Source organism: Taudactylus pleione, unplaced genomic scaffold (assembly GCF_031769625.1).
Source record: "Taudactylus pleione unplaced genomic scaffold, aTauple2 ptg000128l, whole genome shotgun sequence".
Classification (NCBI taxonomy): domain Eukaryota; kingdom Metazoa; phylum Chordata; class Amphibia; order Anura; family Myobatrachidae; genus Taudactylus; species Taudactylus pleione.
In genome coordinates this window covers 6,136,866-6,281,044 of record NW_028284530.1, presented here as the reverse complement: position 1 = coordinate 6,281,044, position 144,179 = coordinate 6,136,866, and the positions used below count along the sequence as shown (strand labels likewise).

General features: G+C 43.0%; 1 protein-coding gene across 2 annotated transcripts; it reads right to left on the bottom strand.

Moving 5' to 3' along the window:
* Positions 1-25,807: 25,807 nt before the first annotated feature.
* TAMM41 (TAM41 mitochondrial translocator assembly and maintenance homolog) lies at positions 25,808-139,338 on the bottom strand. Of its 2 annotated transcripts, none has more exons than XM_088472718.1 (8): positions 139,320-139,338; positions 56,410-56,592; positions 53,824-53,916; positions 50,875-51,025; positions 47,812-47,957; positions 43,877-44,042; positions 41,751-41,813; positions 25,808-25,964 (listed from the first exon to the last, which is right to left on the bottom strand). In XM_088472718.1, the coding sequence occupies exons 2-8, from the start codon at positions 56,584-56,586 to the stop codon at positions 25,897-25,899; spliced, it is 864 nt and encodes a 287-aa protein (XP_088328844.1). In that variant the 5' UTR covers positions 56,587-56,592; positions 139,320-139,338; the 3' UTR covers positions 25,808-25,896. The 2 variants fall into 2 exon arrangements, with proteins under 2 accessions (XP_088328844.1, XP_088328843.1); XM_088472717.1 differs by lacking the exon at positions 139,320-139,338 and adding an exon at positions 57,060-57,632.
* Positions 139,339-144,179: the final 4,841 nt, after the last annotated feature.

Genomic DNA, 144,179 nt, shown 5'->3' with positions numbered 1-144,179 from the left:
TTTGATGGTATTACCATACTCCACTGTGAGGTGACATGGTATTACTTACATGGTACAAGAACAAATGCTAAATATCCAATCTAAGTTTAAACCCAAAAGGGGATCTTTGGAGAGGTCATAAACAGTAGAAATGATGGATAATGTCTCTCTTTTGACATGTGAACCTTGTATGACCGAACATGAAGTCCACCATGTCTGATTTATAAATAGTTGTGTTCAACATGTAAGCCCTTCGTCATATTAGGAAATAACTTGTAATTAGTTATGCTTGTGTCTGTTACCATATGTGGGATGAAACCTGCCTATTTAAGACTGGAAAAAGACCTGTGCAAATTGTCTCTTTTCATTCTGAATTTAAGAGGAAAGGACACCCATACATGTATGTATTTAAATAAATTACTATATTGCTTTCAACTGATCTGAGTGAGTGTATTGAATCATTAAGATTATTGCTATATCATTTGGTGTTTCTGCCCGGTTGGATTACTTTATTTATACAGGAATACTACAGCCACTGGATGCTCTGTCACAGAAACTCAGCAGCTGCAGGTAAGATGTTTTATTTTTCCTTCATTTTCGGTGATGGAATAATACAGTGGCCCAATCCTGTGCAAAGCAAAGTTAACTCCAAAAAACGGACTCCTTTTACGGGGTACGGATCAGGTGAATGCTTACTTTTTCCTAATGATTATTAATTGTTGCTTATTGTACCCTGTGATTATTGAATTGAACAATTATTGAACTGTGCATTTATGTTTCATATGTCATGTTTTATGGTTGCATGATCTCTGCATTGTTTCAATAATATTGAATACTGCTACTAGGAAATCCTGTGTTATTCTGAATGTGTGAATGACTGGAGAGAAGCTGTGATAACTGAGATGTGTTGAGAGTGAAATAAGATATCTGCTTGCAAAGAGCTGAGAGTGGTTTTGCAGTTGTGAATGAAACTTAAGGTGTGAGGACTTCTTGGCCAAAGAGTAACAAGCTTCACACATGCTTGTGAAAAACAAGGGTCCGAGCTTCATTTCAGGTGGAAATTTAGCTTTTAAGGTTCCGTTTTTGTTGGACGCATCAACGACAGGTTTTGACTGGGTCATTTGAAATACTGTTCCCTTCCCTTATTGCGATAAGGGGTCCTATTTTTCTGGGGAAGGCTGGGTTAAGAGGATGAGAGTGCACTACGAGTGTGACGAAGAGAATGGGACAGGGACGATCTGTCGAGGGAAAATATCCCCTGAACGGCCCAGCCAGTAATATGTATCGAAAGAATGGTATGATTGCGGTGAAATATTTGAAGAATTGGATTAAACAAACACAGGATAAATCTAACGTTTCCTTTTACAGGTACATTTAACAGCATATTTTTAAATGGTCTAGGAATGTTTTTCACAAGTTGAAATTTGCAGTCCTTTAGTCATTATAAATATAAAACCATGATCCTTTAAATGAAACATAAGCATGAATAAGAGGGAGGAGGTACCATGGGCGGAATAAGAAGTTACATTCATTCCGGGGTACCTCTAGTAAAAATTATACAAAGCGCTTCTCAATTAAAAATCTGATCAGTAGGTGGCCAGAATCTAAAGGATTTCAGAAAACCTAAAAAACTTCAGCTGAGAAAATTATATAGTTTAGTTTAGATTTATTATCTTACACAGAGGTAAAAAGTGTGCCATCTAAAATAAGCACACAAAACAGGAGGAGGGCAGACACATTATCCCAGCTCTCCTAACCTGTAAATTACTACAAAGCGAAACCCTACACTACACTACACTACACTAAGGAAAGGGCTGTTTAATTTATGTGCTTCAAAATATTTGTTGCCATTGCTAACAGTTTTTCATACTATAAATAGAAAGTTATACCAGGTTTATGAATTATTAAATTTTATTGAATTAATGTATACATGTGCAAGATACTGATTTACATTCTGTAGGATTATCACATTCTACCATTGAAAGCACTAAGCCTTTTGTGATAATAGCAAAGTTTGCAGAATAAGCTCAGAGTAAGTACTCTGACCCATATTAGTTAGTATGTCAATTTTAATCTTGTCTCTTATGAATAAATGCTCGAAAATAGTTTGCCATATTTAAGAGAAAAGGATTGTGTTTTTGATAGGACATGCATGCCGATGGAAACGTTAAAAGTATTCCGGTCACAATTTGTGTTAACTACTGTAAAGGCAACCAATTGTTTATAATTAATAAAACATGCTGAACAGCTATCCCAGAACCTTGATAGTACTCGCAGGAAACTAAACAAGATTTCCAAGCATTAGAGGAACTATCTTTGCCACCACCTGCGCTAGGAATTCTTAATTAAAACCAACCTTTCTGTTTGCCATGAAGTTTTGGGCCATGCTGCAGGAGTGTTAACTCAGCGTCATGGGGACAAACAGCATCCAGTAGCATACTACAGTGCTGTTTTGGACCCAGTAGCGAGGGCTCTCCCTGTTTGTCTGAGAGACCGTAGCAGCAGCTGCTACACTAGTTGACAAATCTGCAGACATTGTCCTGAATCAGCCTTTGTATTTATTATGTACCTCATGCAGTAGCTACTTTACTTACCTGCAAGCAAACTCAGCATCTAACTACCTCAAGGATCACTAAGTGGGAATTGGCATTACTTGCACCCAGTAATCTCATCATCCTGCGGTGCAACATTTTAAATCTTGCAACCCTTCTGGCATTGGATAATGAGACTTTTCAGTCTCAGAGGGAGGAATGTGGGATATGCATGATCTAGGGTATGCAGGATTGTCTTCCAGCTATCTCTAAACACAAGTAGAGAAACTAAAAATATAGAAGCGAGGTCATGAGGTCATGTAGCTGCACACAAGTTAGAAAAGTCTTGTAAGCTTTTAAGAATCAAAGAAATGAGAAAATAAATGTGTAAATTAAAAGTTGTGTGTCTGGGGAAAACATGATTTTAAAATATTCACCTATTGTACACGATTAAACATTACAAAAATAAAATAAAAACTTTTAAGCATACTAATGAAAACTAAGCAAGACTATTACTAAGTATAAGAAACACAGGAAATGCATGAATTGATAATATGATAAAATAATTATGATGACAAAAATACAAGTGCATTTATGTTTGTAATTTGTATGTTTTGCAACCAGCTTCCGATTCACAGAGATCTCCACTGGGATCAGGAAGGACAAACCAGTAGCACCTGAGTCATTTTGGCTCGTGTCAGCACAGATCACATATGGTCTGATCCACGCAAATAAAAACAACAGTGACTCATTTGGTCAAGACTCACTGGCATGCTTCTGGGTTGTCCAATTTTGTTTCCTAGGTTTGTTCCATTTATATGCAGAACAATCTTGGAAGAACGCTACCCAACCAATCACCATGCCTTCCTGCTCTAGTGGGACTATTTCAAGTGGTATTGATTGATTCCATTTAGCTTCAGAAGGTAAAACAAGCATAATTCTAATAATGTTTTGTGTATAAAAGTGTTTGATAAATTGGGGATAGGGCAATAATGGCAGAAATGTATTTATAAAATGGGTTTTCTCAAGTTACATCAAGGGAAGGGACACATTAGACAAGAAGGTATTCAAGAACATGCGTAATATGATGAATTCTCATAAGGCAACAGGTGCACACACCTTGTTATCCACAGTCTGTTAAAAATTAAGAAGGAAGGACTCTTGCACCAAAGTATGAACTATGCCCAAAAGATTCTTATATCTACCTCACCTTATGATGGCCCCTGCTCCAGACGTTTCTACAGCACAAGATGTCACAGTCAACTATCTAATCACCATGAGCAAACAGATCAAGCAGATACATGAAGCTAAAGTTTCACAGCAGCCTAGTAACTATGCGGCTTGTCATGATTTAATGCCTGGTGACTTTGTGATGATTAAAAACTTTTTGCGTTCCAGTTCCTTATCAGATCGGTGGGAAGGACCATATCAGGTGTTGCTGACAGCTCCCACAGCAGTAAAGGTCGGAGAAAAGTCTACCTGGATTCACGCATCACATTGCAAAAAGGTCCGTTCTGTTCCACCGGGAGAAGAACCTGAGGATATTCTACTGACAACCTCGCTTGTTCTACGCCCGGATCTGTAACCGCCAGAAGGGACATAATAACCTCCCCTGGTTTTGTGTTACCACCTAAGTTGGAAAGGAGCAAGCTCCTCGACCCGTGAAGAAAAGATGATGTTGTGGGTACTGTTCACCTTGCTTCCACCTGTCATGATGAACCCACTTGTCGACTACCAGGGACATGAACTGAGAGAAAAGAACTCTATCCTAGCCATTCATGAGGCCATTGCCAGAGTTAATAACATGACTGATTGTTGGGTGTGCACACATTTGCCAATGAATTCTGAATCGGGTATACCATTAGTAGCCGTTCCTGTAACTTGGAAAGAAGCAATGAGATTTGATTGGGTATATTGGAGGGATCATTTTTTAGTAACTACCCGAAGTGCCAGAATTAGCCCAGAAAGAAGGATAAACTCACCTCCATTAGAAGTAGTAGCCAGGATAGGTATCCCATCCATATGTGTAAAGCATAATGATTCTACTGCCCAAGCGGTACCAATTCCTGAAGCAGGTAAGGGAAAATACCTAAGTATAACAAAAAGACAACAAATGGGGGACACTGAATGCCCCCAGGGATTTCTGGTCCTAAATAGCTTCAATGGGATAACGACTGCATTTAGTCATCGGTATGGAAGTATAAATGATTCCTTGATAACAATAAGAGATGAGGCTAGAGACATACATGGCAACAACCCATATAGTAAAGAAGGTAATAATACCCAAGCTTTTCTTACTACTCTACTTGTCAATATACACATAGCAGGTGTAGCTCTCCCCCAAGGATTTTATTGGGTTTGTGGGAAAAATACTTATTCTTGGTTGGCCATAGGTGGGTTAGGTAACTGTTTCCTTTCTAAAGTAGCCCCATTGGTAAGATTCGCAAAAGACCTCGATGGAAGTCCACATAATGTGGACAATAAAAAGGTTTTAGATAAAATGGGAAAAAAGAGAATATATCGAAATAAGTGGGAACAGTATTGGTATTCAATATTTCCACATGGAAAAGATGCTGCATCAGGCAGATTAGATGCATACAAGCAGTGCCTCGACCTCATGATCAGTACTGAGGACGACCACCTTGAGGAGGAAAGTAACAAGGAAACACAAACACTTAAAAGAGCTTTGCAAAAAAGATTTGCTTTAAATCAGGTGCGGGCCCTAGAAGAAGGAACATGTACACTAACAGAAAATGAATGTTGTATCTATATTTCTAGCGAAGAGGGAACAGGACATAATATGTGACAAAGGAATTTGTCAGAGGGAGGAATTGTCAGGGAAATATAGATCAAGATGGAAGCGAAGCTGGTTGTGTAAGGGTTAATTAATTTTGCTGTGTTGCATAGACCTGTAAATGACTCCTTTATCTATACCCTCACCCTCTAGACATGGTATTACTTACATGGTACAAAAGCTGTTATCGCAAAAATGACAGCTTTTCGGAATAGATAGTTACGGAGAGGAGGAATGATGAATTCCTCCGGTAATTAGGTAGAACTCCATGCAAGTTCTAAACCTAATTACCTCCAGAGAAACTTTAGGTATGATGAATAGGCCCCTTAGTCAACTACGAACAGCACACAAGGCTGGGTAGGATATTGACAGGGGCGCCGAGAGGGGTGGAGAGCGTGTACACTTTACCTGGGCCCGGGCTTCCAGAGGGGCCCAGGTCCAGCTCCGCCCCCCCTTCCTTCCTCCGCCTCCCTCCCTCGCAGCAGCCCAGCACGTGGGAGAGTGCTAGCGGCTGCTAAGCAGCAGCCACAGCAATCTCCTCTGCCTGGGGGGGGGAGCAATCACACTGATCTCGCCCCCCTCTGGCTTTGCGCTGGGCTGAGGGGCTCTCAGCGCACCCTCCTCGGCGTGCAGCACCGATTCACGGCGCTGCAAAATGTTTTTCCCCCTTCTTCAAGGGGGCGTGGCCACACCTCCCGCGATTAGGCCACGCCCCCCTCTTTACCGGGGCCCGGCGGCGCTCTCTACGGCCCTGGATATCGAGCTCTGTATAACCTGGCCATCTAAGGAGAGGTATACAGGGAGACTGAGAGTGGTCTCTGGCCGTCTCATATACAGGGAGGAAGGTAGAAGCTACCCAGACGTGGCTGTCAGGATACCTCATGTCCCGGTGGTCTAGTGTGGGATGCAGTTCACTTGGCTCCTCACTACAGCGTCCTCCGGCAGGTCTCCAGCGCCGGAGGCATGGACTGCCACGTGGTTCCCAGTCATCAGCAGCCAGGGGGAACCACCTTACCTGCGTCCCCGAAGTTCCCGGCTGCAGTCCTGGGCTCAGCTTCCTCTGCTGACACCCGCCGAAATCACCAGTTCCCTCACTGGTGTTGCGGCGCTGGCGGGGGAAGACGGAGCAGCAGCACGGGCGTCCATCTGGATACCTAGTGCTGCTCGCTCATAATAGTAAAAAAAAAAAAAAAAAAAACTTGTTTGGGACTGCTGAAGCAGTCCTCCTGTTCAGAGAGGTGCACTCCTGCGCACCAAACAAAAAACTGAATGCCTGTAGCCAGGGGCGGGGTATATATGGAGGAGGATCCAGTGCATCCTGGGAGCTGAGAGCTTGTTAACTGTTTGGTGCCTGGATCACTCCAACTACATACGCCAAGGTAATTTCTGTGGACCCTATGGACCCCGAAGAAGAAAATATGATTTTTAGTAATATTTATCTTCTTATTTTATTCAAAGCCATAGTTGTTTCCAGGATACTTCCCAATAACTGAATAGACAAACACCAAATATATTTTGTCTTTCAATTAATTCTTCCCGACAACTAGTAGATCACCAAGTGTCAGGTATGAGAAATAATCACCCCTGCCAATGCCCGCACTGAATGCTTCTCCACAGTTTGCAGCCTGCAACAAACAAATTCAGTCACTGTGACAGTAAGATATCCAATACATTACTTACCAATTTTACTGGCTGTAAGGGAGTCTCTCGAATCTGAGGTGGCTCTCCCCACACTCCGGAAAGAGCAGGCAAATCTTCTGCACGGACTGGCACTGCTGCTGCCCACTTCCTGAGTGAAATGGATGGTCTAGACAGCTTTGATGATGTGATCCGCGCTGAATCTCGTCATTGTGGCCCCCACTTTACATTGCTGGGAATTGCTGCTTTGGATAGAAAAGTGGACAAGGCTCCCGGGGGGCTGGGGACACCAGACCATGACAGCCCACTTACCCAGTTGGGGTGGCTCTGCCCCCCTCAGCAATGCATAGTGGGGGGCATGGCTACAATGTTGTGATTGTGTTGTCATCCCCCATACCCGCCTACCTCTACCAAGCCCCTCTCATTGCTGCTACAGACCCACCCACCTCTCCTGCCCCCAGTGCCAACCTGGCTGCCTCCTACCGAAAGGTCGGCAACTATAGTCAGGCCTCAGTCAGCTAGTGCCTGTGATGTTATTGACAACAGTAAGGTCACTGCCGTACATCCAATAATCATGAATTGACAGCGGACAAGCATTTTTTTCTGCTGGCCATCCTTTTAGAATTATGGCCCTCATTCAGAGCCGTACGCTCTGAGCAGAGCGCACGCTCTGAATGAGGGCCGGGCTCCATGAAAATGGAGCGTCCTCCTGGACGCTCGTATAGCTGTGGGTCACCACCCACAGGCTATACGAGCGTGCATTGTGATGGCCGCGATGGTCGTGACCATCGCGACCATCGAAATTGCGAGCCGGAGCCTGCGGTTGAGGTTTTCAACCGCAAGCTCCGGAGTGATTTTGGCTCTATCAGAGCCAAAATCACTCCCACTGACATCACTAGTGATGTCAGTGGGCCGGCTTTTGACGGGAGGCGTCCCCCGTCAGGGAGGCACGCCCCCGGCACGCCCACCAAAGGGGGCGTGCTGTCAATCAACATTGACAGCACGCCCCCTTTGATCGGACACAACGAGCGAAGGACTTTCCTTCGCTCGTCGCGTCTGGCGCATGCGCACGACGGAGCTCCCTCCGTCGTGCGCATGCTCAGTCCATAACATCGACCCACTTGCGAGCGGACAGCCGCTCGCGAGTGGGTCTGAATCAGGCCCTATGTCTTTTAACACTTTCATTGTGTCATCTGTCTCTGTTTCTTTTCTAATCTGTTCTTGTCTTGCAAGAGACACTGGGAGAGAAGCTACAATCAAATCCACATATGCTTCTATCCCTTTGTCCATCAGACTTCCGGAACCTTCACTTTTGTCCACAGCACGAGAAAGTGTGTCAGCAATGTACATGTATTTACCGGGACAGTACAGCAATTGAACATCATACTTCTGTAGTCTTATAAGCATTCGTTGAATTCTCATGGGACAGTCATGCAACGATTTAGTCATGATAGCTACCAATGGCTTGTGGTCAGTTTCTACTGTAAACTCTTGACCATACACAAATTGATGAAATCTCTCACATGCATAAGTCATTGCTAGAAGTTCTTTTACTATCAGCATACCTTGTTTCAGCACTTGTCAACGCTCTAGATGCATAGATTACAAGTTGCCATGTATCTTCATGTTCTTGCAACAATACAGATCCTAAGCCAAATTGAGAATCATCTGCTGAAATTCTTATTCTTTTTGCAGGATCAAAGAATCTTAGTACTGGTTGCTCTGTAATGGTCGATTTCAGTTTTGCCAACTTTCTTCTTGTTCATGTGACCACATCCACTCATTATCTTTGTCCAATAACCATCTAAGAGGAGCTGATTGTTCTGAAAGTTGAGAAATAAATTTTCCTAAGTAAGTAATCATTCCTAGGAATCTTCTGACGTCATCTTTGTTGTTAGGACGTTCCATAATCACTATGGCTGATATTTTCCTTGGGTCAGGCTTCACACCTTGATCTGAGACTACGTCACCCATAAAGGTAAGTGTTTTCACGCCAAATTCACATTTGTCCTTGTTTAGCTTTAGATTCACTTTTCTGGTAAGTTCCATCACTTGTCTCAATCTAGAATCATGTTCTTCCTTTGTAGAACCCCAGATAATATTGTCATCCTTCATTGTTTCAACACCTGGAATATGTTCAAAAATCATGTGTATTCTTTTGTGGTATACTTCTGGAGCGGACAGTATCCCATATGGTAGTCGAAGAAATCTGTATCGACCTTCTGGTGTATTAAATGTACACAGCTTTGAGCTGGTTTCATCTAGCTTCATTTGCCAAAATCCTGAAGATGCGTCCAATTTACTGAACCATTTTGCTCCCGGAAATTGCAACATGATTTCATCTCTGGTTGGTCTTTTGAAATGTTCTCTTTTAATAGCTTTATTTAAATAGTTGATCTAGACATATTCTGAATTGTCCATTTTTCTTTTCCACAATTACTAAGGAGCTCACCCATTCAGTAGGCTCATCAACTTTTTCTATCACACCCAAAGCTTCCATGCGGTTTAACTTTTTGTAGGTTTTCTCTCAGTGCAAATGGCACTTTTCTACAGGGGTGCATCACTGGAGGTACTTGCGTGCTTATATTTATCTTATGCTCACCAGGCAGACAACCTAAGCCTTCAAATACGTCACGGTATTCTGTAAACACTGATTTGCACTTATCTTCTACTTGTGATGTCACCATAAAAACTTTCTTTATCAAGTTAAGTTTCTCACAGGAACTTAGTCCTAAGATGCACATCTCTATCCACAATCAGTAGAGAGGTTTTAAACTTTTGTACTCTGTATTTCAGCGTCACTAGGCATGTACCTTTTACAGGAATTTTCTCACCAGTATAGCCTGCAACTTTCACATTGGCTAGATGAATTTTAGGTTTTACTCTAAAAGTCTTATAGTCTTGAAAAGATATTAGATTAACCTGTGCGCCTGTATCAAGCTTAAAGGAATGACAATCTCGTTCACTGTTAAAGGAACAATCCATTCCTTCTTATCTGCACTGCACAGTTCAATGGTATCCACAAAAAACTCTTCAGTCTAAGCTTGTGTAACAGTGTGCATTGTGTGTAATAGTGTGTAACAGTGTGCATTGTGTGTAATAGTGTGTAACAGTGTGCATTGTGTGTAATAGTGTGTAACAGTGTGCATTGTGTTTGCTTCACTTTTGGTTTTACAGCATATGGCAAAGTGATTAATTCTACCACATTTTGTGCAGGTTTTACCATAAGCTGGGCACATTTTAGGATTGTGATTATTTCCACATCTATTACACATTTCTCTGTTAGTCTGTGACTTATACTGCATCATTTTAGACAATAACTATTTGACTGCCTCCACCAATGCCATAACAGGGCTCTATGCTGCCCTGTACCGCCCCCGCCCTCAAAACCCATGACATCATGATGTTACATCGAGGGGATGGGGGTTCCTGCTCCAGTAAATAGAGTACTGCCGAAGCATCCGACTTCTTAGGGCCAGTCACTAAAAACATGTGGCAACGAATAAGCCCCTAAGGGAGATGGTTGTATTGCTCTAATAATTTGGAGCAATCTCTCTTTAGCTGAAGTGGGCTCCCACACATGATTGTAGATTTTGCCCACAGTACACATGCTGTGTTTATCTTACTTCGGAACCTACCGTAACCAAGTTGGCAAAATGTGCATCTAAATGGTCAGTCATCTATATGTAATGCAGCATGTGTTCCATTATGTTTAGTTGCAGTTGTGGAACTTCATCCCCTTTGCCTGGAGGTAAAGAGGAGCTTTACCCCCTTGCCCTGATGAGAATTGAGGAAAAGTGCAGGACGGGGAGAGGATATACAGGAGCACACTATGCACCTACATGTAAAAGACCATGTGCTACCTCTCTAATGCTACAGCCAGCGCACGGCCCAGAATACAGAGATACAAGGCCAAGACCCGGCACCCTGGGCTGCAGGAGCTGGTATTCTGTAACCAAATTTCACCCCACACACACTTGACACCCGTTGTCCCCAGGGACTTACTCCACTGTTTAGAGGTGATTATTGTGAGTGTATAACCAATAATTAGAAATACATCAAATAATTGTCCTAATTTAGCAAATGATCTTGATATGTAAATTCAGTGCCTTATCAGGACATTTAAAACACTCAGATCGTTGTACAAAAGGTCGAACCATACATCTACCTGTATGTGGCCAATCCAGGTCAAAATTAATTTGCTGAGTAGCATCCACATTATATATATTTCTAAATAAATAATTGAAATGCCCTTCCCACATTTAGGTAGATCTAGTGTACTGGCTTGTTCATGCCCTCCTGCAACTTAATAAAAAATTGCCTGCCTTCTGAACTTCACATCCATGTATTTATACCATCAGGCCGAGGGGTTTAGATTTGTTGCCCTTTGATACAACACAGATCTGCTGTGCTTTTTGCATTGCACCCATGAAAATAACACTGTTCCAATGTTGTTTAGGGTATATACTCAGTTTGTCGACACATGGTCTGAATGTTCACATGTACAGAATGCAGATGTTCACAATGTTGACACTGACAATGTTGATACACCATTTTAGGGTTAAGCATCAATTAGTGTTAGGGTTGGCCTGCAATTAGGGTTAGGGATAGGATTAGAATGAGAAATCCCATTGATGACATGCCATGCGTCAAGTAGTGAATGTCAAAATTTCACATATCGACATTCAGGTGATGACCTTCTGAATGTCGACAAAATATACCACACCCATTACTTAGCACTAAAGCAAGATAAGGGAGGCCTACTTAGGGTTTGGGCTCATCAATGGATTCTGCCAAATTTAATGGCCATTATAAGCCTGGTTATTGTACACAATCAATTTCTGGGATCATTTTGCTATATAGTAACTAGCATCCTATACACTCGGGACAGATATGAAAAACATCCCCCCCCATGTGAAAGTACTGTATATTCACTTCAGTGTGGAATGCTAGCTCAATACAGTTGCGTCACTAGGGGGATGCGGACCGCACCAAGTGTCAACCTCCGAGGGGGTAACACCAAAATGCCGGCTCCTTCTCAGTGATCTGGAGCCAGGCGCTGTACACTAACATTAGCTTTACACTAACATCAGCTCCCGACACATCTAGCAACAAATGTGATATTCAAGGACACATATCAATCGTGGTGGGATATAAATAAACAGGTACAAAGAAACCCAAGATTCTATAAATATATGAAGATCTGGGGAAACCCGTGCTTTGAGCCAGCATTGGAGAATGGTGTATTTGAGAAATGGAGAACTAAGGAAATTAGTTAAATTAGAGATGTTTTTGACTCAGGTGGGGAGAGAATGTCATTTCAAGAATTCGTGAACAAAATGGGAATAGAGAATAAACAATTTTATATGCATCTGCAAGTGTGGCATTATATTCAATCAATGGTAAAGATAAGGGATATGATGAAAGATTCTGATCCAGTGATGATGACACTTTCAATAGTAAAATCGGAAAAGTATAAAAGCAAGATATTAGTATTGGAAATTAATAAATTTAATGAGGATAAGATCTTAAAGACCTTGATAAATGGGCGAGTGATATTCCAAATATAACTCAAGTATCTGATATCACTGGAATTATGGAAAAAAATATTCAAATTTTTTTTATTCTGCACAAATTCAAGAAACCCATATTCGGACAATACGTAGAGCGTATATAGCACAGGGGCGACGTAAGCATATGGTAATGGAAGAAAAAGGGGTATGCCCTAAATATCAAGCACAGAATGCAAGATTTAGTCATAATTTTTGGCATTGCCCTAAAATTCAACATTTTTGGAATAAATTAATGGGATTCTTAAATAGAATATTTAAATTGAATTTGAAACTAGATCCGGCAGCACTATTTACTTGTGAACTTCAAATCGTAATCATTAGAATTACGATATAAATATTTAGAACCAGTATTGACAGTCATTGTGACTGTGGCAAAAAAAAAGTGATGTTATCGAAATGGATTGAGAGGGCGTCTCCATTGATAGAACACGTGACATCTACACTTTTACAAATAATATATTTATAGAGACAGATAACAGGGATGGAATTTGAAATAGGAGGAAAAAGGTTTTATAGGAAATGTGAACTATATATAAGTACTCTAGAATTAACCGCACAAGAAAAAATATTGAGAGTTTTTGAATTCACAAATTGGTATACGTATTGCTGATTGGAAAACTAGAAGTAGTTGGGAGGATATGATTTTGTTATAAACTGTATGGAAATAGGAAGATTGAAGTATGGGAGATAGAATGAGAGAGGGGAGAAAGTTGGGGTAGGAATGAGATTGAAGGTATTAAAATTTCTTTGAAAGGGAACATATTTGTATGACAAATGTATGTGTTGTTTATATGTATGTAATTTAAAATTGGAAATCAATAAATATATTTGAAAAATAAAAAAAACATCAGCACCCGGCTTCCGCTCATCGAGCAGGCAAAGTCTCTGGGGGCACGCCCCCCCGAGTGATGAAACCAGGGGTGTGCCATGAAGCTCCAGGAGACCACACCCCCTTTTTGTGTGTTTGCGACTTCGGTGTGTACAGGGACTTTGCTGGCCATACTGTGTGTCACCGACCCCTGTGTCTCCACTGGCTCACTGTTAAGTAACTGCAAGCCAGAATGTCTCTATAGCAGGACTTCCATACTAATGATTTATAGTCTTGCTCCATGGAGTGGACGCAAACACAAGAACATAGAAGTTTGAGCACTCTGCAAATAATCTACACTATGCCAACAAAACATAAAACGCTCTAAAGCCACTTAAAACTCCAGACTGTGGCCTGAGCAAACTTCCTGCAAGTGGATGAAGTGCAGGAGATAAAGGTAAAGCTGGGGTCTTAACCTGCGATTCCACCAAGGAAATAATAAAAAGTGACCTTTATAGTTGTAGACAAAGCTACCTGTAAAGTAGAAGGAGAAGATGATCACCAGAGTCTTATAAGACATATCTTATGCTACAGGTGGGCACTTTTCATTATTCAAGAAGATAATGGGTTACTAGGTATACATTTATACACACCATGGGATACTTGAAATACATTAGCATTTAGGATTATATGACACAGATTAAGAGTTACTATGGTAATGGTTTGCTTATATAAATTAATGTATAACAAGAGGTACAGAAATCCTGCTATGAACTACTAGCACCTGCAGAAGTGTCACAGAAATCACAAACCACTAGTAGAAACGGGATGTAGTCACCAGGGACGTGCGGTCAGGGTAGGCAGAGGAGGTAGAGTCTTCCCTGTAATACTCCTGAGATTTGATATAAAAACGATTCGAATAATACAAAGAAGATATTTAGAACTTATAAACATCTTCTTTGTTTATTGTAATCATTTTTATAGTTAACACTCACCAGTTTTGTGGACCTTCCTGGAACTGCAGGGAGACGAGAGATGAGGCAACAACAGCTCAGCCTCGCTTCTGTATAGTCAGACATTTGCATAGCTGGGGGCGGGGCCACACCATGGGCGGTAAGATGCACAGAAAGAGAGCTAGTAGAGGCATGCCTCTGAGTATAGGAGGCATGCCTTGAGCACTGATGGAGACCTTGGATGTCATATGACCAGGAAGTGCACTGCAGTGTTTAGAGATCGGAGCACAGCAGCAAGAGAAGACATAGTGATGCAGGTAGGAGAATCAATGGACACTGAAGCTTAGTGTAGTGAGGGTAGAGTTACAGTGAGTAAGGGGTGAGACAGGCTCCCAGCACTCAGACCCTTCTCCATGTGTGCCTCCCCAGCCATTAACCACACCAGACGTCACTGGTAGTCACCATCCAGGCAGTCGGGATGCCGGTGCTCAGAATACTGGCGCCAGAATCCAGAAAGCAGTCGCAATCCCGGCTCCAGAATCCCGGCTCCAGAATCCCGACCGCAAGCATCTCGATAGTAAGTATTAGGGTTAGGTGTGGGTTAGGGTTAGACACTAGGGGGAGGGTTAGGGTCATGCTTCTTTAGGTTAGGCTGCGGGAAAGATGGGTTATGGTTAGGGAGAGGGTTAGGCTAATTACCTTCAGGCGTTGGTAATGTGACCGCCGGGAGCCCGTACCCAACCCATAGGAACACATACTACCATCAGCGGCTCCTACCCTCTTACCTGAGGGGGCTGCCACTGTTACTCCCCCTGGGGCTGGCTGTCCTGTGCATGACTGGCAGGTAGCGCTTCCAATAGGAAGCCACCTCCAGTCACAGTGTAGTCAGTGCAGTCACGGACTGCAACTGGCTCACTGAAGTAGTGGACTTTACTGGGGTGGCTGCAGCCCCACAGCCGCTAGGTAAAATCTGCCACTGTATACTACGTATATGATAGAGAGGACTGGAAATAGTAGTAATTGAAAACAAATGAATATCCAATGCTTGACTCCTCTGTTTTGTACAAATAGAAAAGGACCAAAGAGTTTAAAATTCTATATCTAGTCAGCAAAACTTTCTTACATTGAGGAATATAAAGTAGAGATGTGCAGGCTCGGATTACTTCGGATTTTCCCAGCATATTCCGGGTCTCAGAAAGAGGCAAAACATCATCTTTCATGGCCTCTTTCTGAGACCCGAAATTTGGCGGGAAAATCCGAACTGATCCGAGCCTGCACATCTACTATAAAGTGTAGAATTCAATTCAGCACAATGTGCCACCATTGTTTTCAGCTGCGCACATTACCGCTTATTACAGTAGACAAACATCGCGATCTCTCAAGCACACCACTATGGTGAGTGAGGGAAAATTAATTTTCCACATACAATTTAGATCTTCTACAAAATCAGTCTCTAAAATGGATAATATATTTAAGTAACATTTTTCACAACCATGCACAGAGTAGTTTGTATTCATTACATGGTTGTAAAGGGGAGTTTTGCCAGATGTGTGGACTACTAGGCTCTAGTAATTGGGGTAAGTGGATTTAGAGTTCAAAATTAGCGTCTGACTGGAGTTTTCTTTTAATCCAGCTCAGGTTGCATCAGCAGATAGACGTTTGCTGGGAGACAGACCTAGTTAGCAGGTGTGCATCAATGCTTACTGCATGTTAACATTTATACACAACATACTATACAGCATAGCTCTATCTTTTGCAATAAATTAGCAAATGAGGACATGTAAATCAACATAATATGAATGAACCAGGACATACGAATAGCTGAGATTAGTGTAGTTAGCACAGAGAGGTGACAAATTGGGTACTCCAACATGCATTATAAATATATTCACACAAAGAACATCAAACACACTCACAGGACACATTGGCCCTGATTCAGAGCCGATCGCTATTTGCGCTCGCTCGTCCAGAAAATAGGGGTGGCTATTCAAATGAACCGTTCGCTGTTTGCGGTCTGTTCACGCCTCTAGGTCTGAACGAGCGAACAAAACTTGCGGTCGTTTTTTGGGAAACTACGCCCCCTGGCCGCTCGCATCCTACGTCATGTCCGCTATTTATTAGATTAATCGAGTACATCGATAAGCGTATGAACTGCTCGCTATTCTTGTGGTTGGTTTTTGCTACCACAATTTTGCGAGCAGTTCTGGCTAAAAAAAAACCCAGTGACGTGGTCAATGACGCGGCTGTTTTAAATATGCACACCCATAAAACGCCCGTTTTGACCTTTAAGCACGCCTGCGTTCTGATTTCCACTCCCCGTTTTCAAGCACCTTCCCCTGTTACCACCCACATACGCCTCATCCTGTCACTCAAATTAGCAGGCATACGCTATTTTGCGAGCACATGAATTTTGGCCGCACTGACTGGTTCGCGCATGCGTATAACAATCCGTACACATGCGCAGTTTGGCAAACATCGCTCGGAGCGAACGAGCTGCCGCTTACGAGTGGCTCTGAATGAGGGCCATTGTCCACTTTGATCCAATAAGGAGCAGATAGAGAATTAAATTGGCACAGGAAAAAAGTATGAAAGTGACCTCATGTATCTGGACCAGATCAGCTGTAGGTCGGGCCAACACAAAAGTAGGTGGAGATAAAATACATTTTCCCTAGCAGTATAAAAGAAACAAAATAATAAATGGTCTACCTGTGCCCACTTTTAAGAGCATGCTAGTGCCATACAAAACACAGAGCATCCTAGGAGCGGACATACAGTACAAAGAGCATACTATTATTATTATTATTATTTTTTATTTATAAGGTGCCACAAAATGCAAGGGGTGTAGTTCTTGAGAGCAAAAGTCCAGTTCAAATCTAGCTGAAATCTCATGAATAAAACATCATGTATTTATTAAATGCAGTCCTGGTGGCATATTTACTAAAAGTCGATTTTAATCTATTTTAAATCAATCAACATCAATGTTGTGTTTCTGGGTCTAAATCACACATTTACTAATAGACAATTTTTGATTTGGTTTTTAAAAGTGTTAGTTTATGTGTGATTTAGCCCCAGACACAACATCGATGTTGATAGATTTAGATTGATTTTAGTAAATATCCCACTGGTGAGCCGGCTATACAATTATCAAAACAAGCAAATTAACAGAGGGGGAGTTTGACACACTATACAATGACAGTTCAAAGACACAAAATTGCTTTAGGTGTGAAGAGCCAGATGAATAACAGAATAAATAGCACACAATAAAGAGAGCATCCTAGTAACCACCATACATTACTTAGAGCATTCTAGTGACCACTATCCAATACAGAGCATCCTATTGTCTGTCGTACAGTGCATAAAGCATATTAGCAATAGCCATGCAATACAGAGAGCATTTTAGTTACATATCCACACAGCTACTTACCAGCCTGAGTTACCTTAACAAGCATAATTTTCTCTATGCTTCAACCACAAGTAATATTGTACTTTTTTCATCTACTACAATAAATTAGTCCACAGGCCCATTGACTGCGCTTGTAATTCATTAGGCCCATTTCTATAAATGGATGCCAGAGCCTCTTTCATCATTGCCCTCCTCTATCCTCCTTCCTCCATCACTCAGCGTCAGTCATGTGAGTCTGAGAACCTCATTCAGAGCCGGTCGTAGCGGCCGCACGGTCGTAAGGGAAAAGGGGCCGGATATGCAAATCATGCATTCACAAGTTGCGTCCTTAAGATCGGATCGTTACCTGGCCGACCAAGGGGAGGATGCGGTCGTAAGACAAAAAATACGCCCCCTTCTCGTACGCATTACACCTCATGTTCGGGCATATAAGGATTAATCGAGACCATCGGAACTGGTCGTAGAGCTTAAGGTTAACCATACCCTCTCTTAAGCACTACGATCAGGTCAGTGTAAAAACCACCCATGTCACGTGTGCCATGACACTACTTTGTTAATTATGCACTCCCATAAAACACCGTTCGCATAATTAGGCACGCCTACGTTCGGATCTCCACACCACCGATTTCGAGCAGCCTTCCCCTGTTACCACCCACAAACGCCTCAATCTGTCACTCAAACTAACGACCTGGCTGTGTTCAAGGAGAGAGAAATTTCTGATCGTAACAGCTAGTTTGCGCACGCGCATTGCGAACTTTACGCATGCGCAGTTTAGCGAACATTGGTGGCGTACGTCCATGCGGCCTCAGCGACCGACTCTGAATGAGGTCCAGAGTGTCGGAGGTGGAGGAGCTTAGAACACGTAGTTTCGGAGTTCTGGGGTTGTGCAGTCCATATACCAACCCAGCTGCCTCTGACCTTGCACGATGCACAAAATCCAGTGACAATGGGGATTCCTGGGTAATGAAGCAGCACAGGGCTGATCTGTGGTATATGTTTGGTCCAGACTTCCAAGCATCCGGTAAAAACTAATGTATGATAAGCAAGAGTTAAAAGACAACAGCAGCCTCAATAGGTCGCCTTTCTACAGGGAAAAGTCCTGGTAAGGTATTTGGCCATCCCAACCTGCGCTCAAGTCATGTTTATCAAACCTGGGTGGTAAGAAGACCATAGGTGCAACACATACACTTCTTCATGTCAATTGCCCCAAACCTCCATCCATGCTTGCCAAAATACTGTATCCAATTAGGTGTTTTCGGTTATTGATTAAAATGGACTTTAATGTAATATGATGAAAGTATAATACAATTACACATTTTTTATTACTATTGTTAATTTGGAAGGCACACTGCTCTGCAGCGCTGAACGGTGTGAAAAACAGAACATATATAAAATGGGGACATAAATGGGTAGACACATGGGGGTATCTATAATGGATGCAGGGTGTATGCAATACTTACCTCTATGAAGAACGCTGCATAGATCACTGAGAAAACGGCATTGGCGCCATTGTCCGATCCGCGCATGTGCAGTAGGGAAATCGCAGAGAAAATTGTGCTGGTGCCATTTTCTGTAGATTTGCATATGCCATAGAGGGGGAAGTGTGCATGGAAGCCGCGATGCCGCCGGTCTCAGTACAGTCAGGGAAATCCCGACAAGGGACTTAAGATAGGCGTCAAAATACTGACGCCTATCTTAATCCTGATGACGGAACGCTGAAGGACGCCAGCCCAAACAAGGTAAGTTTGAGGTGCCCTTAGCATTAGCCGGGGTGGGGGGGTTAGGTTTAAGGAGCGTAGCGGAGTTAGGGTTATTTTTGGGGGAGGAGGGAGGGGATTAGGGTTGGGCACCCCTAGGGGGGGGGAGGGTTAGGTTTAGGCACGAAGGAGGGGGGGGTTAGGTTATTAAGCACTAACGGGGAGGGTCAGGGTACAGGGTGGATTAGGCTACAAGAAGGGAGGGTTAGGGAGGGAGGGTAAGTATACTGCTGTCGGTATTCTGACAGGAGGCATCCCGACAGCCGGCATTTCGTACCCATTCCGTACACATTTATGATGGTCGTTGTGTAGGGTAGGTAGATGTGGATTTTCAGAGAGCATATAAAATGTGAAGGTATTAGTAAATAAATGGTACATTATTTACCAAATCAGGCTGCAAGTTTTGTGCATGTTGGCTGTTCAGTAGAATGTGTATGGAATAGTTAAATATTTAATATTTTGAAGGTTCTTGCCTGGCTCCACATGGCTTATACAAGATCAAATTACCTTAATTAATTTAGCCTAAAGACCACCTAGAGTGTGAACATAATAAACATGAAGCGGAATTCTTACAATAACTTGCACCATGTCAGACAACAACTGAGCCTGGCCCCAGCCTGCCCACTCTGATATCTGCATGACTGCGCTTGTAATTCATTTTGTGCTAGAAATATGGAGCAGAAATGTCTTCACGTCACTCGGGCTTCCACCAGATGAATATCACACTCTCTTGTGCTGTAGTAAAAGCCAGAGTGACAGCATTCCGAGCTCCTCAGCAATTCAATGACTCGTAATCCACAATAACACTTATTATGATTTGAAGCTGTAGCTCCTCCTTGTACTCAGGCCCTGCACTTGAAACTATTGCACAACTTTTGGGTAACAAAAATATGTTCAAAAAACATTAGCAAAGACTATATTGGTGTTTGTCCATGTGTGCATGAATAATGTTGATTATTATTCACATTTCCATTTATTTCAAGGGCAAACTGTACCAAATATGTTCTTGGGTTGGGAACTCAAAGTTGTGGATTATAAAGGCACTAAATAGTCTACACTACAAATATCCATGTATTTCTAGACACAAAGCAGACACTAAATCAGTGTACAATATATGTACAATTAGCGAGCGCACACAATACACATATAAGACACGGCAATCCTATCTGTTGTTTGCATTATTGCAGTATATAACAGGTACGTGCAGATTTTATTACACAGCTTTTCAATAGCCCGTTTGTCCGAGCCAAGGATGTATACAAATGTTCAAACAGCCGCATATCAAATTTATCTTCCCTTTTGTAGTACTGGAACTTGAGCTGTTTTATATCCTGGTGGTGGTTCCAATATTACAGATAGTGAACAGTAGGATAGGGGAGTAGAGGAGGGGGTCAGGATGATGGTGACTACTGGGGGTAAATTTACGAACATGAGAGTTCTGTTAAAAAGTGATGTTGCCCATAGCAACCAATCAGATTCCAGGTATTATCCCCTAGAAGGTGCTAGATAAATGAGAAGTAGAATCTGATTGGTTGCTATGGGCAACATCACTTCTTAAATAGAACTCCCATCTTAGTAAATTTACCCCCTGGTGTCTGCATTTGAAGGGTACTTACTGTGTAGACCTTATTTATTGGTGGAGTTCAATTAATATAAATATGCAGATCAACCTATATCACTATGTCCTATGGCTGCTTTATAATTTTTCGATTCTCTGTTAATCTGTGGTTGTTTACTATGCTCAAGAATAAACACTTGGGGACAAATTCAAAGTTGTAAATTAGCTGGCTGCATTGCGTGCTCAAAATAAATCTGCCCGCTTGTGAAAATGGGCGTCATCACTATTAGAGTGCAATTGCGCAGCCCTATACTTGATGCAAGAGAGCCATCTGGAATCAGAATCTCTGCATTCGCTCACCTCTGAATAGCTTGCAATTCTGTCTACACGCCCACGACATGCCCCCAAAACACTTAATGGTAAATTTAGTAACAATCGAGATGACCATCTCGGGAGATTTATTCATTTTTCCCCTGCTTGCAAATTTACTAAAGGCAAAGTCAGGTGAGTTAGAGAGAGATTTCCCTCATCTCACTCGTAAAACTCGGGTGAGATAGCAATCTCGAATCTTATCACCATTGGGCCAAATCGGAAGTACTTTTAACCTAAAACATTCATCTCTCAAATTTACCATAAATCGGGATGACAAGCTCGGGTGAGATAGGAGCAAACTCTTTGTCAAAATCACTTTTCAAACTATCAACCCCCTGAGCTGAGAGATGGTCAGAAAGATACACAAATCATCGTGATTTGTGTATGTTTCTTTCTGTAAATGGTGAAAATAGGGATATGTAAAAAAAATATCCCCCCCCCCCCAGAAGACTAACCAGCCCCGGGCTTGCCAGCCTGTCCTGGTTCTTAATTTACAGGGAGAAAAAATGTGTAGGGCTCCACTGTAAATTAAGAACCAGCAACAGGCAGCAGGGACAGAGCTGGTTTTAAATATGCAGAGAAAAAAATTGACGTGAGGTCCCCCGTATATTTAAAACCAGTCCTGGATCCTTTCTAATGGGGGACTGATGCCACAGCCAGGGGTGGCCTTTCACCGGGCCCCCCAGCCGCAGCATCAGCCCTGACCGTTAGTCAGCCCAGGCCAGGGATCCCTGGGGAGTTGGTGACCTCCCCAATAAAGGGGTCACCCCTGGCCTAGGCTGATAGCCCGGGGCTATCCCCGCCACCCCTGGGTGGTGGGTGGCGGGCTGATAGCGCAAGGTGTAGTGTAAAAATTAGATTTTTCATCATTGTCTTTACAGTGGAAGTACAGGTCCCAGCAATCCTCCCCCACATGTTGGTACTTGGAGAACCACAAGTACCAGCATATGATAAATCACTTTGAAATTCTCGAATCTTAGTAAAATTACCCCTTAGCCTTAGAGTGAATGCCCAATCCCAGCCACTCTGCTGCAAAACGGGCACTCAGTCGGCAAAACGTACATGCGTACAACTCTTAATAATCCAATTATTTAGGAAATCATATCAAACAATAACTAGTTCCAACTGCATACTTCCCTCATTTGGTTAGCATCTCACCCCCGTGTAGGCCACATTACCAGATATGAGCCACTGCAGAGCAGAGAATATTGAAAGACTCAAAACATCCAAGGTCTTCAAACTGCTTAAGAGAAGAAAGTAGACTGTAAACTAGGACAATAGGTTGGAGTTAATCCTACAAAGCACCTTCCATCCTATTTGAATTATGATGAGGATGTTCTTGGTGACCATGTAAGATTGCATGACCAATGGAGAATTTCTAGTATGACTGGCACCATGCCACGGCACACATTATGACCTAATAAACTTTTTTCTTCTGTATGTTTTTTGTAAAAAGGTGCTAGGTTATCGATCTTGCAGGAGTCCCCTAAAAGCCCCAGATGGGGCCACCAGAATGCCTACCACGCTCACACTCAGACTCCACGTTTTATGCACATGGACTAAGAGATGACATGCTCAGAAGAAAGCAAAACTAAGTGGAGAATAACTTGTGTGATGTCTTAGAAGCATAGCTGTATTTATTTGCCATCAATGTACCTTTAACTATGGTTCTTTGGAAATATCTGGTTTGATCCATTTTTTACATATAATGCACTCTGAGTGAGCCTGAAGCTCTCTTTGATTTAATTGCCTATCATCTTGTGATATTACTCACAGCAATACCCACAACTGTACCTGGTTCTCAGCCTGCAGCCTCATTGACAAGGTGGGCAGGTCCCCACATGCACCATTGCTTGGAGGCTAAACAAATTATTATTCATTAACTCCCCACCTCTACACCGAGCCATGACTTGTCCACTTGCGTACTTTGTGGCTTTGAAATAAGTCAATCACAATACTTCAATCCCAAATGGCTATAGCAATGTTTTCTTTAAATCAAAGTGTATAGATTTTTTCCTGTCATCATCACAGATCATATGTCTAAACGTTAGGGTAAAGTCAGTTATTTTTTGGAAGGTGGTTTATTCTGCATTTGTTACAAAAAGTAAAACAAACTTTCACTACAATGTCAATGGACCTCATTTATACAGTGTTCACCATTAATCATTCAACCTGTACAATATATGAAAAATTAGTATGGGTAGGGAGGGGGTAGTTTGGTGGACATGGTAGAAAACCTGGTTGTTAGGTTATTTCATTGAATATTCTGAAGTCACCCAATCTCCAACCCTTGAAGCGTATTTTAATATCTAATCTTGCAACATCAAAAAAAAACATTTTGACCCAAATTTAATAGGCTCCAATTTGCTGGTCCCGGTGTTATTCCGGTGAGGTAGCTGCTAGATCTAAAGTATCAATTAATTTTACGGCAAAAGCATATCTCGCCATGACCAGCAAATTGCAGCCTATTAATTTGGGGCTTTGTCTTGCATGTAGGTGCATGCTTGTGTCTGGCCCACATTTAGCAAGGAATGCCTTACTACACCTTCATCGTCCTATCGGAAAGAGGACTGTTTTTTACGTACAGTCATGTACAGTACTGTCCAGTATACCCGATCACAATAGCGCAAACAATGGCACACAGTGTCCTAATACAGCATTTGCACTGAAAGCTCCAGACTTATTATTGAGTGCAAATTGGTAAAAAATCTACAGTTCATTCAACAGCTAAGTCCACCATTATAACATAACAGAAAAAGCCTGAGGAAAGAATGACTTACCTGTCTGTTGATGTTTGTTATACACAGGCTGTACTAGAATGTATCTGGCGACTTGTACTCGGGCTGTACGAAACTAGTGACATCGAAAGTACCTTGGCAGTTTACAACCACTGCAAACAGTGAGGAGAGATAAGCCCCATATCAGATGGAATCAGTATGAGTTGTGTACTTACCCGACAGAAAGCAGCCAGGTAAAGTTTTCTCTTCACATACAGTACACACACACACACACAGCCCACACACATATTATATTGTATATAGGAACCAGAGACGTATCTGAGGCACTGTTATGATGTTGCTCTATCAAAGTAAAATAAATTATACAAACATCAACAGTGCCTCTGGTGGTGAATTATTTATCATGGATGAACTCATTTTTCAGCATCATTTTCTGCTCTTGGGAATTCACTACTGTAAATAGTGAGCAGTTTTCTGCCAATACTGAGGCTTGACATGTAGACAATCATCAGCTATAACTCACAGCATAACATCAGTGCATGCACTTTGTGTGTCAGGTAACGGTCACATCTCACCCACTGGGCTGCGGGCAGCGGCACCTCCTACCATAAAATAGCAGCTGTCAAAAACTACAATGACTACACTTAGGGCCTGATTCTGAGTTGAACGTTGCTGCGATTGTTTTAGTGTCTGCGAATTTATGCTAATGCTAGGATCAGCCCTTCCCTTAGTGTATAGTGTTCAAGCATGCGTCTGACTTGGAGCATCTTTAGAGGCTGTAATACAGCCTGGCGAGTCTTTAGATGCCACTGTCGGTCGCGCCATCAAAACTTGCAGCAGCACTATGGCAGGCGCAAATTTTCCATCTCAGTATGGCCTCCAATCTGAGCGATTAAGCGTAATGCTCCCATAACACGCCCATAAAGAGGGTCCATCTCCGGGTGTCTGAACAGCCATCTACCAGTCAGCGCCCAGGAACGCCCAACACATTACTGCACCTCTGTGTACGGGTTGGGAACGGATGCCGGCGCTCAGAATCCAGACGCCGGCATCCCGACAAGGTTAGGGAACTGACACCTATTGGTTAAGTATCCTAACCCTACCCCTCTCCCTACCCTAACCCTCCCCCTGCTACCTAAACCCAACCTTCTACCTGCAGCCTAAACCTAACCCTCCCGCAGCTGCCTAAACCTAAACCCCCCTGCAGCCTAACTCTCCCCTCGCAGCCTAACCCCCCCCTAGTGCCTAACCCTCCCCTCCTCGCAGTCTAACCCTAACCCTTCCCTCCCACAGCCTATCCCTAACACTCCCCTTAACCCCAAAACTTACCGTCAGAATGCTAGTGATCGAGATGCTGGTGTCGGGATTCCGATGCTGGCATTCTAAGTGCCGGCTTCCCGACAGCCGTTATCTCAACTGCATCCTGTGTGTACACAGTGTAATACATGTGCCATAGTGGTATTAAAAGATTTGCCTGTACGCTCAGTAGCAAAATATGACTCAGTTCTGTGAATATTGGCATAGCACGCGACTCAGAACCAGGTCTTTAATGGCTATCTATGGTAACAGATTTGTAATGTATTTCAACTGTGATTTTTAGACCAAACCGCTACAGAAAAATCACTAACCATACCTGCAATCAGAGGAAATATAAAAAGTGTAATTAATGGAGCGTTGTAAAAAAAAACAACAAAACCAAGAACTTCACAGTTGAGGTCACTTTTTTATTAAATTCATAAAAAGCACAAATATAAATAATCAAATACTAGTATCAGCATACACATCCCATTTACTACCGGCGCAGACTCCTCATCATTTTGTAGAGTTTCTTTGCACTATACGAAACCGTTTTCTTAACACCTGAAAGAGAGAGAACATTCTTATTTTTTTGAAAATTAGCCAAGTCTGATAACTAAAATATTTGTTTCCTGCAATAAATATGTACCCATAATATTTATGTTCACTGTTATATATTTTGTGAAACATCTTCAGTCTAGCAATACACAAAGAACCAGTGACATCACTTTGTCATTGATTCCAGAATATTTTTATACAATGCATTCTCATGCATATTGCTTCAGCCCATGAGAAAAACTGTGTAATATGCAAAAACACTTTAATATTATGTAATGGTCAGAGCTTCATTAGTCACTTAAGATTTTACCGGATATAGGGCCTGATTCAGACCTGCTCGCACTGCACTATGGGAGTGACGTCATGACGTCACTCCCATAGTTCCTAGTAGTGGGCGCCGGGGACGGACGGATGGCAGCAGCACTGGAGCGGGGTTTAAGGTAAGTAGTGTTGTTGTTGTTTTTGTATGTGTGCGCGCGGGGAGGCTCACTACAGGGGGCATCATATGGGGGCACTACAGGGGCCTTACTATTGGGGGCACTTCAAGGGGGATTACTACTGGGGCACTGCAGGGAGCATTACTACTGGGGGCACTACAGGTGCCCTTACTACTGGGGGCCCTGCATAGGGGGACCACTACTGGAAGTATTGCATAGGGGGACCATTACTGGGGGGGCACTACCTACACGGGCACTGCATAGGGGGACCACTACTGGGGGAACTGTATAAAAGGAACTGAATAAGGGGGCGGCGGCAGCTGGGGCTGGCATAGGTGCTAGGGGGGTGGTAAATTTTAATTTGGGGGGGCACCAACATTTATCTTGCCTCCGGGCACCTGGGTGAAGTTACACCACTGGTAACAATCAATCAATTTGGAGAGCGTTACTAGTATTTCACTAGTAAAATGGGCACTTTCATTATTCGCAGATCTGATCTTTGGAGGAAAAGATCTGCAAATCACTGACAAATATCGGCAATGTATAAGCACATATTTGTGGATTGGAGAATTGTTAAATCGTGGCGGAAAAAAAAATGCAGAATCTGTGAATTATTTTATTTTTGTGATTGCTGATGTATGAACTAGCATTCCCACTAGGCTGTTTTAGCGGTGCACCATACCCTGCCCAATTTTAAAAGGGCAGAATGCGCCCTGCCCTCTTTGAAAGCACCCCGCTAAAACAGCCTGCGGGTGCCATCCCCAGCCACAGGCCGCAGTGTTCCGCGGGTGGGGAAAACTGCGGTGTAGCGATCACCTGCCGGGGAATAGATGCCGGGTGCATGCGCCCGGCATCTATTCACAGAGAAAGGAGAGCTTGGGGGCAGCCTGGCATGTCAGTAAGTGCCGGGCATGTCCCCAAGAGTGATGAAAAGGAGGTGGCCTGTGCCCCTTTTCTAGTGGCCACATCCCCCTTTTTGGGTGTGCACCCGTGTGCCCTTTCTCTAGGTCTGGGCCAGACCTAGAGTGAACACTATACCCATATGTTGGACATGATTTACTATACCGTTTGTCATAAATCACCAGTTTACCTTTGAGGGTGGAAAATGTAACATATTAACAAGCATCCCTGCTACTATGGGGTCACTCCTCTGGTATTTGCACTGGGCAGGGCCAAATTTGGAGTAGGTTGCAAACAGAGCTCATTGTAAAGATTTGTAGAAGTCTGTTTGACTAATAATCATGAGGCCTGACTTATATTCATGAGTTACTTGTTCCCAGTCAATTGTTAGCCTACACTCTCATGGCTATTAATTACGCACACAAAATGGCTGCCTCTGCTGTGTGTCAGTGGCTTGAGTGAGCATTGATGCCTTCTGGTTTTGTTCCATATTTACTAATAACCCTTAGTGAAGACAGCAGAAGAGGTAAGCAGTATAAAGTGGTAGAAAAATATAATAAAATATCTGCACTGCAATTCTCCAATCCTTTCCATCATGACAGAACTGCACATTGGTCGCTGTACTAGGTTAGCGTATTGTGACATGGAAACATCAGGAAAACAGTATTATAGAGGGAGATCAGATTTGACTACTTTAATTGTCATATTAGATTTCAGCAGGTTAATGTTTTGTTTTCACTGTGTGAATGCACAGCTTTGCCAAAAATCCAATAACATTAAAAACTAGACTATGAAATAACTGGATACTGCTATAAGGTGATTTCATTAGTAGATGCAGACTAAAGTATAGGTGTAAAGCAAATTAAAGGTTTATTTGTCCAAGTACATGAAAGGCAATACAGTATAATCCTCCGAGTAGGTCTCTTTATCGCCAGAGCTCCCATTATGTTTAGTTCACGCTAAAGCCTACATTTATATAAGCAAATAAGAGCATGAAATTAAACAAAATCTGAACAAACATCTATATTTATACTGTATATACAAAGACATAATTGGCACACAGGAGTTTATTAATCAAATGGCAATTTTTAAACTGCTGATTTTCATCGGCTTTGCAGCGAGATTTGGCAAAAGTCTTAGGGGTAAATTTACTAAGAATCCTATCTGGCCAAGTATAAACATGCTTCACATTGCATGGACAGGAGTAAGTTTGTTTCAAACAAACTCACAAATTTATTAAGAATCGTGTTTTCTGATGGTGTATAGAAGAGTGTTTGCGCACAGTTGTATTTGGACTGAACACAATAGACCTGCCTGTCAGCAGCGTGTTTAACAGAAGCACTGCAGAGATCAATGTGATCTGTACATGCTTCTGAGTGTAAAACAGGCATTAAAAGGTTACATTTTTTTCTAAAAAATGATGTGGGGACCCCCCTTAAAAGCATGACCAGCCCTGGACCTCTGAGCCCAGGCTGGGATAGGAAATTCAGGGAAACAACCAACGTGGGGTTCCTCCGATTTCCTTTACCCAACACCAGGCCCCCTGCCATAATGTAAACCAGCCCCAAACTGGTCAGCCCAGGGATGGCAACGCTCGGAAAGTGGGGACCCACTCCCAAGCTCTTCCCTGCATCCCTGGAGGCGGTGAGTGTAGGGGGAATGTTGCAGGATGCCACGTTATGATGGAGGTGCTTCTCTATCTGTGCAGAGAGTGACTGGCATACCTTCTGGTCAGAAATACACCAGGTGGATTGGTGAATTCATACAGTATAGAGGTGGGAACAGCTATGCGACTAATGATTGCACAATGATTACATTCTCAGCTTTTTGACCTGTATGAACTCATCTAAAGGTGTGGGAGGAGATGCAGCGGTCAGTAATGCACTTGAAAGGTAATTGTTTTGTCACAGAGCTGCAAGTGAATATCAAAACAGTACTAAACAGCGGCGGCTCCTTACCTGTCTGGCTGGGGGGTCTGCACATCATAGGCTGCAGTCTATGCATCCCTCTCCTCCCTGCCACCCCTGTGATTGACAGCTGATGTCACTGAGATGCGGGGCTTAAATCAGATGGCCACGAGGGGCGGAGTCTAAATAAGGGGGCGTGGTTTAAGCCTGGACCAGCTACCAGACAGGCTGGCTTTTATGGGCTGTAGCCCCTAGAAGCTAGATAGGGCTGCCGTAATAGCAGGAGAGTGGCTTCTCATGGGAAGTGCTCTCTCTAGCAGTCCCAGGGGCAGAAAACACCTCCCCTTGTGACTGCCTGTCTGGCTGTGATCAGCAGAGTGTGCTTCCAATGGGAAGTCACTGCTACTGATGGGCAATCCCTACAGATAGTGAATAGCAGGCCGGATGTTCCCCATTCCTGACTTAACCAATCAAAACCAGATATCAATAGGCTTGTCAGCTTCATTGAGAGCCAGCTGGTGGGCAAAGAAGGAAAGCACTCTTTTCAGGAGATTAGAGTCATTCTCCCTTATTCATCAGGAACTTTGGTCATATCTACAAATAATATACATTTTGTTGACCTTTGACCATCTAACCAACATCAGGAGGGTGCTTACACAATTTTAGACGCTGTGAACCCTCTGCTTTTGCACCCACTTCACTCATTATAAGATACACAAAAATTACCTCTACCATTCTCTTCCCAGATTTGTTTACATGTGGAACAGTGATTTACCTAGTTGTTTGATGACAGAGAATGGGCTAAAATATATAAATTCCCTCATTCCTGTTCTCTCAATGTCTCGGTGGTGGAAACTCAATTCAAGTTACTCTCTAGAGGGTATGTTTACTAAAGTGAGAGTTTTTAGAAGTGGAGATGTTGCCCATAGCAACCAATCAGATTCTAGCTATTATCTTCTAGAAGGTGCTAGTTAAATGTTAAGTAGAATCTGGTTGCTATGGGCAACATCTCCACTTCTAAAACCTCTCACTTTAGTAAATATACCCCTAGCTGTCTAGGATCCCAACTCTTCTACATAAATTCTCCCATTATAAATATGCCTTGGAGAGGCAAATATGCTATAGGCACTATGATGCATATTTGGTGGGTATGCTCGAAGCTGACCTTGTTCTGGCAGGCACGAAGCTCCAAGCAGAATAGATGTGCTATCAGAAACTAGCTTCTGACCTCTTTCACTTGATCAAGCCAGCCTCCAAATATAAATAGTCTTTACCAAAACATCTGACCAATGCTGCTAGGGATTTCAGGGCCTGATTCAGACCCACTCGCGAGCGCTATGCGCTCACAAGCGGGTCGATGGTGGCCCAGTGCGCATGCGTACGACGGAGCCGGCTCCGTCGTGCGCATGCCCGAGACCCGGATAGCGACGGGCAAACCGTCGCTCCGGGTCTCGTACCAAAGGGGGCGTGCTGTCGATGTTGAGTGACAGCACGCCCCCTTTGGTGTGTGGGCCGGGGGCATGGCTGCCCAGACGGAGGCATTCCCATGGGAATGCCTACCGTCTGGGGCCCGGCCCCACTGTCATCACAAGTGATGTCAGCGGGAGAGATTTCGGCTCTGTGAGAGCCGAAATCTCTCTGGGGCTTGCGGCAATGAGACCCTACCACAAGGGTCTCGTCACAAGCCCGAGACCATCGCGACCATCTTCCCGACTGCTCGCTATAGCTGTGGGTGGTCACCCACAGCTATGCGAGCGGCCAGGAGGCCGCTCTAAAAAAAACAGAAGGCCGGCCCTGATTCAGAGCGAGCGCTCTGTCAGAGCATCCGGCTCTGAATCAGGCCCTCATTTCACAACAAGACATTGGTGATGTGCTAATAAACAAATAAATAATATTCTATGTAGTTCCCGAAATGGCAGAAAAAGCTAAAGCACACATGGAGCAAAACCGGTCAGAGATTTACCTGCCAGTGATTATATATAACAGTAGCTTTGCTGCCACACTACTGAAACTTGGATCTTGTGCTGTGGATGCCTAATAGACTGAGGGCCTGATTCAGACCAGCTCGCGAGCGCTGTGCGCTCGCAAGCGGGTCGATGTTGGGCAAGTGCGCATGATGGACCCGGCTCCGTCGTGCGCATGCGCGAGACTCGGATAGCAACGGGCAAGCCGGCGCTATGGATCTCGCTACAAAGGGGGCATGCTGTCAATGGTGAGTGACAGCATGCCACCTTTAGTGGGCGTGCCGGGGGCGTGGCTGGCCAGACGGAGGCGTTCCCGGGGGAACGCCTACCGTCTGGGGCCGGCCCCACTGACATCACAAGTGATGTCAGTGGGAGTGCTTTTGGCTCTGATAGAGACAAAAGCACTCCAGGGCTTGCGGCAGACGAGGCCCTACCACAAGGGTCTCGTCGCAAGCCCGATGGACCATCTTTTTGGCCGCTCGCTATAGCTGTGGGTGGTCACACACAGCTATGCGAGCGGCCAGGAGGCCGCTCTAAAATCAGGAAGGACGGCCCTGATTCAGAGTGAGCGCTCTGTCAGAGCGTCCGGCTCTGAATCAGGGCCTGAGTCTCAAGCCGGGAGCTGCAAGCTCCATCAGCACATATATACAAGCGTCTGTGACTCAGAACAGCTCACTTTGCTTGGGATTGTGCATTGCAAACTCCCTTGGTTATCAGCTGCACACGTGAAACACAGACCGGACCCCACACTACTTTCTAGGAGTGCCCACCGTGAGCGTGCTTTTTAGGAGGTGTGTCCTTCCAAACTCAACGGATTGTTCATGGGACTCTGCAACTAGGTATTGATGTAGTGAGAGACTGGTATAACAGGGTGCGCACTTATATTATACAGAAAGAGCTTTATAGATTTATTATCGGATTTTCCACATGTCATTAATTTAACAAAGATCCAGATTCATTTCTATTAGAGGCAGTATATTTTATATATTTAAATTCTCAGGAGTGCATTTGAATCTTTCTGTATTGGATAAATGTGATTATTTATAAGTGTAAATGTGATTATATGTACTGACATATTCCATCTTTATAAAGATTATTATTATTATACAGGTGGTGTCTTGAGAATTTTTTTCTGCCATTTTGGGAACTACATAGTAAATTATTTATTTGTTTCTTAGCGCATCACCATTGTCTTGTTGTGGTATCTCTATATTGGTAGTGGGCAGACACAAGCCCATTGGGTGAATTTGTTGCTATTATTTATAATGTTTCTATTCATTGATTAGCGTCCAGTCTTTTTGTTTCTCTGTTTAGGGATTTCATTTCAGCTCATCTACAACCTCACTCCCCCATTCTATAAAATATTGGTTTGGTCCATTAATGACATAGCAGCAAGAAATAGATTTCAAAAATTTCCGACCACCTGGTTTCCGTGGCCGGACTTCTAATATTCCCCTCTTATCAAACACATTTAACGCTAAGATTCTCCTAGCCAACATCTAATTTCTCCCCGATGATGAGTCATAAGTAGTTGCATCATCTCAGGGTCTAGGCTGAACGAGGCCGCAACTCCTCTCCCCTTCCCTATACCTTCCGGTTTCTTACTTTCTCATGTATTACTCTTGGGGTCAGATGTAGACCTTCTTTGTAATCGCTTATGCTCAGTGTAGACACTACCCTTGCACCAATGTCCAGATGTTCACCCAAGATTTTTATTAGCTCAGGGCCTGATTCAGAGCCGGACGCTCTGACAAGAGCGCTTGCTCTGAATCAGGGCCCTCCTACCTAAAATTGGAGCGGCCTCCTGGCCGCTCGCATAGCTGTGGGTGACCACCCACAGCTTATGCGAGCGGCCAAAAAGATGGTCGCGATGGTCAAGACCATCGGGCTTGCAACGAGACCCTGCGGTAGGGTCTCGCTGTCGCAAGCCCAGGAGTGCTTTTGGCTCTATCAGAGCCAAAAGCACTCCCACTGACATCACTAGTGATGTCAGTGGGGCCGGCCCCAGATGGTAGGCGTTCCCATGGGAATGCCTCCATCTGGGCAGCCACGCCCCCGGCACGCCCACCAAAGGGGCCACTCACCATCGACAGCACGCCCCCCAAAGCCACTCACCATCGACAGCACGCCCCCTTTGGTGCAAGACCCATAGCGACGACTTGGCCATCGCTATGCGGGTCTCGCGCATGCGCACGACGGAGCTCACTCCGTCGCGCGCATGTGCACTAGGGCACCATCGACCCGCTTGCGAGCGCTCAGCGCTCGCGAGCGGGTCTGAATCAGGCCCTCAGTCCAGTGCCTCTGTTTGTAAGCCTATCTATATATGCACATCGGTTTATATACCCAATGGCTTTGTCTTATGCGTACTGCACGGGGAAAAGCACCAGAGTACATTCACTCTGACACAACAAAACAGAACTGTTCACGTTAACCAAATAACATTGGAGACTATACAGTATTGTGTAAGCTTTTATTCTAAGTTTTCTATCAGAAACATGAGATGCCTTCTGCTCAATGTACCTGTGAAACAAGCGGAAGTTATGACTTCTTTATAAACACTATGTATGATGCTTTATGGAAAGGAGCATCTTGTTCCATTATCACTATGAACAAACATTGTAACCCAGGGCCTGCATTTAGATGAATCGGTGTCACGTATCTGCCCGCAGTCATGGGCTGGGTACTGCATCCATCTGCTGGCACAATAGTATTTAAGTGCGTTTTGCATAACGACTCTACAGGTCTCAGATACCATGTCATAATATCCAATTATGTGAACTAAACCATTTAAAGAACTCCAAAACCTAAAACCCAATACCCATCAAAAACCACTCCTGCCATAGATACGCTCTCCAGGGCACTGTGAGCCCAATTCAAAGTTGCAGCTGCGACTATGACTATTTATGCAACAGCGTCTGCGTCTTTATGCAAATGCTGCGACCGATTCTCAGTCTGAGACGCCCACGGGCGGCGGCGTTATTCCTGAAGATGCACCATCGGTCCCAACATCAGAGATCGCACCGTCTAAACAGGTGCAATTTTGCCATATGAATATGGCCGATGTCAGTGCAACTGTGTCTTTGAAAGCCTTTGCTGACCGCGACACACCCGCATCGGGCTAGCCACTCCTGTTACCACCTTGAAACTGCATCTCTCTGCATACAATTTCGATCTGCGTTTTAGAGCATCAGCCATTGAAGTGCATGAGCAGTGTAACCTGGACGCAGGCACAAACTGAAAACATCAGCCGCTTGCGTACGGCATCAACATTATGAACACCTTGGAAACAGGCCCTATGTATGTATAATTTGGAAAGGAGTGTAGCTTGGGCCGCTTGTGGGTGTGTAATTATAGGACTGATTTCTCAGACTGAATATTGTAGTTTGCCTTGTAGCCAACAGGAGGAGGGGAATGTGGTTCTCAATAGAGTGAATTTATTCTCTGCATATTCCATATCTGTTGTGAAAGTATTTGCATTCCAATAAAGAGGACACCTGCCCTGAAAAATTCCTATAGTAACCCTCTACCAGCCTCTCTCTTCTGCATCCCACTGTCACTTAGTAGTGCAGGTACAATAAGTACAAGGTAAAGATTGCCCTGCTCAAATGATCTTGCAATCTAGGAACCCAGTCATGACTAATGCGTGGGCAGGCTTGTATATGCTCCATCTTACGTCTCCCTCTGTACTCCTGTCGCCCCCTTTCTCATGATTTTTTCTCTCTCGCTATGGTCTCTCTCTTTTCATCTCTTCGTTTTGCTCTTTTTCACTCTCTCTGTTCTCGCTCTCTTTCCTCGGGTGTCTGTGTGGGTCTCTTTTCTGCCCGTTTCTTGTTCGTCTCCATTCTCTCTCTCTTTTTAGACTTTGGTACCTCCCCCTGCGCAGACCCATTTTCAGTGCTCCCAGTTTTTGTCACGACCACCAGACACTGGCTGAGGCGAGTGCTGTGCACATTACTACAGTCACCTGAGCGTGTGTGCACGGTGCACCTAATGTGTGCATGTATGTCTGGGGAGCAGGGGCAGGATTGTGGAGTGCTCAGAGTGTGTGGATTTTTTTTTTCATTTTAATGAGACTTGGCAGTAGTCACGCCATGCACGTGCCAACGCGATAACATCATTTTTATGAAGAATTTATGTCATTATATAGATCATCCTTAGCAGTACCTTATGTCTTTTAATCTTTACTATTTACTTTTGAGAAGTCGAAGTTTTCTTCTTTGCATGTGGCCTGTGCATCCCTGTGTGTCTTTTTCCTTTCTTCTATTACGCTTTGTTGTTGTTGTGGATAATGTTATTGGTTTATTTTCAGGAGTGTATTTGTTTTCATCATGAGGAAATGTGTGATGTGTAAGTATTGTATGAAAATAACAGAAAGGATTGGAGACCGTAGATGTGTGTTATGTTGGAACTCTCTGGAAGTGACATCACTGACAAAGGTGGAAGGGTCACAGTTCAGATCAACTGTTATTAAATGCTAATGTGATGATGTCATTTAGATAATCGGTTGATTTTAGAATATAAAAGATTACTGCTGATATTTCCAGATAATATTTCAGTGTAATATTTGTTACTGGAAATATTTAAGGGAAAAAACTAAACAGAAACACATGATACAAGGCTAGTCTGTTATGTGTTACGGAACCGAAACATTTCATGGGTCAAGGTGCCAATTTAAACCCGCAGTACCTACTAGAAAAAGGTGGTCGTTGCAGGGGCTCCCTATTTTTGTTTTTATTGCTTCACTCAATTTTGTATACCATCCTACCAGGTTTAGCCAATGGCTGTAAAAGGTTTAGAGGAGTATCCAAAATATGACCGCACACAGCAGTCCCCTTGGCTCCGTGGAAGTTCCCTGTGCCATTTACTAGGTGGTATTGCAGCTTTAAGATGGAAATGTGCTCTTCATCAATATTACTATTCTCTAGATGTGTATTGTGATACTATGGGTGTACCAATCTGTGTCTCTGCAGCTGTTGTAGAATGACAAGTCACAGCGTGCCCTAACAGTTATGAGGAGAGATTTATCAAAGCTTGGTTTGAGATAAAATGGAGAGAGATAAAAGTACCAACCAATCAGCTCCTGTCATTTTTCATACACAGCCTGTGAAATAACAGTTGGTAGCCCATTGGTTAGTACTTTATCTCTCTCCAAGGTTTGATATATCTCCCCCATGGTCTGCTGAGGCTTGATGTTCCAAAACAGCTGAAGAGCTGCTGGTTCCCTTAGCCTAGTAAACATGCTAAATCATTGCAATCTGATAAAGAGCCTGGCCAAATTAAACAAATCACGCAATTTTGTAATCTCTAACACAATGCAGATGATACCTAAGTGAAATTAGCAGCAGTTTTTTTTTTTTTGAGCAAAAGAAACAGATTAGGAAAATGGAAAAAAAAATGGGTTCAATTTGTAATAATGACAATAAACTACCAGTGGCTCCTAAACAAAGAGGGCCCCCACACAGGATCCAACTGCTCAACACCTCCCGAGAACAGGTGCCCAAGCAGTGGAAGACTGGGCACGCACCCCCACCACCCCGCCAACGGGCCAATGCTACTCAGACAAAAAACGCATTAGGCTGCGGTCACGTGTTGTCATCCATGGATTATATGTGGAAGGACGTCTACCTGCTTATCACCCACCCGCTCTTTAACTGTGGCACACCAGCCGGCCTTTGCAGTGGTTCCTGACTACCGCTGACCAGTGAATGAAGCCTGTCTATTTTAGGGTGGGTACACACTAGGCCGATATCGGGACGAATTATCATACTGGAACGGCAAATTATCTACATCAGCTAGTGTGTACCCTCAATAGCGTGCTTCCGTGAACAACACACAAGATCGTTTGATTGACCTTGCAACACAGTAAATCAAAACATATTGTGTGTGCAGCAGTGTATTTTAATGAAGGATGGAATTAGGTATTGTTCATTAAGTCGGCTACTGTGTACTGGCAATTTGTGATGGTTTGGGGTGAAGAGAAATCACCTCGACCATCTGCATGATTTGCTGCTTGTGCTAATGTGTACCCACCCTTATGTTGGCCATACACTAGCACGATTTCGGGCCGATTTCTCGATTTTCGATGCATCGTACGATGAATCGTGTACAAATCGTTTACTTTTTAAGTAGGATACGATCCGATGCACGCTCCCGCAGCTGCTAAAACGTATCGTATTATCAGATGTGCAGCCCAAATGATAAGTCGTATTCGTATGCTGATCATGCCGTGTTTTTCAGCATGCGATGCATCGGGCGTCCGAGCGGCGTCATTTACATCTATTACGATCGCATGTTTTTGGTGATGCACACGATCAATCGTATCATGATCCGTTGTATAGGGATGAGTGAACGTATGACAGATCGTATGTGAAATAAGCACAAAATCGTTCGGCCGGGACTGCCAGGGAGTTCAAGGGAAATTGTAAGATGAATCTTATGTTATGCTAGTTGTACTAGTGTATGGCCAGCATTAGTCATACACACGGAAGGGCGGCTCTTTGACGTTTCCGGTCTCAGCTGGAGACCAGTGGCAGCTCTAGTGGTGCACGTAATCCTTTCTGCATGTGCGGCTTCATTGGTGCTAAGAGTTTGAGCACTGTTGCAGGATTTGTAAGGAGCGATACCCACCAGCTGGTGACCAGTGACAGCTTAAGTCTGGCCTCAACCCTTCCTGTATGTGCAGCTTCATTAGTACAAGGAGTGTGTGGTACCGCTACTGGATTTGTCAGGAGTACTCTCATTATGTCATTATCACTTATGTTATATTCAAATACCTCAAATTGTCTGTCAACTAACTACAGACACAGCAGAGTGGAATGATATGTTATAATGTTCTGAACATGTTTTTTATAAAATCACATTGACTATGAAAGTTCTCTCTCTGAAGTTTACCATAGAATGGCAGTTAGACTGATACAAGTTATTACTGCAATAACATTGTGCAACACTGTTTCCTTTCTCCTTTGCCAGATTCATCCTGCAATTTGGAACTTGAGTTTCCTATGAACATTTCTAGCTCTGCGATTTACAGTGGACATATGATCACCAAGCTTAGTGTTCATTCTAGCACCCTGCACCTGTCACAACCCGTTAAGTTCCTCTTTCCTGCCTGGGGTGTCGCTCTCTGCTCTGGTGCTTCTAGCACACTCAGCTTTTTAACGACCTTCCTCTTTTTTCCATGGATCATTGCGTTTTATATTTTAATTATCTTTAAAATTGTTAAATATGTCCATTTGCACTCCTAATATATATAATTTTTTTTTTTTTAGTTTACGTTGGTCTCTCACTGAGTGAGCAGCTCCTAGATATATATTTATATTTTCACTAATAATTTTAGAAGCGCCTGGTTGTTCTTTCCTTTTATTTTTTTTTGCATTAACTTCTATTTAAGTTTGTAAGGACACCCCTAGACCAAAAAGCACACAACAAAATAGGCCCAAGGCCATTCAGTGTATAGTATACCAACTGTTGCATTTAAAAAATACAGGATAAAAAACACTAACATAACATAAAAAAGCATCAGCAGTCCGACCTCACCCTAGCCAGGGTCTATATATTTGTATAGTATTTATATATAGTATCTTCTATACTGTGGTTACTTAGGGTAGTGACACAGTGATGATTATTATTGGATGCTGTTTTCTACAGGGGAAAACGGCTATTTTTACTTTCTTATTTATTATTAATGGTTAAGACTCACTCAGTGGCACTGGCTGGGACAGGCTCCTGGATACTTCCGCCCCACCGCCTGCCCCTGTCTGTAACAGTTTTAACACAGTGGACCGAACCTCACCTGCCAGTGTCACACAGCGCAGCCGCAGTGCGCCACTCCCTGCCCGACTCACAACAGCAGCTACTAGCTACTCCGCAGAGTGAATTCACCCAAGGAACTGCGGGAGCCCTGGGCGGGGAGACGTCATGACGTAGTGACGTCTCTCCCATCCCAATAGATGCCGGGCTTTAGGTCGCCGGGACTTGGGAGGCTGAGACTCCTATTGAGTCACATGTAGGGGGGAGCCGGAGGCTGTAGGTGTTGGCTCTCCTCCAGCTGGGCGCTGCGGCCGTGCATTGCGCTTTAAGCACCGGCCGCCTAGCGCCAGCAGAGAGATTAGAGAATTAGGTGGTCGGCAGGTGTTCCGCTCTCAGGGCAGTTGCGCTAGCCGCACCACCCAAGCTATGGCCCAGGCTGTGCTCATCCTGTATCATTATGGGAGAGAAACATGCCTCGTGTTAAAATGAACAATGGTGCGGCTAAGATGATATATCCCAAATAATTTCAGCTTCCCACCTGTGTGCCGGTAATTATCACATAACTCTGATTAACTTCAATACAGGTGTTCTTTTTTAGTGTTTTATCCGCTAGGTTACATTGCTGACAGCGCCAAATACTGGAGGGAAATCAGGTGTAACATCCTATAATCACAATAATGAATGGCTATCTGTGGGAACATATTTGCACTGATTTTCAGCACTGACTTTTCTGACTGTGGGCCTGATTCAGAGATGGGAACAGAGTAAGATAGAGCAAGTATCTGTGCACCTGGACAAACCATGTTGCAATGCAAGGGGTGCAATACATACATTTATTTTGCATGCAGGGTAAATATTGGCTGCTTTTGCATGTAAATGCACAAATGCTGGACAGCTGTATTTTTACACTGCGATTTAGATTTTAGTTTGGACGACCCCTCCCAAATCTACATCTCTCTGCACATGTTACATCTGCCCCACCTGCAGTGCAGCATGGTTTTACCAAGATGTTGAGTTACTTACTCTTTCTTACTGTATTCCCAAATCTTAATCAGGCCCTGAATCACTAGTGTGACACTTGTTTTTGAAAGAGTGCGCTTCAGTCTGCTCCTTCACTGAAGAAGCCTATCATCCTTTACCAAGATGGCCGCCAAGGATGTTACTGTGCATGTGAGGCTGCTCCACCTTTACTGTGCTGAGCGTTGCAGTGCTACACGGATGTGTGAATACATACAAATACCTGTATAACTGCTGTATTACAAGTCTGGATGTTTGCCACTTACCTACGCTGTCATCACTTATACTGCTATTGTATTGCTGTATCCTAGCAAGCCTGGTTAAGAAACAATATCGTGGCCATACGCCATACTCACATTCCGCTGGTGCCTATTGTTAAGCAACTATGTTTCATACCAATGGCACATATCAACAAATCTAAATCACAGTGGTGCAATCAGGAGGAAACTATACAGTTCTTTAATTAGTTGAGTATTCTAAACAAGAATTCATATGATTGTAATAATCTTTATTCATAGACATAGGTATGATTTTGTGAAGTGTCTATGTCGTACACCTCAATAACATTTGCCATTCTGAAATCCTGATAACCAGGATATGCACATTAAAGTTCTATCTTTAAGTAAGCCCTCGGAATCACTTTCTTACTGGAGTGTTTTACTTAAGGTGCGTACACACAGAACAATTTATTTCAACGATATGAACGATATCGATATTGTTCAATGATATATCGTTCCGTGTGTATGCAATGAACGACCAACGATGTGCGCTCCCGCTGGACGTTAACAATACTGACCATCGTCCATGTATGCAGGCCAACCTGGATGATATTGTTATCTCTCCATAGGAGTCCGCGATCCTTGATAGTGGGTTGTTGGTGTTTTTTTGGTGTGTGGATATCGTTCATCCAGCACATCAGGATTTTTAAAGGGAAATCGTTCAGCGATATCGTTATCGCCGACGATAGTTCCGTGTGTACCCAGCATTAGACCTGCAGCTTTCAGCTTATTAGTCTGTATGTATGTGGGCTCAGTAATCAGCCGCCACTCACTCGTAGAGTGCAAATATTACACTGGGGAATTTGCAAGAGATAAGTTTAATGCAAACCAAACTGCATTGTGAGGAGCACTTAGGGTTGCATAAAATTGGATTTAAAAAAAATCAAAAAAGTATATATTTGATTTAAATCCGATTTTTTGGAATTAAATAGGATTTTTTATTAATAATTTTTTTTAAATAAACGTTTAAAAAATGTAAAACGTTTACTTAAAAAAAAATTATTAATAAAAAATCCTAAGTAAACGTTTTATATTTTTTAAACATTTAAAAAAATGATTAATAAAAAATCCTATTTAAAATCAAATAAATCCGAGCATTTGATATAAGCAGTTTAGGTCCTGATTTAGTAGTAGGCGTAAACCCTGGAAGGTTTAGTTTTATACCCTGGCAATATTGTGATGGTGTGCTAATGCAAGGACACCTTTAGAATTGAGAGCTGGGGGGATGGGGTAAAGATGAATGAGGACGACCTAGCTCTAAATCTTATCATAAAAATAAAACTTCCCATTTTCTGTGTTCTGCATGCAATATAAGGCAGTATTTTCTCTGCATGGAAATCGAACAAAAATAAATAAAATAATTTGCATTTGCTCCTATTGGTTTGCCCAGATGCAAATTTGCTCTCTCAGCTGTATTTGCTCCAGACTCTAAGAGGCCCTTATTGTGTCATATTGCAGTGGAATTAGAATAATGAAAATAATAAGCAGCTAAAGCATTTAATGGCCTAACATGGCCAGATGATTGTTATAAAGCCCTTACCAGCAGTGACTATCCCTTTAACGCTCTGAGTCAAACTGGATGATTTCACTATGCCAATTATAGCTGTAAAGAGACAGAAAATGAACGTTACTCATCACATGCAAGTAAAGGACAATTATACTTCAATCGAAGAAATGTTCACACATTGTAAAGGGTCAATCCGTGCTTAGGCACATGAAATTACATAAGGCAAATGTATTATCTATGGCTGTAAATACTATTTAAAGAGACAATAATAGACGTTTTTTTCTAAGAGCTATTAATAATTAACAAAGCAAATTCTGATAGTGGAGTTAAACCACATGGACAATATACAAGGGCTTGATTAAAGTAAAAACTTGTGTTACTGAAACGTACGTCTGACGGACTATTTGCTGAATACACTACTTAATTTAAAAATAAACTATTTCTGCATTTCAAGTGGGTGCTGGTCTCTCCATTGTCCCTGCTGGAGGGGTAAGGGTTCTACTTATATTTATACACACACACACAAAAACAAAAGATGTCCGGCACTCAACCACAACCAATGTACTAATTCCTGGTGCCTTCCCAAATTACAATAGACACTGAGAAACAAGTAGGTGATACTCAGGCTTCAGCTTCAATAACGAGAACGGCCTATAGAGGTCAATGTTTCAGTGAGCTTTAATCACTTCCATTGTCTACCATGCACTAGGCCAGTCATAAAGCAATCACTATAGGTTACTACGCATTTGTACTTGATTAATAAATAACCATCAATATGTCTAAAGTAAGGGTGGGCAATACGTAGTCCTCCTACTGCTGTGGGACTACACATTCCAAAATACCCTGCCTAAGTTTTGCCATCAGGGCATGCTAAAATTGTGGCAGGGCATGCTGGCATATGTAGTTCAAAAACAGTAGTTGGAAGGCAGCTTATTGCCCACTCTTAGTCTAAAGACACATCCACGTCAGAAAACCACCGGGGAAATAGCGTGGCACAGCAATGCATTGATCTCGCCTATGCAATGAGGAAACTGAAAGAAAAATATGATTGTGAACAAAATAACTGCCCACAGGTACTATTGGAAGCAGACAGCAATTGTATCCAGTCTCTGAGGATGACCGAGGCATAAGAACTAGCACTCGCTTTCCTTACAAATATCGTATCTGAGGATAGCGATCAGCGAAATAGGCCCAAAAGAAAACAATATCAGTACATAGTGTAACAGCGGTCAAACAAATCAGCTAAATAAATCTTAAAACACAAAAATAGTAGACCTTTAAATCAGATAAATAAAAGGCAACAAATTTGTGGTAGATTTGTCAAACTTTTTAAAGAGCACAAGTAGAGAAGCTGCAACCAATTAAGTTCTATGATATTTATCTAGTATAGGATTTATTTAGGATCCCAGCAGTCACAATACCAGTTCCGGACTCCAGACGGTTAGAATCACGACGGTGAGTATTAGGGTTAGGCACTAGGGGGAGGGTTAGGAATAGGCTGAAAGAGAGGACGGTCAGGGTTAGGCTGCCAAAGGGGACGCTTAGGGTCAGGCTGGGTACACACACTTGACAACATTTTTAACAATTTGGCCAATTCCGACGCATCGGAGCGACAAAAATCGTTAAAGTCGTCAAGTGTGTACTCACTATCACAATGCAGATGTGCTCGTCTGTCTCATCCTCAGATCTTTTATACATGCAGAAAGATCTGACGTTGTCGCTAGCGATGCCATGCTGCCGAACGCAGAGGTATAAGTGAGATGATGAAAGGTGCTAGTTTGCAGTAAAACAAAGTAACCAATCATCTAACTTAAGCTGGGTACACACTATAGGATATATTGCGTGGATCATATAGTGTGTACGTCCAATTGTGCGTGCACGCTTGTCATTCATCTCATCTTCCCATCTGCAGTGCTGCACAGCAAACGGGACAATTCAATGAACGTCATGCTGCTACATGCACCATGTAATAATATATAGCGCCATCATACACCGGATCGTGTACTGTGTACGGCGTGTCGCGTTGTTCTGTCATAGTGTGTGTACCCAGCTTTATAATAGTTCGATAAAAGCTCACTGATGGTTGGCTGCTATGGTTTTAGTTTCACCATCTAGCAATGTTATTTACTAACATTCACTTTCTCATCATGAACCCTTACCTTGCTGTACCACGCTCCCACAGTCCGGATCCTGAGCCACTTGTAACAATACCTCTTCCACATCCCTATTCCTTCCAGGCTGGTCCATGAGATACGTTATTTTCTGTTGTAAAGTCTTCGGTAAACTCATTAGCAGAAGAAACTGACCCTCTGGACTCTTATCTACCTGAAACATAAAATGAGACGCTTGGGAAAGTGTATAAGGAGAACTAGAAGCTACACTAAAAATAAAAAAAAATAAAAGGGTCAGCAACCAATATGGTTTTAAAAATTACTTCTATGTACCTGTAATAGGATTTCAATAATTGTTCATAGAACCATCTGATATTTGCAATAATCTGGTCTGGGATAGGTAAAAAAAATAATCCAATGTACCTACTGAGACAGACATATGTGAGAGCACCATACCCACCAGCCGTCACCTGGAAAGTACCAGCTGTGGATAGACATTTCATGACTAAATACAACCCAGACTTTATTTACTAATCATTACAGCCAGGGAAAGTGCATCTCTGTCACTACAGTCTGAGCAGCTGATTGTATCTGTGATTTAGCATGCCACCTGGGTTTGGATGACAATACTCGGCAGCATTCTACTCTATACTAGTTTCCCCAAAGCCAACTTGTTGAATCACCAGTGACTAGCCATGCACAGTGCTGTACAATATTCCCTGTATATGCTAATGAACAGATTATGGATTAGCGCCAAAGCTTCTCTGTCTGTGATGTCCGTGGTCTCTTTGGTGAGATTAGCTGCCACCACAACGACACGTATCATATCTCCACTGTCTCTGCTAATTCCAACCACACCACACCACAGAAGCGGCACATGCATGCTAGTAGTCTATGGCTGCTTTGAGATTGGTGGCTGACAATGCTTCTGCCTTCCCGTAGCTACAAACACTCTGCCCACCAACAGCTGTAACTGGTATTTTGCTATAAATTTAGCAAGATCTACAGTATACCTTATGTATCATGGTTCCACACATCTCTTATAGTGTAAGGGTATTTAGGAAGGGCAATGCTTTCCTTCCGTTTAATGTCATTGTTCATAATTTATTTATATCATGATCCCCTCAATGGATATTACTGAATAAAATATCAGAGCTTCATAAAGGTTAATAATAATAAAAATAACAAAGGCTGATACAGGTGATTACAGGTGTCTGTAGTGCAGGCAAACAGGATGAGTGTGCGCCTGGTACAACATGCAGTGATGACAGAGGACAAGAAGCTACAATGGGTCAGCGAGCCATTTAATTCCCTCCTGATAAAAGGCATTGGATAGAGAATTGCCTAACTGATTGGATACAATGGGCCCGATTCAGAGCAGACACTAATGCAGGTGTGTCTGCAACTTTTTACGCAGTGCTACTGCATCTTTATGCTACTGTTACAGCCAATGGAGTTCATACAGAGACGCCCACCGGCTGTGGCACTAATACTCAGCTTTGCGTGAGTGGGTGCACTTTTGGCCACACATCAGGTCGGACCATTGAACCGGGCATATGGAGGTGCATTCCACCCATCTGAACATGAGCGTTCAAATCTGTGCAACTGCAGAAAATGTCGCAGTCGCCAACTGAAATACAGTCAGATGCATAAATATTGGATCATTGACAGAATTTTCATATTTTGGCCTCTATTCACCACCACAATGGCTTTGAAATGAAACAAACAAGATTTGCTTTAACTGCAGACTTTCAGATTTAATTTGAGGGTAATTACATCCAAATTAGGTGAACGGTGTAGGAATTACAATGGTTTCTATATGTGCCTCCCACTTTTTAAAGGGACCAAAAGTAATGGGACAAACTAAACAATTCTACATCTAACTTTCACTTTTTAATACTTTGTTGCAAATCCTTTGCAGGCAATTACAGCCTGAAGTCTGGAACGCATAGACATCACCAGACGCTGAGTTTCATCCCTGGTGATGCTCTGCCAGGCCTCTACTGCAAATGTCTTCAGTTCCTGCTTGTTCTTGGGGCATTTTCCCTTCAGTTTTGTCTTCATCAAGTGAAATGCATTCTCAATCAGATTCAGGTCAGGGGATTGACTTGGCCATTGCATAACATTCCACTTTTTAGCCTTAAAAAACTCTTTGGTTGCTATTGCAGTATGCTTCGGGTCATTGTCCATCTGCACTGTGAAGCGCCGTCCAATGAGTTCTAAAGCATTTGACTGAATATGAGCATATTATATTGCCTGAAACACTTCAGAATTAATTCTGCTGCTTTTGTCAGCAGTCACATCATCAATAAATACAAGGGAACCAGTTCCATTGGCAGCCATACATGCCCACACCATGGCACTACCACCACCATGCTTCACTGATGAGGTGGTATGTTTTGGATCATGAGCAGGTCCTTTCCTTCTCCATGCTCTTCCCATCACTCTGGTACAAGTTGATCTTTGTCTCAATCTGTCCATAGGATGTTGTTCCAGAACTGTAATGGCTTTTTTAGATGTTGTTTGGCAAACTCTAATCTGGTCTTCCTGTTTTTGTGGCTCACCAATGGTTTACATCTTGTGGTGAACCCTCTATATTCACTCTTGTGAAGTCTTCTCTTGATTGTTGACTTTGACACATATACACCTACCTCCTGGAGAGTGTTCTTGATTTGGCCAACTGCTGTGAAGGGGTTTTTCTTCACCAGGGAAATAATTCTTCTGTCATCCACCACAGTTGTTTTCCGTGGTCTTCCGAGTCTTTTGGTGTTGCTGAGCTCTCCGATGCGTTCTTTCTTTTTAAGAATGTTCCAAACAGTTGATTTGGCCACACCTAATGTTTTTGCTATCTCTCTGATTCCAAATGCAAATGTCACACCTAGAATCAACTCCAGACCTTTTACCTGCTTAACTGATAATGAAATAATGAGGGACTAGCCCACACCTGTCCATGAAATAGCTTTTGAGTTGATAGTCCCATCACTTTTGGCCCCTTAAAAAGTGGGAGGCACATATAGAAACCGTTGTAATTCCTACACTGTTCACCTGATTTGGATGTAATTACCCTCAAATTAAATCTGAAAGTCTGTAGTTAAAGCACATCTTGTTTGTTTCATTTCAAAGCCATTGTGGTGGTGAATAGAGGCCAAAATATGAAAATTCTGTCAATGTCCCAATATTTATGCACCTGACTGTATACCCGCGTCTGGCTGGTCACCCCCCGCTACCAGGAATGCCCACTGAAATTCAATCTCTGTGCACCAAATTTGTTCTGCTTTCCCCGATGGTAACCATCAGGACTCACGTGCAGACTTAAAACATCGGCCGCTTGCATGAGACATCCCCACTGCACCCACCTATGAATCAGGCATAAAATGTGTTAGTTAAATGTGTAATGGGGCTTATCCACTAGGCGACCTGAAAGACTGAACGTCTAGCGTTCAGACCTTCAGGTCGCCGAGGTGCGGTGCCTGCACTGAATGGCGTTCACTGAACGTCATTCAGTGCAGGAGTCCGACCTCCTATCTCTGAACATGCCTAGCGTCGTCAGCTTGCCGGGCATGTTCAGTAGATAGTCGGGGTCGGCAAGGACCCAGCGTGCACGCACATCACTGGTCCTTGCCGGCTATCCATTACCCGACTTTGTGAACAATGTTATGTAATGGATAGGCCCCTTAAGTGATGTTTAACGGTACCACATTTTTAGTGTTCAGTGCACAATACAAATCTCATTTCTCTGCATATTTATATTTAGTAACATCATCCTGATGTCAAGGTTAAGTGATAGCAAAAGAACGGTCACTGCAGTATTTGAATGATAATGGTAACAATGACTGCATTAATAAGTTCTCAGCATGCGTGGAAGATCTGCAAGATCAGAGTGCCCTTGGTTTCTCATCCAGACAGGTCATAAAAGGACGTATATTGCTTTCACATACTTACAAGTATTATATATCATATACGGACACTGAGCTGACACTCACCTCCACATTGCCCTGGGCAGGTTTATACACCGCCTGACTACACTCCAGTAATATGTTACTGTACAGCTTCTGGAAATGGCCGATGTTTGGCTTGACGATATTCATCACCTTAGATTTATCTTCACCAACTATCATCCGGAAGTCACCTAATGACAAGGGACAAAAGTAACAGAACACTGAGTAGTCACACTGTGCCCCATCTCATTACTAGAACATGTAATATAAATCAGAAAACTGATCCGTACAGATCTCCTTCCCGAAATGAATGACAAGAAATAACAGTCAGAGCTGTGAATGTACAGATGTGTCCACAAAGTGAACCAAATAGGCCAATTTGGCATGCCATAGACTTTGTGACATAGCCATGCCACTTTTTCTTAATGTGCTATACTGATCCTAAGTATTCGTACACTATTATCAAATGAAGGAATCCGATTCAGAGGTGTATGCTATTGCCACTGCAGCTACGATTCTGTATATGCAAATGTCGTAGCCTTTTAGATGTCAGGATCGAGCCTGGGATCAGCCGCAACTTCCGCTAATCAGCCGCGCAGTCAGATGTCAGGTACGGCGGCGGGTGGCCTCATTGTCTATTCTCTCCAGGGGTTGAGGACTCCAGCGTTACCATTGAGGATCCCGCGGCCGCTGTAATGGGCGCTGCCATATTGTTTTTGTCAGCTGACCGGACTTTCCACCAAGGGAATTCCTGCTCTCAGTCAGCTGACTTCGTCTGCCTATAGCAAGCTACCTTAGGGTAAAAAGCAGGACTCTGGTAAATAGGAAGTTGCCTGAACAACTTCTCTACTGGTTCTCTACTTGTTGCACCAGACCACTGTCTCCAGTGTGCTCTTCCTGTTCACCACAGATACTCTCCAGTGATACTCACATCGGTCCTTACCGATATTCTCCAGTGATACTATCGGCCTTGTGCGTTTGAACGCCGTTGTATGGGCGTGCATAAATTAGCCTGAGCTTTCCACGTGACCTGGAAAGTTAGCAATTTGTGAGTAAGGTCTGACCTGCCACAATGCTGAGTGTGGGTTGAATGTCCATCGATGGGTTTGGCCTGGTTTGGGCGGTGTTATGAGTGTGTGTGTAGGCAGAGGGCGTGCGTTTGTTAGCAGTGCGAGGCATTGCGAATGCAGCATTTGCATATATTCGCCTAAGACCTGCCTACAGAACTGCACTCAAGTTAGCAACTGCGATCCAAGCTGAATCAGGCCCTCGGTCCTCCGACTGAAGTGAACAAAGGCCAGGTCGTGACAGTGGAGATGTATTGTTGGGCGTCTATGCAAATCTAAGCATCTGGTACAAAGACGCAGCATCAGTGGCAGATCCGATGTTAGGAGTCCTGAGTAACCTTATGGTCGCGCAGAATGGCCACGGGAGCTGTGACGATGGAACCATATTTCTTGCGTGCATGATCACAGATGCAGGATGTGACATGGTCCCAAATTAGTCACCACAATAGCAGTTAGTTATAGTCATCACTCCCTATTACCCCTCGCATCATATGGAGCAAAAAGGGCAGGTGTATAAGGACACATCTGTATATAATGAACTTATATAGGACCAAATTCACCACAGCTACAATCTCAGATTTGATTTAAAAAAAAAAAAAATATTAATATCAAAACAAGTAAAGGCTACATGAAGCTCAAAGACCCCCTAAGGCTATGACGGCATGTCCGGGCCCTGGCACTATCTGTTGGCTACACTGTAATGAAATGTATTCAATGGCTCCTTTCTAGTTACAATGTAAACTGCAGTGGACTATTGTAGTTATAGGAGACTCACGCCAGCTGCAATGTTTTCCTAACAGAGAACATTCTTTTGCGTTTGTAACCCTAATGATGAGCCCCATATAACTATTCCCCTGAAGTATAATGGTTTCTCCTAGAAGCCATTCTAAACAGAGAGGAGAGGTTAGATGCACTTGATCAGAGGGCCTGATTCAGTTATGTACATACACCCGATGGTTTACATAGATATGTGATTGCTGCGTATCTGTGCATGCGCAGGACCTGTAAAGAGCATGTGCAGAACGGGCCCTGTGTGATCGCACTCAGGGGCTGATTCAGAGCCGGACGCTATTTGCGCTCGCTCGTTCAGAAAAAGGGGCCGGATATTTTAATAGAGCGCTCGCTCTTTGCGGTCTGTTGACGCCTCTATGTCTGAGCGAGCGAACAAAATATGTGCTCGCTATTTTGTAAAGATGCCCCCTGGCTGTTCGCATCCTACGTCATCTCCGCTATTTATTAGATTAATCGAGTACATCGAAAGGCGTCTGAACTGCTCGCAGTGCTTGTGGTTGGATTTTCCTACTGCAATCAAGCGAACAGTTCAGGCTAAGAGACAACCAAGTGACGTGGTCGATGACGCTGCTTTGTTAATAATGCACACCCTTAAAACGCCCGTTTTGACCGTTTGCCATGCCTGCGTTCGGATCTCCACTCCCCGTTTTCAAGCACCTTCCCGTTACCACCCACAAACGCCTCATCCTGTCACTCAAATTAGCACGCACTTGCTATTTTGCGAGCACACAATTTCCGACCGCACTAACTGGTTGGCGCTTGCGCATTACGACCCATACGCATGCGCAGATGTGCGAACATCGCTCAGAGCGAACGAGCGGCTCTGAATCAGGCCCTCAGTCCTTCCTTAGCCGCAGCATGACTGACATGGGGGTGGCGACCAGGATCTTAGTACAAAACGGGGCATGTTGTCCCCGTATTATAGGCGTGCTAAGGCAGACTTCCTGGAAATGGCAGAGGGGTTCCAATGGCCAGGTTAAGTAAAGCTTCAGCTTACGCACACTGGCCAAGGGCAGTGACCGATGGTCGCAATGGTGATCTGAAGCGTCTACAGACACTGCACTGGGCTCGCAGATGCAGCAAGGTGGTGTCTATTTCCTACAGATCTACTGCTGCATTTGCACTTTAGTTAGACGGTTATGATTTAAGACAAATAAATCCTCTTTATATATAATTGTATATATTTGTTCTCTTCTGTGGCACAGGCCAGGAACAATCCGCATAAGAAGTATATATAATGAGAACTCACCTGAGTATGACAGGCCGGCAATCTGCCGGTAGAGATCTTCCTCAGAGAAGCTCTCAGGTAACATCAGGAAAGCGGCGGCTACCGCGCTCTTCAGGTTGGTGGCCAGAGCCGTATGGAGCCGCTTGTTCTCTTTCTGCACTAGAATCTTCACCTGTAAGTGAGAGGATTGTACAGAGTAAAGGTCTGTCAGTCACACCTCCTTGTAGATGAGCAGGCTGCCAAAACTGGAGGGAAGGGAAACGTCAGGATAGCTGACATCCATGAATGCTTTGGTGACCCCTGGTTATACTAGTCTGTTACACCAGGAGAATTAGAGACAGGCTCCTCAGGCAAACAGATGTACAGCATTAGTTCCTTCTCCTCTGTAGCTGCTAATCTAAATGTTGGTGCCTGGAGCAATTGGAGTGGAATACAAGGACTCTTAAGCATAAATGTGCATCTTAGGGGGGTAAGAAAAAAATAAAAAATAAAATAAAGGCCCACAGGATAGTGTAGTAAATGTATCTGCATTAATGTGCTGCCCTCTAGGGGAAAGCGAGAAAATGATCTATACAGATTAAACCATTTTTCTTATTCATCCACGTTGGGTGACACTGCTAACCTTGGGGTGTAGAGGCGCTGTGCAGGGGTAGGCAATCATGTCAAACTTAGACCTTGTTTGCATGATGTCTCCTCCCCTCTACACCTCTCTATTAGTGCCCGTGCAGTAATTATATTTTATTAGTTTCTTATTTTCTTTATATTACGTCTACATAGAGGATTCTGGAGAAGGCGGTGGGGGGGGGGGGGGGTTGTGGTAAATTGCTCATAATTTTATTTTAATAACATTTGTTTACATTCAATACAGGATTATGCAACAAACCTACAATAAATAAATAGAACAGGTACAGCAATGCAATATATGTAAGAAATAAATAACCAATACAGCTGGTAGAGCAACAAAATGCAAATGTTTACAAAAAAGATGTCACTTTGAACTAGGGATGTGCAGGCTCGGATAGGTTCGAGTTTGCACGTTGAGTTCGGATTTTTCCCTCCAAAAAAACGGAACTCAGAAAGAGGCAAAACGTCATCTTGCATGGACGAACATCATCATTCCTGGACAAAACCAGGAATGGTGATGTTTGTCCATGCAAGATAACGTTTTGCCTCTTTCTGAGTTCCGTTTTTTTGGAGGGAAAAATCCGAACTCAACGTGCAAACTCGAACCTATCCGAGCCTGCACATCCCTACTTTGAACAGTAGATAATAAGTCTAGTATATGACAGATAGTTAGGCTGTAGCTCCTGGGTGAAAACGAACACTTTGGGGGTAATTCAATTAGCAAAGTGCCCTCAGAAAGGCAAAAATAGTGGCACGTAGTCTCCACCAACATCGGCAGATTTCCCTTGCACCCTGTAAAGATGCACAAGAAAAGGGGTTGACGTTGGGGTACCGTATTATACCGCGATGTGTGCCGCCTAACATCACGGCCATATATCGTAGAGGACTGAATATGGGCTTGGTAAAACTGCTGCTGGGAAAGCAAATTTAAACTATGCTTACCAATTTGGTAGGGGTGTGCCCTAGATTAAATACAAATCGCAATCATGGCGTAAAAATAAAGATGACCAGTATCAGGAAGAAAGAAATTCCATTCACAATCAAGATATAAGTTTTCCATTATTTTACATAAAGAAGAATGGTATCATCAAGCCTAAAGGTGTTTTTCACCTTAGAAAAAGCTATTGTAAGCAGTAACCTCCCTTACCAACAATGGTACTGAACTTTGTATAGTGCCAACACTTCCTATAACCAGAACCTGTGCTAGCCATCCTCATCACTGCCCAGCTCCCTATGGCGGGGTACACATTAAAGACCCACCAATCTTGCCGATGGGTAGGGCAATTACACTTTGTCACTCGTTCCGCGTCCTTCACTAATACGCACTACACAGCATGTGATAACGTGTCATTGGCCGTACAGTGGGCCAATCTCATGACGTTGCTGAAGACACACGGAAGTGCTCACCAGTGGGTACACATTACACAATGTGCCCAATAATCGTTTGATCCACCTCAAATCGGTATAGACAATATATATCGTCTAATGTGAACCCAGCTATGCCTCAAATCTTCCCAATATGACTGGCTGTAGTCAGGGATATAGGGTAATAGTGGCAGGACCATACTATATATAGCAATGGTGGGGTCCCCACACTTGGAAGCATTACTATTTAGTTAATTAGTAAAATATAATTTTAAAGTAGAAAACCCCCTTTCACTTTTGATAAAAGTAATTAGAGAAGTTGCAGTTTTGAAAATATTTAGCATTTATTTTTTACTCCTTTTCTAGCAAATACTAAATGCACATACAGTATTATCTATTCTTATATGCAAATTGAAGTTTTAGTTCTTGACTGACGCTTAGGAGATAGTCTAGGGGCTGTTTTAAAAAAACCTAATATGCAATAGCTGGAATCGATAACAGGGAAAGTAGATAGATAGATAGATAGATAGATAGATAGATAGATAGATAGATAGATAGATAAATAAAGAAGTATGTTAAAGTAGATACTAAAAAAATAAAATGCTGCCAAAATTGTATAATAGATGGCACAAAATACAGACGGGCCATGCTGGCAATTGTAGTTCTATGACAGCCGGCACCATAGGCTGCGTGCCTCTAGGAACAGCCCTTGAAGACTCTTTAGTTCCCACCCTCCCACCGAATTCCAGGAGAAGTCGCATTGACATGATGTTTTCCATATGGTTTCCATCTCTAATATGTATATATTATACATGGAAAACTTGGTATAGCATTAACATAAGACCTTTTAAAAATCCTAAAATATAATTGTTTACTCAATCTTTTAATTAGTACTGCTTTATATACATAAATATATAGAATTATAACCAGTAATATGTTCTTTCCATGGTCCTGGTGAAGTGGTTACTGCACTGGTCTTACTGGTTTGTGTAGGCGGCCTGCGACGTACAACGTTCTCCAGTGGGTCAAATCTTCGATGAGAGTATCAGTGCTTATTACCCCATACTTTATCACCTGGAAATGAGACAGCTATGTTAGGGGAACAAGAATGACTGCATAATGATAAATAGGAAGACAGAGAATTTAGCACAGTTTATCTTTCCATATACAATAAGTCGGGATGTAGTGGGCATCCTGGCGGTTGGGATGCTGGCAGTTAGAATCTCGGCTAGGTTAGGGTTAGACTGCACGGGGGGGGGGGGGGGGTTAGAGTTAGGCTGCATGAGGGGAGGGTTAGGGTTAGGATACTTACGAAATTCTCTCGGGATTCTGACTGTCGGGATGCAGATGACGGGATTCTGACCACTGGCAACCCGACCGCCAGGATCCCGTACCCAACCCAATAATTCCACGTGCAGCAAGACTTAAATTAGATTAGATCCACAAACACAAAAAAAGTCAATGCTACTTAACACTGTATTGAATAGAGTATATGCACAGCTTTTATCATAAAATCCCATATAAAGAATAAATGGACTTATAACATTGTTAATCATTCCTCTGAGCCATCCCGATTTTAGATGACTGTCCAGCCATCCCGCGAATTGGGGTCTGGGAGGTTTTGAACTGATGCATAGAGAAGAAACAGGTGACTCCACTGAATAAGGCATAAGAAATGGTGGATGTGGAAATGCTGTGTGTTTGGGGTGTTTTTGTTTAAAAAACACCCACTGGGGAGGATTTTCTTTTTCTTTTAACCATTCCCATGCCCCCTGTCCTGATTTAGAATAGGCCAATGTTGAGAGGTAAAATAAGCATATAAAAGGCATCTGCTGAGACATTTCAAAACAAGAGTCCTGTGAAGTTTTTCACAGATTTTCCAAACATAATATTCAAATGACCTGCAAATGTTGCATCCCTTTTTAAAAAACATTTCTACCAAGAATTTGCTTTAAATTCATTACCTCATCACAATCCACCTACATACTGTACAAAGGGGATATGGGATCCCAGCGGTCATAATACCAACAGCGTCATCCCGACAGTCAGAATCCCGACGCCCAAAGGTAAGCAGCCTAAACCTAACCCACCTTTCCCACAGTCCAACCCTAACCCTCCCCCAGCAGCCTAACCCTGCCCCCCACAGCCTAACCCTAACCTCCCTTCCCCCGTAGCCTAACCTTAACCCTGCCCCTAGTGCCTAACCCTCTCCCTAAACCTAATGCTTACCGTCGGGATGCAAGCAGTTGGGATTCTAGTGCTGGTATTCTGAGCACCTGCATTGAGACCGCTGGGATGTTAACTACATTTAATTATGGATTGTAAGCTTGCGAGCAGGGCCCTCTTACCTTTATGTCTGTCTGTTACTACCCAGTTTGGTTCTATTAATGTTATTTCCATTTGTAAATCGCAACGGAATATGCTGCGCTATATAAGAAACTGTTAATAATAATCCCTGTACAAATGCTTAGTTTTTCTTATTCTTGTTTTTTTCAGTCTTGTACATTTCGGTCAGCACCCACCACCTGAAAGTTTTGCACATTTTAAGTTTTTTTTCTTTTTTGAATCTCAATGACAGACACTTTGGGATGTATTTTTGTCACTACAAGCCATTGAGTAATTTGCTGGCTGGCTAGGTACACCCTTAAGCAGATTGTATCTGATGGCACATTGCAGGGAAAGATTGCATTTAGTCACACACAGGCCTCTTCCCATCATTTACAGTTTAATAAATCATATGGGGTGGGGATGAGGGAGACAACTATTTGTGCGGATGATTTAAATATAGCTGATGTTAGCAATGGTGGGGCTTGATATATACAGATGACTGCATATGACCCACATCGCATCTTTATATGCATGGAAAATTAGATACAGACGACTAAAGTGTGTATTAAACCAATTCAGTAAGTTACATGGGGACCCATAATCAATCAAGTACTTTTGGGATAAAGGTGCACTTTACAATAAAGAATCACTGAAAGTGAAGTGAGCTTGTATGACATATTTAAAGTCGTGTTCTGTATCTGACACACTCCTTAGATTCATGACCCAAGTGAGTTAAGCAACCACAGGGAACTGTCAATATAGATCGGACGTTCAAAATAGGACAAGGTTTACAAAAAGCTGAATAAGGAAAGCTATCGGTCACCGTATATACTACATTTTAATTTGCCCGCCTAGTTGTGATGTCAGTCACCAATGGTCCCTGCAGCAAGTGTGCAGGCGAGCGGCGGGTCACCCATATACACAGCAAGATGTGCAGATATATATTTGCAGAATATATTGGCCATGCTGCACGGATGATGCAATATGTCTGATAACAACGCTGTTCACAGACATATCTTCTGTACGCACCCACTGACAAGTACAGCTTCAGGAAGAAGTGCATCCAAAGACAACAATCTAAATAATTTCCAAAACTTGGGTCCAGCATTCTATTTATTGTTTTCTGTGCAATGACTACCTAGCTCCTGGGACATATCCAGGGCTCCCTATACCTAAACATGTGATGTGTTTACATTATAGGAAATGACCAGCAATATCATGCACAATACATTCACTTACCTTCCCATCACATGGAACCAGGGTGTTATAATAAACCCCAGCACCGTACTTATTCTGCACATTACTAATTTGTTTTGGGCCCAGGTATTTCATGAAAGCGTAGTGACTCCGATTCTGCATCAGATTCATGGTATGCCACATGACCGGGTCATCAACGGCAAACACAAAGTCCAGCATGTTGTTCTAAGGGAACCACAACATAAACATAATTAACAAAATATTGTAATAACATAATGCTGATTCCATACAAAAGACAAGATACATCATGGGTATAAAAACTGAGATATAGAACAGGAAGTTAATTCTCCAAAACTTCTGTCACCCGAATACATCAGATGAACGTATCCTCCCTTCTTGAGAGCGTTTCCTAGATTACATGGCTGAGAGCTGAATGTGTTTATGATTTTCTCCAGAGCGGAAAAAACCAAACACTGGTACAATGACAGAATAACCTGGATATTACACAGAGAATATTTTAACAAATGCTTGTGAGAATTGATGCAGAGGGACAGATCCCCATTGATCTATCTGTATAATTACAGAGTTGTATCTATTCCTGGGGTACAGTAATTATAACTACTGGAGACCTCCCATCACAGAAAATCATTCAGTAACCGATGCTGGAATTTACACCATAAATCCCATCTTACTTTAGCATTAGCCTGGGGAGTGCTGGACTGTCTGAACACCCCAGATCCATAGGCAAAGGCAAGGCTGATATCCTCTGGGAAATAGGTCAGGATCCGGCGCAATTGGTACCCTGTACCCTGGAGGGCTGGTAGAGCCATAATCTGTCATACACAATTAGCTACAATACACAGCACTAAGATCAGACTCCACACATTGTGAAAGGGCTCTTACATGCTAACAAGTCATCACAGTATGCATATGCAGCATACGAAACCAAACTACTGCACCCAGCATAACATAGACACTTCCCATTCAAAGGCACACAGCACTACACACACATACATACAGCAGAGGACACAGGGCCAGGCAATCAGGCACAGAGCACTACAGATCACACAGAGCACTGCAGAACACACACTACACCCAGCATAGCACAAAGCATTACAGATCACACACTGCACCCAACATAGCACAGAGCATTACAGATCACACACACACTGCAGAGGACACAGGGCCAGGCAATCAGGCACAGAGTTACAGACAGCCCAGTGCTCCAGGACACACATGAATCTCACTTCCGGGTGCTGTGGAACTCACACATTGATAGGTCACGTCTAACAGCGCTTGCTATTGGCTGTTATCTACTCTGGTTTGATTAGCCAGGCTGAGCCAGTGTTCTGTGCAGAGACTCAAGTCTCACTCTACAGTGAGTTTGGTGTTTGCTCTGCATTGAAAGTTTGGTGATGGCAGGACCGGTCAACAAGCATCTCACAATACAACACGTACAAGTACTGTACCTGATTTTTATTTACTTTTAAGGTGGGCAGATTTTACATCTGAAGACAAAAGCCTAAATAATTAATAATTGTTACAACCTATCTAAATAAAATAGTATGGCCCGTATTTAATTCCCGGCTTTCCGCCTACATTGTGTGGTTTTGGAGAAAACACTTTCTGTGAGTGTGGCCGCTTTTCGCCCTATTCAATTCCAAAGGACTTGAAAACGCGTCCCGGCGAAACTCAAAAAGGCGAAAAGTGCTGTCAGATTTGGGGAAATCACCCTGACACCCCCCAAAAGATGCACTGACATGGGAGATCACTATGGATACCCCCAACTAGCCCTGCTGAAGGTATTTGTTGTGCTTAAATGCTCTCAATTGCTGCTATTTAGCGTCTTTGCACAAGTGGTGAAGAAGAGTATTTAGCAGGGTTTTTTCGCAAAAATAAGTAGTCCCTGCAAATTTGGGGTACATGAAAATGGGTGCAAGCATGGTTCAAAATCACAAAAGTGAGGTTTTAAAAAAACGCACCTTCAGCAAACACCTACAATCAAAAAAACACCTGGGGCATACTGGGGGGACCTCCTGGAGTCTATTTTGCTAGTTTTTAAGTTTGTCCCCAACTATGTTTTTTCTTTTGCCCCCAAAACGAAAGTACTTTTTGGGGGTGATCTAAAGTAAGTTTCTTACTTTTTTTGACGCAGTTTGCCTTTGGGGGACTGTTCCAAGGTTGCAGGTGTGTTCCCGCAACTTTGCAACCCAACCCCCAATTCTGCACTCTTTTCCGCTGGTCACAAGGCGCAGACTTTTTGCATCGGCGAAAAGTCTTTGCAATTGAATACAGGGATAAGTATCCGCCTGGCGAAATAACTTCATCGGCGGAAAATTTTCGCCGAAAACGGCTTTTTGCCGGCAATTGAATACGGCCCATAGTCTGATAATTAGACTATAAATAAGCGCTGCACCTGACGATTTGGGGGAGATTTATCAAACCTGAAGGTGTTGCCTATAGCAACTAGTCATACTGTACCTATCATTTATCTAGTGCATTCTATAAAATGATAAGTAGATTCTGATTGGTTGCTATCAGCAACACCTACACTTGTCCTCCCCTCTCCCCCCCTAACACTCCCTTAGGGGTGCCTAACCCTAACCTCCCCCGTTAGTGCCTAAACCTAACCCCCCCTCCTCGCACCCTAACCCCCCTAGTGCTGTCTAACCCCCCCTTTCCCTACACTACCCTCCCGGGGGGGGAGCCTAACCTTAAGTGTCCCCAGGGGGTCCCTAACGCTAACCCCCTCCCCCCGCGCGGCTACACGCTAAGACACCCGGCTTACCTTTGTTCGGTAAGCCGGGTGTCGGGATTTAGTAGTGGGGCTAATAATAGGTGTAGGGATTTCGACGCCTATCTTTAGTCCCATGTCGGGATGTTGTTGTCGGGATATCGGCGGGAGGGATATCGCCCGCCTGTATGCTAACTACATCCCGTCCATGACAATGGGTGTTCTGACACCTTCACTGGCTGTTAAGGCAGGTGAATGTGGAGATTCAGCCACCCCCAATAAGTAGCGTCTGTAATACCTCTTTTCCACCAAAAACCCAGGTCCGACCTGGGTTTTTGGACATGGTTCCAACCCTGGTCAGACCTATTTACACTGCACCTTCAATCTGGGTTACTCCCAGGTCAGCCCTGTTCACACTGAACTCAGGTCTGCCCTGTTAAACCTGTGAGGTCATAAAAAGTGGGAGGTGACTGCTCCACAGCTACCAATTAGCTCATTTTAGGCATGACCCAGGTCAGATAACCTGGGTTGCACCGTTTACAGTGCACCATTACCCGGGTCCATCCTGGGTCCAACCCTGGTAGTTACCTGGGTTAGATTGCTGGATCACTTGACCCGGGTTATTTTTCAGGGACCCTTTTACACTGAGCTGCGACCCGGGTAGACCCAGCAAAAACCCAGGTTGTAAAAGGGGTATTACACTCATACAAAGCACCAGCTGCTCCTGCCACATAGCTGTTGTGACTGTCTGCACAGTCCTGATTTTATCAAATCAGACAGGGGTCTGGATGTGAACAGTCTGCCCAGGATACAATTGACTTAAACGATGGGAGGATTTGTCATGACTAGCTCTCGGCAATTCCACTCTTCTGTGCCATGGGTCACGTGACTCCATCTTGGAATGACATCACTTGGATGTCCAACCAATCCTAGCAAGGCAGATTCTGGTCACATGAGCAGCTGAACCAATCACCATCAAGGGCTCCAATTTAATCCATCAGGTGCTAGTAATAAGTTACTAGTACAACTTCCCTCCAAGACTCCTCAGTACTTTGGTTCCTGTGTTCTTCAGTAAATTATGCTGCCCTGTTATCCTGCTGTGTCACCCTGTTGTATCTGCATTGTGCAGTCCTAAATTCTGCAGTGCAATCCTGCTAACCTCTACTGTGCAATGCTGATGTCCTGCTGGGCAATCTTACTGACCTGCACTGTGCAAATCCTGAAATCCTGCAGTACTATCCTGCTATTTGCACTTTGCAATTTGATTCCCTGCTGTACTATCCATTTGTACCTATTGCTAGATCAGAACACTATTAATCCTTATAAACCCTGCAACATACTGGCCTTGGGCATCCAGACCCATCCAGTTATATTGAATACCCAAATTCTGGATAGTTTATGCCTTTTGATCAATTATTACTACAATTATGTAAGCTAGTGTAATAAATGTAACCGTTTTGTGGCAATCTCCCAAACAGCCATTAGAGGGCAACATGTTACAGCTTTATCTGAAATCTTACTAAATGGAAAAGTACTTGCTAAAATCACAACCTGAGTTAATAAGATCTAGTCACTATATTTTCAGACAACACTCTCAATTATCAATCTAACAAAGTTGATTATTCAAAATTTCTGTTATCCTCACAGATAAGGTGCACATTTCCAAAAGCTGTTTAAACAAAAAAGATGAAACACAGATTGACAAAGTCTTGGGACCACTGTTTAAATAATAACTTGTGGACATCAAGAAATCTATCGATACAACATTTTCCCACTAATACCCCTTTTACACCAGAGCAAAAACCTGGGTTTTTGCTGGGTCTACCCGGGTCGCAGCTCAGTGTAAAAGGGTCCCTGAAAAATAACCTGGGTCAAGTGACCCTGCAATCCAACCCAGGTAGCTACCAGGGTTGGACCCAGGATGGACCCAGGTAATGGTGCAGTGTAAATGGTGCAACCGAGGTTATCTGACCTGGATCATGCCTAAAATGAGCGGATTGGTTGTTGTGGAGCATTCACCTCCCACTTTTTATGACCTCACAGGTTTAGCAGGGCAGACCTGAGTTCAGTGTGAACAGGGCTGACGTGGGAGTAACCCAGATCAAAGGTGCAGTGTAAATGGGTCTGACCAGGGTTGGAACCATGTCCAAAAACCCAGGTCGGACCTGGGTTTTTGGTGGAAAAGAGGTATAAGTCAGCAGGCTCACCAACTAAATGAAGCTGAACAAAAATGTAGAAAACGACCTATCACGACCAAACTAATCAGCTAATTTGCTCACATAGTGGAGGACCTAGAGCAGGAGTAATAACTCCCGCCAAGTGTGCCAGACGTGGTACGTTGAAATGTTTTTTCTTTTATTAGTATTTTTTTTATTAAATCCAAAGCAAAGTAAAACACATACAGTACATTTAGAAAATCAGCAACGCTGAGCAATTGTTAACGTTATAACAATAAATACTGTACTGAAAGAATATAGAAAATATGGTTCACTTAACCAACCAATTACATCAATTCTGTTCTGCACAGTAGCTCTTACAGTAGGTTCTGCTACTTACTAAAGTCAGATTGGACTTTTCGCCATCATCGCCGTTTTTTGCAGGGATAAAGTATTGGGTGTGTGCCCGCTTATCCCAGAATTCAATTTGGATCCGGCGAAAACGGGACCCTGGCGGAAAGGTAAGTATCGTAAAGTCCTGTCAGTTTTTGGGGAAATCATGCTGTCACCCCCCAAAAGATGGTCTGACATGGGGATCACTATGGGTACCCCCGATTTGACCTGCTGAAGGTAATCATGGTTTTTAAATAGCCGCGGCAGGTGCATAAATGCGCCTGTGATGAAGAATAGCATTTATCTTTTAAAAAAAAATAACTATTCCCATCAAATTTGGGGTACATGAAAATGGGTGCAAGCATATTTTTAAGTCCCTAAACTAATTTTTTAAAATTCTAAAAAAATCCACCTGCCGCAACCACCCGCATACTTGGGAACCCCTCCGGAATCAATTTCGCTAGTTTAGAAGTTTGCCCCCATTTTTATTTATCGCCCCCAAAATGAAAGTACTTTTTTTGGGGTGTCCTGAGGATATTTTTTTTATTTTTTTTACACAGAATACCTTTGGGGGACATTATAAGGGGTGCAGGCTACTTTTTTAAAGTCTGCAATTGAATATGGCCCTTAGATGCATTCTGGCCAAAAAAAAGACGCACGATGCTAGTAGAGTTGCATGGGACCTGGTGACTCACGCCAGGCATATCGCGCTGCATGGCGTATTGAGGCTAGATGAGCAGAAACGCATCTGTAACTGGAATTTTACAGGCTGTGTTTGAAAAATGACAGTGAGGAGCTGGAATGTAATCGGCATCCCGGCGGTCGGGATGCAGGGATCAGAATCCCGACAGCAGTTGGAATCCCTCTCCTTTATTCCGGCCGATGACATCCCGATGGTAGGTTTTAGGGTCAGAGGGGAAGGTTAGGTTTAGGGTTAGGCACTAGGGGAAAGGTTAGGGATAAGCTGCGGAGGCGAGGGTTAGGGTTAGGCTGCAGGGGTAGAGGGCTAGGCTGTGAGGAGGGGAGGGTGCATATCCACTTGCCGATGGGGTAACGACAGTACAATTACAACATCGTAATCGTACAGTCGTTCCTCATTCCCTGCAGTGCCTACACTGATTGATATGTCGTTCAGTGTAGGCACAGTTCCTCATCCCTGAACATGGCCAATCTGTCGTTATCGGCAGATTGACCGGCATGTTCAGACGATGATTGATGTCGGGAATGAACAGTGGGAGCGCGCATCGCTGGTCGTTTCTGACATTATAGTGCCCAATTTATGCACGATTGAGCGATTGAACGATTACGATGTTGTAATCGTAAAGAAACAAAGGAAAGAGATGTCGTAAATGTTCAATCGCTCTGTTTAATTGGCAAGTGGATACGCGGCTTTAGGGTTAGGCTATGGAAAAAGTGGGTTAGAGAGGAGGTTAGTAGTTAGGATACCTAATTCTAGCGGGATTCTGACTGTCAGGATGCCGCTGTTGGTATTCTGACTGCCGGGATCCCGTACCCAACCCTAGGAGCTGATTGGTTGGAGCACCAATTAAGGTGTGTAACGAGTGATAATAGGAATGTCACTCGTTATTAAATGGGGCCCTTAGTTCTAACGCTATTATTTGCATATAGCTTAGAAATGCTTATTTACATATAGCTTATAAATGGTCAGTATAAATATATGTGGTATACTGTATATATCTGCAAAGAGAGGTACTGATCATCCTTACATGTGATATTATGTAATGAATAAGATTGACACAAGAAATGACAGCGTAGTCTGATATTACACAGAAATACATACAGCGAGCTGGTGTTCATGTTTAGTAGCATCTCTGTGTCAAGCAGAGGAGCCATGAGATGGAGCTGTTACCTTGCCCGACTCTATTCACATTTATTACATTAGTACAGAAAAATCTACATAATAAACTGTGTGCAAAGAAAAATGGGTTTGTTTTGTACGCCTGGAATGTTTAAAGACAATGTAAGTTATATATCGTTGGCACAAAACAGCATTAACCAACCATTAAAGCAAAAATCTGTTCATTTACAGATGAAAGTTGAGGATTTATCATAAATACTGTAGGTGCCGGTGCGTTGGGTGCTTGAGTACATCTAATGTCTGTGTGCTGCCCCTACAATGACCGTGCCTACCATTTTTACCAACATTTATGCTGTGGATTGTCAAAATGTTGGCAACATTGGCCCTCATTCAGACCCACTCGCGAGCGGCTGTCCGCTCACAAGTGGGTCGATGGTCTGCACTGCGCATGCGCACGACGGAGGGAGCTCCGTCGTGCGCATGCGTGAGACGCGCCGAGCGAAGGACTTTCCTTCGCTCGGAGTGTCTCATCAAAGGGGGCGTGCTGTCGATGTTGACTGACAGCACGCCCCCTTTGGTGGGCGTGCCTGCCAGACGGAGGCGTTCCCTAGGGAACGCCTACCGTCTGAAGCCGGCCCCACTGACATCACTAGTGATGTCAGTGGGAGTGATTTTGGCTCTGATAGAGCCAAAATCACTCCTGGCCTTGCGGTTGAAAAACTCAACCGCAGGCTTTTGTTCGCAGTTTCGATGGTCGCGATGGTCAAGACCATCGCGACCATCATCCTGCACGCTCGTATATGCTGTGGGTGGTGACCCACAGTTATACGAGCGTCCAGGCGGACGCTCCATATTAATGGAGGTGGGTCCTGATTCAGAGCGAGCGCTCTGGTCAGAGCGTCCGGCTCTGAATCAGGGCCATAATGTCAAGCGCAGAATGCTTACATCAGAGTGAATGTTATTGAAAGTATATTTACCGTGTCAGCATCAGAAGAACTGTAAATATAATGCTTTACTATCATGTTTACAGTTCTATGTGGACCCAGTAAGTATGCTTTAAATAACATTACTGCCATGTCGGCATCCTGCACTCGACGTTGACTCTCGAAGGCATTAATGTCGTCCATTTAACTCATACTTGCCAACTCTCCCTCATTGTCAGGGAGACTCCCGGAAATAGTAGCAATCTCCCTGACTCCCTGAAGAGTCTAGTAATCTCCCTGATTGCACCTTACCCTCATTATGTAGCTGTTATATGTAAAAAAAAACACAGAGATCCCTACATTTAAATGGAATCATTAGTATAATTTCCCTGCATTGGTTATAAGGCACAATGATCCCTATGGCTGCATGCATTTTCTGAACAATATCAGAGTGTTTTCATCACCAATTACTAACTGCTTTGGGGCTCATTTACATTTGTATGTAAATTAGTTTTATGACATGCCTCTCAGATGTAGCAGTACACGCCCACTTTACCGGCACGCTCATAGGTGTACTTTACCGGCACGCTCATAGTACTTTCACAATCTTCCTGAAATGTTTTTTCAAAAGTAGGCAAGTATGATTTAACTACCTCTCTTTTTCAATCATATAACAACACCCCCAATCATTTAAAAAAGTTGTACCTTGCAACATAATGTAACATAAAGGAAAGTATGTCTCCTTGTTGCATTGTGCTATTTGCAAACCCAGTCTGGACAGTTAGATGTGATGCTGCTTGTCATTTTCACAATATTACCATATCCATTTAATAATTGTATTTAGCCCAGGCTATTGCAATTGGGAAATAAATAGATAACAATGTAAAGTTGGCAGGTCTGATATACAGTGCCTTTGGAAAGTATTCACAACTTTTTCCACATTTTGTTATGTTACAGCCTTATTCCAAAATGGAATAAATTCATTTTTGTCCTCAAAATTCTACACACAATACCCCATAATGACAACGTGTAAAAAGTTTTTTTGAGATTTTTGCAAATTTAATTAAAAAACAACAACTAAGAAATTACAGCCTCAAGTCTTTTTGAATATGATTCCACAAGCTTGGCACACCTATCTTTGGGCAGTTTCGCCCATTCCTCTTTGCAGCACCTCTCAAGCTCCATCAGGTTGGATGGGAAGCGTCGGTGCACAGCCATTTTCAGATCTCTCCAGAGATGTTCAATTGGATTCAAGTCTGGGCTCTGGCTGTGCCACTCAAGGAATTTCACAGAGTTGTCCTGAAGCCACTCCTTTGATATCTTGGCTGTGTGCTCAGGGTCGTTGTCCTACTGTAAGATGAACCGTTGCCCCAGTCTGAGGTCAAGAGCGCTCTGGAGCAGGTTTTCATCCAGGATGTCTCTGTACATTGCTGCATTCATCTTTCCCTCTATCCTGACTAGTCTCCCAGTTCCTGCTGCTGAAAAACATCAGCACAGCATGATGCTGCCACCACCATGCTTCACTGTAAGGATGGTATTGGCCTGGTGATGAGCGGTGCCTAGTTTCCTCCAAACATAATGCCTGGCATTGACGCTAAAGAGTTCAATCTTTGTCTCATCAGACCAGAGAATCTTGTTTCTCATGGTTTGAGAATCCTTCAGGTGCATTTTGCCAAACTCCAGGCGGGCTGCCATGTGCTTTTTACTAAGGAGTGGCTTCCATCTGGCCATTCTACCATACAGGCCAGATTGGTGGATTGCTGCAGAGATGGTTGTCCTTCTGGAAGGTTCTCCTCTCTCCACAGAGGAATGCTGTAGCTCTGAAAGAGTGACCATCGGGTTCTTGGTCACCTCCCTGACTAGGGCCCTTCTCCCATGATCGCTCAGTTTAGACGGCCGGCCAACTCTAGGAAGAGTCCTGGTGGTTTCGAACTTCCTCCATTTACGGATAATGGAAGCCACTGTGCTCAGTGGGACCTTCAAAGCAGCAGATATTTTTCTGTACCCTTCCCCAGATTTGTGCCTCAAGGCAATCCTGTCTCGGTGGTCTAGAGACATTTCCTTGGATTTCATGCTTGGTTTGTGATCTGACATGCACTGTCAAGTGTGGGACCTTATATGGACAGGTGTATGCCTTTCAAAATCATGTCCAATCAACTGATTTTACCACAGGTGGACTCCAATTAAACTGTAGGAACATCTCAAGGATGATTAGTGGAAACAGGATGCAGCTGAGCTCAATTTTGAGCTTCATGGCAAAGGCTGTGAATATTTATGTATATGTGATTTCTTAGGTTTTTTCTTTTTAATTCAATTTGCAAAAATCTAAAAAAAAAAACTTTTTACACGTGGCCATTATGGGGTATTGTGTGTAGAATTTTGAGGACAAATTTATTCCATTTTGGAATAAGGCTGTAACATAACAAAATGTGGAAAAAGTGAATACTTTCTGGATGCACTGTATCTTCCCTAATTAACATAGAATATTGGCCTTTTTATACTAAACTTGGAATTCAAGATGAACGACGTTCTTCCCTAAATAAATCATTGTGCACTCCTACGAGTGGGGGATTCATGACGTTTGGCTGCACACATCATGGTAATTTTCATGCAGACCTCTAAGGGGTGTGAGGGGAAATAAGTGATGTTACTGGTCACAGTGTACTTTCGCCCGGCCGTTCTAGTAGGCATCTCCTGGTCATTGCTTAGAAATGCATTATTTCTGTCCCTGAACTCTGGGCCTGATTCAGCACGGATCGCAGCTACGTAATCGCACGCAATTAATCTGCGAAAATATGCTATTGTCTGCCACTGCTCAGCCAGCATAGAGACGACCACTACTGCATTTTCACATCCATAATACCTCGCAGTCCTGCGTATACATCAGTAACATCAGAGAACATTGGCCCCTCACCCACAATTAAAGCAGGTCTGACCTGTCTCATAATGTCTTGTTGCATGCAGTGAGTACACAAGCAATCGCAGTGGCTAATTTGTGCACGCCCATGCAAGGGCGTTCAAATGGACAGGCACGCCTGTGTTTCTCCAACCACTTCCCCATCACCACCCCCAAATGCTCACGGCCTGTCACTCACTCTCCTGTCACTCACTCTGCGATGGATAATCACAGTGCGATTGCTGCGCACACACAGTGCGGTCTATACGCATGTGCAGTACGCAATAATCAGCCAATCTGTTGCAATTGCGATTCATGCTATATCTGGCCCTCTGGCCCATGTGCTGCCTCTAGAACCAGGTGGCTCTAAATCTGACTAAGCATACACCAACAGGAGGTCCGACCGGGACCTCAACCTCCTAGTATGTTTTCTGGGATCCAATGTTACCACTCTGTGAAGTTTTCATCCAAATCCATCCAGTGGAAGGCTCTATACAGTCTCTCTGGGTCCGAACAGGCTCCCTGGGCCAAAGTTCTGTGCTGCCCTCTCTGCTGTGAGGTCCGACTGGGACCCCAACCACTCCATTAGGCATCCCAAATCAATTGTCACTCCTCTGTGAAGTTTTCATCCAAGTCCATCCAGTGAAAGGCCCAGAGCAGGCTCCCCGGGTCAAAGTACTGCCCAGCGTACACCAACCGGAGGTCCGGCTGGGACCTCAACCCCCTAGTATGTCTACTGGGATCCAATGTTACCAAACTGTGAAGTTTTTGTCCAAATTATGTGATGTTGTTCAAATCCATCCAGTGGAAGGCCCAGAATAGGCTTTCTGGGTCAAAGTTCTGCCCGACACACTCCACCGTGAGGTCCGACTGGGACCCCAACCACTCCATTAGACATCCCAGACCAATTGCCACCCCTCTGTGAATTTTTTTCCAAGTATATACAGTGGAAGGCCTAGAATAGGCTCCCTGGGTCAAAGTTCTAGCCAGCGTCCCCGGGTCAAAGTTCTGCCCAGCGTACATCAACGGGAGGTCCGACCAGGATCCTAACACCCTTAAACCTGGTCAGGATCCAACTGGACCAGCTTGCGTTGGTTTCATCCTAATCGGGGCAGGGGTGTCCGAATTCATAACCAAACAAATAAAGCAATGAATTTTATATATAAGATTGTGATTTGTTGCTATTTTATTAATAAGTGTCGGATAGAGTACACATTAAGAGATAAGTAATAGTGGTGTGTTACTTTCAGTAACAATTTTATTAGTCTGTAAATTTTATATGTAATTTTTTTTATTATTTTGTTGATAATTTTCTATGGTCCTTGGCTGCGCATCCCCATTGGTGAAGTTGTGTATATTTATAATAGGTAATTTCAGACTTATTTTCTGGGGAGCGTTGTGCATACAGCCATTTTATACATGTCTGTGAGTGAGGCAGGGATGCGCTACTTTCTTATGAGTAGTGTCTGTATGAGTGATGCTGTTGTTTACAGTTAGATTTACAGATGGTCATGTAAGAGTTGGAAGTAGTTCAGGTGAGCGGTTATGCTGGGAAGTGTACGGCCATCGGGAAATAATGCACAGTCATGTGATCTAGTGTGTCCAATCATGTTAGTGGGAAAAAATATAAAAACTAAAACTGGCGCTTAACCTACCAGATATATGGTACTGATATTTGAGAATAATAAAAGGTAGAATATTAGCCTCTGCATTTATAATATCTAGGGTTCTTGATAAATTGGATATATATAATGGATGTTTCACGCTTTATGGTTATTGTAAAGAATGTATATGTATATATTTTTGTTTGCAATTACTATAAATGTGGCTGTTCTTATGTATGGATGGGCACACAAGTGTGTATATACATATATATATATATAATATATATATATATATATGTATATATATATATATATTTGTGTACTCTATATATATATATCATATACCTTTATAGAGAAAACATGTTTTACTCCTGTTTTTTTTAGTTTTTTAAATATGGATTGTTCCTAAGGCATCTAGGGGTTAATTATTTTAGGGTTGATATTAACATATATTCCAGGGATGAGATAAATATGCAAAATATAATGAAGTTGATTCTACTATGTAGAAAGTGATAAACATCAGTTGCGGTGTTAGTCTTTTCCCTTCTGGTATTAATAATGTTAAATATGGATAAAGGCAAAATAACAAGTACATGAAATAAATAATTGTTTATATAAAAAAGAACTGTATGAATATGTATAGTTACTACGGATTTTTATTAGAGATGACATTGTGTGTTCCAGATTTATGATAATTTGGACAAAATCTATATCTATTTTATATATATATATATATATATATATATATATATATATATATATATATACATATACGAACATATTAGCCATTTTTATTAACTTAGAAAAGTAGTGGTAAAAACAAATTAATAGCAATGGAAATTAGTGCACAGATGCCGCATGATGAGAATGATATTACTTCAATCAATCGAATTAAGTGCAGATGATTTCTTGTGCACACCAGATAAAAAAGCCCACTGTCATTTCCTGAGGAAGCCGCTGAGAAAGTGGGCGGAGAAACGCGTAGAAGACGTCACACAGTGCAGTCAAACAGACCGGTCACCAGAGGATTACAGTGCTAAAGCCATAAGAGCATTAAGGAGTAGTGGTGAGCAATACACTTGGTCCGGCGAGCAGTGCAAAGGGTCTGGACTCACATACATGGGGAAAGGTGCTTTATTGCACTTGCTGCCGAGGGACATAGCAAACACAGCTTATCTAATCATAGCTCTCCCCTCCTGTGAAAGAATCTATAAGTGGCTTTTTTGGATATACCACAAAACAAAGGTATGTTGCTGGTGATCAGGGACTGTAAGTCTGTGTCTTCACAATAGTGAACTTGTGCTAATTCATATACAGCAAAAAGGAAAGAACTTCATTCATTTTTTCCAAATAAATTGCTTTGGCTTAATGCTATTTTTCCTGCACAGGATTATCTGTGGTTGCACATAAGTACTACATATGCATGAACAGAGATTGCTGAAAAAAAAGCCTATATTCATGTTAAATATCTGAATATCCAGTGCACTTCAAAAAAAGGGACATCCAATTTTTGTGATGAAACAACTTATGTTATGAAAACCAGTCTCTATTAGAAGTGAATTGCTACAAAACTTCAGAGACTGGATACTAACAATCCAACTTGCCATTGCCTGCTGATATCGTTACATAGTAACATAAGCTGTGCTAGAAGCATCACCTTGAAATAAGGAGCTCTCTGTGCATTTTTTTAAATGTTTGGCAGGAATATTGTTCAGTATATGTGAAAATTGTATATTGTATTATGTGATTTTATGTGAATTAAATCATTGGTATATACCATTTAAAAGTGTATTAATTGACAGCGCCTTGACTACTTGCTGTTGATGTTAGTGGGAATGCTGTCATTATAACACACTTGTCACGACCCAGGTTTTGCGGCATGGAGCTTTGCTGCCCTCACTGTTGAGGGTGCTGTGGCACGGTCCTTCTGGCGGGGGACCTGGCGTGTGGAGATTGGCATTGCGTGTGTGCAGAGGTCTGCCAGCGCTTGGGCCATCTTCACTAGGGATGAGCGGGTTCGGTTCCCTGAGAACTGAACCCGCCCGAACTATGGGGATCCGAGGCAGATCCGAGTTGGCTCGGGTTTTCCCGCCTGACTCAGATCTGAAAACAAGGCAAAACGTCATCATCCCACTGTTGGATTCTCGAGGGTTTTGGATTCTATAAAGGTCCCGTGATCACCGCCATTTTTTCATTCCAGCTGTGGAGAGTGAAGAGGGAGGAGGGAGGGGATCTGGGATTTGTGCTGTTGTGCGCTGATGCTGTGCATAGGGGCTGGCTACTGTTGTCCATATAGGGGCTGGCTGTTGTCCTGTCCATAAGAGCTGACTGGCTGTTGTCTATAGAGGGGCTGGCTGGTTGGCTGTTGTCCTGTCCATAGGGGCTGGCTGTTGTCTATAGAGGGGCTGGCTGGCTGTTGTCCTGTCCATAGGGGCTGACTGTTGTCCTGTCCATAGGGGCTGGCTGGCTGCAGTGCTGTGTTGTCCAGGATGCTCTGTCCTTCAGGGGTGCTCTTCACCTACCCCAGTGTGAAATTTTTTTAAAAAATGTTGTGTGTTAGTAGTGTTAGCCACACTTGTCATCAGCGCAGGGGTTCTGTGCTGCTGTCTGTTAAGTGGTTGCTGCCTCTTTCAGGGGTTCACCCTAGTGTTAAAAAAAACAAAAAACATTTCTGTGTGCGTGTTAGCCTGCCACACCGTCAGTGTTAAAATAAACATTTTTTTTGTGTGCGTGTTAGCCACATTTATCAGCAACGTAGGTGCGCAGGGGTGTTGTGCTGCCTGTGTCATTTATCAAGAGGCTGCTGCCTCTTTCGGGTGCTTTCCCTCCCAAGTTCCTCCTAAAAAATAATTAATTCATCAATAAATCAATCAATGTGTTTTTTTTCTGTGTGTGTGTTAGCCATGGCATCACAAACGCCTCTGCTGAGATTTGCATAAACATTTTCAAAGGTGAAAATAAAGGATATGGTTTAAAAAACGGAATAAAGCAGCGAAAACTGCATTCTCTGATTATAGTGTCCCTACTCCCTTCCCATGGCCCCTCTACCTGAATTTCAGTGAGTCAGAGGGGCAACTCCATGCAACCGTATTCCAGAGTGCAGCTGCTCCTCCTGTAGCCCAGGTCAGAAGATGTGTAGGGGGTGTGGTGATGATATGGTCTAAAATGGAGCTCACATCCACTAAAGTGGACAATGAATCCCCAATCTAACTGGGAGCGCAGCTGTAATTTATGCACAAGACAGGATGGGATGACGATATAGGCTTGGGTGATGGTATAATCATGGGTGATGTATGCATCATCTTCTTCACACAATATTAATTTGTCCCCGCTGGAATCCACCATTACTGGTGCATCTGTAATTTTTGCACGTTATTGATGGTAAAGGTATTACTCGTAGAATTTGTAGTTCATTTTGATGGACATCATCTTTTCCACATTTTGGGCAAGTAGTCTCCGGCCGATCACTGACAAGGTTCCCGGCTCTTTCTGAGCGAGTACACACTGGAAGTGGGCAGCTCAGGTAAAGCAAAGACATTTAATGTTCTTGTTGCCCATAGCAACCAATCAGATCCTGTCTATCATTTTCTAGAATGAAATAGAGAAATGAAAGCTACAATCTGATTGGTTGCTATGGGCAACATGAACACTTTATTTTTAGAAATAGCCTCTTTTTCCTGCCTGTAGTTATTTACACGTGGCCATTATGGGGTATTGTGTGTAGAATTTTGAGGACAAATTTATTCCATTTTGGAATAAGGCTGTAACATAACAAAATGTGGAAAAAGTGAATACTTTCTGGATGCACTGTATCTTCCCTAATTAACATAGAATATTGGCCTTTTTATACTAAACTTGGAATTCAAGATGAACGACGTTCTTCCCTAAATAAATCATTGTGCACTCCTACGAGTGGGGGATTCATGACGTTTGGCTGCACACATCATGGTAATTTTCATGCAGACCTCTAAGGGGTGTGAGGGGAAATAAGTGATGTTACTGGTCACAGTGTACTTTCGCCCGGCCGTTCTAGTAGGCATCTCCTGGTCATTGCTTAGAAATGCATTATTTCTGTCCCTGAACTCTGGGCCTGATTCAGCACGGATCGCAGCTACGTAATCGCACGCAATTAATCTGCGAAAATATGCTATTGTCTGCCACTGCTCAGCCAGCATAGAGACGACCACTACTGCATTTTCACATCCATAATACCTCGCAGTCCTGCGTATACATCAGTAACATCAGAGAACATTGGCCCCTCACCCACAATTAAAGCAGGTCTGACCTGTCTCATAATGTCTTGTTGCATGCAGTGAGTACACAAGCAATCGCAGTGGCTAATTTGTGCACGCCCATGCAAGGGCGTTCAAATGGACAGGCACGCCTGTGTTTCTCCAACCACTTCCCCATCACCACCCCCAAATGCTCACGGCCTGTCACTCACTCTCCTGTCACTCACTCTGCGATGGATAATCACAGTGCGATTGCTGCGCACACACAGTGCGGTCTATACGCATGTGCAGTACGCAATAATCAGCCAATCTGTTGCAATTGCGATTCATGCTATATCTGGCCCTCTGGCCCATGTGCTGCCTCTAGAACCAGGTGGCTCTAAATCTGACTAAGCATACACCAACAGGAGGTCCGACCGGGACCTCAACCTCCTAGTATGTTTTCTGGGATCCAATGTTACCACTCTGTGAAGTTTTCATCCAAATCCATCCAGTGGAAGGCTCTATACAGTCTCTCTGGGTCCGAACAGGCTCCCTGGGCCAAAGTTCTGTGCTGCCCTCTCTGCTGTGAGGTCCGACTGGGACCCCAACCACTCCATTAGGCATCCCAAATCAATTGTCACTCCTCTGTGAAGTTTTCATCCAAGTCCATCCAGTGAAAGGCCCAGAGCAGGCTCCCCGGGTCAAAGTACTGCCCAGCGTACACCAACCGGAGGTCCGGCTGGGACCTCAACCCCCTAGTATGTCTACTGGGATCCAATGTTACCAAACTGTGAAGTTTTTGTCCAAATTATGTGATGTTGTTCAAATCCATCCAGTGGAAGGCCCAGAATAGGCTTTCTGGGTCAAAGTTCTGCCCGACACACTCCACCGTGAGGTCCGACTGGGACCCCAACCACTCCATTAGACATCCCAGACCAATTGCCACCCCTCTGTGAATTTTTTTCCAAGTATATACAGTGGAAGGCCTAGAATAGGCTCCCTGGGTCAAAGTTCTAGCCAGCGTCCCCGGGTCAAAGTTCTGCCCAGCGTACATCAACGGGAGGTCCGACCAGGATCCTAACACCCTTAAACCTGGTCAGGATCCAACTGGACCAGCTTGCGTTGGTTTCATCCTAATCGGGGCAGGGGTGTCCGAATTCATAACCAAACAAATAAAGCAATGAATTTTATATATAAGATTGTGATTTGTTGCTATTTTATTAATAAGTGTCGGATAGAGTACACATTAAGAGATAAGTAATAGTGGTGTGTTACTTTCAGTAACAATTTTATTAGTCTGTAAATTTTATATGTAATTTTTTTTATTATTTTGTTGATAATTTTCTATGGTCCTTGGCTGCGCATCCCCATTGGTGAAGTTGTGTATATTTATAATAGGTAATTTCAGACTTATTTTCTGGGGAGCGTTGTGCATACAGCCATTTTATACATGTCTGTGAGTGAGGCAGGGATGCGCTACTTTCTTATGAGTAGTGTCTGTATGAGTGATGCTGTTGTTTACAGTTAGATTTACAGATGGTCATGTAAGAGTTGGAAGTAGTTCAGGTGAGCGGTTATGCTGGGAAGTGTACGGCCATCGGGAAATAATGCACAGTCATGTGATCTAGTGTGTCCAATCATGTTAGTGGGAAAAAATATAAAAACTAAAACTGGCGCTTAACCTACCAGATATATGGTACTGATATTTGAGAATAATAAAAGGTAGAATATTAGCCTCTGCATTTATAATATCTAGGGTTCTTGATAAATTGGATATATATAATGGATGTGTCACGCTTTATGGTTATTGTAAAGAATGTATATGTATATATTTTTGTTTGCAATTACTATAAATGTGGCTGTTCTTATGTATGGATGGGCACACAAGTGTGTATATACATATATATATATATATAATATATATATATATATATGTATATATATATATATATTTGTGTACTCTATATATATATATCATATACCTTTATAGAGAAAACATGTTTTACTCCTGTTTTTTTTAGTTTTTTAAATATGGATTGTTCCTAAGGCATCTAGGGGTTAATTATTTTAGGGTTGATATTAACATATATTCCAGGGATGAGATAAATATGCAAAATATAATGAAGTTGATTCTACTATGTAGAAAGTGATAAACATCAGTTGCGGTGTTAGTCTTTTCCCTTCTGGTATTAATAATGTTAAATATGGATAAAGGCAAAATAACAAGTACATGAAATAAATAATTGTTTATATAAAAAAGAACTGTATGAATATGTATAGTTACTACGGATTTTTATTAGAGATGACATTGTGTGTTCCAGATTTATGATAATTTGGACAAAATCTATATCTATTTTATATATATATATATATATATATATATACATATACGAACATATTAGCCATTTTTATTAACTTAGAAAAGTAGTGGTAAAAACAAATTAATAGCAATGGAAATTAGTGCACAGATGCCGCATGATGAGAATGATATTACTTCAATCAATCGAATTAAGTGCAGATGATTTCTTGTGCACACCAGATAAAAAAGCCCACTGTCATTTCCTGAGGAAGCCGCTGAGAAAGTGGGCGGAGAAACGCGTAGAAGACGTCACACAGTGCAGTCAAACAGACCGGTCACCAGAGGATTACAGTGCTAAAGCCATAAGAGCATTAAGGAGTAGTGGTGAGCAATACACTTGGTCCGGCGAGCAGTGCAAAGGGTCTGGACTCACATACATGGGGAAAGGTGCTTTATTGCACTTGCTGCCGAGGGACATAGCAAACACAGCTTATCTAATCATAGCTCTCCCCTCCTGTGAAAGAATCTATAAGTGGCTTTTTTGGATATACCACAAAACAAAGGTATGTTGCTGGTGATCAGGGACTGTAAGTCTGTGTCTTCACAATAGTGAACTTGTGCTAATTCATATACAGCAAAAAGGAAAGAACTTCATTCATTTTTTCCAAATAAATTGCTTTGGCTTAATGCTATTTTTCCTGCACAGGATTATCTGTGGTTGCACATAAGTACTACATATGCATGAACAGAGATTGCTGAAAAAAAAGCCTATATTCATGTTAAATATCTGAATATCCAGTGCACTTCAAAAAAAGGGACATCCAATTTTTGTGATGAAACAACTTATGTTATGAAAACCAGTCTCTATTAGAAGTGAATTGCTACAAAACTTCAGAGACTGGATACTAACAATCCAACTTGCCATTGCCTGCTGATATCGTTACATAGTAACATAAGCTGTGCTAGAAGCATCACCTTGAAATAAGGAGCTCTCTGTGCATTTTTTTAAATGTTTGGCAGGAATATTGTTCAGTATATGTGAAAATTGTATATTGTATTATGTGATTTTATGTGAATTAAATCATTGGTATATACCATTTAAAAGTGTATTAATTGACAGCGCCTTGACTACTTGCTGTTGATGTTAGTGGGAATGCTGTCATTATAACACACTTGTCACGACCCAGGTTTTGCGGCATGGAGCTTTGCTGCCCTCACTGTTGAGGGTGCTGTGGCACGGTCCTTCTGGCGGGGGACCTGGCGTGTGGAGATTGGCATTGCGTGTGTGCAGAGGTCTGCCAGCGCTTGGGCCATCTTCACTAGGGATGAGCGGGTTCGGTTCCCTGAGAACTGAACCCGCCCGAACTATGGGGATCCGAGGCAGATCCGAGTTGGCTCGGGTTTTCCCGCCTGACTCAGATCTGAAAACAAGGCAAAACGTCATCATCCCACTGTTGGATTCTCGAGGGTTTTGGATTCTATAAAGGTCCCGTGATCACCGCCATTTTTTCATTCCAGCTGTGGAGAGTGAAGAGGGAGGAGGGAGGGGATCTGGGATTTGTGCTGTTGTGCGCTGATGCTGTGCATAGGGGCTGGCTACTGTTGTCCATATAGGGGCTGGCTGTTGTCCTGTCCATAAGAGCTGACTGGCTGTTGTCTATAGAGGGGCTGGCTGGTTGGCTGTTGTCCTGTCCATAGGGGCTGGCTGTTGTCTATAGAGGGGCTGGCTGGCTGTTGTCCTGTCCATAGGGGCTGACTGTTGTCCTGTCCATAGGGGCTGGCTGGCTGCAGTGCTGTGTTGTCCAGGATGCTCTGTCCTTCAGGGGTGCTCTTCACCTACCCCAGTGTGAAATTTTTTAAAAAAATGTTGTGTGTTAGTAGTGTTAGCCACACTTGTCATCAGCGCAGGGGTTCTGTGCTGCTGTCTGTTAAGTGGTTGCTGCCTCTTTCAGGGGTTCACCCTAGTGTTAAAAAAAACAAAAAACATTTCTGTGTGCGTGTTAGCCTGCCACACCGTCAGTGTTAAAATAAACATTTTTTTTGTGTGCGTGTTAGCCACATTTATCAGCAACGTAGGTGCGCAGGGGTGTTGTGCTGCCTGTGTCATTTATCAAGAGGCTGCTGCCTCTTTCGGGTGCTTTCCCTCCCAAGTTCCTCCTAAAAAATAATTAATTCATCAATAAATCAATCAATGTGTTTTTTTTCTGTGTGTGTGTTAGCCATGGCATCACAAACGCCTCTGCTGAGATTTGCATAAACATTTTCAAAGGTGAAAATAAAGGATATGGTTTAAAAAACGGAATAAAGCAGCGAAAACTGCATTCTCTGATTATAGTGTCCCTACTCCCTTCCCATGGCCCCTCTACCTGAATTTCAGTGAGTCAGAGGGGCAACTCCATGCAACCGTATTCCAGAGTGCAGCTGCTCCTCCTGTAGCCCAGGTCAGAAGATGTGTAGGGGGTGTGGTGATGATATGGTCTAAAATGGAGCTCACATCCACTAAAGTGGACAATGAATCCCCAATCTAACTGGGAGCGCAGCTGTAATTTATGCACAAGACAGGATGGGATGACGATATAGGCTTGGGTGATGGTATAATCATGGGTGATGTATGCATCATCTTCTTCACACAATATTAATTTGTCCCCGCTGGAATCCACCATTACTGGTGCATCTGTAATTTTTGCACGTTATTGATGGTAAAGGTATTACTCGTAGAATTTGTAGTTCATTTTGATGGACATCATCTTTTCCACATTTTGGGCAAGTAGTCTCCGGCCGATCACTGACAAGGTTCCCGGCTCTTTCTGAGCGAGTACACACTGGAAGTGGGCAGCTCAGGTAAAGCAAAGACATTTAATGTTCTTGTTGCCCATAGCAACCAATCAGATCCTGTCTATCATTTTCTAGAATGAAATAGAGAAATGAAAGCTACAATCTGATTGGTTGCTATGGGCAACATGAACACTTTATTTTTAGAAATAGCCTCTTTTTCCTGCCTGTAGTTATTTACATATATCTCTTTCTCTTCAGATCTGTGTCTGTTGGGAAGAAAAACAATGTCTTCATCCCTTTTGGGATGAAAATCCACTCCCAGCAAGCAGGCATGGCGCTCAAGAATTTCCAAGAAAGACACAACGTAAGACTTAAACCTTAAATCTGAAATGTTTCATTTAATGCTCTGTTCTGCTTGTTCACATATCTGATCTGGTTAAGTGGACAGTGGGAACAACGGCAGTTTGAAAGCCACTAACTAAAGGTGCATACACACGGTATGATTTGTAGCACCAATCTTTCAAATATATCTTTCAGTGAGTCATCCTGCCACATCTCTGAACAGGGAAAATTGATGATATTGTCCAAGTTGGCCTGCATGCATGGACGATGAAAGATATCATTATCGTCCATGCGGGAACGTGCATCGTTGGTCGATCGTTCACTGCCTAAAAATGAACGATATGAATGATTTATCATTAAACAATGTTATTATTGTTCATATCGTTCAGGAAAATCATCCCATCACTCTGTTTTTGTAAATGTCCCTGTACAGGTTGGGAAATGCCTTTACAGAAGGTTTGCAAAGGATTATTTAAGTCAATTGTTTTTGGAAAGCACTCTTCCTGGACTACTTCTGGGATGAAAATCCATTCCTAGCCACAGAAGCAGGCACAGGATTCTCAAGAAAGACACAACGTAAGGCCTTAAATCAGGGGTAGGCAACCTCGGTCCTCGAGAGCTACTAACAGTTCACGTTTTCCAGACCACCTAGCAGGTGCACAGGTGTATTCATTACTCAGCACCACATTTGAAAAGATCGACAGGTGGAGTTAATTATTTATTACAGTTGTGAGTCTGTGAGGAGACCTGGAAAACATGCACTGTTGGTAGCTCTTGAGGACCAGGGTTGGCTACCTCTGCCTTAAATCATAGATCTTACGCTTGTCCACATACTTGTGCTGGTTAAGTGGCACTTTGAGGCCACTAACTAACTATGTTTTTTTTATGTCCCTGTACAGGTTGGGAAATCCCTTTACAGAAGGTTTGCAAAGGATTATTCGTCAATTGTTTATTTGTTTTTGGAAAGTACTCTTCCTGGTCCCCTTCTGGGATGAAAATCCACTCCTAGCCACAGAAGCAGGCTCAGGATTCTCAAGAAAGACACAACGTAAGGCCTTAAATCAGGGGTAGCCAACCTCGGTCCTCGAAAGCTTATGTTTTCCAGACGACCTAGCTGGTGCACAGGTGTATTCATTACTCACCAACACATTTAGAAAATCCACAGGTGGAGTTTTATATTACACTTGTGATTCTGTGAGGAGTATATTGAAAACATTTTGTATGATCCGGCACTGGACTAAATAGTTTATTGAAAATTTAGATCATATGTAAGATACCAAATATTTGCTTGACATAGGTAGATTAAACTATCCAATAGTCATGCGTGATTTGGCGGTGCTCCCAGGAATAAAGTAGAACTACTAGAAAAAATACTTATAGCAAAAGCTAAAGTAAAAAAGAAAATTCCTTTGTTGGGGAGCACTCATTAAAGAGAAAGATTTATATAATGAAAAAATAATAAAAATTAGTATGGATTAGGAAATATGATGTATGTTAAAATATACCTTTTATTAGTGTTTTTTAAAATATAGGGTATATGAACTCTTAATAAATAATTAGTTCATCCAGTATTGAAAAATACAAATATTAAACCACAATAGTAAATACATATATGAAATCACTGGAGATAAATTCTATACCATCAGTTGCGTAGCGGCGAATTATAGTTCAAAGTCAACATATGTAATAAATATCGTCACTTGTCAGCAATGGAGAGAGATCTCTACTTCTAATTCAAACTTGTATATATGTATAACTCTCACAGGTACTGAGTGCATTTAATAAACCTCTAATATAATTTCGAGTAGTTCATATTGAATTTCTTTTAGCTTTTGCTAAAAGTATTTTTTCTAGTGATTCTGTGAGGAGACCTTGAAAACATGCACTGTTGGTAGCTCTCGAGGACCTGGGTTGACTACCCCTGCCTTAAATCATAGATCTTACGCTTGAGGCCACTAACTAACTAGGGCCCTCATTCAGAGCTGTACGCTCTGAGCAGAGCGCACGCTCTGAATGAGGGCCGGGCTCCATTTTCATGGAGCGTCCTCCTGGACGCTCGTATAGCTGTGGGTCACCACCCACAGGCTATACGAGCGTGCATTGTGATGGTCGCGATGGTCGAGACCATCGCGACCATCGAATTTGCGAGCCGGAGCCTGCGGTTGAGGTTTTCAACCGCAAGCTCCGGAGTGATTTTGGCTCTATCAGAGCCAAAATCACTCCCACTGACATCACTAGTGATGTCAGTGGGCCGGCTTTTGACGGGAGGCGTTCCCGTGGGAACGCCTCCATCAGGGAGGCACGCCCCTGGCACGCCCACCAAAGGGGGCGTGCTGTCAATCAACATTGACAGCATGCCCCCTTTGATCGGACACAACGAGCGAAGGACTTTCCTTCGCTCGTCGCGTCTGGCGCATGCGCACGACGGAGCTCCCTCCGTCGTGCGCATGCTCAGTCCATAACATCGACCCACTTGCGAGCGGACAGCCGCTCGCGAGTGGGTCTGAATCAGGCCCTATGTTTTTTTTAATGTCCCTGTACAGATTGGGAAATGCTTTTTTATGTGGAAAGCACTAATAGAAGTCTTCCTGGCCCCTTCTGGGATGAGAAAATCAACTACCAGCAGCAGCAACCATGAATTCTTCTGTGGCAAGGACTGAGGTGAATGTATCACATTTTTTTTTGTAAATACCCCCTCTCCTTCTCCCTCATAAATTTTCTTTGGAATCAAAAAACAAAATTAAATTTACTACCAATCAACCCTTCCTGTCCCTGCCCTGCCTTCAACTACATACATACTCCAACTCCCTCAGGCCTCTTGAGTAATAAAAGTGTTTCCTGATGTGCCATGTTTGAAGTTGAACTGCCCCTGTGTTTGTGCCGCCCACTGCTGCAGCTTAGTTTAGTCAGCCAGCTAGCTTGGTGCAAATTTTGGTCCTAAACTGGATGAAAACAATATAGTGAGCTGTGAGGTGGTCAAAATTGACTGGAAACGAGTGGAAATAAATGTTATTGAGGTTAATAATACTGTAGGAACAAAAAAAGGCACATTTTATGTGATTTTAGCTGTTTTTATCATTTTTGTAAGAAAAAATCCAAATCCAAAACCAAAACCGAAAAACAAAACACGAAGGTGAGGTTTTGGCAAAACCATTCCAGATCCAAAACCAAAACACTGGGGTCACTGCACATCTCTAGTCCTGACAGGGGTAAGACTAGTGGCGTCTCCGTGTCACGGCTGTCTGGGTGCCACCATGTTGTCTTTGGCCATGTGACATAGCAGGCCAATCGTCTGTGGGTCACCTGCTCTCTCTGGTCTATCACGTTCTGTTGCTGGGTACTTAAGGGTGTTTGGAGCACCCTGTAGTTGCCAGTGCAACGTGTTTCACAGCATCAGCTGTGAGAGAGAGTTCCTGCGCTCCTGAACCTGAGACCTGTGCTCTGGTGCTTGCCCTAGTTCCTTGTCTGCCTTCGGCTCTCTGCCGCCTGCACCGCTCTGCCTTACCTTGCACTCAGCTGGAGATCGCCCTGCACCTTCCACCAGACCCACTCCTGCCTGAACCTGTCTCCGCAGTTAACCCATTCCTATACAGCCATCTTCACAGCATTACCGGATTCTCCTTTCAGCCATCATCACAGCATTTCCGGATATCCCTCTCAGTCATTACTCTGCATACCCGGATATCCATTTCACCTTTACAGTCTATCTGGATTCACCTTATTCATCTCTGTCACCGTGCTGGACATTTGTTTATTCCCACTTACTATAGTTTCCTCCTGCTACATTTATTAGCTTGTTATTACTAGACTTTAGTTTACCTTATTGTTCATGTCTACCAACATTCACATTAAACAACCTACAGTCAGGTGCATAAATATTGGGACATTGACAGAATTTTCATATTTTGGCCTCTATTCACCACCACAATGGCTTTGAAATGAAACAAACAAGATGTGCTTTAACTGCAGACTTTCAGATTTAATTTGAGGGTAATTACATCCAAATCAGGTGAACGGTGTAGGAATTACAACGGTTTCTATATGTGCCTCCCAAAAGTAATGGGACTATCAACTTAAAAGCTATTTCATGGACAGGTGTGGGCTATTCCCTCATTATTTCATTATCAATTAAGCAGGTAAAGGGTCTGGATTTGATTCTAGGTGTGACATTTGCATTTGAAATCAGTTGCTGTCGACTCTCAATATGAGATCCAAAGAGCTGTCACTATCAGTGAAGCAAGCCATCATTAGGCTGAAAAATCAAAACAAACCCATCAGAGAGATAGCAAAAACATTAGGTGTGGCCAAATCAACTGTTTGGAACATTCTTAAAAAGAAAGAACGCACCGGAGAGCTCAGCAACACCAAAAGACCCGGAAGACCATGGAAAACAACTGTGGTGGATGACAGAAGAATTATTTCCCTGGTGAAGAAAAACCCCTTCACAACAGTTGGCCAAATCAAGAACACTCTCCAGGAGGTAGGTGTATATGTGTCAAAGTCAACAATCAAGAGAAGACTTCACAAGAGTGAATATAGAGGGTTCACCACAAGATGTAAACCATTGGTGAGCCACAAAAACAGGAAGACCAGATTAGAGTTTGCCAAACAACATCTAAAAAAGCCATTACAGTTCTGGAACAACATCCTATGGACAGATTGAGACAAAGATCAACTTGTACCAGGACAATGACCCGAAGCATACTGCAAAAGCAACCAAAGAGTTTTTTAAGGCTAAAAAGTGGAATTTTATGCAATGGCCAAGTCAATCCCCTGACCTGAATCTGATTGAGCATGCATTTCACTTGATGAAGACAAAACTGTAGGGAAAATGCCCCAAGAACAAGCAGGAACTGAAGACATTTGCAGTAGAAGCCTGGCAGAGCATCACCAGGGATGAAACCCAGCGTCTGGTGATGTCTATGTGTTACAGACTTAAGGCTGTAATTTTTGTAAATTAGGAATGGGGAACTTGGAAAGTACCTCTGCACAAGGTTTAATTTGAAAGTAATTATTGGTATAATAACCCCAACTTGTTGATAACTCACAAATGTATGATTATCCCATGGGGGTGCTGCCATAGACAGTAGTAAGCAATACACAAGAAAAGAGAAAAAAAAGCACTGTCTCTTTGTTGGCGCACGAAGAGAGAAGTAAATTAAAATATAACTTTTATTTTAAATATCTAAAATACACCTTGCCTCACTAGTGAAATATTCCGTAGAAAGAAAAATCATGAAACGAATACATAAATGTATATTATTCTAGTATTCATTGTCAATATTAAACAATAACATAATAAATTATGTGTTTGTCTCTATGTCCTAATTCTGTTGTGTATATTAAACCATACAATATTATTAATTAAGTTATGATAACTACTTTATTGATAATTCATTCCCAAGTGGATTGTTCCTATTGCAGACCTACAACTGTGGATGAATGGTAATGTTGTCAGATATCTCAAACCAATAATGCATTCATGCAACTTATATGCTTTGCCAGTCTCATACTACCATCAGTTATATTGAATTGGAGATCGAGACTATAAACCAATGACTATTTCCACTGTAATGATTACAGCGCCCTCTATGGGGCAAAGTGCATCTTCAATTTGGGACTATGCCACATGGGATGTATCCATATCTCATTTCAAAGTTTGACTTCCCCTGTTAGATTAGAGTATAGTCAATCATATAGTTATATGGGTGAGAAATCATTACCAAAATATAATATTACGACACCCCCTGTAGGGGTATATAATTAAGTCAGGATATCTGATTCATGGTAATTTAACAAATGTTATAATAATTGCAAACACATGAAATTCACATAATCAATTCTGGCTGTATGGATGGTACGTAACGTGCTAGATTAATAACAGGTTTCCCACTCATATGTCGTATTAATAGTGGGTATAAATACTCATATTCTATGCCAGGTGAGTTGTATTAAATCACAATAGATGTTCTAACTCCCTTTGTAAGGCTACATAATTTTAACCAATCATATGAGCTACCACATATAAGTACTATATCGGGTAATTTAATGTTACCCCTTAATAGCTTGTATTGCTTATACCATACACATGTATGGTTTATTCATCACATCGCCCTCAATGGGAGCATAAGAGTTGTATTTAAATCGTTATAGATGTTATAGCTTCTCCTATAGGGCTGTAAATTATTTTCCAATATTATGTGAAATGCAGTCAGATATTATATTAATAATGGGTGAGTTTATATGTTACCCATTAATTGCTTATATTAGCATTACAATGTACATGTTATTAGATTAAGGGGGGTTATATTACCCTATACCATTTTCTACCAATCATGTGGGTATAGTAAATTCTTAACAGATTATCCACACGTGTTATAACAGAGGAAGATTGATTGATATATGCCTTATATTCTATACTGATTGATTCATGTGACTCCCCCTATAAGACTGTACATTTGCTTATAGCTGCATTGTCATGCGCATATATAGTTTATTAATTACAACGCCCTCTATGGGAAAGCAGAAAAACTGTATTAATTCAGTACCAATGTTTTAGCTCCCCCTGTAGGGTTGTGGGATTTTCACATATGTAAAAGACTGTGCATTTACTTATAGCTGCATTATCATGCGCAAATGTAGTTTGTTAATTGCAACGCCCTCTATAGGAAAGCAGAAAAACTATATTAATTCAGTACAAATGTTGTAGCTCCCCCTGTAGGGTTGTAGAGTTTTCACATATGTGAAACGCAAACAGGTATTACTTATGTTCACAATGCCAAACACACAGTGCTCAAATATGGGGAGTTTTATTGCCCTATGCCATTATCTCCACTCATATAGGTTTGCCAATCTCTCAATACATTGGTTAAGGGTACAAATCAAAAAAGAAAATTTTTTTTTCCCTATAAATTTTGCCACATGGACATAACACGCGGCAACAGCCGCAAACGCCGACATACGTTTCACTGATCTTTTGTCAAGGCAACCCGATTGTGCAATACAGCACAGTTTAAGTGTGCTATGTGAGCCAATCAGAATGCTACTGCGTCATCGTGTCAGCCGCCAATCATTAACCGTCTCTGTATAATCCAATCATGACGCGTCAGCGTCATCACATGTACTACTGGACCAAACAGTGGGAGGCTTTGTATTCAGTAAGTATCACGAGGTTTTCTCATCGTGCATCACCACCCCAGCTAACCAATCCAGGTGGAAGACCACAGACACACCTCCCCATTACCATAAGTAAATAAATAACGCAATCACGATGCTTACAGCATATTTATCTTGGAGTTTATCACTGTCTCTACAATAGAGCCCCTGTATATGAGGGAATTAGTTACCTATATATATTTTATGTAAGGGGAACTTATAACAAAAATAAAGGTAAGTATAATATATAAAAAATATAGAATATGATAAACCAAATATTTATTCTGTCCCCTGCAAACTACATATATTAATTGTTACACACTGGTGTAATCAAAATAGCCAATCTAAGAGTCCCAAGTGCATGTTACTATTATTATTGTAAATTAGTACTATAATTATAATACTTACTATATGTACATTCTATAATAATTCTATGCTATAAAACCCCTCTATGTGAGGAAATGGGCAACCTATCTATAATATATTTTAAAAATTCATAAGTGTAGTTTAAGAGAAAATAAACCTAATATTGTATATTTGTTATACCCCTATAAATTACGTATATCAGATAATATACATACAAAATTATTTATAAATTCAAAAATATACAAGAGATAAGTCATAACATATATAATCTAAATATAATAATCGTAATAAGTGTGAAATGGGTGAATTGTATTGTGGTGTGATTAATTTTAATTGTGAGTAAGTGCATATAGGATATACAAAGAAATAATAATAAATACAAATTAGGAAAAAAAATTTTTTGTACTTAAGTGATCAACCTTAAAAGTGAAATGAATAAGATTATGTGATGTGTGAAAAAAAGGAAAAAAGAAAAGTAATTATAGTGAAAAAGAATAATTAATCCATAAGAACCCAGGGTCAAAATTAATGTTGACCCACCATATCCAATTTAAATTCTACCTCAGTGTTAGTAACAACCATTACTTATTAGAATACAACCTCACTCATAGACCATATATAGGGAATATACTGGTTGATAATGTATGTCAATGATTTAGCATAGATTATATAAAGTCCAAATATGTTAATTACAATAATTCTGTAGATTATATTCAAAATAATGGACTGTATAATATATGGATATACGTAAGTGAACTAACATAAAGGTATGTGAATGAACCCACGTAAAAATAGCACACCTGGTGATCTTATGAATCTAATATTAGGATGCGTACATAGTAATTCTACTGTTGATTTATTACTGTAAGAGCCCAAAATCATAATTAACATAATTCCATCTTATATAACTGGGATCCAACTTCGATATGTTAATTGATAACTATTATTCATGACCAATTATTTTTATGTGATCTCAATTATAGAATATATATAGTACTGTTCTTTTGAATGGTGTTAAAAATTAGGTCTAAGTTAAAAGACAAGTCTTCAGCGTTCAGAAAAAAACTCAGTTTATAAAAACGGTGAGTAGCTGATACTTTCATTCAATCCGAAAGGATGTAGACTATTCATTAAAAAGATCATCTTGGTTTCAAACTTAAGTAATTCTCTGTCAATGTCTCCTTCCCTAATTCCAAGTTGCATTTGTCTCATGCCAAATATTTTTAGACCATTAGGGTTACTGTCATGATATTGTAAAAAGTGATTTGCCACTGAAGTTAATGTTTTGAATTTTGCTTTATCTCGTTTGGCATTACTTATATTTTCAATGTGTTCCAACACTCTCACTTTCAAAGCTCTTTTGGTCTTACCAATATACAGTAATCCACATGAGCATTCTAATTGGTAGACCACACCAATTGAATTGCAGTTGATATAGTTTTCAATGGTCCACTTTTTGTTGTAATGATCCTGAAAGTGTGTTTTAGGAATCATAAACTGACAGGCTTTACAATTTTTGCAACTATAGGAGCTCTTGACAGGGTAACTAGATTTTTTTTAAAGATGGTAGATGACTTTGTACCAGGAGGTCTTTTAAGTTCTGTGAGCGTCTCCAACTAGTATGGACTTTTAGTAGTTAAAATACTTCTCAAATCACAATCTGTTTGTAGGACCGACCAGTGCTTCTGCAGGATGGCATTTATCTCTTGCCACTCACTGTTAAATGTCCCAATATATCTTATCGGTTCTTCTTGATACGTTTTAGTTTTTGGAACTAGTAAGGAATCTCTTGTATATCCTTTGACATTCTGTTTAGCATTTTTTATTATTCTGTTGCTATATGCCCTCTGTTTTAATCTTGTACACACCTGAGTTTCTCTTTCCCGATAAGTCATATTATCCGAGCAATTACGTTTTGTACTTAGTAATTCTCCTTTAGGGATAGCTCTGATGGTGGAAGGTAAATGCGCACTTTTGGAATGTAGAATACTGTTTGTGGCAGTCTTTTTTCTAAAAATGTCCGTAGAGATTCGGCCATTTGTTTCCATCTTGATTTTTAGATCGAGGAAATTAACTGTCTCATGACTAACTTCTCCTGATAGTTTTAAGTTAAAGTTGTTATTGTTTAAGATGGTTATAAATTCTTCCAGGACATACTTATCACCTTCCCATAGTATTAATATGTCGTCTATATACCGTAAATATAGGAGAATGCAGTCAGTGTATTTCTCATGTTCCTCCTTGAAAACATGCTCCTTCTCCCACCACCCCAGGTAGAGGTTGGCGTACGTGGGGGCACAAGCTGTCCCCATCGCCGTCCCTCTAACCTGGAGGTAGAAAGTTTCATCGCACGTAAAATAGTTTTTAGTCAGTACAAACTCCAACAATAAGATCAAAAAGGAGTTAATTTCATAATGTCTGCCCATATCTAAAAAATATTTGACTGCATGAATTCCTCTATTGTGATCAATATTGGTATATAGACTTTCCACATCGTATGTTGCCAACAGAGTTCCAGGGTTAACTACTACATCCTGTAATTTATTGAGGACATCCATTGTATCCCTCGTATATGAAGGTAGTGTCAGTACAAAATAACGTAAGTATTGGTCAACAAATATACTTGCTTTTTCAGTTAGACTACCCACACCCGAGACTATAGGTCTTCCTCGTGGGGTGATGTCATTCTTGTGTACTTTCGTAAGTAGGTACAGTGTGGATATTTTAGGATTATCTATTCTGAGAAAGTCAAGATCCTTTTTGTTAATCACTCCTCTATGCGCATTTGTAATCAAATCTGTGGATATTTTATGAAAATCCACAGTGGGATTAAATTTCAATCTTTTGTAGCACTTATAATTTATTACTTTACAGCTTGTTAGTGAAGTTAGGAGATGACCACACACACAGGCTTTTAGGGGACACCAGCGGTGACCTTTTTACTGAGTTTTGTGCCATTTCCTTAATCCTCTTCATTTTCAGAGGATCATTTAGGGGGATTATGGTAGTTTGTACTGGATAAATTTACATCTAGGTAGAAGTATTGTGCTGTATCTTGTGGCAGTGGAAATAATCATCTCTCTCTACCATCATGGCTACAATGCATTGATAGAAGATAGTGAAAAATCAGGGTATGCGAGCCAACAAATTAAAGTCATATATAGAAAAAAAGCCTCTAACTGATAATTTGAAGAAAGGAAACCCCTCACCCTTTAAGCAGATACACATATAGAGGTCTGTTTGACACCACAATATTCCCACATCCATTAGACAAGAGCATCACATCACTACTGCATACTGTAGGAGAATCTAGCTCCTTTCAGTATCTATCTCTTAAGGTGCGTACACACTAGACGATTTGCTCCATGAGCGACATCGTCTAGTGTGTCCCCGGCAGGGGTGGGCAGGGGTGCTCAGTGTCATTAGCAACACTGAGCACAAACACTAAACGATATAATGAACGATATCGTTCAGTACCGGCTCCCTCCCTCATTCCCGAATATGCAACAACCTGACAATATCATCAGGTTGGCCTGCATGTTCAGGCGATGAACGACAAAGACCAACGACCAACGGGAGCGCGCCTCGCTGGTCGTTATTGTTGATCATTTTTGCAGAAAAATGTAATGATATTTTGGATGACTGAACGATAACAATATCGTTCTGTCGTCCAAAATATCGCCCAGTTAGATGATGGGTTCCTGCCTTCACTCTTCTTCCCCGCATCATGACATTGCTCCTGTCACAAGCAGCCCTGTTGTCCCTTATTGTGGCAGTATCAGTAAAGATTGTGCTGATGAGCAGGTGATCCTGTGTGGGGCTGGAGGGATCCACCCACACAAGATATAAAAGGTGTAGGACCACACCTAGAGTTTGCCTGTGGACAGAGCCCAGGTGTTGGCTGATGAGAAGGCAGGCCAGTCAGGCTGCCCTGTGGAGTCAGTCCAGGGAGGACTGGGCAGTCAGACAGTCCAGGTAAAGACTGTATTGAGAGTTCAGTGTGTCTGGAAGGCAGGAAGCCAGGGTTCAGACCTACAGGAAGTTGTCAGAACCCGAATACTCTAAAGACTGTCTCTGTGAGAAGTTGTGGAAGCCAGCCAAGCCCGGGACCTGTGTTACTGTGCAAGAAGCAGAGTGTGAGACTTTGTGACTCCATGAGCGATAGACTCTTTATTTGCAGACTAGTTGCCTGAGGATAGTCAGGGGCAAATAAATAAGTTAGTTGACCTGAATGGGGTCAACTAACTTAGGCTGTTAGGCTGTTTGTTGTTTTCTGTTTGATTTATACTGACAAGTAAAGATCCATTTACAGTATTTAATTTTACCATGCAAACTATGTGTGTGGAGTAATTCCAGCACCTAACATTGCACCAATACACCCCTCTAGTGAGCTAATTACCCCTGTTATATCACAATATGGTGGAGAATGCAGGCACAGTCAATGCAAAAGAAGGTGGATTACAACAATAGAAATATGGATGCTTATTTCACCTCATAACGGAGATAAGACAGGATTCACATGCAGGTGGTGAGTGAAAAAGTTGTTGGAGTATTGTCTGCTTTCTGCAAATTGTCTGCATAAATGGAAAACCATTACGACATGTGCAATTGTTTGGGAATTGCCAGCTATGAAATATATATTGTGTCTGGGAAGAGAAATGTGCACAAATGTTGAAAATTCCTGCAAGAAAAAGCTAAATATTTACATTATGTCAGCATGGAAGAGTTTGACCATATGAACAAAGTTATGCATGAAAGACTGTCATATTATTAAGCGCAGATAAGTGAAGTCAGCTGAAGAAAAATTGATGCATAAGGAAATTGTTGGGAAGTTGCACAGTGAATTGTCTTAAAAAAAAACCTTTAAGGCTCTTAAAGAGTAATACCTCCAAGTGGCAGTTATGTCTGAACACCTTGAGGAGGCTGAAGAAGTCACATGTATTACAAAGTATGAGAATGTTGTGCTGCTAGCAAAGAAGGATTTATTAGAACAAGACATTGTTGAATTGCATCAAAAGTGTTTAGTTCTTCAGCAGGAGATGGAAGAATTAAAATAATGTGTCCAGAGAGATCAGAGTGACGCAGAGTGCACGCAAGTAAAAATGGCAGATCTGACTCTGATGTTGAAAGAAAAATACTTTTTAGTGGTCTCCACCAAAGAAAGACTTGCAGAGTATGAGTTAGAAAGAAATTCTCTCCCTGAGAAGCTCCATGAATGTTTTGAAGAACGGGAGAAATGTCTCCAGATGCTGTAGAAACAGCGTGGTGCTAAGGACATGGAGGTTGTCTGTCTTGAAACAGACCTTAAGGAACAAATACAAACACTCCAATCCAAATTGGCTGCAGCCAGAGCAGTTTCATGTCTGACTGATATAAATTTATTTCTGGAGGAAAGTCTGCATAAAGCAGCAGAGCAAACCGAATCTTTGAAAGGAAAAACTTAACCATGAACATGGTGTGGCTGGGAAATTGCAACGACAGAGTGAGAACCTTGAGAAATGTCTGCTAAGTACACAGAACCAGTTTCAAAACTTTCCATATGGAAAGAAATACCAGAGAACAGGAGCTTCAGTGTAAATTAGATGTGACCAAGTCTGAAATAGCCAGACAAAAGTTAAGACTTACTGAAGTTGAAGATATGGAGAGCAATCTTCTACAGTCTGAGAACAAGTTGGAAAGCGCCAGGGGAAAAAATAATCAAGCTGAAAGAGCAGCTGTCTGCAACTCAGAAAAATTTCCACGTGGTAGTGGGAAAATCAGAAGAGGAAAAAAAGTTGAATAAATGGAATTGGATCCTGGACCCAAAATGACGTTGGATGTCTTTACTGAACCCAGTGTGACAGAAGTGCATAAACACAAGCAGCAATTATTACAGGTTGATCCTGAAAAGGCTGGCGTGAAGAGTGATATGCTACCAATGCAGTGACTTGTATAAGGAACAGAAAACAAAAAGTGAATTGCTTGAACAAAATAAGATGTTCCTGGAGGATAATATTTGTCAGCAGCAGTGGTACAATGGAGATGTCCTCAATAAATATACCAGTGTGCAACAGGGGACCAAGTATCCAAGTTGGGAAACTCCCTAAAAGACTGTCTTGCAAAAGTGGATGAGATACCTTGCAATGACATTCAGCTTTTCATTATGTCTGAAGGAATGAAGACTTCCCAAAGGGTTACAGTTCCAGATAATAAAGCTGTTGTCACAACCACGGTTTTGCGGCGTGGAGGTTTGCAGTCTTTACCGGTGAGGGCGCTGTGACACGGTTCTTCTGGCAGGGGAGCAGGTGTGTGGAGATTGGCATTGCGTGTACGCAGAGGGCTGCCAGCATTTGGCCATCCTGGCAAGGTAAGTCCAGTGGCGTCTCCACGTCACCCTGTCTGGGCGCCACCATCTTATCTTTGGCCATGTGACATAGCAGGCCAATCGTCTGTGGGTCACCTGCTCTCTCTGGCCTATCATGTTCCGTTACTGGGTACTTAAGGGTGTTTGGAGCACCCTGTAGTTGCCAGTGCAACGTGTTGGTGAGAGAGATTTCTCTGCGCTCCTGAACCTAAGACTTGTGCTCTGGTGCTTGCCCTAGCTCCTTGTCAGCCTCCGGCTCCATGCATAGCCTGCACCACTCTGTCTTGCCTTGCACTCCGCTGGAGATCAGTCCTGCACCTTCCACCAGACCCACTCCTGCCTGAACCTGTCTCTGCAGTTAACCCATTCCTGCGCAGCCATCATCAAAGCATTACCAGATTCTCCTTTCAGCCATCATCACAGCATTACCGGATTCTCCTTTCAGCCATCATCACAACATTACCGGATTCTCCTTTCAGCCATCATTACAGCATTTCCGTATATCCCTCTCGGCCACTATTCAGCATACCAGGATATCCACTTCACTCTTAGGGGTAAATTTACTAAGATGGGAGTTCTATTTAAGAAGTGATGTTGCCCATAGCAACCAATCAGATTCTACTTCTCATTTATCTAGCACCTTCTAGAAGATAATACCTGGAATCTGATTGGTTGCTATGGGCAACATCACTTCTTAATAGAACTCCCATCTTAGTAAATTTACCGCTTACAGTCTATCTGGATTCACCTCATTTATCTCTGTCACTGATCTGGACATTTGTTTTTTCCCACTCACCACAGTTCCCTTCTGCCACATATATTAGTTTGTTATTACTGGACTTTAGTTTATCTTATTGCTCATGTCTACCAACATTCACATTAAACAACCTACCTTTCAGTTTAAACCTGTTCCGGTGTCTACTCCTGTTACCACCCCGGGTCCACAACAAACACAATCTCTAACAGCTGTGTCTAAAGGTGGTACTGTGGAGATGACAAAGACGGATGAGGAACGCTTGTCCCTTGAGGCAAAGGTACAAGATTTACAGAAGCCTACAGAGATATTGATGGCTCCCAAGGATGAGACTATGGTGTCACCATGTGATCAGAGTCATGTGAATGTGACCAGGTGACACAAATTTGCAATGAAAAACAGAAACTCAAAGAAAGTTAAGTCTTGTGAAGAAGGATGGAACTTGCAATACAGCTGAATTTGCATGTGAGGAAGTGAAGTTGCCTCACATTGCAGAGTTGGAAGCAAGTGGACTGGTTGGACTAAAGTTGAAAATAGAAACCTCTGTGGAGAGTAAATTTCAACCTGTGCTGTTAAAACATGTTAAAGTTGTTCACCATATTTTCTATGACCAACATGCAGATGCCCGAGAATATCCAAGAGATATGAGCCTTATCGAAATGGCAGATAGCCATCAAAATCATGAGAAAAAGTTTGTGGGTCAATGGAATAAACATGCTACCCATTAATAACATTAAATGCCAACTCCCTTCTACAAAACAAGGATCTATTTGTATTGGTTATTATAACATTAATCCTGTTATTGTCTGATTTAGCAGCTTTTTTTTCCCCCAACCTTTCTTTATTCATCAGAGCATAGAGAAAACATATCACAATTCAAACTGATATCGCATACAATATATATCAATCAGTCATATAATGTATTAACCAGAATGAATAAAACCGGTAGGCGCTAATTATTGCTGTCTGTTGTTGGTATATAACATAAACTAATTGGCTAGCTGCTGTTCCAAATTAAGACACTGCAGACTTGAAATGGTGAAAGGATTTGTATAGGAACTGTGCTTAACCAATTAGTAGATATTTATTGATTTAAATATCTACTAATTGGTTAAGCGCAGTTCCTATACAAATCCTTTCACCAGTCATATAATGACATGGTTTCCCCGGACGTGGTTAGCTGGATTCCCCCCTGTCTTCACTCACAAAAATAGGGTCAAATGTCTCCACAATGTCAACCCGGAGGGTCAAAAACAATCGGAAGGTTATTAAGCAATATACGGGTCTCATACCATGAAGTATAACGAAAGCCATTGAAAATTTGATGTTTAAGAGACGTGGATAGCGTATCTATAAACCCTTCCCATAACTGGAGAAAAGAGGTTGTTTTAGCTTCTTTTTGTGAAGTGAATTCTAACCAGTCCATTTGGAAGACATGAAATAGTTTGTTTCCAGTGATAATGATTGAGGCAATGGATTAATCCACATTTGGAGTATACTCTTAAGGGCCTCTGCAGATATTATCATCAACAATTTCTTACTTTCAGGCGGAGCCCGAACATCAGGTGGTAAGATGCCCAATATTGCATATAGCAGTTTCTTAATTAAAAAAAAAAAAAAAAAATCCAAATTTTTATTCTTCTATTTTAAAACTGTAGAAAAATGAACAATTTCAGAACGGAATCTATTGTGTATCTCATGCCTATACACTGTTAATTGTGTAACGGCAGAATTGTTTATTCTTCTTTATTCTGCATGGCTTCAGAAGTACCAGCACATTAGTTATTACTATACATATTATGTGTACAGAATATAATTGCACTCCAAACATGAATTATAACTGTAAAGTATGCAATATGTGAATTTAACAAATCTACACATCCTTAATACTACTCAAGTCAACGAGTGCAACTTTTGGATAGTTGTCATGTAAATGCGTTGTCAACTTTTGCATCTAGGTTGATTAATATAGTGAACAGGTGGATTTGCAGGTGTGTAAAAGATTCTAGATAGTCGGCTAAATGAGACTGGCCATAGACGCTATATAAAACACACACATTTGCGTTGCATCCTTTGCTTGTAAATATCCCACAGTCTCTATAATATAGAAATATAGTTCTAGTTAAAAAATAACCACATTTGTTGAACATATTGGGCCAAATTCAGTAAGCCCCGAACTAGATCAAGTGACTTTTTACAAAATAATAATGTATTCAGAGGTGTATAAATATAAAAATATGACCAATGTAATTTTTTTTTAAGCTAGTTTCCTCTAAAAAGCAGAAACATGGGTTGCACATGTATGTTCAGGTGTTGTATTGATGGGAAATGGGTTTTTAAACTTGCAGATGGGAGGTTTTTTTTTTCAATATTTTACTAACTTATATATAAATGTTTAAACATCACAATATAGATATCTTAATACTCTCCAAAATACTTAAAGCACTATTATTTGCTGAATTACAATTGCTGTCTATCATTTTTCCTTCATTTTTAGAAGTTGCAGAAATCATCCATCTTATACCATGTAACTGTCTAATTTGCCACATGTTTGGGGTTCAGTATGATTTCCCCACTCTTTCATGCTCTTCTACTAGTTTGCACACTGCAGAGATACCGCACAATGGGCCTGATTCAGACCCGGACGCTATTTGCGTCCGCTCACTGGCTAAAAGGGGCCGGTTATTTAAATCATGTGCTCGCACTGCGTCGCGTAAAGCTGCCCACTAAGCAATAGCGAGCGGCCGCGCTATGCGCTCGCACCTGTATAAAGATGCCCCTTTGCCACTCGCAACGCACGTCATCTCCGGCAGTTGTAGGATTAATCGGGAACAGCCATCGGAGCTGCTCGCAGCGCTTGTGGTAGCCTTTTCCCACCACAACATTGCGAGCAGTTCTGGCTACAATACAACCCAGTCACGTGTGTAATGACGCTACTTTGCTAATTGTGCACGCCCATTAAATGCCGTTCTGACGGTCGGGCATGCCTGTGTTCGCACATCCACACACCCGTTTACAAGCACCTTCCCCTGTTACCACCCACAAACGGCACTATCTGTCACTCAAAATAGTGGCCCAACTGCGGGCTATGGGCGAGCACTTTCCCATCGCAATGACTGCTTTGCGCACGCGCATTGCGACTAGGGGTGTGCACCGGCCACTTTTCGTGTTTTGGTTTTGGATCTGGATCTTTCTTCGTGTTTTGGATTTGGATTGGTTTTGCCAAAACCACCCTTCCGTGTTTTGGGTTTTGTGTTTTGGATCTGTATTTTTTTTTTAAAAAAGCATAAAAACAGCTAAAATCACAGAATGTGTTGGTTTTTCTGCTCCTATGCTATTATTAACCTCAATAACCTTAATTTCCACTAATTTCCAGTCTATTCTGAACACCTCACACTTCACAATAGTGTTTTTATGTCCAAAAGGTTGCACCGAGGTAGCTGGATGACTATGCTAAGCGACACGAGTGGGCGGCACAAACACGTGACCCATCTAGGAGTGATACTGCAGTGGCAGACAGGATGGCAGTTTGAAAAACTAGGCCCCAAACTGTACATAATGCAAAGAAAAAAAAAGAGGTGCAAGATGGAATTGTCCTTGGGCCCTCCCACCCACCCTTATGTTGTATAAACAGGACATGCACATTTTAACAAAGCAATCATTTCAGCGCCAGGGTCTGCCACACAACTGTGGCTGAAATGATTGGTTCGTTTGGGCCCCCACAAAACAAGCTGGCAATTAATCTGTCCCTGCACAAACTGGCTCTACGGAGGCAAGATGTCGTCCTCATCCTCCTCATCCACCGATTCCTCACCCTCTTCAGTGTTGTGTACATCCTCATCCTCACAGAGTATTAACTCGTCCCCACTGGAATCCACCACCACAGGTCCCTCTGTACGTTCTGGAGGCTGGTCTCCCTGGAAGAGTTGATAATTCATTTTTATGAACATCATCTTTGTGGAAGCAACCTCCTACGCCTTTCGCTGACAAGGTTCCCGGCTGCACTAAACACTCTTTCGGAGTACACACTGGAGGGGGGGCAACTCAGGTAAAATAGAGCCAGTTTGTACAGGGGCCTCCAAATTGCCTCTTTTTCCTGCCAGTACAGGTATGGACTGTCTGACATGCCTACTTGGATGCTGTCACCGATGTAATCCTCCACCATTCTGTCAATGGTGACAGTATCATATGTAGTGACAGTAGACATGTCAGAAATTGTTGCCAGGTCCTCCAGTCCGGACCAGATGTCCAAACTTGGTCCTGCCTGCCCTGCATCACCGCCAGTGGGTTGCTTAGGATAGCTAAGTTTTTTCCTGGCAGCCCCAGTTGCGGGAGAAAATGAAGAAGGAGCTGTTGACGTGTCACGTTCCGCTTCAGCTGACAGTGTGTTCACCAGCAGGTCTTTGCACCTCTGCAGGCTTGTGTCGGCCGGAAAGAGAGACACCACATAGGCTTTAAACCTAGGATCGAACACGGTGGCCAAAATGTAGTGGCCTGATTTCAACAGATTGACCACCCTGGAATCCTGGCAAAGCGAATGAAGGGCTTTATCCACAAGTCCCACATGCCGAGTGGAATCGCTCCTTCACTTTCTCCAGCTGCTTCTGCAAAAGCCTGATGAGGGGAATGACCTGACTCAAGCTGGCAGTGTCTGAACTGACTTCACGTGTGGCAAGTTCGAAGGGCTGGAGAACCTTGCACAACACGGAAATCATTCTCCACTGCGCTTGAGTCAGGTGCATACCCCCTCCTTTGCCTATGTCATAGGTGGATGTATAGGCTTGAATGGCCTTTTGCTGCTCCTCCATCCTCTGAAGCATATAGAGGGTTGAGTTCCACCGCGTCACAACCTCTTGCTTCAGGTGATGGCGGGGCAGGTTCAAGAGTGTTTGCTGGCGCCCCAGTCTTCGGCACGCAGTTGCTGAATGGCGAAAGTGGCCAGAAATTTTTAGGGCCACCCAAAGCGTCTCCTGCACGCCCCTGTCGCTTTTCAGAAAATTATGCACCACCAAGTTTATTGTGTGAGCAAAACATGGGACGTGCTGGAATTTGCCCAGATGTAATGCCCGCACAATATTGGTGGCGTTGTCAGATATCACAAATCCCCAGGAGAGTCTAAGTGGGGTAAGCCACTGGGCGATGATTTCCCTCAGTTTCTCTAAGAGGTTGTCGGCGGTGTGCCTCTTACTGAAACCGGTGATACACAGCGTAGCCTGCCTTGCAACGAGCTGGCGTTTCTGAGATGCTGCTACTGGTGACGCTGCTGCTGTTGCTGCGTAAGGTGATACATCTACCCAGTGGGCTGTCACAGTCATATAGTCCTTAGTCTGCCCTGTTCCACTTGTCCACATGTCCGTGGTTAAGTGGACATTGGGTACAACGGCATTTTTCAGGACACTGAGGACACTTTTTCTGACGTTTCTGTACAGTCTCGGTATCGCCTGCCTAGTGAAGTGGAATCTAGACGGGATTTGGAACCGGGGACACACTACCTCCATCAATTGTCTAAATCCCACTGCACTAATGGCGGATACCGGACGCACGTCTAACACCAACATAGCAGTCAAGGCCTCAGTTATACATTTTGCTTCAGGATGACTGCTGTCGTACTTCATCCTCCTCGCTAAGGACTGTTGGAGGGTCAATTGTTTAGTAAAAGTAGTGGTGTTCCTACTTCCTCTCTGGGATGATGAACGACTCCCAGCAGCAGCGGCAGCAGTAGGCGTAGCAATGCAAGATCCTCCGGAGGAATCCCGGATAGGAGAGTCAGTCATGCCAGTGACATGGCCTGCAGGACTACTTCCGATCCTGACTAAGGAGGAAATTGACGAGGAGGGAGTTGACGGTGTGGTTTGCAGGCGCTTGGATACAACAGGACGACGGGATTTAGGTGTCCCGGGACTGCTTACGGTCTTAGCCAAAGTTTCTGAACTTGACAGTACCTTTTTATGAACGCGCTGCAGGTGCGGTATAAGGGAGGATGTTCCTAGGTGGTTAACGTCCCTACCCCTACTTATTTCACCTTTACATATGGTACATATGGCAAGACAGTTGTTGTCCGGATTTGGATAGAAATATTGCCAGACCAAAGAGGTGGAATGTTTGGTCTTCTGCCCAGGCATGACCGTGATGGGCTTTTTCATCCCACGGACAACAACTGTCTCCCCCGGAGCTTGATTTAAACAAACCACATCATCAGAATCCTCCTCGCCAACTTCCTCCTCAGCGCCAGCTACACCAGTATCCTCATCCTGTTGTACTTCAACAGTGACATCTTCAATTTGCATATCAGCAAGTGGACTGTGGGTGCTCCTTTCAGCACTTGCAGGGGGTGTGCAAATGGTGGAAAGAGCCACCTCTTCCCGTCCAGTGCTGGGAAGGTCAGGCATCGCAACCACCACCACACTTGGACCTTCCTTGGGGATTTGTGATATCTTCTTAGAACGCACAGTTCTTCGCTGTGCTTTTGCCAGCTTAACTCGTTTGATTTTTTTTGTGGGAGGAGGGCTTCCATTGTCATGTGAAGCTGAACCACTAGTCATGAACATAGGGAAAGACCTTAGCCATTCCTTGCCACTCCGTGTCGTAAATGGCTTATTGGCAAGTTTACGTTTCTCTTCAGATGATTTAAATGTTTTTTTCAAGGTCATTTTCCTGAACTTTGTCATTTGGGATTGTATGTGCCCTCTATTATGACATTGGGCATCGGCCTTGGCAGACGACGTTGATGGCATTTTATCGTCTATGTCATGACTAGTGGCAGCAGCTTCAGCACTAGGAGGAAGTGGTTCTTGATCTTTCCCTATTTTATTTTTATCAGAGAAAGTTTGGTCCTCCATTTATGTTATATTGATATATACGTGCGGCTAAGGCGCACACAAACACAGAAAATAATTTTTTATTTTTGTTGGAGACTAGTGCACTTTGTGGGTTACACCACCCTTTAAGAAATGAGCCAGCCGGCCCTTTACTTATGGGACACAGGCGCACGCTTGGCGCTGCTCCTTTGTTGATGCACGTGAAGCCACAGTGCACACAATTCACAAACACAGAAAATATTTTTCTATTTTGTTTGGAGTGTACTTTGGGGTTACAGCACCCTTTAACGGACAAGCCAGCCGGCCCTTTACTTATGACACAGGCGCACGCTTGGCACTACTTTGTTGATGCACGTGCGGCTACTGCGCACACAATTCACAAACAAAAAAAGATATATATTTTTTTTTTGAAGTGCCCTTTGGGGGTTACAGCACCCTTTAACGGACAAGCCAGCCGACCTTTTACTTATGGGACACAGGCGCACGCTTGGCACTACTTTGTTGATGCACGTGCGGCTACTGCGCACACAATTCACAAACACAAAAAAATATATATTTTTATTTTGTTTGGAGTGCCCTTTGGGGGTTACAGCACCCTTTAGCGGTCAATCCAGCCGGCCCTTTATTTATGGGACACAGGCGCACGCTTGGCACTACTTTGTTGATGCACGTGCGGCTACTGCGCACACAATTCACAAACACAGAAAATATTTTTTTATTTTGTTTGGAGTGTACTTTGGGGGTTACAGCACCCTTTAACAGACACGCCAGCCTGCCCTTTACTTATGACACAGGCGCACGCTTGGCACTACTTTGTTGACGCACATGTGACTACTGCACACACAAATATTTTTTTATTTTGTTTGGAGTGCCCTTTGGGGGTTACAGCACCCTTTAATGGACAAGTCAGCCGGCCTTTTACTTATAGGACACAGGCGCATGCTTGGCACTACTTTGTTGATGCACGTGCGGCTACTGCGCACACAATTCACAAACACAAAAAAATATTTTTTTTAATTTTGTTTGGAGTGCCCTTTGGGGGTTACAGCACCCTTTAGCGGTCAATCCAGCCGGCCCTTTATTTATGGGACACAGGCGCACGCTTGGCACTACTTTGTTGATGCACGTGCGGCTACTTCGCACACAATTCACAAACACAAAAAAATATTTTTTTATTTTGTTTGGAGTGCCCTTTGGGGGTTACAGCACCCTTTAACAGACAAGCCAGCCGGCCTTTTACTTATGGGACACAGGTGCACGCTTGGCACTACTTTGTTGATGCACGTGCGGCTACTGCGCACACAATTCACAAACAAAAAAAAATATATTTTTATTTTGTTTGGAGTGCCCTTTGGGGGTTACAGCACCCTTTAACGGACAAGCCAGCCGGCCTTTTACTTATGGGACACAGGTGCACGCTTGGCACTACTTTGTTGATGCACGTGCGGCTACTGCGCACACAATTCACAAACACAAAAAAATATATATTTTTATTTTGTTTGGAGTGCCCTTTGGGGGTTACAGCACCCTTTAGCGGTCAATCCAGCCGGCCCTTTATTTATGGGACACAGGTGCACGCTTGGCACTACTTTGTTGATGCACGTGCGGCTACTGCGCACACAATTCACAAACACAGAAAATATTTTTTTATTTTGTTTGGAGTGTACTTTGGGGATTACAGCACCCTTTAAGGAACAAGCCAGCTGGCCCTTTACTTATGACACAGGCGCACGCTTGGCACTACTTTGTTGATGCACGTGCGGCTACTGCGCACACAATTCACAAACACAGAAAATATTTTTTTATTTTGTTTGGAGTGTACTTTGGGGGTTACAGCACCCTTTAGCGGTCAATCCAGCCGGCCCTTTATTTATGGGACACAGGCGCACGCTTGGCACTACTTTGTTGATGCACGTGCGGCTACTGCGCACACAATTCACAAACACAGAAAATATTTTTTTATTTTGTTTGGAGTGTACTTTGGGGGTTACAGCACCCTTTAACGGACAAGCCAGCCGGCCCTTTACTTATGACACAGGCGCACGCTTGGCACTACTTTGTTGATGCACGTGCGGCTACTGCGCACACAATTCACAAACAAAAAAATATTTTTTTTAATTTTGTTTGGAGTGCCCTTTGGGGGTTACAGCACCCTTTAACGGACAAGCCAACCGGCCTTTTACTTATGGGACACAGGCGCACGCTTGGCACTACTTTGTTGATGCACGTGCGGCTACTGCGCACACAATTCACAAACACAGAAAATATTTTTTTATTTTGTTTGGAGTGTACTTTGGGGGTTACAGCACCCTTTAACGGACAAGCCAGCCAGCCCTTTACTTATGACACAGGCGCACGCTTGGCACTACTTTGTTGATGCACGTGCGGCTACTTCGCACACAATTCACAAACACAGAAAATATTTTTTTTTATTTTGTTTGGAGTGCCCTTTGGGGGTTACAGCACCCTTTAATGGACAAGCCAACCGGCCTTTTACTTATGGGACACAGGCGCACACTTGGCACTACTTTGTATGCACGTGCGGCTACTGCTCACACAATTCACAAACAAAGAAAATATTTTTTTATTTTGTTTGGAGTGTACTTTTGGGGTTACAGCACCCTTTAGCGGTCAATCCAGCCGGCCCTTTATTTATGGGACACAGGCGCACGCTTGGCGCTGCTCCTTTGTTGATGCACGTGCAGCCACAGTGCACACAATTCACAAACACAGAAATTTTTTTTTTTTTTTTTAGCACTGACGGACAGAGCACCCCCTGGACAACACTACAGCACCCCTTTAGGACTGGGACACTGCACAGGACTTTGGAGTGGACACAGCCCCTATGGACAACTGACTGCACAACACAGTCCAGCCAGCCCCTATGGACTTTGAAGTAGTGGACACAGCCCCTATGGACAACAGCAGCGCAGCACAACACAGCCAGCCCCTATGGACTTTGAAGTAGTAGACACAGCCCCTATGGACAACAGCAGCGCAGCACAGCACAGCACAACACTACACTGCACTACACTACACTACAACACTACACTACACTACACAGCCCAGCCAGCCCTAACTCCCACCCTCCCTCTTCACTGTCCACAGCCGAGTGAGAAAATGGCGCCGACGCGGGTACCTTATATAGGATCCAAAACCCGCGAGACCCGGAAGGCGGGATGATGACGTTTTGCTTCGATTTCAGATCCGAGTTAGGCGGGAAAAGTCGAGCCTGACTCGGATCGGCCTCTGAAATCCGAACCCGCTCACCCGTAATTGCGACACCTACGCATGCGCAGATTGCGAAAAATCGCTCAATGCGAGCGAGCACAGCAATACGTCCGGGTCTGAATCAGGTCCAATATCCTTGTTATGCCCATTACCTGATGTTTCTAATTGAATTATAGGAGCTTTTTGGATTTTGTTTCTACAAAAATATCACACGATGTGTATGTAATAGTAGGAAGCTCATGGCTAATTGAATTTGGCCCATGCAGTTTATTACATTAACTTATTCAATTAGAATTTCAAATGTGCAGACATTACACAAAGGATTATACTTAGTAATACATATTATTAAAGAAGGTGTCCTGTACTGATTAGGGCCCTCATTCAGACCCACTCGCAAGCGGGCGCACGTACGTTAGGCGTACGTACAAAAATATTTAAATTCAATGGCTCGCTCGTATTTTCGTTCGCATCTAAAATTCCTCCCAAAACTCTGACGACCCCTCCTCTAACTAACGAGCGTACAAAATAGCGAGCGTACATCCCCGAAATGGCTTGAAAGGAACGCACGCACAAGTATAAACAGGAAGTGGCCTTGTCAGATGTCGATTACCTGCTCCTTTATTCTGCCTACCTCCATCAATCGTATCATGCCAATCAATGTATCAATTAGCTTAATTGTTTGTTTTTTTCAACACAATGCAAGAAACTTTACTCTTGTCCGTGTTTGTGTTTACCCGCAGAATACGTACAGATGAAACATTCGCTTTTATTGTTCAAAAAACATGTAAACCACAATTAAACAATTGTACTATTGCTGTGGATCCCCGCATATTTCCCTGGGTTCATTTCTTTATTTAAATTTGCTTACGCATGTCACTGCATCAAGCCTATCCTAACTCTCCAGAGATTTCTGGCCCTGTCGAACACATGACTCATACACTAACCAATAAAATTGCTCCTGTTAATTTCCAAAATACATTAGCCAATCAGAAAATTTTTACACACTTTATCAAAAATGATTTTTAAGAAAAACACCATTGCCATCATGAGACCCTCCGCATTCACCAGGCGCGAGCTGCTGGTGCTTACGGAGGTCATGGATCGCCGGATCACCAGCCAGCCTCAACCCATGACCAACCGGCAGAAGCGCTCCGCGTATGCGGAGGTACGGTCCCGCCTGCGGTCCTTCGGCTCACGCCGCAACATCGGGCAGCTGGAGCGCAGGTGGTCCGACCTGCAACGGCGAACGCCCCGCTTGCTGGCATGCTTTCGCATGCAGATCCTGGCAAGTAAGTGTTATGTATTGTGGTTTTAATGTTTGTGTTTGTGGGGCAAACTGCGTGTGCATGTTTTCCTGTCTCTTCTATTTATTATTTGTACTCATATCTGCGTGTGCATGTTTTCCTGTCTGTTCTATTTATTATTTGTACTCATATCTGCGTCTGCATGTTTTCCTGTCTGTTCTATTTATTATTTGTACTCATATCTGCGTGTGCATGTTTTCCTGTCTGTTCTATTTATTATTTGTACTCATATCTGCGTCTGCATGTTTTCCTGTCTGTTCTATTTATTATTTGTACTCATATCTGCGTCTGCATGTTTTCCTGTCTGTTCTATTTATTATTTGTACTCATATCTGCGTCTGCATGTTTTCCTGTCTGTTCTATTTATTATTTGTACTCATATCTGCGTGTGCATGTTTTCCTGTCTGTTCTATTTATTATTTGTACTCATATCTGCGTGTGCATGTTTTCCTGTCTCTTCTATTTATTATTTGTACTCATATCTGCGTCTGCATGTTTTCCTGTCTGTTCTATTTATTATTTGTACTCATATCTGCGTCTGCATGTTTTCCTGTCTGTTCTATTTATTATTTGTACTCATATCTGCGTGTGCATGTTTTCCATTCTGTTCTATTTATTATTTGTACTCATATCTGCGTGTGCATGTTTTCCTGTCTGTTCTATTTATTATTTGTACTCATATCTGCGTCTGCATGTTTTCCTGTCTGTTCTATTTATTATTTGTACTCATATCTGCGTCTGCATGTTTTCCTGTCTGTTCTATTTATTATTTGTACTCATATCTGCGTGTGCATGTTTTCCTGTCTCTTCTATTTATTATTTGTACTCATATCTGCGTCTGCATGTTTTCCTGTCTGTTCTATTTATTATTTGTACTCATATCTGCGTCTGCATGTTTTCCTGTCTGTTCTATTTATTATTTGTACTCATATCTGCGTCTGCATGTTTCCCCTCTATTTCTGATTTTTTAATTCTACTGCTATTTGTTTTTTTTTTGTTTGTTTGTTTTTTTTTTTTTTTAGTTTGGTTGCCCGGATTTGTCCATAAACTAAACGCAATTTCTTTGACATATTTTAGGGGGACAGCCAAGACTCCGCCGTCACCGTCCGTCCAGATGGCGTTCCCGCCCACTATCCCCAACCCCCAGCCAACACTCCACCCCAAATCTTTCCCCTATTCCCCACTCCTCCCCATCCTTCCCAGACCCTCTCCCGGAAATGTCGGGCCTCCTTCCCCTCCGTCCCACTTCCCCCTCTCCTCCACCCACCCCTCTTCCAATTACCCCCTCCCCGGAGTCCAGCATAACTCCGCCCCATTCTTTGGGGAATGACGGATCCTCCGAGGAGGATCATGGAGGTTTGCCCGGAGCTCCCGTTTTGTCTCCCGGTATGTTTTTTTTTTTTTTAAAGCACAAACTGTTTGTATGTAATCAGGTGTCGTGCCTTTCTTCGTGTTTTTGTGGCTTGACTTTTGTTGATTGTGAAGGTTTGCCTTTACCTCTTCCTGGTGATTTAAACATACACATATCATACCTGTGGGAATTTGTACCTAGGCCTTGTATTTTTGCCAGCCCACCCTTTTTATTTTTGTTTTTGGGTTTAGGAGTGATTTGGTTGTTTTTTTTAATTTTTCTGTGGATTCCCTATTGTTGTATTAACCCACACACTTTTCTCACCCACAGAGGAACAGAGGCGTCGGCAAGAGGTGGCGGATGTTGTGGGGCAGATGCGCCAACATGTCATCGGCATTCTGGTGGCCCTCGACCGGCTGTCTGGCCTCCTTCGGCATTAGTTTTTTTATTTTTGTTCTATTTTCCAATTAAATTTATTAAGACAAATATACGTTGTGGCTCATTTTTAAAAACCAAAACCAAGATAGTTTAGCCTGACATAAGTAGACTGTTCCTGCAAGGATTTCCCTTTTTTAAAAGTTAGATTGTGTTTTGTCTTTGTATGTCAAACAGACACAAGAAACACATAACAGTAACAATGTCATTTCCCTTTTTGGGTGTAGTGTCAATTACATATTTCTACATTTTCCAGGTTCCTACTTGGTGCGCAAGCTGCTTAGGCCAATCTTACAAATCCCAAGGTTGGGCCAGGCTTCCTTTTGGTGTGGATTGGGAAGCTGAAAACATATTTCAGTTTAGCTCAACTGGCGTCAGTACTGGTTTACCCCTTAGTCAAATGTAACTTGTGTTAACCTGGTTACACTTGCTGTTAACGTTCCAAAAAAGGAAGACCATTTCACTCTTCAAACATTTATTCACAACATAACAGAGAAAACAAAGTGGTCACTCCCAAAAAAAATACACAGTGATAAATTCAAATACAACACATACCAAGAAATAATTAAATAAAAACACAAAATCAAGAACTGGTTGACGAAGGACCATGCCAACATGATTCCACAAACATGGCGTTGCGATATGGGTTCCAGAATATATGCCCAAAAGGACCAGATCCAGGTTTGGTAAGGGTAGCAGGAAGTAGTGAGCGTTGGAGTGCCAAAGATTATGTGAACAAACAGAAGATGGTGAGAAAAATAAAAAAAAATTAGATGTTCGCCAAAAAACACAAACACATTAGGTATAAACACTGGAGTTTTGTTCAAACTTACCTAAAAAATCTGGCCACCACATCATCGCGTATGGCCCCCCCACATACTGACCTTCGACCAACCTCGGGGGGGCCATCCTCAGGTAAGGCATCCTCTGGCTGCATTGGGACACCACTCCTTATGGCAATGTTGTGAAATATCCCACACAGGACCACAATTTTCGACACCATATCCGGCACATACATGAGCTCGCCACCAGAGCGGTGGAGGCATCTGAATCGGCCTTTTAAAAGGCCGATACAGCGCTCCACCACTTGCCTGGTGGCTGTAAGTGCGGAATTATACGCACTTTGTGGCCCTGGTGTGGGAGCCAAATAAGGAGTGAGCAGCCAGGACATGCAAGGGTATCCACTGTCTCCTGTGAACAAAAATAGACCACATCAGGAACACTGTGTATCAAGCTTAACATTGTTATGTACTAAAGGTCTCCACTTACCCAGAAGCCACGCATCACCAGCTTGTAGGTTGGTTAATTTCTGCCATATCCCTGATTGCCGGATGACGAAGGAGTCATGAGCACTTCCGGGTAATTTAGCATTCAGGGACAGGATCTGGAGGGAGGCATCACATACCACCATTACATTCAGGGAGTGATAGTGTTTCCTGTTTCTAAATATTGCCTCCAGCCGTGCTGGAGGCTGAAGTGGTATGTGAGTACCATCCACAACCCCTATGATGTGTGGGAAGCCAGCTATTTGGTAAAAATTGGCCTTGGCCACACTAAGGGCACCCATATCCAAAGGCATTTGAATAAAATGATGGAGGTGCTTGAAAAGTGCCTCCATCACTGCCCTCAGGATCCTGGAAAAGGAGGATTGGGAGATGCCCGCCACTATTCCCACCGTTGTTTGAAACGATCCTGAGGCACAGAAATGTAACACCGCCATAAATTGCGTCAGTGGTGGTATTGCTGTTGGACTGTCAATTTGCCGCTCAAGATCACTTTCTATTAATGAGAGAGTGTCTATGATGATTTTGGGAGGTAGACGGTAGCGTCTTAAAACCTCATCATCGGGCATTCCAAAAAGGGTGACACGTGTTCGAAATATCTGGGGCCTTGCATGCCTACGATGCCTACGCCTGGGACGAGTTTGAGGTTGGTCGTCTTCCGGGAGCAGGGCCAGAACAATTCGCCCCAGATCTACCTGAAATTCAAAGTTTACAATGTAAGGCTTTTGACCCACCCCAAAAGTAAATTAAAACAACTTAGCTTTCTGATACCATCCATAGCTGCTTACATGCCGGGGTATTGTCATGATACGTATAAACTGTAAAAAAGCCAACAATGAGACTTCAAAAATTTAAAGGGTGTTTTTTTTTTATTCAAATTGTTGCAAGCCAACACAGAAAATAGCGGAAACACACATTTGGCCATCGATGAAAACGACATTGCACACCGTACGTCAAATAGGGTTCAAATGGACCCAAAAAATGGAAAAGGGAAAAGCAAAACTGGATTACATGATGAATAAGCCGCCAAAAATGCGTTAATTATTTCGCAAATGCAAGTCACTACACCAACAGTCAAAAATGCGGTAATTAATTCGCAAATGCAAGTCACTACACCAACAGTCAAAAATGCGGTAATTAATTCGCAAATGCAAGTCACTACACCAACAGTCAAAAATGCGGTAATTAATTCGCAAATGCAAGTCACTACACCAACAGTCAAAAATGCGGTAATTAATTCGCAAATGCAAGTCACTACACCAACAGTCAAAAATGCGGTAATTAATTCGCAAATGCAAGACAAAAAATGGACTTACCCAACTCGAATATATAAGATTTCCCAAAAAAACTTCTTTGGGTCCGAAAACCAAAAAAAACTAAAAAAGATGAAATGAGTGTTAAAAAAATTAACTAACCACAAAACAGAAGAAGACACCAATTGGCCACAAATTTGACTGCACAAAACTTACCAAATCAGGAAAGGATGTGGAAAAAATGAAAAAAATGCGAACGGAAAAACAAAAGAAATGTAGCAAAAACAAACAAAAAACCAACTCTGCCAAATCCTCCAACCGCAAACAACCAAATCCAAACAACTTAACCGACAACACTCCAACAACCCCACCTCGACTCCACACACACCAAGCCATAAATAGTGTTTATTTTCCCGCACAAATTAAGGATGAATCATAGGGACGCACAATCAATGATGCGGCCGCAAACAAAGGACGCATGTATAAATACGTCACGAAATCACATTGAATTTCTGGTTGTTTTCATTCTGGAAGCAGAAACATGGCTTCAGACCAGGGAAACAATGGCCAAAAATCCGGCGGTAAGGCCTTCATGCATTTTGTCTCCATGATTATTTTCAAACAAATATATTGGTCAAGTTGTGAAGTGGCTAAATCGGAATATTTACCCAAATAGGTGAGGAGGATGACATGGATGAGACTGCTGGCCCCAGTCAACCCGCCAAAGCTGCCAAAAAAAAAAGGCAGCCACATTTCACAAGCAAGGAGATGGAGGTTTTGATCCAGAAGTGCGTTGACATCCTGCCCCAGGCAGCCAGGAATATGAGCCAAAGCCAGAAGTGGAGAATGTGGGAGGAGGTCGCCGTTGCTGTCAATAGGGTGGGTGATTATGTCCGTCTAGCCCGGGATGTCAAACGGCGGTAAGTAAACACTTTCCCATCCTATAAACAAACCCCATTGTAAAAAAAAGGATAATGGTTCCAAATTCATTCCACAGATGGGCAGACTTCAAATATCGTCTCAAACAAAAACTTGCCGACAGGGCTAGGCATGCAAGGGGGACAGGTGGGGGTCCCACCCCTGTGTCATTGGAGTTGACAGACTTAGAAGAGATGGCACAGGGGTGTGTGCAGGCTGTGGAGGTGTTTGGCGTGTCCAACATGGATACGGACATGCCAGACTTTGCGGCTCCTCATGTTGGCCAAGGTAAGTCTTGTGATGTCACCAACTCTGAAATGCTATTGTGCCAATATGTAGATTCTAATGTGAGTCTTTTCTCCAATTTCCTAACAGAGACAGAGGCGGATGAGTCTGCTCCAGAGGGGAGCCTTGGCCGCAGAATTTCTGCTGGCTCTGCAGGGGAGGAACCAGTACATCCGGCTGAGGACCCTGCAGAAGCCAGTCCAGGGCGTGCCCCCTCGCAGGCAGTGGGCCTCCTCACAGAACTCAATTTTAAATCGGATTGCCATACGGAGATTCTGCAGAGGATGGACGCCAGTCTGATACGGGTGGCTGAGGCCCTGGAGCAAAATGCTGCGGCCAACGTGACCATTGCTCAGGCCCTTGCGGAAAATACCAGGGCCAACATCCGCATCGCCGATGCCCTGGAGCAGCTCGTTCGCCAGCACATGGTGGAGCCGACCTCCCTTCCTGCCGGAACATCCGGATCCTCCACCTCTGGCACAACATCAGGCAATCCTCCAAATGTGCCTAGCCCTGTGCCTAGTCCAGAGGCCACAACATCTGCCTCTGGACAGGCCAGCCCGATGGCATCCCGGACCCGGTCTGGCGCCCACCCTCACCCAGCCAAACGGGCGAGAAAACGGTGACAGCAATGGCGACTTTTCCCACACTCCTTCTGTGCTTGGCTCATATTCCTTTCTGGTCAAAACTTCCCTCTCCTTTCTTGTGAAATGTTTTTAAATTTTGTATTTACGCTTATGTTAGCAGTTATGGTTTTTTTTTTTTTGGATCAAATATCTTGGCCACAAAAAAAGGCAACAAAATATTAGGCCAATTTGTTTGTGTTTAAACAATAAATTAAAAACAAAAAACTGACATTGTATTGTGACATTATTGTACAAATGGGTTACATTTAATCCTGGCCCTAAAGGCAAAAACTGACCCTCTTAAAAAAAAAAAAAGGCCTCTTTAAGGAACGTTTCAAAAATCACATAGCGATGCAAATTCCACAGTAAACCAAAAAAAAGGGGAGCTAATTAAAAGATGATGACATTATTGTTACAATAGGCCATAACCAACAAATTGTGGCCAAAATAAAACCCCAAAAATGTACGCTAATTGATTGTGTAATCATGACATTAGCAGCTCTGATTTCCACCTGCGTACGCTTTTGTGCTATCCCAATAAACTGCTTTCCAAACACATACCAAGCCGGATTTCAATCCAACACTAATTACTTTACTGACCAGCCGCGATTAATCGCTGCACCATCGTGGAGTCCCGGGACGGAGGAGAAGGCCATCGCCAATGTGGTCGAGTAATCCTGACCCTAAGCTGTGCGAGCATTTTGAAGGGAAAGCGGATGTTTCAGTGACGTATGAGACGGTCCGAACACATTTGACGTTCGCATCTGCTAATGTATGTACGCCCCAAAAACGCCTCGCCACGCCTGCGTTTTTTCATCTCCACCCCCGTCAACACCCAAAAACGCCCTGTTCTGTCAATCACATTTGACATGTCACTTCCTGTACGCTATTTTAGGAACGAGAGAAAAAAAGCTCGCAATCTGACGTACGCACATGCGCAGTGTAACACCGACGCATGCGCGGTTAGTCAACATCGGAACGCAACGAGCGTACTGTTGTTAACGTGCGGCTCTGAATGAGGGCCTAGGTTTGTTTATCTTTATTTTTTTTTATAATATCTAACACCGTAGGTATCATTTTGTTTTATGCATTCAGCTCAAGTGGTAAAAAAATAAATAAATCTGTTTTGTGATTGGAACTGAGAGAAAGGTAGTTTACTTTCTATCCTTCTGTGAGACAGAACCAGATCTGAACATGACAACCTATATTTGGTTACAAAGAGATGAAAAGATCTAAAACACAGACCCGGGGAGCAGAGTGTTCTAAAGATTCCAGCTGGTATTGAGAATCGTGTTCAGCAGATTCCAACTGCGCTTATCCTAATACTCCCCTTCACCATATCAGAGAATGTTCTTTTATCTTTTCATGTAGAAGATTATTTTCTTGCTAGAAAACCCATAACCCACACTTTATCATCATAAGGATGGTCATAGACAAACCTGTTAATCCATTGTGTATTTTTTTTTCTTATATATAAACATATTTAGGATAGGTCACAAAATCTCTGTTACAACAATATACCTTCTCCTTCTATTTTTACCTTTTCCAAAGTTTGGACATTTATTTTAGATTGTCAGGGAAAGTTTGTGTTGTCAATGAAAATGTTATACCGTGAGCCTGGTAGCATCTAAGAAATGGGATGTAGTCAGCATCCCGACTGTCAGAATACAGACAGATTGCGTTGGTAAATATTAGGGGGAGGGTTAGGGCTAGGCAATAGGGGGAGGACTAGGGGGAGGGGAGACTGCGGGTTGGGAGAGTTAGGGCTAGGCAATAGAGAGAGGACTAGGGTTAGACCCTAGGGGGAGGGGAGACTGCAGGATGGGAGAGTTAGGGTTAGGGCTATGCAATAGAGGGAGGACTAGGGTTAGCCCCTAGGGGGAGGGGAGACTGCGGGATGGGAGAGTTAGGGTTAGGCGGCAGGAGGGCAGGGTTAAAATGCCATACAGGAGGGTTAGGATTAGGCTGCGGGAGAGGAGGGTTAGGCTGTGGGGGGGTTATGGTTAAGCTGGCCACACATCTAAAGATTTTCTGTCCAACCAGCCAACTATTTGATTGGTTGGAATGAAAATCTGGTAACGTATGGGAGTAATTGATGATCAGCAATTTGCTCCTAAATGCCAGAAAACAGATGAAAATGGTCATCAGACAAGTTTGTTAAATGTTTGATCTAAACAATTTGTTCAAACAGCAGTTTTTGTCCATTTTCTGGCGTTTGAGAGCAAATTGCTGATTGTCAGTTGCTTTCATAACTTACCAGATTTTCATTCCAACCAATGAACTAGTTGGATGGTTGGACAGAAAATCTTTAGATGTGTGGCCAGCTTTAGGCTGCGGGAGGGGTGGGTTAGGGGGTTAGGGTTAGGCTGTGGGGTGAATTAGAGATAGGCTGCGGGGGGTAAGGGAAGGGTTAAGATAAGGGTTATAATACTTACAAAAATCTGTTGGGATTCTGACTGTCGGCACCCTGACCGTCGGATCCCTTACCCAACCCCTGAGCAATACCCACCAATTCTCAAATTCTAATATAATACAAAAGCTGAAGCATATTTTATAAATAGCATTTTTAAATGAATCCCATAGACCAGTAATGACATTACATATTGGGCCTGCTTCTGAGGTGCAAGCAAAAGCGCACGCAGCAGCGTCAATTGGCAGCCGTCCACCTGCGACTTTATGCAAATGGCCTATAAACTCCTTCCCTTGTGTACATCCGTGAGGCCGAGTGGACAAGGACTGAGACACTCACTTTTAGCATCTGTACACGCTGTAATACTGATTGGTGCATCCTTATATTCCTCCATCGGTCGCACCATCGAAATTACACCAGCTCTATGGCAAGTGCAGTCTCTCCGTCTGACCATAACCTCCTATGCTTGGAGCTGTGCATTGCACCCACTTGCATTGACATGTCTGTGATACTCCCTTAATACACCCACTAAATGGACCATCTTTGCATGTACTACTAGCCACCCTCCCAGTCCCTGCCCAGGAATGCCCATCACTTTTCCACCACACTTCTGTTCCGCTCGCAGCAGCACCTTTGTGTGTACACTCAGGGCAACTCATGACTATCTTTCCGCCCTTAAAAGGGGATACGTTCAGTATGCCAACACAGGATGCCGGCGCTTAGAACACCGGTGCCGGAATCCCGACACCTGTCAGAATCCCGGTGTCGGCATCCCGACCGCTGGTATTCCCAAGGTAAGTAGCAGGTTTGGGGGTGGGTTAGGGTTAGGCACTAAGGGGGGAGAGTTAGGTTGCGGGGAGGGGGAGGTTAGGTTTAGGCACTAGGGGGGAGGATAGGTTCAGGCACTGGGGAGGGTTAGGGTAGGGAGAGGGGGAGCGTTGGGATACCTACCAACAGGTGTTGGTATCCTAACCCTGTTGGGATGCCTGCGACAGGATTTTGACCGCCGGGATCCCAATTGCTGGCATCCCATACCCATCCCCTTAAAAGTAGTACATAGTAAATAAAAAGATAAAGCATTGTGACATACTTTGAATCATCGATGTAGCTAAATTCTCAGCCAGCACTGCCGACTACAATGTGTAACTGCTCCTACCATGTACACATATGGTATAAAATTACATATGACACTAATACAAAAGTGAGTTTCTATTTATTGCAGCTGGATTGTTTCAGTACACTAATATAGTTTATTAATTATTTAGGACACTGTGTTGGAGACTCTGGATTTATTCACTTAATGCCATGACCAAGCAATGCGTCACCTGGTGCCATGGCCTAGCAACACCTCAACTGATGTCATGGCTAAGCAACACCCCATCTGGTGCAAAAGGTGTACACTATGGTCCTTTTCACACGCAACGTTTTTGTCCGGGCAAAAAGAACCTGGCGTTTTTTTCCCGTGATTCAGTCCCTTTCACACACAACAGTTTTGTGCCGTGTGTGATGTTTTTGCCATGTGTAAAAAAAATCTCTTTTCAATCTTTAACACTGAAACCAGACTAGGCAGCCGTCCTAGTCAGTGGTTATCATGGCTGTAACACGGTGACCGTGCCGTGTTCGTGCAGTGTGGAAGCCCTGATGTATTGTAACTTCCACTGCAGTTTAACAACGGTTAATAACTGTCTGTTTTTTTGCCGTCCGGACAAAACCGTTGTGTGTGAAATAGTCCAAAGATCTTTCCTTTTAGGAAATGGCAGTCAACTCCGGCTTCCGTGAAACAGTTGTTCTGGGAAGAAAAATGGGAGATGAGTGGTTGCTCCACCATTTATGGAAGAAATGTCCCTATCTGCAGACAACTTCTGAATGAGATAAAAGAAATCGAGCTAGCTGGCATACTTAAGGCCCCCATACACGGTGAGATCAAAGTTGGTAAGATCAGTTGTACGATTTACCTTGAAATTCTTCCCTTGAAATTCTTCATAAGACGTGGTCAAATGGTGTACGATTGATCATTAAGATCATAAGATAAGATGCATAGAAGTGTATCACATCTTATACGATCAGTTGAGATCTCTCTGCAAAACCATCTGATCTGCGATCCAACTAGACGATGGCGGGTACGCGCATCTGGGTCGCAGAAGACTCAAAATACAACTATTTGCAAACGATTGGTCTGTCCAACCTGTAGAAACTGCCAAAATCGTGTTAAAAATCGTCCCGTGTATGGCCAGCTTTAGTGAGCCCCTTTGCAGCGAGGCAGCACCATAGCAGTATATTATAGCTATGTAATATTTTTTGAGATTTTTGTTACATTAAGCTAAACATCTGACTAGGGCTCCATGTCTGTCTACTGCCCAAGATCCTATTCCAAAGCCAGCATTATAGTTTTTTTTAAATTATTTTAACAATACCTTTGTAAAGACAGGAAATCGGTTCCTTCTGCCCTAGAGGGAATAGACTTTTACGGTAAATTTAAATATGGTAAAACAAAGGGACTGGTTGGAACCTAATGTGGTTCTCATTAAATTATTTAACCTTAAATAACTGTAGTACAGTACTCTCAAAAGTATTTGCATGCATCTGAGTAACCCAAATAGGGAGCATCTGAGCTGTCAGTGTCATGAATGCAGAGGTGAGTATTATTATTCTATAGTTTTTTATTTACTAGTTTATTGGACCCCATATGCCGGGTTACCCCAGTATCCGCCTTCGGCTCAGCCCCGCCCTCCACTCCCCCCTTGCTTCTGTTCTAACCACTTGCCACTCCGTCCCACATGTGCTCCCACCCACTGTCACTCCATCCCACCCACTGACTGTTAAAGAGCTGGACACAGCTTGAGACTCCCCCTACTCAGCATACATATGGAATTATGCCTTTTTTTAAAATGTAAAATTCATCTAACTGTAATTCAGTCCCATTTATGTATTTAAACTGTCCTCTCTCTATTTCCATGCTACCTCTATTTTCTCCGTATGTCCTTCCTACATGATAAAAACATAAACTAAATGAAAATCTAAATGTAATATGAATGTCCCAGGCTTATCCTGTATTTCTAAATGGATGAAGAAATAATGTCAGTGTATTAGTCTTATTTTTCCGTGCAGTAATATTATTCTCTTGCAGCCTAGGGTTACACTGACCATATGCATTCATTGTCAGTATTATTCATAATCATTACTTGCAATCTACCATACAAAAATCATTAGATTTCCTTTAGTAAATGAGCCACAAGTGACTGAAACACACTGCACAATGAGCCTGATTCAGCAGTGATCGTAACTGCGATTACGCACACAATCGGCCGATTGTTGCGTTCTGCGAATGCATCTCAGTGCATGTGTGCGAAGACTGCACTGCGATCGGGACTGCGATCACAGTGACTACGCAGACCCAATGCAGAGTGATTGACAGGAAGTACTGTTTCTGGTTGGAGATGGGGTTGTCGGCGAAACGCGAGCCATTGCGTTTCAACGGCGTTGCAGGGGCGTGCATAAAATAGCCATTGCGATGCCATATGCAGCTTGAGGTGAGCAATCCCTGAGTAAGGTCAGACCTTGTGCAAGTGTGCGTGAGGCTGCGATTGTACTCGATGTTACCGATGGTTTCGCAGTCTTGCTAAGTATTACGGATGAGTGTAAGCCAGGTAAGGTGGGCGTCCTTATGTTAGACTGCGTATGGCATTCTGACTGCAATCATTAGAATATCTTTGCAGTGAGACTGCGTGCGGAATCGCTATTGTGAACGCAGTTGCGATCCGTACTGAATCAGACTCAATGTTAGATAACGGAATTAGGATGACATTTAACACAGGTGAGAGCTGGCTGATAAACTGCTGGACGCAGCTCTGGTAATGTATTACTATGAGACGCTGTTACTGTGAAACTAAACTATTCATACTTTAGTATTTCACTAAGATTACACCATAAATCTATTTATGATACTGTCAGGCGTCTATTTACCAGTGTTAATTGCCGATTTTGGGCTTCTAAATCTTCCACATGTGCTGTTAAAGTGACAGCACCTGTATAAGTCCAGGCCTGGAATCATTCAGTTTAGTGGCCTGACCTTTGTGTTATCTGTTTGCTTTCTTCCTGACCATCATTATTTGCTACTTGTGGCCTATTTTGTACCACTTTTGTCCATTTGTGTATGATTCAGTCTACTGGACCTCTCTTGCCTTTTTGCTGGTCGCTAGCTGTAACCTTATTGATCAGCAATTATAGCAATTTGTACAAGACATGAAAACTTCCACGAACCAGTACATACTGTATATTATGTCCTATTGGAATGGGAGCTACTAAAAGTGTAGATGACTGTGAGCCAGCTGTAGTGGCCAATCTAGTGGTTTTACAAGTGACCATTACAGATGCATAAGCTTTCGGCAACCTGAAAACAAGAAGTTGTGCATTACATTCCAAACACATGCACTTCTGCATATTGCCTCCTGACTGGGCTTTTTGAGTTCAATGGGGCAGATGTATGAAGCTCTGGAAAGTGATAAAGTGCAGAGTGATAAACGACCGACCAATCAGCTCACAACTGTCATGTTACAGGCTGTGTTTGAAAAATGACAGGTGGGAGCGGATTGGTTGGTCGTTTATCACTCTGCACTTTATCACTTTCCACAGCTTCATACATCTGCCCCATTGTTCCTTACTGTCACTGTGTTTTATATTCTTGGCAGGTGGCAGTCAGCCCAATGAGTGTTTCCTTGTCAGCTCCGGGTTCTTTAGGTTTCCATCAGTGTAGGGATCCAATGAAATATTGGTACTGACTGACACATTTCGTTGTTGAAAACACAACAAAACATTTTTTCAACTGCCAGGCAAGGATTTAATGAAATTTGTTACTATACGTAACGAGGTTCAACATGCTAAATGGACTACCATTTCTCTGACACCGGTAACACCGTGAATGTTTCAGTAATTGACATTTGCACCTGCTAATATTCTATGCCTTACTGGAAAGCTGATGCAGGTGGCTATTTGCCAATACATTATACAACTGTTTTAAAGACTCACAAAAGATATTACATTTTTAAAGAACACTCTGTATTTGTTTAGACGGTACAATCAGGATCCTGACAGCCAGGATCCGGCATTCACAATGCCGACGCTGGATTCTTGACACTTATCGGAATACTGGCGCTGGCTTCCCTACCATTGGGATCCTCAAGGTAAGTAGCGGGGCACCAAGGGGGGGTTAGGTTTAGGTACCAGGGAGGGAGAGGTTAGGGTTAGGCATCGGGGAGAGAGGGTTCGGATAGGGTTAGGGGTTAGGTTAGGTATACTCGCCTCTCCTTGTCGGGAATCTAACCTATTTGGGATGCCGCATCGGGTTTCTGACTGCCGGGACCCAACCCTTTTAGACATCTCTGCCAGATGAATGATGGTGAGGTGCTAAAGATTTGTGACACCTGAGTGCATATCTGGTTGTAATTAGTCACACTGAGATATGTCCATGATCTATTATAATGGTCATACACTATACAATTATCTGTCAGATATCTGTCCAATCTGGCTGGTTAGAATGGAGATCTGTATGGGAGCAAATGACAATCATCCATTTGCTCACAAGCACTGGGAAACAGATAAAAATGGTCGTTCAGACAATTTGGTTAAATCTAACGAATTTAACCAATTGAACAATCGTTTTTGTCAGTGTTTGCGACTATATGGTCGAATGTCATTTACTCCCATACATTACCAGGTTTTATTCCAACCAGCCAGATTGGACAGATGTCTGACAGATAATTGTATAGTGTATGCCCAGCATCGGCATCGGCAATACACATATGGAGGACCTTACCAAATGCAATAAGAACACTGTGAGTCACTGTTAACATGCAACAATGTGTTGCAGTGTAAATAAATGTATCTGACATCCCACAAATCTAACAAGTAGATACTCCACATTAGACACAGAAGAGTTAAGTCAGGTGCACCCTATAAAATAATCTGTCCAATCTGGCTGGTTAGAACGAAAATCTGTTAATGTATGGGAGCAAATGACAATCAACCATTTGTTCCCAAATACTGGAAAACAGACAAAACATTAGCAGATTTTCGTTCCAACCAGCCAGATTGGACAGGTATTATATATAGAAATCCATTGATTTAAGATGGTTCTCTTGCACCAATGATAGGGCTGGTGCATGTTTGCACTTATAGTGATCATAGCTACTTACACAGTCGGATAGATAGATGTGGCTATAACTCTCGATACAGATGGATGTTTGCACTTAGGGTCTGATTCAGCACGGATCACACGGCTGCGCTCGCATACACCCGTTAGTTGCAAAAATATGCCAATGAATGCAATCGCATGGCAACCGCAGCACTGTACCAAGACGCCCATCACTGTATAAAGCCGCTCACTTCCCATGACATGCATCCACAAGTCAGCAAAAACATTGGCACAGTTGCGGTTGACCTGACTCTACCGCACAAACTGCCAAACTTCCTGTTGCCATCTAGACTTCTGCCAGTGTATAGAATCCCAGGGGCTTAATTATGCATGCCCCTGTAACGGCGTGTAAATGCACAGACCAATGGTGTCTAAAAGTCTAAGGGGCCTATGTATCAAGCTGTTTTTTTACATAAAATAATGTATTGTGGTACTAATGGCACAATGCAGGAGATTTCATAGAAATCTCCAGGAAAGTGCTAATTAGCGCTGCAGATCGCAGGCCCCATTATTATCAATGGGCGCTACGATCCGACTCCTATGTGCCAACTTAGAAAAGCGAAGATCTTGAAATGACCTTGATTGTCTCACCTGTGTCAGACTGTTTGGTTTCATCTCTGCTTAGACATTATAATACCTGCAGTCTCTGTGCCTGACGCAGGGCCACATGCAATGCTGACAATGTTATTTTTTCTACTCTGCATGCATGAAAATCCCAAAAAACTCATATGGCGCAGAGTGTACACACAAAGGCGATGTCACAATCACGAGGTGTGTGTGTGTGTTGGACAATTTCTTATCTTTATAACCTTACCTGGGATATACATGCTTGAGCACAGGTGATTTTATTAGTACCTCAGTCAATATGATTTAACCATTTGGACTCACGCGTGGATATCCTTAAAACCTGAACTGTAAAAGGTGGAGTTTAGGAAACTATGCACTACATAGTTAGAACCAGGTAAAAGGGTATTGGTTAAGAGATATGCTGTAAAAGGAGAGTGTTATGTGCAAAACAGAGGCTTCATTGTAGTTTAGAATAGCAGTGCCCAGAATCAATATGAAATTCTGCCAGGACTTGTAGTGAAGGAATTAGGGCCCCCTGATGTTGGAACCTCGCCATGAATTTCTGTGCAAAAAGAAGCAGACCCTTACTGTTTATAATATAGTGATATAGTAATGGGGCCCAGGCCAGCTTTCTACGGCCCTGGGTAAACGCATGAGAAATTGATGAATTTGAACTAATGACAGCAGGAATGGTTAGTAATGAGAGGAATGGTTAGTAATTTCTTTAAAGAAATCAATATCATTTAGAGGATGTTGTGTGTGAACTATCCAGAAAATGTAATGTAGTAAAAATGTATAGTGAAAATTAAATTATTGTTGGAGAGTAAGAAACAAGGCCAGCTTGATTGCTACAAAAGATGTTACAGAGCGTGTATCATTTATATATAATATCTGAATGTAAGGACTTTAGAACAACAGAGAAGTTCATTGTAAACAGAAAAGGATTAGAATCATTTTGCAACAGAAGGGGGTGAACACTGAAGTTTTACAACCTAACATACACTATATGGACAAAAGTATTTGGCCACACCTGTTAATTATTGAATTGAGGTGTTTCAAGCAGACCCGTTGCCACAGGTGTATAAAATCAAGCACCTAGCCATGCTGTCTCCATATGCAAACATTTGTGATATGGGTCGTTCTGAAGAGCTCAGTGACTTCAAGAGTGGTACTGTGATAGGATGCCACCTTTGCAATATGACTGTTTGTGAAATTTCATCCCTGCTGGATATTCCATGGTTAACTGTAGGTGATATTATTAGAAAGTTGAAGTGTTTAGGAACAGCAGCAACTCAGCCACAAAGCGAAAGACCACATAAAATTACAGAGCGAGATCAACGACTGCTAACGCGTAAAGTCACCAACGCTCTACTGATTCCATAGCTGAAGAGTACAAAACTTCCACTGGCATTAATGTAAGCACTAAAACTGTGCGGCGGGAGCTTAATGAAATGGGTTTCTATGGCAGAGCAGCTGCATGCAAGCCTCACATCACCAAATCCAATCCAAGTGTTGGATGGAGTGGTGTAAAGCACACCGACACTGGACTGTGGAACAATGGAAACATGTTCTGTGGAGTGACGAATTACACTTCTCTGTTTGCCAGTCAGATGGGCGAGTCTGGGTTTGGCATATGCTGGGAGAACGTTACCTGCCTGACTGCATTGTGCCAACTGTGAAGTTTGGTGGAGGAGGGATAATGGTGGGGGTCTGTTTTTCAGGGTTTGGGCTCGACCCCTTATCTCCAGTGATAGGCAATCTTAATGCTTCAGCATACCAAAACATTTTGAACAACGCTATGCTTCCAACTTTGTGGCAACAATTTGGGGAAGGCTATTCTATTCCAACATGACCGTGCCCCAGTGCACAAAGCAAGGACTATAAAGACATGGTTTGATGAGTTCAGTGTGGAAGAACCTGACAGACCCGCACAGAGTCCTGACCTCAATCCCATTGTGCACCTTTGGGATGAACTGGAACAGAGATTGCTAGCCAGGTCTTCTCGTCCAACATCAGTGCTTGACCTCATAAATGCTCTACAGAATGAATTCCCACAGACTCCAAAATCTTGTGGAAAGCCTTCCAAGAAGAGTGGAAGCTGTTATATCTGCAAAAGGGGGACCAATTCCATATTAAAGTATATGTATGTGAATACAATGTCATTACAGTCCCTGTTGGTTTAATGGTCAGGCGTCCGAATACTTTTGTCCATATAGTGTACGTGTGTAATGCTGGTTACACACTTGAAAGATTCATCTGCAGAGCGACCGATGGAGCAGAAGCAAAGTGGTTCATTAACCAACCATCATTGTTCTGAGGATATTGGCCAATTAATATTTCACTCTGTGAAGCTGGATACACACCTGGCTGACCCATCTAACGGTTGGTAAGTGCAAACAGACTTACCAATCATCTGCCCAATGTGTGTGGTGTCGAAGCTGGTTTAGTGGCTGAGGCAGAATCAGTGTAAAATTAGCTTGGAGCGACGCCATCTTGCGAATGGCAACCAGACTCCATCTTAAAAATAAGAATCAGCATGACGCCATTTTGCGAATGGCCGCCCAGCGCCATTTTAGAGAAACTCACACTTAAGTACATATGGTGATGCTATTATTAGCATCATGCAATCGCATATTTCACCATATCCCATACACACATTAAATACACACAGTTGTGCTGTTAACATAACGCACATTAGCGTATGCATAAAATCCTGCAGGCAAACGCTGTTTATTAGCTTCATGCGTACGCATCTTCCCTAAGTTACATAAAACTAACTAGCGTCTTTTCCCAAACCCCTCATACTTACACACTGCGCACTCACATAAAAGGTTCCATAGCTTCAAAGTGTAATATTTAAGGTTCATTCATTTATTACTAATGTTGATATCTAAGGTTCAGTACATGATAAGCAAACCGTGTTTGGTGTTGTACTGATCTACTCTGTCAACAGCTTTTCGGTGTCATCGGTGAGAAGATCGCAACATACATTCTCAACTTATGGACTGTAGAGAGTTAAAACACTAAAATGTACTTTGTGATGTTAACAGCCTAGATTTGCATGCGACAGGAAAAAGGATACAAAGGGAGGTTGGAGACCGTTTGTATACATTTGAAATTGTCCAATAAATGATCCTGTAACCAAGACAACTTTTAGAAGAACCAATGGAATCACGCCAAACTTATCTATTGTATTCCCAATCCCTGCAATGGTATAAATGTGCATACAGACTTCAATCTGGAGTCTTCTTGCTGATGCTGTTGATGGAGGTTTCTTGCTGATGCCGGTAACTGGTTCCAGTGCGCGTGCATATGTATAACTGTACCTTGGATCTGTATAATTTCTTTGCGCTAAATTGTCTTTAGATCACAGCGTGTAACCTACTGTTTTTATGTTGAATAATATACTTTGTGCGTTGGAAACTCATTTCAATGTCTGAAGGCTTTTATTTTACTGTATGACTACGTACGCAAATAGCGTCAACTTAGAAGGTATAGGCAGGAGCGTATAAAGGTTTAGAAGGTATAGGCAGGATTGTACAGAGGTTTAAAGTCAGTATCGTTAGTTGGGGGCTCATCGAGTGAAGTCACGATACCAATTCACATGATAAATATACGGTTATCAATCTCTCATCAAAGGGTGGAGTGGCCACACGCAGGGTTTACCTGCAACCACTTGATGCTGAGAGATTGCTATCCGTTATTGTGTGAATCAAGGTACGCTGACTAGAATACAGGGACAAGAAAGGAAAAAGTTTGTTTTCCTTTGTTGATAGAATTGCATGCTAAAAGGGGTGCTGCAGTATTGCGTACGCAGCAGAGACGCATTTTTGCGTACGCAGTTAAGGGTAACAGTCATACAGTTGTGTAGTAGTCGCATTATTGTGTATGCGACTAGTTGCACAATAGCGTATACGTATTTCCGGTCTTGCTGCCAAGTGTTTTAAACAAAGCCATTAAGATTACATTATCAATTGTTGTCAATAACTGGGTTAACGGGTATTTTTCTGCGCAGGAAAAAAGTGTAATTGTGAGTATTTGTTTAGGGTGTAACACGGGACCTAAATGTTAAGGGTATCGTAGGACCCTTAAGTGCTTGGCGTAATGAACGGCCTAGTGACTCGGTAGCAGCTTACCGTTTACTTTACACAAGGCAGGTGTATGGCTTGTTATTTTTGTTAGGGTTCGGCTCCCAGTGTGATTATAGTATTCAGTAATCAGTGTGTGATAATCTGTTAGGCTTATTTGAGCACTATAATTGAACCGCATAGTTTTCGGCTAAACTGTGATTGTGAACTGGTGAGAGGATGGCCGAAATTAACTGGAAAACAAAGGGTACTTTGTTGCCCCCTAGCAGTTGAAACATAGTCAAAAAGGGATTTCTGTGTGGGAGCAGCTTTTCTTCCATAGGTGGGTGGTGGCGTCTAGAGGTCTTCCATAGGGTTCGTGGATACACCCTTTTTCCAAGGCGTCTGCAGGTAAGTGAAAGTATCTTGACTGTCTTTCACCAGTTTACAGTTGTCCCAAGATGGGAGCCAAGCAGACAATAGAGATGTTAGACAATGATGTGCTGCTAATGGAAGCGCTGCTTGGATCGGCATGCCATATTATGCATACTAAGTACGGTGCTTATGCAATAAGGTATTGTGACGTATGGTTTAAGATAATGATGAAGAGTGTTAGGCCGTTTCCCAGAATTGGTAGTTTTGATAAAGATTTATTGAACAGTGTCCAAGATCACATCAGCCTGATGCGTTCTCGAGTGAAAAAAGTAAAAAATAACGAATGTTTAAAATTGTGGCAGAATGAAGGGGATGCGTGGCTTAAAGGTGTGCAAGCGATGCCAACTGCTGTTGCGAACGCATTACCAGAAAGTATACCCGCAGCTCTAAATTGCTATGCATGCGAGCCGCGAAATAGCGCGCACGTGCAGCAAAGTAGCATTGTGGAAGGTATTGGCAGTGGTTCACGCGCACCACCGCCACCTTATGTGGATGGAGGTGCAGGTACAGTTATTGAAAAAACCCATAAAAATGTAACAAGTAATTTGTACCCTCTCTTGAGTACCACCAAATGCAACCCATTTCACTGTCATTGACCTATGTTCTGCTTTCTTCTCTGTGCCTCTTCATCCTGACTGTCAGTACTTATTCGCTTTCACATACAGGGGTGTACAATATACATGAACACGATTGCCCAGGGTTTCATAGACAGCCCTAGTATATTTTCCCAGGCCTTACACGACTGTTTACAATCTTTTCAACCTGCCAATGGATCTGTTCTAATACAATATGTAGACGATTTATTGCTATGTTCTGATTCGTTTATGTCATGTTTAAATGATACTAAACTTTTGTTGCTTCATCTCTCGCAAACAGGACACAAGGTTGCTAAGGACAAACTACAGCCGTGCCAATCCAGAGTAAAATACTTGGGACACTGCCTAACCCAGGGGTTACGACATCTAACTACTGATCGAATCCAGGCCATACAGAACATGACACTGCCGCATAACCAACAGCAAATTCGCACCTTCTTGGGAATGTGTGGATACTGCCGAATGTGAATCCCAGGTTTTTCTATTTTGGCCTTGCCATTACAGGACTTAGTCTCTTCCTCAAAGCCCGACCATGTCATACACACAGAGGAAACAGAGCAGGCTTTCCTTAATCTTAAGGATAGTCTGACAAAAGCACCTGCATTGGGAATACCTGACTATGAAAAACCTTTTGATTTGTATTGTACGGAAGCCGATGGTTGTGCTGCAGGTGTCCTCACACAAAAACATGGTGATGCCAGTAGGCCCGTAGCATATTACAGTGCCCAATTGGACAATGTGGCGAGATCACTCCCAACGTGTTTAAGAAGTGTAGCAGCAATGGCTCTACTGTTGAGTAAAAGTGAGGACCTAGTATTGGGCCATGATATGATTGTCCATACTCCCCATGCTGTATCTGCTCTGCTGAACTCTGCCCAAACCAGACACGTCTCTTCGGCTAGGTTTACCAAATGGGAACTAGCTCTAATAGCACCTGCAAACATCACTGTTAAACGATGCAATACGCTGAACCCAGCAACGTATTTACCATATGTACAACGTAATGTACAAAGGGTGGAAGGAGACGAGTTGCTGGCGGGAAGTGAGTTCAGCCCTTTATTGCAAGACCTGACATACGTGACACACCTTTAGAGAATGTGGATATGACATTTTACACGGACAGGAGTTTTCATAGACAAACAGACACAGGTGAATTATGCTGTTGTAAATGACACAGACATCATAGAAGCTGAACCCCTTGGTCCTCCTCACTCAGCCCAGGTGGCGGAGTTAGTAGCACTAAAAAGAGCGTGTGAATAGGCAGCAGGCAAATCTGCTAACATTTACACTGACTCTAGGTATGCGTTCGGAGTGATACACGATTTCGGAGCTCTATGGCGTCTGAGAAATTTTATGACAGCAGCAGGCACATCAGTTGCACATTCCAGACACATAAAACAATTTCTAAAAGCAATTCAACTGCCCAAAACGGTGGCAGTAATTAAGTGTAAAGCCCATACATATGAGGATGATCTGGTGTAACTGGGCATCAACAGAGCAGATGAAGCTGCAAAATGGACAGCAGGGTTAAAAATAAATATACCAAAAGAACAAATTATGTCTTTCCAAATAATTGATATGCTGAAATTAATTGAGATGCAAAATTTGTGTTCAATCCAGGAAAAGTCAGTCTGGAAGTCCAAAGGATATGGGCAAGAGTCCTCTGGACTCTGGAGAGATGGACAAGGTAAGCCAGTAGCTCCCAAGGCATACTACCCCAGCCTGGCTGAGGCAGCGCATGGTCTGACTCACTTGGGAAGGCAGGGTATGTGCAAATTGGTGAGAGCATACTGGTGCGCACCTGGGTTTTCTTCTCAAGCGGAAATGAGAGCAACGCACTGTCTGACCTGCTTGAGGAAAAACATTGGGAAAACGATCCCTACCAAACCATCTCAAATTCCACCGACTGACAGACCTTTCCAGGTAATACAAATTGATTTCATCCAATTACCATCCTGCAGAAATCTCAAGTATGTATTAGTGTGCACTGACATGTTTTCCAACTGGGTTGAGGCATCCCAGTGGCCACTAATACTGCTACGTTTACTGCCAAGAAAATTGTACAGGAGTTTGTATGCAGATACGGTATCCCTAAAATTATCGAGAGTGATAGGGGTACTCATTTCACAGGTGATGTTTTTCAAAATATGTGTAAACTGATGGGTATTAATAGCCGACTTCACACCCCCTACCGACCACAAGCCAGCGCCAAGGTAGAGAGGGTGAACGGGACAATTAAAATAAGTTAAGTAAAATCATGGCAGAAACTGGACTAGGATGGCCAGAAGCATTACCGTTGGTCCTACATAGCATAAGGACCACCCCTAGACCCCCTCTAAATCTGTCCCCCTTTGAAATACTGTTTGGTAGACAACCTCATTTGATAATGAGTCCACAGGAAGACTTGAAGGGTAACAACGAAGTAACTGTAAAGTATTTTATATCAATGACTAAACGGTTAAAACAGCAACAGCAGAAACTGAAACTGTTGTCACATGATATGCCTGAAACTAACTGTCATGATGTTGAACCTGGAGAATATGTTATGATCAGAAATTTCTTACGTTCAGGTTGTTTGACTGATCGTTGGGAGTGTCCATATCAGGTGTTGCTGACGAGTACCACATCTTTGAAGGTGGCTGAAAGAGATACCTGGGTCCATTCCACTCACTGCAAAAAGGTCAACCAACTGGTGGAGAGACAAGGCTGATAAAGTGGACCTATCAATTGCGAGCTTATTTGGGGAGGATTAAAAGGTTGTAGTGAGATACCTGAGTTAAAAGAAATTTGCAGGTCCTTGTTGCGGAGATGGACTGGTCTGCTGTGTTCATTTTCATATTCTCTTCCAGAGTTTCCATCATCCTGGTTTGCTCGGGGATATCTGGTTTCTGTGACGGGGGACCGATAGAGGAGATGGGAGCTGATGGCAGTGCTGATGGAGTGGAGCCAAGAGGAGGAGTGCTATGCCAATCAGGAGAGTGTCTGACCAATCTTAGTACTGTAATTGTTAAGAGATCTGCTATTCCAGATACTGGGGGACGGTGTGGAGGTTTATCATCTGAGGATTCCTGTATTTGTGAGCTTTGTGGGTTTCTAGTTGATGAGAAATGTATCCAACGGTGCCAGCCTATATATAAACTGTACTGGGGTGGGTATCCTTTAGAGGATTATCATAGCATGGTAGGCAAAGTTTTAAATCAGACTGATTGTTGGGTTTGCTCACATGTGCCACAGGGACAGCATAGTGTAGGGTTGGTGCCATTTCCGCTGAATATTATGAAAATTTTAGAATTACAAAAAGGGAAAACGTTGGATGGAAAATTTCTATCATCCAAACCACCTCATTTCAAACTCCATCAATTCCAAGGAGATAGATCACTTTTGTGTTGAAACATAACCAACGCCAATAAACCAGGGAGTTGGGAAGTGACGGGGAATAACCATATGATGACCTTCTCACTGAGAGCTGATAATGAGCCTATAAATTATGATCTGTTACACTCAATTAGATCTAATGGGAGACACTTTTAGGTATCGGTATACACTCAGTTCCACCAAAGAAATAATTGGTAAGGTACCAGATGGATATTGTGCTAAGATAATACAACCAGAAACTTGCATGTATCAGATGGAAGAACCTGTGATAGGATTATTTGCAAGGGAAATGTGTCTAATGATAATGATGCATACCGTTCCTTATGTTCTCCCCGATGTATATTTTATATGTGGAAGGAGAGCGTATAAGTGGCTCTCCCTGAGTTCCGAAGGTTTGTGTTATCTGGGAAGAGTAGTCCCAGAGGTTATGACCCTCACACATGTTGAAATGCTTGGTATTCATAAAAACACACCATCACCATATATTCACACGCAGTATGAACACAGAGGCAAAAGAAATATGATACCTGGGGATGTGCATAAAGCCACACAGTTAATTAGTGAGACAACTGGCTTTCAAGTTTTAGTAGCACTGGATCCCACCAGGATCGCTCGGGGTACACTAAATTTTATATATATCCAAAACCTTGCTAAATTGATAGATAATATCACCGAGATGTATGATGACACCTTCAGGTATACAGGTAGGGAATTGCAAGCGTACAAGAATGAACTGGTGCAACACAGACTAGTATTAAATTATTTAACAGCTGTCACTGGGGGGTACTGCGTAACTTTGGCCACCCAATTTGGAGTGAAGTGTTGCACTTATGTCACGAATGATAACAGCGACCCCAAGGAGGTGATAGACCGGAAGATGGATGAAATCCTGCAGCTAAAATGGGAATTTCAGAAGAACCATAATGCTTCAGTGGCTGAAGTAGAGGAGAAGGTAGAGAAATGGGTTTCATGGTTGAACCCAGCAAAATGGTTCTCAAGTCTAAGAGAGTGGGTCCAGGAAATGATCGCAAGCATAGGTAAACTCCTGATCCTCATACTGGTTGTCATCATAGTAATTGGAATATGTGTCAGGTGTGTTCCTACTGTGTTGAAGTGTGGAAGATGTAAAAACAAGGTAAACCGGAAGAACGAAATTATGATCGTTATCAGTAATGACAATATGAATACTGAAGGAAATGTAGAACTGCATTACAACCATGAACTAGGAAATACCATCATATAATGCATTATATTTAGACATGCACAAAATGTATTATTAAAATGTTATTTAAAAACACCTCAAATAATGTCCATAATCCCTCTCAAGACTTCTTTTATAGGATAGGTGCATCCCCACACCTTTCCCATGATCTTCCAAGATCCGCGGTGTGCGTATAATGGTAGTTTTATGTCCCCTCCTAGAGACACATTATTGATGGATTAAGAACCACCTTGTGCCATCCCATAATATAACATTAAATAATATGTCAAAATGTAAGCCTAAAAATGAATGTAAGATCAGTGTATGATAGCATGGTGGTTGCTATCAAAGGGTGGACTGTCGAAGCTAGTTTAGTGGCTGAGACAGAATCAGTGTAAAATTAGCTTGGAGTGACGCCATCTTGCGAATGGCAACCAGACTCCTCTTAAAAATAAGAATCTGCATGACGCCATTTCGTGAATGGCCACCCAGTGCCATTTTAGAGAAACTCACACTTAAGTACATGCGGCGATGCTATTATTAGCATCATTTGATAGCATATTTCACCATATCCCATACACACATTAAATACACACGGTTGCGCTGTGAACATAATGCACATTAGCGAATGCATAAAATCCTGCAGGCGAACGGTGTTTATTAGCTTCATGCGTATGCATCTTCCCTAAGTTACATATAACTAACTAGCGTCTTTTCCCAAACCCCTCATACTTACACACTGCGCACTCACATAAAAGGTTCCATAGCTTCAAAGTGTAATATTTAAGGTTTATTCATTTATTACTAATGTTGTGAAATAAAGACTATTTTGATATCTAAGGTTCAGTACATGATAAGCAAACCGTGTTTGGTGTTGTACTGATCTACTCTGTCTCAACAGCTTTTTGGTGTCATCGGTGAGAAGATCGCAACATGCATTCTCAACTTGTGGACTGCAGAGAGTTAAAACACTAAAATGTACTTTGTGATGTTAGCAGCCTAGATTTGCATGCGGCGGGAAATAGGATAGAAAGGGAGGTTGGAGACCGTTTGTATCCATTTGAAATTGTCCAATAAATGATCCTGTAACCAAGACAACTTTTAGAAGAGCCAATGGAATCACGCCAAACTTATCTATTGTATTCCCAATCCCTGCAATGGTATAAATGTGCGTACAGACTTCAATCTGGAGTCTTCTTGCTGATGCTGTTGATGGAGGTTTCTTGCTGATGCCGGTAACTGGTTCCAGGGCGCGTGCGTATGTATAACTGTACCTTGGATCTGTATAATTTCTTTGCGCTAAATTGTCTTTAGGTCACAGCGTGTAACCTACTATTTTTATGTTGAATAATATACTTTGTGCGTTGGAAACACATTTCAATGTCTGAAGGCTTTTATTTTACTGTATGACTGCGTACGCAAATAGCGCCAACTTAGAAGGTATAGGCAGGAGCGTATAAAGGTTTAGAAGGTATAGGCAGGTTTGTACAGAGGTTTAAAGTCAGTATCGTTAATGGCCAGCAGAGACATTTGAATATGTCCGCCCACTTGTGACTTCATATTCAATGGCTGCTGTTGCCGACATATCGCATTGTCGGCTGCACAGACAGCCAGATGAAAGGTCAGACCTTGTGCAAATGTGTGTGAGGTTGCGATTGTACTCGATGTTACTGATGGTTTTGCAGTTTTGCAAAGTATTATGGATGTGTGTAAGGTAAGGGGAGCGTCCTTATTTCAGGCTGTGTATGGCATTGCGATTGCAATCATTAGCATATCTTCGCAGTGAGACTGCGTGCATATTCGCTATTGAGATCGCAATAGCGATCCTTGCTTAATCAGGCCCACAGACTCAGATAAGCAACCCCCTCCCCCTTCCTTTTCCTATGCAGCATTGACCAAACACGCTAGTGAAAAAGTGAAACAGACAATATAAAGTAGCAGTGGGAAAGGATCAGGATGTTGTGATGCAATTTGATCCCACATTAAATTGCTGAAATATACACAATCTCATAACAAGGCACATGAAGTTGGGCAGCACAGATGGTGTAATGATGCATTACTGCCTCACAGCACTGAGGTTGTTGGTTCGATACCCACTGCGGCACTAAATGTGTGGAGTCTGTATATTCTCCCTTTGCTTGCGTGGGTTTCCTCCGGGTACTCTGGTTTCCTCCCACACTCCAAAAATATACTGCTAGGTTAATTGTCTCCTAACAAAATTACCCCTAGTGTGTATGATTGTGAGCGAGTGGTAGGGAATATAGATTGTAAGCTCCACTGGGGCAGGGACGGATGTGAATGGCCGAATATTCTCCGTAAAGTGCTGCGGAATATGTGTGTGCTATATAAATAACTGGTAATAATAATAATGAAGTTGTTACATTGCTGAAACAATATTTTGATATGGAATATAATGAACAAGAATATGTCTGCAGTAATCATAATTGTACTTATTGCACTCATGTGGGTAGATATGAGATTGGATTGATAGGAAAATTAATGTTTTTTGATTTGGTAAATGGAATCACTCTCCCCCAAAACAAATGTAGGAACAAATTATGCAGATACCGATTGCACAGAGAACCCTACACAGGGCCGAAATATTCATAAGGCTGACTAGGCTAAAGCCTAGGGGCCTCTCAGAGAGAAATTGCAAGACATACTCGGTCAGCTGAGGTTTGTTTTGAGCCAAGGGAAGGGGGGGAGCAGACCAATAGCGCACTAGTGTCTGGGTTGTTACACCTCCATGAGAAGACCCGTGACCATCGCCAATCGCAGCTGCTGTCACCGCCGCTACCTGGAGGAAGTTCTCTCTCCATTAGGCCATCACACACAGGGACAGGAGATTCTGCAGGACTTGCGGGGATTCCGGGCGCCCGCTAGAGAACAACCACCAGGTGCAGAGCGAGGATACCCCAGCATAGCGGTGGAGCCAACTGGATTGAAGATCTGGTGTGCACACACCAGGACAGATGCTGCAGACTACTGGTAAGTGCATAGTGTGGAACGCCGCCATGACACACAAACAGGGACATCCAAAACCCTGACGACCACTTTCAGGGTGAGGGAGACATATGGTGTGCACACCATACGGGAAGAGGACCCCACCACCAAGGGTCATCTTACACATCTCATTCCCAGTGTGTGACTGCACAGTAGATGCTACACTGCAGACGGGCGATCACAGATATCACCACTATTTGGAATACGGACTGTGGAACACCCTACCGAACAAGGGTCAGGCTGTCAGCTGTAGTGAGGTGAACGATTGAAGTCCCAGAGGGGGCCTGAAATACCTGAAAGCCAAGGTGTCAGGCAGCCATGGGTTAATATGGCCCTGACCCTACCCAAATGTTTGGTACTCAGTGATGTTGAGGAAATGGTAACCCATCCTGCAGCTTCTATGGCCAGGACGACCACATATTGTCAGACATGGGATTGAAAAGATGTCTCCAGGTAATGTCCACGGGTATTTATGTTCCCATGCTAGTATATCTCCATGTTGTCACCTCAGCTTTATTAGACAAAAAAACTAAAGGGAGTATTTCATATGGCAATATATCTATTACACGCAAAGCTTATTGTTTATCAACTACTCAAGCTTAAAGGCTGAGGGAACAGTATACAGTTGGTTACATGTTACATTCACAAATGTTACATTCACAAATGACAATGGGAAAGCCAACACTACAGACATACTAGTCAGTGAATTACCTCACAGTAGACAGCAAATAATAAATACAGATAAGGAAACTTCCTTATGTGATGAAAAGAAAAAGTTTTAGTTCCTGTAGCCTTTGGTGATTTATAATCTTTATCTCAGGCACCTCAGACAGTTTTAGCTGAAGCCATTAGTACACACATCAAAGTGCCGCCAGTTATTGTGAGAAATTACTTCTCCATTGCCGTGAGGGTAAGACAGCAAAACAGGCTTTAAAGAAATGCAATTGGTATTTGCCAGGAAGGGGATACATGGAAGCAAGGACGTATTAAGAGAGGGGGCCCATGTGCAGTCTCCGATCCGGGGCCCCCTCCTCTCTACCTGGCGGCCGGCAGTGCACTGAGCGCAGCAGTAGTCTGGGCCAAAATCTACTGCACATGCGCAGGTCACTGGGGAAATGGCACGGCAGCCATTTTCCCGACGATTTCCCTACTGTGCATGCACAAAACGCCGGGAAGATGGCTGCTGCACCAGTTTGATGGGGATTTGTATAGCGCTGCTAGCGCTGGGACTCCAGAGAGCCAAGTATTGAATGCGGTGTGGGCCCCCCTAGACCCAGGGGCCCGATGTGACTGCACACCCTGCACCCATTATACTCAGGGCCGGCTCCAGGGGTCTGAGGACTCTGTGCCAGCCCGGTACATAGCCCCCTGTGACCGAAATTGGGGGCGTGGCCTCATTTCCATAGGCCACGCCCCGGGGTGACATTTTTTGGAGGCGTGCCTGCATGGCATGCCTCCAAATAACGTCAGGCTGGGGGTAAAGCCCAGCCCTCCGTCACTGGCTGGGCTTCCCCCAGCCCTCTGCCGTCAGTGCGGCATCCATTCACACTCTGGGGGTCCGGCATCCCCGCCACACAGCTGCGGCGGTAGGGGTCCCCAACCTCCCGAATTGACCACCCGCAGGCCACTTCGGCCCACGGATGGAACAGCGGGACAGTGCTGTCTCACTGAAATCGGGTTGTTGGGGAGGGGTGCGCCCTCTATTGGTGGCGCCCCTGTGCGACCGCACTGGTCGAACACCCCTAGAGCCGGCCCTGATTATACTGTAGATACGCCCCTGCATGGAAGTACAAGACACCCAAATAATATCACGGTCACATGCGAAACCTACATCAATGCTACCAATCAAACACATCTGTACAGCTTACATTTGAATAACATGAGGCTGATTCGGATTTGGGAGGAAGGCAAAACAAAAAAACTACAGATGGTGCAGAATTAAAATATGCAGATAGATTTAGATTTGTGAGGGTCGTATCTAAACGCAAATCTAAATTGATATTTAAAAATTAAGCTGTCCTGTATTTGAAGGCTACATGCAAAAACTGCCAGTAGTTACCATGCATGCAAATAAATGTATTTACACCCCATACATTGTAACATATACAAAGTTACTTTTTTATTTTCTTATTTCAGCTTTGCTTCCATCTAAGAATCAGCCCGCATGTCAGCAAAACTCCACTGGGGGAGGAATTTGCACTTCAGAGAGAGAAGTGCTTGGCTGAAGAACAAGTGTGTTCAGTTACGCGGCTAACAGTACAGACTGCAATAAATCCAATAGGTGAATCATCTACAGTCAAAGACCAGTCTGCCACCTTAATGTGGAACAATAGTTGTACGAGTGCAGCAATAAGAATAGTCTTTTATCAATAGATAGAGATGTGCTGTATTGTACAATTACAATGCATATGGACAACTTAAGTGATACTGGTCCCATCAGTGATGCTTTCTTTCTGAAGTGATTTTAGTGCAAGCCAAGAGACTAGCCTGATATTGCATTTATTTTTTTTCTTGCATTATGGGCAAGGCTGAATTAAGGGCCACATGGGCCTTGGGCTGAAAATGTTCAAGGGCCCATACTGGGAAGAGGAGGAGCTGTAACCATAGCTGTGTGGGTGAGGCCAGTGCCAAGTGCGTGTGTACACCCCATACCAGTGGCGTAACTATAAATTTTGCTCCTCCTTGCCAAAAAAAGTTTCTGGCACCCCCTACCCTCCTTTTCCCATGGCATTTTGGTAAAACTAATACAGGGACGTTTCTAGGCAATTTTGCTACCAATGCGAACAGTTAAAAATGCACCCCCATAGACAGTTTACATTTAATGTCATTTTTCCTCCTTATAGTAATGCCCCTTACACAGTATGCCACACACCGTAATGCCCCTTACATATGCCACACAGTGCTTTATACAGAATATTAATAAGTCATTCACATCAGTCCCTGCCCCAGTGGAGCTTTACAATCTATGGGGGTCATTCAGACCCGCTCGTGAGCGGCAGTACACTCGCAAGCGGGTCGATGTTCCCCCACTGCGCATGCGCACGACGGAGGGAGCTCCATCGTGCGCATGCGCGAGACCCGGCGAGCGACGGGCTCTCCATCGCTCCGGGTCTCGCACCAAAGGGGGCGTGCTGTCGATGTTGATTCACAGCACGCCCCCTTTGGGGGGCATGCCTGCCAGACGGAGGCGTTCCCATGGGAACGCCTACCGTCTCAAGCCGGCCCCACTGACATCACTAGTGTCAGTGGGAGTGATTTTGGCTCAAAATCACTCCAGGGTCTCCTTCGCAAGCCCGATGGTCACGATGGTCAAGACCATCGCGACCATCATCATGGACGCTCGCTATAGCTGTGGGTGGTAACCCACAGCTATGCGAGCGTCCATGAGGACGCTCCAAAAAAAGGTAGGAGGGCCCTGATTCAGAGCGAGCGCTCTGGTCAGAGCGTTCAGCTCTGAATCAGGCCCTATATTCCCTGCCACAGGGACACACATAAACACAAGGCTTAACTTCTATCAGATGCCTATTTAATCTACCAGTATGTTTTTGGATTGTGGGAGGAAACCGGAGTACCCGAAGGAACCCCACACAGGCACGGGGAGAATATACAAATGCCACACAGTTAGGGCTGTGGTGGGGAATTGAACGCATGACCTCAGTATCACAGTATGAGGTCTCTGCATAAAAATAGGACCATGTTTATGACAGTATGATGACCAGCCTCCTAGCTGGTAATACGGATCGCTATAAATCCTAAATATTAAAACTATATTTCTATTTTCCTCAAATAATTCTGCAGTTTTTGTTTTTCAAGGGTTTACACACCTATTTCTTCTTACATCTGCTTTTGTGACAGTATTTCCAAACACCACCATTAATGTTGCCATGTGCATGCAAATAACTGTGGACCATTCACTAATACCTAAGTCACTCACGCTTGCAATTTCTGGTCGTATAGTGATAATTTGCATTGAACACATTAAGATGAGGGGCGGAATGCACCAATGTCAGAAATTGTTCAAACCCTCAAAAATGTTGTTTTCGGGGGTTTGACCGCACAAAGCAGGCCGCATCTGGCCGTGGGCAATATTTTGACCACCCCTTTCATAGAGGTAACAGCAGAGCTCCCGGTTGGTCCAGAAAATTAAAAATGTTCCTGGCACTAATTAAAATTGTAATGTAGAATATATAATATAATCAAATATATCACATGGAGCTGCAGCTCTAATTAGCTACCAATCTGCACAAGCAACTGAGTAAAAAAATCTAGATGGAGTAACGCTAGTAATTAAAAATCAGTTGAGAAAAACTCTGACGTGTGTGACTTTAAAAAGGGGAGAGATGGGAGACCACAAGTGAAGAATATAAAAGAAAATTTAATAAACACAGTCAAAATAAACAGCAAAGTTGGTACCAATGGAAATAATGATTGTAAATGATACAATATTAAGTAGGGCCACCTGAGACCTCATGGGTAACGCTCACTTATTATAAAAAGTCAATAGCAGTTAATAGAATGGTAACGGTTAATCCTGACAGACGCTAGAGGTCAAGTAGGACCTCTAGCATCTGTCTCCTCCTAGGCAGCGGCTATTTATGAAGGGACATTTTCAGCAGATTCCATGCTGACAGCTAGACGGCATGGAATCTGCATAAACACTGCCCCCAAGCTACCGCGGGGTCTGCGGGGGCTATTGTTACACCGCTGCCCCATACACTATCAGCCCCACTGTCTCCCTAAATACATAAAAATAGAAAAAAATATAATTTTGAAAAGAAAACTAGAAAGACCATTTTAATACTTATAATTTATGGCTGACTGTGTGACCAGCTAGGCAGCTAGTAATGATCATGCTGATGGTGGGCCTATTTTTATGTGGAGACCTGGAGCTGGAGCTCCATCAGCCCCATTGTTAATATGGCACTTATTATGAATGCATTTGAAACTTCAAGCATATAATGTTACCCACTTCAGAAGACAAACAGCACAATTACTGTACAATAAAATGGAGTTTACCAGTGGTAGAATCTACATAGAGGCTGCGGGACTACAACAACCTCCCCTGTAAAAATCCACCACTGTGAGTCCCCAGTGACCTCCGATCCTGGCTCCAGCACCCCCACATCACAGGTGTGAGCATGATCATCGCTAGCAGGGCAGGCAGAGCAGAGATTAGCAGACAGTCTCCCTGTGTAGATCTGCCCTGCATGTGTTGGCAGTGTAGTGCCCTCGTATTGGAAGCTCTATCTGCTAATCTCACACATGGCTGGCAGTCTCAGGGGAGGAATGTGCTGGTAGGGGCTGCACACTATGCAGAAGCAAGCATTTTTTTTTACTTCCCCTTTGTTTCTTCCCCGAGCTCGGTTTCTGCGCACATGCAATACAAGATTAGGGACTCCGGAGTCCAGGTCAGTGCTGACCTAACCTGCAGCCTGGGCAGCTCCCCGGACTGGAAAAAGGAAGGAACTGCCACTGGAGTATACTGGTTCTTATATATTTCTCACCATTCATAATAAACTATTTGGTAAAAGAATGACTGAATGTTAAGGGAATAGATTTGTGAAATTTACACTTAAACAAAAAAACAGCCAAGGTGTGGTGGGAAAGTATTATTAGAAGACACTTTTTGACAAACTTACACAGAGAGCTATAACATATGGCATTTACTTATACATTTCATGGTAATGGTGACATACAGTCTTTATAAATTCAGATTACAATAGCCAGGAAATATTTATAGCATAATGCTGATATTGTTTTACTTCAAGAACATGATGCTGAAATTCTATTTTCTGCTTACAGACAAATAAATCTGCAGTGCCCAGAATCAATGTGAAATTCTGTCAGGACCTATTGTGAAAGCATCTGGGCCCCCTGATGTTGGAACCAGTGGTGTATCCGTGCGCCCCTGGCAAACTAGGGGACTTGTGCCCCCCATTGTGTCATTCCAGACCACCTCCCCCATAAATAAATATTTTCAGTTGTACAGTTGTAAACAAAATCCCCCCAAGAATCATGACAAAGGTGAATGTAGTATGGCCCCAAGGTGAAATGGATTGTTATTTATAGGAGATATTAAATATGCCCCTGAGTGAGATGCTGCTGCAGACATAAAGATGTCACTGGAAATAAAGTGGACACTGAGGGTCAGGACAGGGACCCTGAGGCCATCTTTATGCAGCACAGCTATGGGAGTAGTAACCCAGGGTCTCAGCCAGCCCTCACACCTGGAATTCCCTGACATGAAGTCACTACTGGAGACCCTGCATTGTCACAGGGTGTATCACAAACACACAGCAGCAGGAGGCAGGGACAGTATATAGAGCTCACATGCACGCCTGCCAGAGCACCGTAGCTCCATGCCTCGGCCGCCCTGCAGGCTCTGTGTTGTATTTCCATGTTGGGCGCGCTCCGAGATGACATCATGCGTGCGGCTCGGGAAGTTATGGCGGCTTAGCCGGGTGCACACAGTGGAGTGAGGAGCCGGAGAAACCCTCACTGCTGTGGGTGACCGTTGGCTATATGATGTGTGCAGCTGTGTTACGGGGGGGGGGGGTTATCGCCCTATTCACCCCCCTGATCCGTCCCTGGGTGGCACCGCCGCTGGTGCCTCCCCTCGGCTGGTACTCCTGGCCAAGGGGTAGATACGCCCCTGGTTGGAACCTTGCCCTGAGCAAAAAGTGAAAACAGATGATCATGTTTTTAACTAAGCTAAGTACAAGGGCTGATTGAAAGGTAATGAGACTGCCACTGTTTTTCTGTCCCATAGGTAGACGTGGCAACGCTGTGCTGGTAATTGTGAAGCTCATACATCAATGTGTCTGGACCTACAGTTGGACTGCTGTTGTCTTCTTTGTTTGGTCACAGCGAGTGGAAGATCTTCGTACGTTTCGTCAGGGTGGATGAGGAAGATGCGTCTGTGAGATTACGTCAGAGAGGTAGGATTCAACTTTGTGTTAAACCTGAGAAAAAACAGAAATGAAACTCATGAAATGTTACGGCAAGTATACGATGGAGAAACAATTAGCCGTGCAGTATTTTGGTGGTGGAGGCACTTCAAAGAGGGTAATACACGAGTGACTGACGAAGCGCGGTCTCGGAGGCCATCCACCATGGTTACAGATGTCAACATTGCCAAAGCTGCGGAAATGTTGCATAATGACAAAAAGCTAACTTTACGCAAACTTTCGACTTTACTTGGCATCTCATTCGAACGGGTTCAGCATATTGTGACAAAGGAACTGAAAAAGCATCTTGTGTGTGCCAGGTGGGTACCCAGAAATCTCACAGAAGAGCAGATGCAACGACGAGTTGAATCGTACAAAAACATCATTCGAATGTCGGAGAGGATACTCGATTTCCTGATATCGATTGGGACATGTGATGAATCATGGATTGGTCATCATGATCCGGAATCCAAGCAACAGTCCAGTGTATGAAAACATGCAAATCTGCCTCCGGCCCACAAATTCTGTGTGATTCCTTCTGCGTGTAATATCATGCTTCTGCTGTTCTTTGATGCACACGGTATGATCCTACAGCACTGGGTTCCCCGTGGATAGATAATTAATGGCGACGACTATGCAAATATCCTGAAAACCCATTTGCATGGAGCCATGAGGAAGAAAAGACCACATTTGCTGAAGAAACAGTGGTTTTTGCTCCAAGACAAAGTCTGACCACATGTTACTGCTGTTGCATTGGCAGCACTGACTGAAATTAATGTGATAGCACTGGAACACCCTCGATATAGCCCGGACATAGCGCCCTGTGATTTCTAGGCATTCCCAACCCTGAAAAAACAACTGCGTGGAAAGAAGTTCTCAACAGATGATGAAGTGAAAAATGCCACAGCTGCAACACTAACAGTGATGTCACAGAACAGTCTACTGCACTTCTTTGAATTGTTGTTGAAACGCTGCAAAAATATTTATTGAATGTGAAGGACGCTACTTTGAAAAAGAAAAATGTTCAGATCCTGTGGAGTCATCTAATTCCGAAAAAAAAAAATCAGTCTCATTACTTTTCAATCAGTATATGGGAAAGATTTCTGGACTGCACAACCTGACTATATATAATGGGAGGTGCTACCTGATGAGACTAATTGCAGGCACAGAAACAGACAAATCTCAGGTGCACAACTCCAAATTATTAATAATATATATATATATATAAATGCAATAAAATTTTGCAATCAATAGAGCTTTTTAGCATAATCATGGCCAAGGTTATAGGCCTACCCACCATATCCAGGTAACCTCTTTCGGGTAGGTCCCTAACATACTAGGGTTCAAATCCAGAGCGCAGGACCCCCCAAAAACTGGCCCAGCCAAGCTGCCCCAGGGCACCACCATAGTAAGAAAAGTGCAGTGTAAAGAGATAGTTAGGAACAGCTGCATATAAAGAATGAAAATAAAAAGTGAAGTACATATATATTAAACACAGTGAAGGGTTAAAATGTGTTATAAAGGAAAATGTGTTATAATGAGGTGCCCTCAGACAGATCAACCAATACAATCCAGGGGGACCCACACCCCAAAAATGAACCAAAGTTACACTACAGTATATACTACATATACATTACCATACTCCATGCTTTGAAACCAATAAGGAAGGGTGCTAATCCAGAATGGGGGCATCTCCTTTCCCTCAGAAGTGCAATAAAGCACATTAAATGGAGTATATGGGAAAGATTTCTGGACTGCACAACCTGACTATATATAATGGGAGGTGCTACCTGATGAGACTCATTGCAGGCACAGAAACACTGCACTTTTCTTATTATGGTCGTGCCCTGGGGCAGCTTGGCTGGGCCAGTTTTGGGTGGTCCTGCACTCTGGATTTGAACCCTAGTATGTTAGGGACCTACCCGAAAGAGGTTACCTGGATATGGTGGGTAGGCCCATAACCTTGGCCATGATTATGCTAAAAACCTCTATTGATTGCAAAATTTTATTGCATTTATATATATATGTATTATTAATAATTTGGAGTTGTGCACCTGAGATTTGTCTGTTTCTGTGCCTGCAATTAGTCTCATCAGGTAGCACCTCCCATTATATATAGTCAGTTTGTGCAGTCCAGAAATCTTTCCCATATACTACATTTAATGTGGTTTTTTGCACTTCTGAGGGAAAGGAGACACCCTCACTCTGGATTAGCACCCTTCCTTATTGGTTTCAAAGCATGGAGTATGGTAATGTATATGCACACTGGTATTAGGCACAATTCTAGGTAAGTCCTACAAGTTATATACTGTAGTGCAACTTTGGTTCATTTTTGGGGTGTGGGTCCCCCTGGATTGTATTGGTTGATCTGTCTCAGGGCACCGCATTATAACACATTTTCCTTTATAACACATTTTAACCCTTCACTGTGTGTTTAATATATATGTACTTCACTTTTTATTTTCATTCTTTACATGCAGCTGCAGCTGCTCCTAACTATCTCTTTACACTGCACTTTTCTTACTATGGTGGTGCCCTGGGGCAGCTTGGCTGGGCCAGTTTTGGGGGATCCTGCGCTCTGGATTTGAACCCTAGTATGTTAGGGACCTACCCAAAAGAGGTTACCTGGATATGGTGGGTAGGCCCATAACCTTGGCCATGATTATGCTAAAAACCTCTATTGATTGCAAAATTTTATTGCATTTATATTAGGGGTGTGCACCGGCCACTTTTCGTGTTTTGTGTTTTGGTTTTGGATCTGGATCTTTCTTCGTGTTTTGGATCTGGATTGGTTTTGCCAAAACCACCCTTCCGTGTTTTGGGTTCTGGGTTTTGTGTTTTGGATCTGTATTTTTTTGAAAAAAAGCATAAAAACAGCTAAAATCACAGAATTTGTAGGTTTTTCTGCTCCTATGCTATTATTAACCTCAATAACCTTAATTTCCACTCATTTCCAGTCTATTCTGAACACCTCACACCTCACAATAGTGTTTTTATGTCCAAAAGGTTGCACCGAGGTAGCTGGATGACTATGCTAAGCGACACGAGTGGGCGGCACAAACACGTGACCCATCTAGGAGTGACACTGCAGTGGCAGGCAGGATGGCAGTTAGAAAAACTAGGCCCCAAACTGTACATAATGCAAAGAAAAAAAGAGGTGCAAGATGGAATTGTCCTTGGGCCCTCCCACCCACCCTTATGTTGTATAAACAGGACATGCACACTTTAACAAATCAATCATTTCAGCGCCAGGGTCTGCCACACAACTGTGGCTGAAATGATTGGTTCGTTTGGGCCCCCACAAAACAAGCTGGCAATTAATGTGTCCCTGCACAAACTGGCTCTACGGAGGCAAGATGTCATCCTCATCCTCCTCATCCACCGATTCCTCACCCTCTTCAGTGTGTACATCCTCATCCTCACAAAGTATTAACTCGTCCCCACTTGAATCCACCACCACAGGTCCCTCTGTACCTTCTGGAGGCTGGTCTCCCTGGAAGAGCTGATAATTCATTTTGATGAACATCATCTTCTCCACATTCTGTGGAAGCAACCTCCTACGCCTTTCGCTGACAAGGTTCCCGGCTGCACTAAACACTCTTTCGGAGTACACACTGGAGGGGGGGCAACTCAGGTAAAATAGAGCCAGTTTGTACAGGGGCCTCCAAATTGCCTCTTTTTCCTGCCAGTACAGGTATGGACTGTCTGACATGCCTACTTGGATGCTGTCACCGATGTAATCCTCCACCATTCTGTCAATGGTGACAGTATCATATGCAGTGACAGTAGACATGTCAGAAATTGTTGCCAGGTCCTTCAGTCCGGACCAGATGTCCAAACTTGGTCCTGCCTGCCCTGCATCACCGCCAGCGGGTTGCTTAGGATACCTAAGTTTTTTCCTGGCAGCCCCAGTTGCGGGAGAAAATGAAGAAGGAGCCGTTGACGTGTCACGTTCCGCTTCAGCTGACAGTGTGTTCACCAGCAGGTCTTTGCACCTCTGCAGGCTTGTGTCGGCCGGAAAGAGAGACACCACATAGGCTTTAAACCTAGGATCGAGCACGGTGGCCAAAATGTAGTGGTCTGATTTCAACAGATTGACCACCCTGGAATCCTGGCAAAGCGAATGAAGGGCTTCATCCACAAGTCCCACATGCCGAGCGGAATCGCTCCGTCTTAGCTCCTCCTTCACTTTCTCCAGCTGCTTCTGCAAAAGCCTGATGAGGGGAATGACCTGACTCAAGCTGGCAGTGTCTGAACTGACTTCACATGTGGCAAGTTCGAAGGGCTGAAGAACCTTGCACAACACGGAAATCATTCTCCACTGCGCTTGAGTCAGGTGCATACCCCCTCCTTTGCCTATGTCATAGGTGGATGTATAGGCTTGTATGGCCTTTTGCTGCTCCTCCATCCTCTGAAGCATATAGAGGGTTGAGTTCCACCGCGTCACAACCTCTTGCTTCAGGTGATGGCGGGGCAGGTTCAAGAGTGTTTGCTGGCGCTCCAGTCTTCGGCACGCAGTCGCTGAATGGCGAAAGTGGCCAGAAATTTTTCGGGCCACCCAAAGCATCTCCTGCACGCCCCTGTCGCTTTTCAGAAAATTCTGCACCACCAAGTTTATTGTGTGAGCAAAACATGGGACGTGCTGGAATTTGCCCAGATGTAATGCCCGCACAATATTGGTGGCGTTGTCAGATATCACAAATCCCCAGGAGAGTCTAAGTGGGGTAAGCCACTGGGCGATGAT

Coding starts and splice junctions, on each gene's coding strand:
- TAMM41 (XM_088472717.1), bottom strand. CDS start 57,197: ATGGCTCTACCAGCCCTCCAGGGTACAGGGTACCAATTGCGCCGGATC. Junction 51,026..53,823: donor CAGGCCGCCTACACAAACCA/GTAAGACCAGTG, acceptor TCTCACTTACAG/GTGAAGATTCTAGTGCAGAA. Junction 47,958..50,874: donor TGCCGGCCTGTCATACTCAG/GTGAGTTCTCAT, acceptor CCTTGTCATTAG/GTGACTTCCGGATGATAGTT.